Source organism: Pseudophryne corroboree, unplaced genomic scaffold (assembly GCF_028390025.1).
Source record: "Pseudophryne corroboree isolate aPseCor3 unplaced genomic scaffold, aPseCor3.hap2 scaffold_367, whole genome shotgun sequence".
In the NCBI taxonomy this organism is placed as follows: domain Eukaryota; kingdom Metazoa; phylum Chordata; class Amphibia; order Anura; family Myobatrachidae; genus Pseudophryne; species Pseudophryne corroboree.
The window spans coordinates 275,203-400,830 of NW_026970019.1; the positions used below are offsets into that span (position 1 = coordinate 275,203).

The 125,628-nt window shown below is 47.6% G+C and overlaps 42 non-coding genes and 2 pseudogenes across 42 annotated transcripts; 28 read left to right on the forward strand and 16 right to left on the reverse strand.

The window, feature by feature from the left end:
- Positions 1-40,846: 40,846 nt before the first annotated feature.
- On the forward strand, positions 40,847-41,010 carry LOC135021130 (U1 spliceosomal RNA). The gene has a single exon (XR_010218445.1). It is a non-coding gene; the product is annotated as a U1 spliceosomal RNA (small nuclear RNA).
- A 152-nt stretch (positions 41,011-41,162) lies between these two features.
- Positions 41,163-41,314, forward strand: LOC135021056 (U1 spliceosomal RNA; annotated as a pseudogene).
- Positions 41,315-41,996: 682 nt separating this feature from the next.
- On the forward strand, positions 41,997-42,160 carry LOC135021116 (U1 spliceosomal RNA). Its single transcript, XR_010218431.1, has one exon. It is a non-coding gene; the product is annotated as a U1 spliceosomal RNA (small nuclear RNA).
- Positions 42,161-42,312: 152 nt separating this feature from the next.
- LOC135021059 (U1 spliceosomal RNA) lies at positions 42,313-42,475 on the forward strand. The gene has a single exon (XR_010218376.1). It is a non-coding gene; the product is annotated as a U1 spliceosomal RNA (small nuclear RNA).
- A 671-nt stretch (positions 42,476-43,146) lies between these two features.
- Positions 43,147-43,310, forward strand: LOC135021136 (U1 spliceosomal RNA). The gene has a single exon (XR_010218451.1). It is a non-coding gene; the product is annotated as a U1 spliceosomal RNA (small nuclear RNA).
- Positions 43,311-43,462: 152 nt separating this feature from the next.
- LOC135021076 (U1 spliceosomal RNA) lies at positions 43,463-43,625 on the forward strand. Its single transcript, XR_010218393.1, has one exon. It is a non-coding gene; the product is annotated as a U1 spliceosomal RNA (small nuclear RNA).
- A 674-nt stretch (positions 43,626-44,299) lies between these two features.
- Positions 44,300-44,463, forward strand: LOC135021144 (U1 spliceosomal RNA). Its single transcript, XR_010218458.1, has one exon. It is a non-coding gene; the product is annotated as a U1 spliceosomal RNA (small nuclear RNA).
- Positions 44,464-44,615: 152 nt separating this feature from the next.
- Positions 44,616-44,778, forward strand: LOC135021062 (U1 spliceosomal RNA). The gene has a single exon (XR_010218379.1). It is a non-coding gene; the product is annotated as a U1 spliceosomal RNA (small nuclear RNA).
- Positions 44,779-45,452: 674 nt separating this feature from the next.
- Positions 45,453-45,616, forward strand: LOC135021066 (U1 spliceosomal RNA). The gene has a single exon (XR_010218383.1). It is a non-coding gene; the product is annotated as a U1 spliceosomal RNA (small nuclear RNA).
- Positions 45,617-45,768: 152 nt separating this feature from the next.
- Positions 45,769-45,931, forward strand: LOC135021086 (U1 spliceosomal RNA). The gene has a single exon (XR_010218403.1). It is a non-coding gene; the product is annotated as a U1 spliceosomal RNA (small nuclear RNA).
- Positions 45,932-46,602: 671 nt separating this feature from the next.
- Positions 46,603-46,766, forward strand: LOC135021126 (U1 spliceosomal RNA). The gene has a single exon (XR_010218441.1). It is a non-coding gene; the product is annotated as a U1 spliceosomal RNA (small nuclear RNA).
- Positions 46,767-46,919: 153 nt separating this feature from the next.
- Positions 46,920-47,082, forward strand: LOC135021078 (U1 spliceosomal RNA). The gene has a single exon (XR_010218395.1). It is a non-coding gene; the product is annotated as a U1 spliceosomal RNA (small nuclear RNA).
- A 671-nt stretch (positions 47,083-47,753) lies between these two features.
- Positions 47,754-47,917, forward strand: LOC135021135 (U1 spliceosomal RNA). Its single transcript, XR_010218450.1, has one exon. It is a non-coding gene; the product is annotated as a U1 spliceosomal RNA (small nuclear RNA).
- Positions 47,918-48,069: 152 nt separating this feature from the next.
- LOC135021063 (U1 spliceosomal RNA) lies at positions 48,070-48,232 on the forward strand. The gene has a single exon (XR_010218380.1). It is a non-coding gene; the product is annotated as a U1 spliceosomal RNA (small nuclear RNA).
- Positions 48,233-48,904: 672 nt separating this feature from the next.
- LOC135021077 (U1 spliceosomal RNA) lies at positions 48,905-49,068 on the forward strand. Its single transcript, XR_010218394.1, has one exon. It is a non-coding gene; the product is annotated as a U1 spliceosomal RNA (small nuclear RNA).
- A 152-nt stretch (positions 49,069-49,220) lies between these two features.
- On the forward strand, positions 49,221-49,383 carry LOC135021083 (U1 spliceosomal RNA). The gene has a single exon (XR_010218400.1). It is a non-coding gene; the product is annotated as a U1 spliceosomal RNA (small nuclear RNA).
- Positions 49,384-50,054: 671 nt separating this feature from the next.
- LOC135021127 (U1 spliceosomal RNA) lies at positions 50,055-50,218 on the forward strand. The gene has a single exon (XR_010218442.1). It is a non-coding gene; the product is annotated as a U1 spliceosomal RNA (small nuclear RNA).
- A 956-nt stretch (positions 50,219-51,174) lies between these two features.
- LOC135021128 (U1 spliceosomal RNA) lies at positions 51,175-51,338 on the forward strand. The gene has a single exon (XR_010218443.1). It is a non-coding gene; the product is annotated as a U1 spliceosomal RNA (small nuclear RNA).
- Positions 51,339-52,294: 956 nt separating this feature from the next.
- Positions 52,295-52,458, forward strand: LOC135021114 (U1 spliceosomal RNA). The gene has a single exon (XR_010218429.1). It is a non-coding gene; the product is annotated as a U1 spliceosomal RNA (small nuclear RNA).
- Positions 52,459-52,610: 152 nt separating this feature from the next.
- Positions 52,611-52,773, forward strand: LOC135021068 (U1 spliceosomal RNA). The gene has a single exon (XR_010218385.1). It is a non-coding gene; the product is annotated as a U1 spliceosomal RNA (small nuclear RNA).
- Positions 52,774-53,447: 674 nt separating this feature from the next.
- On the forward strand, positions 53,448-53,611 carry LOC135021153 (U1 spliceosomal RNA). The gene has a single exon (XR_010218466.1). It is a non-coding gene; the product is annotated as a U1 spliceosomal RNA (small nuclear RNA).
- Positions 53,612-53,763: 152 nt separating this feature from the next.
- On the forward strand, positions 53,764-53,926 carry LOC135021106 (U1 spliceosomal RNA). Its single transcript, XR_010218421.1, has one exon. It is a non-coding gene; the product is annotated as a U1 spliceosomal RNA (small nuclear RNA).
- A 2,623-nt stretch (positions 53,927-56,549) lies between these two features.
- LOC135021141 (U1 spliceosomal RNA) lies at positions 56,550-56,713 on the forward strand. Its single transcript, XR_010218455.1, has one exon. It is a non-coding gene; the product is annotated as a U1 spliceosomal RNA (small nuclear RNA).
- Positions 56,714-56,864: 151 nt separating this feature from the next.
- LOC135021094 (U1 spliceosomal RNA) lies at positions 56,865-57,006 on the forward strand (annotated as a pseudogene).
- A 694-nt stretch (positions 57,007-57,700) lies between these two features.
- On the forward strand, positions 57,701-57,864 carry LOC135021043 (U1 spliceosomal RNA). The gene has a single exon (XR_010218363.1). It is a non-coding gene; the product is annotated as a U1 spliceosomal RNA (small nuclear RNA).
- A 152-nt stretch (positions 57,865-58,016) lies between these two features.
- Positions 58,017-58,179, forward strand: LOC135021102 (U1 spliceosomal RNA). The gene has a single exon (XR_010218417.1). It is a non-coding gene; the product is annotated as a U1 spliceosomal RNA (small nuclear RNA).
- Positions 58,180-58,850: 671 nt separating this feature from the next.
- LOC135021050 (U1 spliceosomal RNA) lies at positions 58,851-59,014 on the forward strand. The gene has a single exon (XR_010218370.1). It is a non-coding gene; the product is annotated as a U1 spliceosomal RNA (small nuclear RNA).
- A 152-nt stretch (positions 59,015-59,166) lies between these two features.
- Positions 59,167-59,329, forward strand: LOC135021109 (U1 spliceosomal RNA). Its single transcript, XR_010218424.1, has one exon. It is a non-coding gene; the product is annotated as a U1 spliceosomal RNA (small nuclear RNA).
- A 17,657-nt stretch (positions 59,330-76,986) lies between these two features.
- LOC135021072 (U1 spliceosomal RNA) lies at positions 76,987-77,149 on the reverse strand. The gene has a single exon (XR_010218389.1). It is a non-coding gene; the product is annotated as a U1 spliceosomal RNA (small nuclear RNA).
- Positions 77,150-77,294: 145 nt separating this feature from the next.
- Positions 77,295-77,458, reverse strand: LOC135021120 (U1 spliceosomal RNA). Its single transcript, XR_010218435.1, has one exon. It is a non-coding gene; the product is annotated as a U1 spliceosomal RNA (small nuclear RNA).
- A 661-nt stretch (positions 77,459-78,119) lies between these two features.
- On the reverse strand, positions 78,120-78,282 carry LOC135021089 (U1 spliceosomal RNA). The gene has a single exon (XR_010218406.1). It is a non-coding gene; the product is annotated as a U1 spliceosomal RNA (small nuclear RNA).
- A 152-nt stretch (positions 78,283-78,434) lies between these two features.
- On the reverse strand, positions 78,435-78,598 carry LOC135021088 (U1 spliceosomal RNA). The gene has a single exon (XR_010218405.1). It is a non-coding gene; the product is annotated as a U1 spliceosomal RNA (small nuclear RNA).
- A 14,279-nt stretch (positions 78,599-92,877) lies between these two features.
- Positions 92,878-93,040, reverse strand: LOC135021101 (U1 spliceosomal RNA). Its single transcript, XR_010218416.1, has one exon. It is a non-coding gene; the product is annotated as a U1 spliceosomal RNA (small nuclear RNA).
- A 152-nt stretch (positions 93,041-93,192) lies between these two features.
- Positions 93,193-93,356, reverse strand: LOC135021039 (U1 spliceosomal RNA). Its single transcript, XR_010218360.1, has one exon. It is a non-coding gene; the product is annotated as a U1 spliceosomal RNA (small nuclear RNA).
- Positions 93,357-94,027: 671 nt separating this feature from the next.
- LOC135021091 (U1 spliceosomal RNA) lies at positions 94,028-94,190 on the reverse strand. The gene has a single exon (XR_010218409.1). It is a non-coding gene; the product is annotated as a U1 spliceosomal RNA (small nuclear RNA).
- Positions 94,191-94,342: 152 nt separating this feature from the next.
- On the reverse strand, positions 94,343-94,506 carry LOC135021045 (U1 spliceosomal RNA). Its single transcript, XR_010218365.1, has one exon. It is a non-coding gene; the product is annotated as a U1 spliceosomal RNA (small nuclear RNA).
- A 671-nt stretch (positions 94,507-95,177) lies between these two features.
- Positions 95,178-95,340, reverse strand: LOC135021098 (U1 spliceosomal RNA). The gene has a single exon (XR_010218413.1). It is a non-coding gene; the product is annotated as a U1 spliceosomal RNA (small nuclear RNA).
- A 152-nt stretch (positions 95,341-95,492) lies between these two features.
- Positions 95,493-95,656, reverse strand: LOC135021047 (U1 spliceosomal RNA). Its single transcript, XR_010218367.1, has one exon. It is a non-coding gene; the product is annotated as a U1 spliceosomal RNA (small nuclear RNA).
- Positions 95,657-96,326: 670 nt separating this feature from the next.
- On the reverse strand, positions 96,327-96,489 carry LOC135021082 (U1 spliceosomal RNA). The gene has a single exon (XR_010218399.1). It is a non-coding gene; the product is annotated as a U1 spliceosomal RNA (small nuclear RNA).
- A 152-nt stretch (positions 96,490-96,641) lies between these two features.
- LOC135021146 (U1 spliceosomal RNA) lies at positions 96,642-96,805 on the reverse strand. The gene has a single exon (XR_010218460.1). It is a non-coding gene; the product is annotated as a U1 spliceosomal RNA (small nuclear RNA).
- Positions 96,806-97,475: 670 nt separating this feature from the next.
- LOC135021070 (U1 spliceosomal RNA) lies at positions 97,476-97,638 on the reverse strand. The gene has a single exon (XR_010218387.1). It is a non-coding gene; the product is annotated as a U1 spliceosomal RNA (small nuclear RNA).
- Positions 97,639-97,790: 152 nt separating this feature from the next.
- LOC135021052 (U1 spliceosomal RNA) lies at positions 97,791-97,954 on the reverse strand. The gene has a single exon (XR_010218372.1). It is a non-coding gene; the product is annotated as a U1 spliceosomal RNA (small nuclear RNA).
- Positions 97,955-98,629: 675 nt separating this feature from the next.
- On the reverse strand, positions 98,630-98,792 carry LOC135021080 (U1 spliceosomal RNA). The gene has a single exon (XR_010218397.1). It is a non-coding gene; the product is annotated as a U1 spliceosomal RNA (small nuclear RNA).
- Positions 98,793-98,944: 152 nt separating this feature from the next.
- LOC135021118 (U1 spliceosomal RNA) lies at positions 98,945-99,108 on the reverse strand. The gene has a single exon (XR_010218433.1). It is a non-coding gene; the product is annotated as a U1 spliceosomal RNA (small nuclear RNA).
- Between the last annotated feature and the right edge of the window lie 26,520 nt (positions 99,109-125,628).

Here is a 125,628-nt window from a genome sequence, read left to right on the forward strand (position 1 = left end):
CCGACAGGGAGGCAGTTCTGGAAGCCATTCACAAGCTGTATTCCCAGCAGGTGATAATCAAGGTACCCCTCTTACAACAGGGAAAGGGGTATTATTCCACGCTGTTTGTGGTACCGAAGCCGGACGGATCGGTGAGACCAATCTTAAATCTAAAATCTTTGAACACTTACATAAAAAGGTTCAAATTCAAGATGGAGTCACTCAGAGCAGTGATAGCGAACCTGGAAGAAGGGGACTATATGGTGTCTCTGGACATCAAGGATGCTTATCTCCACGTCCCAATATACCCTTCTCACCAAGGGTACCTCAGGTTTGTAGTACAAAACTGTCATTATCAGTTTCAGACGCTGCCGTTTGGGTTGTCCACGGCGCCTCGGGTCTTTACCAAGGTAATGGCCGAAATGATGATTCTTCTACGAAGAAAAGGCATCTTAATTATCCCTTACTTGGACGATCTCCTGATAAGGGCAAGAACCAGGGAACAGTTAGAAGTCGGAGTGGCACTATCTCAGGTAGTACTACGTCAGCACGGGTGGATTCTAAATATTCCAAAATCGCAGCTGATTCCAACGACACGTCTACTGTTCCTAGGAATGATTCTGGACACAGTCCAGAAGAAGGTGTTTCTCCCGGAGGAGAAGGCCAGGGAGTTATCCGAGCTAGTCAGGAACCTCCTAAAACCAGGACAGGTCTCAGTACATCAGTGCACGAGGGTCCTGGGGAAAATGGTGGCTTCTTACGAAGCGATTCCATTTGGAAGATTCCATGCAAGAACGTTTCAATGGGATCTACTGGACAAATGGTCCGGATCGCATCTTCAGATGCATCAGCGGATAACCCTGTCGACAAGGACAAGGGTGTCTCTCCTGTGGTGGCTGCAGAGTGCTCATCTACTAGAGGGGCGCAGATTTGGCATTCAGGATTGGATCCTGGTAACCACGGATGCCAGCCTGAGAGGCTGGGGAGCAGTCACACAGGGAAGGAATTTCCAGGGCTTGTGGTCAAGCATGGAAACGTCTCTTCATATAAACATTCTGGAACTAAGGGCCATTTACAATGCCTTAAGTCAAGCAAAACCTCTGCTTCAGGGTCAGGCGGTGTTGATCCAATCGGACAACATCACGTCAGTCGCCCACGTAAACAGACAGGGCGGCACGAGAAGCAGGAGGGCAATGGCAGAAGCTGCAAGGATTCTTCGCTGGGCGGAAAATCATGTGATAGCACTGTCAGCAGTGTTCATTCCGGGAGTGGACAACTGGGAAGCAGACTTCCTCAGCAGACACGACCTTCACCCGGGAGAGTGGGGACTTCACCCGGAAGTCTTCCACCTGATTGTAAACCGTTGGGAAAAACCAAAGGTGGACATGATGGCGTCACGTCTAAACAAAAAACTGGACAAATATTGCGCCAGGTCAAGGGACCCTCAGGCAATAGCAGTGGACGCTCTGGTAACGCCGTGGGTGTACCAGTCAGTGTATGTGTTCCCTCCTCTGCCTCTCATACCAAAAGTATTGAGAATCATAAGAAGGAGAGGAGTAAGAACTATACTCGTGGTTCCGGATTGGCCAAGAAGGACTTGGTACCCGGAACTTCAAGAGATGCTCACGGACGAACCGTGGCCTCTACCTCTAAGAAAGGACCTGCTACTGCAGGGGCCTTGTCTGTTCCAAGACTTACCGCGGCTGCGTTTGACGGCATGGCGGTTGAACGCCGGATCCTAAAGGAAAAGGGCATTCCAGAAGAAGTCATCCCTACCCTGGTCAAAGCCAGGAAGGAAGTAACCGCAAAACATTATCACCGTATTTGGCGAAAATATGTTGCGTGGTGTGAGGCCAAGAAGGCCCCTACAGAGGAATTTCAACTGGGTCGTTTACTGCATTTCCTGCAAACAGGACTGTCTATGGGCCTAAAATTAGGTTCCATTAAGGTTCAAATTTCGGCCTTGTCGATTTTCTTCCAGAAAGAACTGAAGTTCAGACATTTGTGAAAGGGGTGCTGCACATACAGCCTCCTTTTGTGCCTCCAGTGGCACCTTGGGATCTCAATGTTGTGTTGAGTTTTCTAAAATCACATTGGTTTGAACCACTTTCCACGATAGACTTAAAATATCTCACGTGGAAGGTGTCGATGCTGTTAGCCTTGGCTTCAGCCAGGCGTGTGTCAGAATTGGCGGCTTTATCATGTAAAAGCCCTTACTTAATTTTTCATTCTGACAGGGCGGAATTGAGGACTCGTCCTCAATTTTTACCTAAGGTGGTTTCTGCATTTCACATGAACCAACCTATTGTGGTACCTGCGGCTACTAGGGACTTAGAGGACTCTAAGTTGCTTGACGTTGTCAGGGCCTTGAAAATATATGTTTCCAGGACGGCTGGAGTCAGAAAATCTGACTCGCTGTTTATCCTGTATGCACCCAACAAGCTGGGTGCTCCTGCTTCAAAGCAGACGATTGCTCGTTGGATTTGTAGTACAATTCAGCTTGCACATTCCGTGGCAGGATTGCCACAGCCAAAATCAGTAAAAGCCCATTCCACAAGGAAAGTGGGCTCATCTTGGGCGGCTGCCCGAGGGGTCTCGGCTTTACAACTTTGCCGAGCAGCTACTTGGTCAGGGGCAAACACGTTTGCTAAATTCTACAAATTTGATACCCTGGCTGAGGAGGACCTGGAGTTCTCTCATTCGGTGCTGCAGAGTCATCGGCACTCTCCCGCCCGTTTGGGAGCTTTGGTATAATCCCCATGGTCCTTACGGAGTCCCAGCATCCACTTAGGACGTTAGAGAAAATAAGATTTTACTTACCGATAAATCTATTTCTCATAGTCCGTAGTGGATGCTTTGCGCCCATCCCTAGTGCGGATTGTCTGCAATACTTGTATATAGTTATTGTTACAAAAAAATTCGGGTTATTATTGTTGAGCCATCTTTTCAGAGGCTCCTTTGCATTTATCATACTGTTAACTGGGTTCAGATCACGAGTTGTACGGTGTGATTGGTGTGGCTGGTATGAGTCTTACCCGGGATTCAATATCCTTCCTTATTGTGTACGCTCGTCCGGGCACAGTATCCTAACTGGCTTGGAGGAGGGTCATAGGGGGAGGAGCCAGTGCACACCACCTGATACTCAAGCTTTTATTTTGTGCCCTGTCTCCTGCGGAGCCGCTATTCCCCATGGTCCTTACGGAGTCCCAGCATCCACTACGGACTATGAGAAATAGATTTATCGGTAAGTAAAATCTTATTTTTGTATTGTTCATACTGTTAACTGGGTTTGGTTATCACAAGTTATACGGTGTGATTGGTGTGTCTGGTATGAGTCTTACCCTGGATTCCAAAATCCTTTCCTTGTAATGTTAGCTTGTCCGGGCACAGTTTCCTTAACTGAGGTCTGGAGGATGGACATAGGGGGAGGAGCCAGTGAACACCAGTAGACCTAATTCTTTTCTAGAGTGCCCTATCTCCTGCGGAGCCAGTCTATTCCCTATGGTCCTTACGGAGTCCCCAGCATCCACTACGGACTACGAGAAATAGATTTACCGGTGAGTAAAATCTTATTTTTGCTATGTGTGTTTAGCTGTTTGTGTGTTTTGTCATATGTGTGTATGTATGTTTTGCTATATGTTTGTCTTTTACTATGTGAGTGTATATACAGGGCCGGCCTGACCGTTACATCGCGGAGAGTACCATATGTGGAGGGTGCTGCTGCTGCCTTCTCATGTCCTCCCGAGGTGTGCTCGCACACCTGCTGCACTGCTCAAAGAGAGAGCCTGGATCACAGGGTGAGGTGAGTGGGGAGCCAGGGAGGGAAACCACTGGGACAGGGTCGCACACTGCGGCCGCCATCTTTCTGCACCTCTGCCTTAGTCACTCTATACCTGTCACCCACTATCTCCCTGTCAGCCCTGTCTCAGTCAAAGTATAGATAGCGTGGCGAGCCACCGTGCCCGCAGCATGGCGAGCCCGCAAGGGGCTCTTTTGCGCTTGCCCAGCTGTCGGTATGCCGGCGGTCGGGATTCCGGCGCCGGTATGCTGGTCGACGGGAGCCCGGCCGCCAGCATACCCTGCTACACCCGGGCAAGCGCAAATGAGCCCCTTGTGGGCTCGCCACGCTGCACGCACGGTGGCTCGCCATGCTATCTATACTTTCTCCAGGGCGCTCATGGACCCCCAAGAGGGAGAAAAGATGTCGGTATGCCGGCGGTCGGGATTCCGGCGCCAGTATGTTGATCGTTAGGAGTCCGGCCAACAGAAGACCACCCCAGTCACCCACTGTCTCCCTGTCACCCCTGCCTCAGTCACCCACTATCTCCTTGTCTCTCCTGCCTCAGTCACCCACTATCTCCCTGTCATCCCTGCCTCAGTCACCCACTATTTCCCTGTCGCCCCTGCCTCAGTCACCCACTATCTCCCTGTCCCCCTGGCCTCAGTCACCCACTATCTCCCTGCCACCCCTGCCTCAGTCATCTACTCTCTACTTGTCACCCCTGCCTCAGTAACCCACTATGTCCATGTCACCCCTGCCTCAGTCACCCACTATATCCCTGTCAGCTCTGCCTCAGTCATCCACTATCTCCCTGTCACCCCTGCCTCAGTCATCTACTCTCTACTTGTCATCCCGGCCTCACCAGTCACCCACTATCTCCTTGTCACCCCTGCCTCAGTCACCCACTATCTACCAGTCACTCCTGCCTTACTCGCACACTATCTCCCTGTCACCCCTGCTTCAGTCACCCACTATCTCCCTGTCACCCCTGCCTCAGTCACCAACTCTACCTGTCACCCTTGCCTCAGTCATCTACTCTCTACTTGTCACCCCTGCCTCAGTCACCCACTATGTTCATGTCACCCCTGCCTCAGTCACCCACTATCTACCTGTCACTCTTGCCTTACTTGCATACTATCTCCCTGTCTACCCTACTTCAGTCACCCACTTACAGTTTTTTTTGTGGTGCATGCGATCCCTAATTTTAGTAAGGGAGAGGGGCCCAATGCATATTGTTGCACCTGGGCCCACTATTCTCTAATTCCGCCACTTCCTTTGTCTGTCTCTGTCTCTCTCGTTGGCCCTGGTATCTCTGTCTCTCTCGCTGCCCCTGGTCTGTCTGTCTCTCTCTTGCTGCCCCTGGTCTTTCTCTCTCTCTCTCTCATGCTGCCCGTGGTCTGTGTCTCTTTCGCTGTTCCGCCATTGTGGAAATGTAAAAGCTGCAGAATGCTGTGCTCCAGGCAAGGGGCGTGTGCTCATTAAAATGGGCATGACCTCACCAGAAAAGACTACCTTACAGCCCAGTTTTTGGCCCTGCACCAACAGACCTTGGCCACCACAGGGAAAAAAATATTTCACCATATTAAGCCCCACACTGCACCATATGCCCCACACTTTAATGCTCGTGATACATTATGCCCTACAGTAAAGCTTCTACACGCTGTGTGTCATGCTCGTTCCCTGGGGTTTCTTAGGCTTGCTGTCTTGCTCATTGCCAGGGATTTCATGCTCTGGGACAGGTGTCATACTCATGTCAGGGGTTTGTAATGCTTGTGGCCAGGGGAAATGCTTGTTGCCAGGGGTGTGTTATTGTTAAACATTTAAAAAAAATCAAATGTTTATTCTTACAGTGAAATTTTACATTTCTGAATTACAAAAAATAAATTGAAAAAAAGCTATGAAATTCCATAGACAAAAAACCTTACGGTTTCACAGGTCCCATTAAGGCTTCTTACACATGATCTGGCATTTCAGAAACCTGTTGTGACTCTTCCACTCAAACTCCAAAAAGCAATGAAATTCCGATTATTAAGGCTGACGCCTTAATGGACGTGTTCCTTGCGCAATACAGATATGGTATGCCATCACAGCCTGTGGGTAAGTTTAGATTCAGCACTCTCACAGAGTGAGATTGCTGTCACTCACACAATGGTGGAGCTGCTAATTCACAGATTTGTGTGCTCATTGGAATACACACATGCAGTCTATGCAACTGAAGGTCTGAGCAGTGTTGTGGAGCTCCCATCCCACACAGTGCCCACAACCATCCCATTCGGTCATCACAACAATCCCACCATTTTACAACAGCCTTCTCACTCCATCTCATTTAGTCTACAGATTTAGCTCCCTCAAACATCTTGGTTAATTGCTAAAACTATAATACCCCATCTATGGTCTATGCATCTACACTTAATTCCCCTATACACCCCCATGCTGCCCTGTCTTCCCCAATCCCTACTGCTGTGTTCTTCCATCTGTGCTAGTCTGTACTAACTTATCTGCACCATCTGTCTTTCCCCACCTGTGCCTTGTCTGTATCACCGTTTCCTTCTCTCTGTGCTGCTCAGTGTTTCCCTCTTCAACGTCACTCTGTCTCCTCCAGTACAGGGCACACTGTCTTCTCTCCCATCTGCACCAGTTTTCTACCCATCCGTGCCAGTGTTTTCAACCCATCTGCACCATTTCCCCCATCCGCACCGCTCTGTCTCCCTTCCCATACTTACTGCTTAATCTACCCCCTATCCACACCACTCTTACCCTATTCATATAGCTGTCATCCTGAAGGTAAGTTCCGTGGGTCACTATTGGGGGGGGGGGGGGGGAGTTTCCCTATCCAACCCACCCAAGGATTGGGCCTAGCTGCCACCCCCCAAGGGGAGGTAAAAATACTTATCCCCTCCGATGTTGGGACTGTATTCCCCTCATCCATGCTGCTCTGCCTTCCTCATCCATGCCATTTCTTTCCATCTATACTGCTCTTACCCCTCCCACATCTGTGCTGCTTTTTCCCCCTCATCCACACGGCACTGTCCACCCATCCACGCAGCTGTCTCCCCACCATCTGTACCACTGTCTTTCCCCCATCTGTCTTACCCCCCCCCCATCTACAATCAATTCAGAATTGATTGTAGATGTGCCAAATTTCGCACATCTACAATCATTTACTCTAACATGCGATGTGACGCCCAGCACAGGGCTTGTCCGCCCCGCATGTCAGGCCCTCCCCCTCCCCTCACTGGGCTCCCGGGTACGCACGCACAGTGCGGCCATTGCGCATTCGCACCCCACAAACTAATTTAGACTGCGGTCGCTGCAGTCTGAATTATCCCGTGTTTCTTTGTCCCCACCCATCAATGCTACTTAGTCTTCCCTCGATCCACACACCCCCATCCACAATGCTCTGTCTTCTCCCTCCAATCAACAACACTCTTACCTCATCCGAGCATCTTTGTCTTCCGCTGAGACCTTCAGTTGCATAGACTGCATGTGTGTATTCCAATGAGCACACAAATCTGTGAATTAGCAGCTCCACCATTGTGTGAGTGACAGCAATCTCACTCTGTGAGAGTGCTGAATCTAAACTTACCCACAGGCTGTGATGGCATACCATATCTGTATTGCGCAAGGAACGCAAGGCGTCAGCCTTAATAATCGGAATTTCATTGCTTTTTGGAGTTTGAGTGGAAGAGTCACAACAGGTTTCTGAAATGCCAGATCATGTGTAAGAAGCCTTAATGGGGCCTGTGAAACCGTAAGGTTTTTTGTCTATGGAATATATATATATATATATATATATATATATATATATATATATTATATGTAATAAAAAATATAGAATATATGAAATTATTTATTTGTTTTTATTGAACTTTGAGCCATATCATACTATTTATAGCGCAAGAGGAGATTAGTTCAGTGAACTGATAAAGTGCAAGGTGATAAAGTACAAGCCAGTCTGCTCCTAACTGTCATTTTTCAAACCCAGCCTGTGACATGGCAATTAGGAGCTGATTGGCTGGTACTTTATCACCATGCAAATTATCATTTCACCAGGTTTAATAAATCGTCCGCTTATTCATTTATGTACGAGTAGTTAGAAGTAGAAGAACTCTAACAGAAACCACTAAGCTCATCTACAGCCACACCACACTGTATATGCCCAATATCACCTGATTTTAGGCCTGGTTTGTTCTTGGATGTGAGACCACCTGGGAATACCAGGTGCTGTAGGTAGTTTTATACTACCAACACCGTTCTCTTGATGCATTCTATTTTGAAACTTATTCATTGATGTTGAAGTTAGAAACAGCAAAAATCATCTACAGCCGCATCACACTGGATATGTCCAATCTCATCTGATGATGGAAGCTAAGCAGTGTTGTGCCTGGTTTGTTTTTGGATTTCAAGTCCTGCCTTCTGGTTTGGCCACGGCACCTCGGATATTCACCAAGGTCATGGCCGTGATGACGACCCTTCACCATCAGAGAATCAGGATCCTGCCAAATCTGGACGACTTGCTGATCCTGGTGAACTCCCAAGAGGTTCTCCACAGTTATCTGGAACTGGCGGTCCAATTCCTACAAGTCCACGGGTGGCTCATCAACTGAAAAAAGTCCTCGCTGGTCCCTGCTCGGAACATGGTGCACCTAGGGGCACTGCTGGACACACACAGCCAACAATTGTTTCTGTCTCCAGAGAAAGTCCTGAAAATTCAGGACAGTATCTTTCTCTCTCGCCCAAGAGTGTTGATACACACGGCGATGCAAGTACTAGACCTCATGGTGTCGGCTTTCGATATGGTAGAGTACGCTCAATTTCATTACCGCCCTCTGCAGAGGTTAATCCTCTCCAAGTGGGACGGCCTGCCTCATCGGATAATGTCTCAAATGATCTCCTTGACTCCGGAGGTTCGTCTGACACTGAGCTGGTGGCTACAGGACCAACAGTTGAGCAGGGGCCATCCCTTCTGGATCTCCAACTGTGTCCTCCTGACAATGGATGCCAGTCTTTTGGGCTGGGCCACGGTGTTGGAGCAACACTTTCTCCAGGGTCGGTGAACCTGGGAGGAATCTCTCCTCCTGATATACATTCTGGAATTGCAGGCAGTGTTCAATTAATTGACACTGGCCCTGCCTCTAGTACAGAACAGGCCTGTTCAAGTACAATCTGACAACGCCACCACGGTAGTGTACACAAATCATCAAGGCGGCACTCGAAACTAGGCGGCACTCGAAACTGCATGGCAAAGCTGGAAGTATCAAAAATCCTCCGTTGGGTAGAATGTCATCTGACAGCAATATCGGCAGTGTTCATTCCCGGAGTCCTCAACTGGGAAGCGGATTTCCTCAGTCGTCAGGACGTTCACGCTGGAGAGTGGAGAGGCCGCAGCAGAAATGTCTGCACTGGTGTCAGTAGGTGACTGAGGCAGGGATGACTTGGAGATAGTGGGTGACTCAAGCATGTATGAGTGGGAGATTGTGGGTGACTGAGGCCGGGGTGACTGGGAGATAGTGGGTGACAGGGAGATAGTGGGTTACTGAGGGAGGGGTGATAGGAAGGGGTTGGGTAAGTATGGGAAGAAAGTGGGTGACAGGGATAATAAATGACTAAGGCAGGGGTGATAGGGAGATAGTGGATGATTGTGGCAGGGGTGACAGGGACAGTAAGAGACTGAGGCAGGGGTGACAGGGATAGTGGCTGACTGAGGCAGGGGTGACTGGGAGATAGTGGGTGACTGAGGCAGGGTTGACAGGGATAGTGGGTGACTGAAGCAGGGGTGATAGGGTGACAGTGGGTGACTAAAGCAGGGGTGACTGGTATAGTGGGTGACTGAGGCAGGGATCGCAGGTATAGTGGTTGACTGAGGCAGCGGTGACTGGGAGATAGTGGGTAACTGAGGCAGGGGTGACAGGGAAAGTGTGTGACTCAGGCAGGGGTGACAGGGAGATAGTGGGCAGCATATCTCTGCCTCACTGCAGCAGCACATTCCTGCTTCAATGACAGCAGCACATCCCTGCCTCGCTGACAGCAGCACATCCCTGCCTCGCTGACAGCAGCACATCCCTGCCTCGCTGACAGCAGCACATCCCTGCCTCGCTGACAGCAGCACATCCCTGCCTCGCTGACAGCAGCACATTTCTGCCTCGCTGACAGCAGCACAGCACTGCTTCGCTGACAGCAGCACATCACTGCTTCACTACCAGCAGCACTTCCCTGCCTCACTGGCAGCAGCACATCCCTGCCTTACTGACAGCTGTATATAGGGCCTAATTCAGACCTGATCCCTGCTGTGTATATTCACACAACAGGAGATCAGGTCTGAAGTGCGTGTGTGCTGGTGCCGCAGTGCACCGGCACATGCCAGAGATGCGATCAGCATCTCTGCCCAGTGAGCGCCTCTGCCTGATTGACAGGCATAGGCGGTCACTGGGCAGGAGGAGTCGGGCCAGCGGCGTTGTGCCGCCATTTTGGGGGCACAGTCCGGACAACGCAGACATGACCGGACCGTATGGGGGCGGGCCGTGACGGCTGCGTGACCCGGACAGCAACGGGCCTTATTTACTAAAATCTCAGATAAATTTTATGGCATTTATGTGCAGTCTAGTTTGCACAGTTGATAGTGTTGATCTTGCACTATCAATGTAAGCCTCACATAGGTTTGATACACATGTAAGTTTGTTTTTATTTTACTACATTGTGGTTTGTGGCTCTATACCATGTAATGCATGTCTTTTAACAGTAGTCAAGTCTTCCAATGTGCTTGTTAGTGAAACCCAATAGATAGCTTTATTTTATTTTGTTTCTTCAAATATTGAATGCATATGTCTTATAACTTTTTTTTTTTTTTTAATATATATATACATTTTTATTATAAGATTTTCAATGACACAAAACCATCCAAGTTGCAGATTATGGATTGTGAAGGACAAATCAACCATATAAACAATTTAAGCAATTTAAATTGCATGCAGGTAGTAGAATATCAAACTCCTTGGATGAGAGTGGGTCGTAATAAACTAGGATAGAAAAGAATACAGTAGAAAATAAGATTTTAAACCTACCGGTAAATCTTTTTATCGTAGTCCGTAGAGGATGCTGGGGACTCCGTAAGGACCATGGGGATAGACGGGCTCCACAGGAGACATGGGCACTTTAAGAAAGACTTTAGTTCTGGGTGTGCACTGGCTCCTCCCTCTATGCCACAGTTAGAGAAACTGTGCCCAGAGGAGACGGACAGTATGAGGAAAGGATTTTGTTAATCCAGGGCAAGATTCATACCAGCCACACCAATCACACCGTATAACTTGTGATAAACTACCCAGTTATCAGTATGAAAAAACAACATAGCATCAGTGCAGGACCGATGCAACTATAACATAACCCTTATTGAAGCAATAACTATATACAAGTATTGCAGAAGTAGTCCGCACTTGGGACGGGCGCCCAGCATCCTCTACGGACTACGAGAAAAAGATTTACCGGTAGGTTTAAAATCTTATTTTCTCTAACGTCCTAGAGGATGCTGGGGACTCCGTAAGGACCATGGGGATTATACCAATGCTCCAAAATGGGCGGGAGAGTGCGGATGACTCTGCAGCACCGATTGAGCAAACATGAGTTCCTCCTCAGCCAGGGTATCAAACTTATAGTATTTTGCATAGGTGTTTGAACCCGACCAAGTAGCAGCTTGACACAGCTGTAGTTCCGAGACCCCTCGGGCAGCCGCCCAAGAAGAGCCCACTTTCCTCGTGGAATGGGCCTTGACCGATTTCAGTAACTGCAATCCAGCCATAGAATGCGCTTGCTGAATCGTGTTACAAATCCGGCGAGCAATAGCCTGCTTTGAAGCAGGGGCACCAATCTTGTTGGTTGCATACAGGACAAACAGCGCTTCAGTTTTCCTGACTCTAGCCGTCCTGGCCACGTAAATTTTCAAAGCCCTGACCACATCAAGTAACTCGGAATCCTCCAAGTCACGCGTAGCCACAGGCACCACAATAGGTTGGTTCATATGAAAAGATGAGACCACTTTTGGTAGGAATTGAGGACGGGTCCGCAATTCCGCTCTATCCACATGGAATACCAAATATGGGCTTTTATGTGACAAAGCCGCTAATTCCGACACTCGCCTAGCCGAAGCCAAGGTTAATAACATGACCACCTTCCACGTGAGATAATTTAACTCCACTGTTTTAAGTGGTTCAAACCAGTGTGATTTTAGAAAACTTAACACCACGTTAAGGTCCCAAGGTGCCACCGGAGGCACAAAAGGAGGCTGAAGATGCAGCACTCCTTTTACAAAAGTCTGAACTTCTGGAGGAGAAGCCAATTCTTTTTGAAAGAAAATGGATAAGGCCGAAATCTGGACCTTAATAGAGCCTAATTGTAGGCCCAAATTCACTCCAGTTTGTAGGAAGTGAAGGAAACGGCCCAGATGGCATTCTTCCGTAGGAGCATTCCTGGCCTCACACCAAGAAACATAATTTTGCCATATACGGTGTAATGTTTTAACGTTACATCCTTCCTAGCCTTTATTAGCGTAGGGATGACCTCAACCGGAATGCTAGGATCCGGCATTCAACCGCCATGCCGTCAAACGCAGCCGCGGTAAGTCTTGGAACAGACAGGGCCCCTGATGCAACAGGTCCTGTCTTAGAGGGAGAGGCCACAGATCTTCTGTGAGCATTTCCTGCAGATCCGGATACCAGGTCCTCCGTGGCCAATCTGGAACAATGAGGATTGTTCTCACTTTTCTTTGTCTTATTATCCTCAACACCTTGGGTATGAGAGGAAGAGGAGGAAATACATAGACCGACCGGAACACCCACGGTGTCACTAGGGCGTCTACAGCTACTGCCTGAGGGTCTCTTGACCTTGCGCAATACCTCTGTAGCTTTTTGTTGAGCCGGGACGGCATCATGTCTATCTGTGGCAGTTCCCACCGACTTGTAATCTGTGCAAAGACTTCCTGATGAAGTCCCCACTCTCCCGGATGTAGGTCGTGTCTGCTGAGGAAGTCTGCTTCCTAGTTGTCCACTCCCGGAATGAACACTGCTGACAGTGCGCTTGCGTGATTCTCCACCCAGCAAAGAATTCTGGTGGCTTGTGCCATCGCCACTCTGCTCCTTGTGCCGCCTTGGCGGTTTACATGAGCCACTGCGGTGACGTCTGACTGGATCAGAACCGGTTGGTCGCAAAGTAAGGTCTCCGCTTGACGTAGGGCATTGTATATGTTGATGTGAAGACAAGTCTCTTGACTTGACCAAAGACCTTGGAAATTTCTTCCCTGTGTGACTGCTCCCCAACCTTGGAGGCTTGCATCTGTGGTCACCAGGATCCAGCCCTGAATGCTGAATCTGCGTCCCTCGAGAAGGTGAGCACTCTGCAGCCACCACAGGAGTGATACCCTGACCCTGGGGGACAGGGTGATCAACCAATGCATCTGTAAATGTGACCCGGACCACTTGTCCAGTAGGTCCCATTGGAAAGTCCTCGCATGGAACCTGCCGAATGGAATGGCCTCGTATGATGCCACCATCTTTCCCAGGACTCGAGTGCAGTGATGCACTGACACAAGTTTTGGTTTCAATAGGTTCCTGACAAGAGTCATGAGTTCCTGGGCCTTTCCTATCGGGAGATAAACCCTCTTCTGGTCCGTGTCCAGAATCATGCCCAAGAAAGACAGACGAGTAGGAGGAATCAACTGCGACTTCGGGATATTGAGAATCCAGCCGTGTTGCTGTAACACTTTCAGTGAAAGTGATACGCTGTTCAGCAACTGCTCTCTTGAGCTCGCTTTTATGAGATCGCCCAAGTACGGGATAATTGTGACACCTTGCTTGCACAGGAGCACCATCATTTCCGCCATTACCTTGGTGAAAATTCTCAGGGCCATGGAGAGACCAAACAGCAACGTCTGAAATTGGCAATGACAGTCCTGTACCGCAAATCTGAGGTACGCCTGATGAGGTGGATAAATGGGGACATGAAGGTATGCATCCTGTACACAAATGCGGACAACAGGTGTCAAGCCGTGTGTTGCCTTTGTCAAGCTGTAATAAGTAGGGATAAGGACGTTAACCACCTCGGAACATCCTCCCTTATACGACACCTGCAGCGCATTCATCATAAGTCAGTGACAAGTTCAAAAACTTTGGATGACAGCGGAAGCAGTCCACTGACCACTAAATCCCTTCCTCTTGTAACCAAGCTCCTGCAAACCACACCACCAACTCCCTCAGTATCAATTTCCTCCTTAGACAGGAGAGCCAATAGTCCTGCAGGCCATGTCACTGGCAAGTCTGACGAGTCCTCTCCTGCCTGGGATTCCTCCGATGCATCCTTGAGTGTAACGCCTACTGCTGCTGGCGCTGCTGTTGTTGCTGCTGGGAGTCGATCGTCATCCCAGAGGGGAAGTCGGAAGACCACTTGTACTACTTCCAGTAAGCAATTGACTGTCCAACAGTCCTTTGCGAGGAAGATGAAATATCACAGCAGTCATCCTGCTGCAAAGCGGATAACTCGGGTCTTGTCAGCCTGGGTGGTGAGAAACGTGGTTCCGGTATCCATCGTTAATTTACAGGCAACTAGAGACTTGATTGAGGTACTGTGTCCCCGGTACCAAATACCCTCTAGGTTCCATTTCTCTAGGCAGGCGATACCGAAAATGTACACAGACCTCAGAAAAAGAGTCACCAGTGTCCTAAAAAATGCAGTTGTACCCAATGTCCACTTGTCTGTGGTTAAGTGGAGCAGGGCAGACTCAGGACTATATGACTGTGACAGCCCACTGGGTAGATGTATTGCCCCCCGCAGCAAGAACAGCAGCGGCGGCACCAGTAGCAGCATCTCGCAATTGCCAACTCGTTCCTAGGCAGGCTACGCTTTGTATCACCGCTTTCCATAAGAGGCACACAGCTGACAACCTCTTACGGAAACTGAGGAACATCATCGCAGAATGGCTTACCCCAATTGGACTCTCCTGGGGATTTGTGACATCGGACAACGCCACCAATATTGTGCGTGCATTACATCTGGGTAAATTCCAGCACGTCCCATGTTTTGCACATACATTTAATTTGGTGGTGCAGAATTATTTAAAAAACGACAGGGGCGTGCAAGAGATGCTGTCGGTGGCCCGAAGAATTGCGGGCCACTTTCTGCCTTCAGCCACCGCATGTCGAAGACTGGAGCACCACCAAACATTCCTGAACCTGTCCTGCCATCATCTGAAGCAAGAGGTGGTAACGAGGTGGAATTCAACCCTCTATATGCTTCAGAGGATGGAGGAGCAGCAAAAGGCCATTCAAGCCTATACATCTGCCCACTAAATAGGCAAAGGAGGGGGAATGCACCTGACTCAAGCTCAGTGGAGAATGATTTCAACGTTGTGCAAGGTTCTGCAACCCTTTGAACTTGCCACACGTGAAGTCAGTTCAGACACTGCCAGCCTGAGTCAGGTCATTCCCCTCATCAGGCTTTTGCAGAAGAAGCTGGAGACATTGAAGGAGGAGCTAAAACAGAGCGATTCCACTAGGCATGTGGGACTTGTGGATGGAGCCCTTAATTCACTTAACCAGGATTCAATCTGTTGAAATCAGAGCACTACATTTTGGCCACCGTGCTCGATCCTAGATTTAAAACCTACATTGTATCTCTCTTTCCGGCAGACACAAGTCTGCAGAGGTTCAAAGACCTGCTGGTGAGAAAATTGTCAAGTCAAGCGGAACGTGACCCGTCAACAGCTCCTCCTTCACATTCTCCCGCAAGTGGGGGTTCGAGGAAAAGGCTAAGAATTCCGAGCCCACCCGCTGGCGGTGATGCAGGGCAGTCTGGAGTGAGTGCTGACATCTGGTCCGGACTGAAGGACCTGGCAACGATTACTGACATGTCATCTACTGTCACTGCATATGATTCTGTCACCTTTGAAAGAATGGTGGAGAATTATATGAGTGACTGCATCCAGGTAGGCACGTCAGTATGTATACTGGCAGGAAAAAGAGGCAATTTGGAGGCCCTTGCACAAACTGGCTTTATTCTACCTAAGTTGCCCTCCCTCCAGTGTGTACTCCAAAAGAGTGTTTAGTGCAGCCGCTCACCTTGTCAGCAATCGGCGTACGAGGTTACTTCCAGAAAATGTGGAGAAGATAATGATCATCAAAATGAATTATAATTAATTCCTCCGTGGAGACATTGACCAGCAATTGCCTCCAGAAAGTACACAGGGATCTGAGATGGTGGATTCCAGTGGGGACGAATTAATAATCTGTGAGGAGGGGGATGTACACAGTGAAAGGGGTGAGGAATCGGAGGATGATGAGGTGGACATCTTGCCTCTGTAGAGCCAGTTTGTGCAAGGAGAGATTGATTGATTGATTCTTTTTTGGTGGGGGCACAAACCAACCAGTCATTTCAGTCAGTCGTGTGGCAGACCCTGTCGCTGAAATGATGGGTTCATCAATGTTTTTCTTTTCAATCTAAGCCCCTGCAGTTTTCTGTAAGCATCTGCTTCGCTATGATGATCAACAAGTCACATGGGCAAACACTCAGGGCTGGAGGCGTAGATCTTAGGACCAGCTGCTACAAGCATGGCAGAGGTGTCACTATCACTGGTGACACCCAGAGAGGTGGCGAAGGAGATTGTAATGCAGTGCGCGCAGATAAGCAGCGCAATGGTAAAAAGGAGGCATGGTCTCATAGGTAGGGGCGTGGCCTGAATCACCATTTTGTTGCTCCGGGTATCCCGGGGGTTGGGGGCTGCACCCGGGGACTAGTGTGTGAGTGGTGCTGGCTCCTGCACAGTGACAGAAACTGGGTGTTGCACGTAATGTCACAATGAAACACCCATATTCTGTCACTGAAGAAGAGCCGGCACTTTGGTGTCACCGCCCTTGGCGGGTGACACTCGGGTGTGTGCCGCAACCCTGTTGTGATGCCACTGACCCATGGGAAGCTTTACGTGGCTTACCCATGTGTTAGTAGCCCCAAGCATCTTTTGTGTTAGTCCCTGAAGAAAAACTTCAAATATTGTTTACAATTTTGTAATCAATGGGCCTAATTCAGTAAGGATTGCAAATTCTGCTAAGTAACAGAATTTGCAATCCTTTGGTTCGCATGCTGGGGCCACCCATCACAGGGCATGGCCACCCAGCATGCCGCCTCCCTTCTTGACCACGCTGAAATTGCAGTCTCAGTGCAGTTCAGCGTGATCATAAAAAATGGGTTAGCCTCCTGTTAGTGCAGACTGTACGTGTGCGCAGGAAGCCGCCACCATTTTTGTGATCGCAGCGGCTGCATGTGATGTCATGCAGCCGCTCTGACCACGCCTCCTGTTTCTCCGTTGCCGACCCCATTTTGTAGCCCTGCCCCTGCACCGCTCCATCTCCGACTTTGAAATGGATTGTTGCTGACCCCCCCCCTGCACCGATTGACAGTCAGAGGTGATCGCATTATCTGCGGGGTGCCACAGAAAATGCAGGCGCATGCGTATGCTCTTAGCAATTTTTGCAGTTGGATTGCTTATTGCAATTACAATCCAACCTGAATCAGGCTCTATTACCTATCACAATGCACTGCAGGTAGTACAAAATGGGGTTAATATAGGAGAAAAACCCCCAGAGCTGTGCTCCTTAACTGTCCCTGGTGGCTAGTGGAGCAGCTGCCCAGTAATCAGTGTCCACGCCAGTGCGCACACGGCCCGCCCCCTACAGCCACGCTGGATCTCGGTATAGTGTGGGCACAGAAGCCCCTTACCTCCCTTTCATCAGCGGCCTCGTGATCCCGGAGGGCGGTGTGTGTGTGACTGACCTTAGGAAGAAACCGGAGCCTCCGCTGCAGTGACCCAGCAACCAGGGCACGGGAGTATACTGCGCCGCTGGGAGTGATGGAGCTGCAGTAAAGATGTCTATTAGACCTAGCCTGCTGCAGCCCTTGTTGATTCTTATAAAAAAAGTTCTTCTTTTCTTGTCAAAATTAATAGCTAAGAATAGGCTGCCTGAGGCAGCCCCCTGTTAAGTGGCCTGCTACTGAAGGCACCAACTACAAACTGAGCTCCCTGTTCATGGAAGCGAGGTTATAGAGCAGGGGGCGCTGAGCATCTTGGGAACAGTCAAAAGCTTTGAGCCTGTTGGTGCCTCAGATCAAGATCCTACTCTACACCCCAATGTGAATCCTTGTGGAGTCCAGTGTACCCCACAGAAGAAATGAATGTGTCACACCCATTGGCAGCAACATTAGAATAGCTGCTGATGGGCACAATTGAGAAAGGAAGGGGGGAAAACATTTGAATCCAGCACATATATGTAATTTGAATATGTAATTTGTACCTTCCTACTTTAAAATGTAATGGATGAACCTCACCCTGTGAGAACTATCTTTATGATCAAGAGATCTCATATGCAAGATAAGTATGTGTTGGCAGAGGCGCTCACTGGGCAGAGATGCTGATCGCATCTCTGGCATGTGCCGGTGCACTGCGGCACCAGCACACACACACACTTCAGACCTGATCTCCTGTTGTGTGAATATGCACAGCAGAGATCAGGTCTGAATTAGGCCCTATATACAGCTGCCAGTGAGGCAGGGATCTGCTGCTGCCAGTGAGGCAGGGATCTGCTGCTGCCAGTGAGGCAGGGATCTGCTGCTGCCAGTGAGGCAGGGATCTGCTGCTGCCAGTGAGGCAGGGATCTGCTGCTGTCAGTGAAGCAGTGATCTGCTGCTGTCAGTGAGGCAGTGATCTGCTGCTGTCAGTAAGGCAGGGATGTGCTTCTATAAGTGAGGCAGGTATGTGCTGCTGTCAATGAGGCAGGTATGTGCTGCTGTCAATGAGGCAGGTATGTGCTGCTGTCAATGAGGCAGGGATGTGCTGCTGTCAGTGAAGCAGGGATGTGCTGCTGTCAGCAAGGCAGTGATCTGCTGCCCACTATCTCCCTATCACCCCTGCCTGAGTCACACACTTTCCCTGTCCCCCCTGCCCCAGTTACCCACTATCTCCCAGTCACCGCTGCCTCAGTTAACCACTATACCTGCGACCCCTGCCTCAGTCACCCACTATACCAGTCACCCCTGCCTCAGTCAACCACTATCTCCATATCACCCCTGCCTCAGTCACCCACTATCCCTGTCACCCCTGCCTCAGTCTCCTACTGTCCCTGTCACCCCTGCCACAGTCATCCACTATATCCCTATCACCCCTGCCTTAGTCACTGACTATCTCCCAGTCACCCCGGCCTCAGTCACCCACTATCTCCCACTCATACATGCTTCAGTCACCCACTATCTCCCAGTCATCCCTGCCTCAGTCACCTACTGACACCAGTGCAGACATTTCTGCTGCGGCCTCTCCACTCTCCAGCGTGAACGTCCTGACGACTGAGGAAATCCGCTTCCCAGTTGAGGACTCCGGGAATGAACACTGCCGATATTGCTGGCAGATGACGTTCTACCCAACTGAGGATTTTTGATACTTCCAGCTTTGCTATGCAATTTCGAGTGCCGCCTTGATGATTTGTGTACACTACCGTGGTGGCGTTGTCCGATTGTACTTGAACAGGCCTGCAAGGTGATATCTAATTAGCACACAGGTAAGGAATTAAGAAAATCTTTATTTAAGGGTGAAGATGTTTCTCACAAAATCGTTGCCCCAATGCATCATTGAAATTCAAGCTGGAAAGATGATTTTAATATATCACTTGTACATTTTGTATTGCTCTTCTGGTGACAATGTAGTTTGTTTTTGTCAATTACCCTTTTAATAATAGGGTAAAGAAAATTAAGTGGATTTTTTAAAGAAAACTATACTGTCAATATACTATTAAAACAAATTAAAATGGTAAAAGTTATTGTACTTTAAGTAAAAATAAAAGAGCAAAAATATCAATCCCAGTTTTGATTACTTAAATTAACAAAAAAAAATGCATATAGCAGAGGATAGTTTCAATCTGCCTACCTCTGGGTTATGTGCCCAGCATGCTTCCATTGCTGTACTCTGCTGCACATGTAAGTGCAATAGATCCTGAAGCACTCACTCATCATGGGAAAGTACCAATGTGTTTCTTCGTTGGTTGATGGAAGAAACATCTTACAAAAACTCTCCAGATTATTGACTTTTTAAAGTTTTTCTAGGAAACGTTTTAGATGAATGCTTATTAGCCTTTGTCAGTATGGACTTTTGCAAAGTGTCTCTGTGGCGAAATCAGTTAGTGTGTACGGCTATAAACCAAAAGGTTGGTGGTTCAATCCCACCCAGGGACGTAATTGACCTTGTTATCAGATTTTGGTAATCTTTAAGTAGACAAGTCAAAATTTTAAACCCCCTCTTATGGTGTAGGGTACCTGGCCTTCTCTGATGTAATCAGAGTTAGATTTGATTCAGTGATTTTATAAAAACAGCTAGGAAGCACAATTTAGCAGTGGGTTGCAGAGAAAAAGAAATATGCTGGCAAAAAAATCCAATTGAGTGATTAAACAGCTCTTAATTTTCTGGCTTTATTTTTATGCTAACAAATTTGTTCTCTGAAAAGTGTCCACAAAGCCAAGTCTCTGATTAACACCTTTGTAAGGATGGTTTTTCACCTATTACTAAATTAAATTTGCTTCATTGGAAAGGCAGCAAGATGCATCCTCATTTCAATGTCTACTGAAATAATACGGGTTGACACCAGGAAACATTAACGCCACTGCATCCTTGCTGCTTTCTCATGTGGAAGTCTGTTTAATGTGAAAACAAGGTGATATCTAATTAGCACACAGGTAAGGAATTAAGAAAATCTTTATTTAAGGGTGAAGATGTTGCTAACAAAATCGTTGCCCCAATGCATCATTGAAATTCAAGCTGGAAAGATGATTTTAATATATCACTTGTACATTTTGTATTGCTCTTCTGGTGACAATGTAGTTTGTTTTTTGTCAATTACCATTTTACTAATAGGGTAAAGAAAATTAAGTGGATTTTTGAAAGAAAACAATACTGTCAATATACTATTAAAACAAATTAAAATGGTAAAAGTTATATTACTTTAAGTAAAAATAAAAGAACCAAAATATCAATCCCAGTTTTGGATTACTTTAATTAACAAAAAAAAAATGCATATAGCAGAGGATAGTTTCAATCTGCCTACCTCTGGGTTATGGGCCCAGCATGCTTCCATTGCAGTACTCTGCTGCACATGTAAGTGCAAGAGAACCTGAAGCACTCACTCATCATGGAAAAGTACCAATGTGTTTCTTCGTTGGTTGATGGAAGAAACATCTTACAAAAACTCTCCAGATTATTGACTTTTTAAAGTTTTTCTAGGAAACGTTCTAGATAAATGCTTATTAGCCTTTGTCAGTATGTACTTTTTGCAAAGTGTCTCTGTGGCGCAATCGGTTAGTGTGTTCGGCTATTAACCAAAAGGTTGGTGGTTCAATCCCACCCAGGGACGTAATTGACCTTGTGATCAGATTTTGGTGATCTTTAAGTAGACAAGTCAAAATTTCAAACCCCCTGTTATGGTGTAGGGTACCTGGCCTTCTCTGATGTAATCAGAGTTAGATTTGATTCAGTGATTTTATAAAAACAGCTAGGAAGCACAATTTAGCAGTGGGTTGCAGAGAAAAAGAAATATGCTGGCAAAAAAATCCAATTGAGTGATTAAACAGCTCTTCATTTTCTGGCTTTACTTTTATGCTAACAAAGTTGTTCTCTGAAAAGTGTCCACAAAGCCAAGTCTCTGATTAACACCTTTGTAGGGATGGTTTTTCACCTATTACTAAATTAAACTTGCTTCATTGGAAAGGCAGCAAGAAACACTAGACTAATTGGAGGTGCGCCCTAAAGCAAATTACAATGTTAGGATTAGGGGGTTCGGAAAGACCTCTAGTGTATACTGTCACGATCCGGGTATCTGGACGCCATAACTTACTTTTCAGATGCCTCCTAAGGCTGGCTCAGCGCTCCAGGACCGGATCCCATCTGTTATTCTGATGTCCCCATTCCTGCCTCCTCTCCTGTCACTCTGAGACGCTGTCACAGCGGTGCCATGTTACATCTTGAATGGCATCTCCCGCGGCCTCCGCCGCCATCCCTGAGTTTCTGCATGCAGGATGTCAGAGTGGCGCTTATGTCAGCCGCGGCCTCCGCTGTTGCCCGCGTGGTTCAAATGTGCACTCATTAGTCTGGCGTCTCCTGTTTACTGTGGCCGGCGCCGCCATTGCTGTTAAAGTTCCCACATGGATTATCAAACCAATCTTCCCTCCAAGTGTCTGCATGGGCGCAGCCATGTTGGATTCTGTCACCTGTTCATTTCCACCAATCCGCTGTTTCCATTGTAATCTGCATAATTGCCTAGCCAATCCCTTCCTTGCTGCAGGTATAAGTATTCTGTGCCTGAGCAAGGAAGGCGTCAGTGATTTGGTTGTCAAACCTAGTTCCAGTTTGTCTCTCTCCCGTGGTTGTTTTCCAGGTTCCAGTTACCATCTCCAAACCTCCACTAAAGAGACCCGCTCTAGTCTACCACCTGCGGTGCAGCCTGACTCTCCAGTCCTCTGGGACTCATCTGTTTCCAGTTACAGATTTACCTGCTTCCAGCCTAGCTTCCAGCAGAGATCAGCTCTTCTTAAAGTGCCGGTATCATTTCCGCAGATTACCACTCACCACCGGCACTATTATTTCACCGCTCTCAAACGCCATATATCAATCATATTTCATCGCTCTCAAGCTTCATTTATTATTTGGCTGGTTCCATCCAGCAATCCACTCCGTGCTTACATCAGTTTGGTTTCAGCCAGTACCCACAGCAGCCATTTTATCCACAGCAGCCCAGCTTTTCCTGGAACACCAGCTAGTATGATCCTGGGCTATCTCCATTGCTACAGTCGGGCCTGGTAAGGACTTTCCAACTAGAAGATAATAAGAACTGTCTCATACTACCAGAGCCCTGTGGTCCTTGTCCTCCTGTAGTACCCAGGAACTGTATTATTTCTCTGCTGATTTTATGTTTCTCTTTTATTACTGCTGTGATGCATGGAGTTTGTCAAAATAAACATCATTGACTTTTATCCTGGTTGTCGTGGGCACGCCTTCGGGCAATTCTTCTACATTTAACTTACATGTCCAGGGGTCTGATACAACCTCCCAGGTTCCACTACACCTCAGCCCCTACAACTGAGGCTGCCTCCAGTCAGCTCAGGCCCTCAGTTGTGACATATACACTGTATATACATTTTAAGATAGGAAGGTACAAATTACATATTCACATTGCATCTATGGGCTGGATTCAAATGTCCCTTTCCTCCCTCAATCGTGCCCGTCAGCAGCTATTCTATTCTATATAAGGAGCCACGAGTCGCCACCATTTTCACTTGTGCATTGGAGATGATAGGGAGAGGACGTGCAGCGTTTTCTCAGTTTCTGTGCTCAGTGTGCTGCAAATATCTGTGCTCAGTGTGCTTGCAAATATCTGTGCTCAGTGTGCTGAAAATATCTACGTTCTCTGCCTGAAAAATGCTCCATATCTGTGCTGCATTGTATTATATAGTATGAGGACAGGGCAGAATTTTGCTGACCACCAGTATATAATATATAGCAGTACGGTACAGTAGGCCACTGCTCTACCTACCTCTGTGTCGTCAAGTATACTATCCATCCATACCTGTGGTGTATTTTAGTAGTTGTGCGCAGTATATATAGTAGGAGGACAGGGCAGAATTTTGCTGACCACCAGTATATAATATATAGCAATACGGTACAGTAGGCCACTGCTCTACCTACCTCTGTCGTCAAGTATACTATCCATCCATACCTGTGGTGTATTTTAGTAGTTGTGCGCACTATATATAGTAGGAGGACAGTGCAAAATTTTGCTGACCACCAGACTTCTACTTAAGTCCAATGGTGTAGGATGTGCAAAGCTGTTTGGCTGTGCATTTATTGATCTAAGCATGCATTTTTATCAAAGCGTGATAAAATTGACACAACGCAGCGTTCAATCAGCGTTAATTTATCTTCAGCTGATATCGATTGTGAATTGACGTTTCTTCTCTTCTTGTCACCTACAGGTAATTACAATTGACTACAACCACCAATCTATTCTGCTGCACTATATCTATATATGCAAAGCTAATTCTGCTGGGTAATTACAATTGACTACAACCACCAATCTATTCTGCTGCACTATATCTATATATGCAAAGCTAATTCTGCTGGGTAATGCAAATTGAAACATTATTGCATAGTATGTTATTTTGAAGTACTTTTTTAAAGTTTTGAATGATATAGACCCAGTTTAATCTTTGTGGAATGCCTGGTTGTTGTTTTTAAGGTAATTTATTGCCTGGCATTTGAGGGGGTGGGGTGTGGTTACAGATTTCAATTATTGGTTTCACTTGTAATAGTCTTCTACTAAAGTCCAATGGTGTAGGCTGTGCAAAGCCATTTGGCTGTGCATTTATTGATCTAAGCGTGCATTTTTATAAAAGCGTGATAAAATTGACACATAACAGCAGTGTTCAATTAGCGTTCAATCGAAGTGAAAAAAGAAGGAAAACAGAAGCACACCAATCTAACAAAACAAAGAAAACTGAAGAACTAATAACAAATGTGAGTCACTTACTCCTCAGATCACTCACCTCCTGATTGTTGCATCTGATTACATAGCACAGAACTACCTTACTTGGACATTTCATAAACCATCCATTTCACCTACAAATGCCTGTATCAATTATTATTGTAATTTTGTTTTTTAAGCACAGCTGCACCAATGCAATTTTACCTGCAAACACTTAAAACATCTAACATAATTACCATTGCTTCTTAAACCTCTCACAATCCTTTCATTTCTTACACTCCAAATACATTTCTGCACCCACTTTATCTACGCTTTTGACTCATTTCATACTAAATCTACACCCCTTGAGCCTACACTGCTTTTCTCACCTGCATTTCTACAATTCTTCTGCTCGGATTCCCTTACAGTCTCCTCTCCTACTTCCACTTTCCCTCAACCTATTTACCTACTTAACACTATGTGAATGCTTTCTTATACTCCCCACATCACTCAGTGTCTACCTAATAATGTATCTTTATCCTTCCCCCCTAGTCTCCTCCACCTCCTCCTCTGTCTCCCCTCCATCCCTCTGTTTCCTTCCCCCACCTTTCCTGTTACCCCACTTTCATTCACCTCTGCCCCATGGTCCTGCTACCCCACAACTCAGCCCTGCTCCCTCTCTCCCTTCCCTGTCACCTCCCCACACCCCATCCACATCACACTGACCTCCCTCCCTGCCCACCTCCTGCAGTTTCCCCTCCTATCTCAGGCACCCGTACCATCACTACTCTCTCATCCCTGCCCTCAAAGTTAATCCCACCTCATCGCTACAGCAACCCTGAAAATCTAATTCACATCTCTCCCACAAACTCATACCCCCTATCCTGTGCCCTCTGGAATGCCAGATCCGTTTGTAACAAACTGGTCCCCACTCATGACCTTTTCATTTCCAACTCCCTACACCTACTAGCCATTACTGAAACTTGGATTACGCCCTCTGACACTACTTCTGCTGCTGCTCTCTCTGCTGGGGGCCTTACATTCACACACACCCCCCGACCTGGGGGTCGCCATGGGGGTGGTGTTGGGGTCCTTTTACCTTCTAGTTACTCCTACCAACTCATACCACCAGAACCATCCCTTATATTATCTACATTTGAGGTCCACTCCATATGTCTCTTCCAACCAGTCCATCTTAGAGTAGCTGTCATTTACCGCCCCCCTGGCACTGCTTCCAAATTCATCGACAACTTTGCTTCCTGGCTTCCTCACTTCCTCTCTTCTGACATTCCCACCATTATCCTAGGCGATTTCAACATCCCTATTGACATCCCCACACAATCCCCTGCCTCTAAACTCCTTAACCTCACCTCTTCACTTGGTCTCTCCCAGTGGACCTCCTCACCCTCCCATGTGAATGGGAGCTCACTGGATCTGGTCTTCACTCACCGCTGTGATATTTCTGATTTTTCCAACTCCCCATTTCCCCTCTCTGACCACCACCTGCTCTCCTTCAACCTATCTCTCTCGACTTCCCCATCTCAACCTCCTAAGGCTACCATCACTAAGCGTAACATTGAAGCTATTGACACCACATTCCTTTCCTCCCTGTTTGACTCACTTCTCTCTCCTATTCTCTCTCTCTCTCATGCCCTGAACAAGCCACTTCCACATACAATGCTTCCCTTACTTCTGCTCTTGACTCTGTTGCTCCACCAACCAGTGTTCACCCTCGCAAATTAACACCTCAACCCTGGCACACCAAATGCACCAGATATCTGCAAAAATGCTCACGTACTGCTGAGCGACACTGGAGGAAATCACGCTCTAAGGCAGACTTCCTCCATTTCAAACTTATGCTCTCATCCTTCAGTGCTGCCCTTTCTCTTGCTAAACAGTCATACTTCAAGAACCTCATCTCCTCCCAGTCTTCCAACCCCCGGCGCCTCTTTGCCACTCTCAACTCACTCCTCTGCCCACCTCCACCTCATCTCCCTTCCTCACTCTCTGCTCTTGACTTTGCCACTTACTTCACATCCAAAATTGACTCCATACGTCAGGACATCACATCACACCAGACTATCAGAAACCAGCCTTCTCCCATCCCTTACCAACCCTCCCCATCCCTCGCACCAACTCTGTCATCTTTCTCCCATGCATCTGGAGAGGAAGTCATGGCCCTCATTCGTTCCTGTTCCCTCACCACCTCCCCACTTGACCCTAACCCCCCCGCCTCCTCTGCCACATCTCTTCTTCTGCTTGTTCACATCTTTCCCACCTTCTCAATCTCTCCCTCTCATCAGGCACTGTCCCCTCTGCCTTCAAGCACGCTCTCATCTCTCCTATTCTTAAAAAACCTACCCTTGATCCAAACTCTCTCTTTAACTACCGACCCATCTCTCTTCTCCCTTTTGCCTCCAAACTCCTTGAGCGTATTGTCTACAACCGCCTTACTTCCTTTCTTTCCTCACACTCACTGCTTGACCCATTCCAGTCTGGCTTCCGTCCTCTCCACTCCACTGAAACTGCCCTTACAAAAGTATGCAATGACCTCCATGCTGCTAAATCTAAGGGACACTACTCTCTACTTATTCTACTTGATCTCTCTGCTGCTTTTGACACTGTGGACCATCCTCTCCTACTGCAAATCCTTCACTCCATTGGTCTGCGTAACACTGCCCTCTCTTGGTTGTCGTCCTACCTTTCTGACCGTTCATTCTCTGTCTCCTCTCATGACTCCACCTCCCCCTCACTTCCACTAACTGTAGGGGTACCCCAAGGTTCTGTCCTTGGTCCTCTTCTCTCTCTATACGTCCTCACTAGGTAAGCTCATTAGTTCTTTTGGTTTCCAATATCATCTCTATGCTGATGACACTCAAATCTATCTTTCCTCTCCAGACCTCTCCCCTACTCTCCTCACTCGTATCTCCAACTGTCTCTGCTATCTCTTCCTGGATGTCCCAGCTCTTTCTTAAACTTAACATGTCTAAGACCGAGCTGATCATCTTCCCTCCCTCCCGCATAACCTCACCTCCTACAATCTCATTATCTATTGATGGCACTACTATCTCCTCTACCCCCCAAGTGCGCTGTCTTGGAGTAATCCTTGACTCCTCCCTCTCCTTCAAACCACACATTCAGCACCTCTCACAAACCTGCCGTTTTCATCTAAAAAATATTTCCAGGATCAGACCCTTTCTGACCCAGGATGCTACTAAGACTCTTATCCACTCACTGGTCATCTCCAGACTGGACTACTGTAATCTCCTCCTGACTGGCATTCCTGACAAATACCTCTCTCCACTCCAATCTATCCTCAATGCTGCTGCCCGGCTAATTTTCCTCACCAAATGCACTACGTCCACCTCTCCTCTCTTACTAGTCCTTCACTGGCTCCCCTTCCCTTTCAGAATCCATTTCAAGCTTCTCACACTTGCTTACAAAACCCTCACCCACTCCTCTCCCATCTACATCTCTGATCTTATCTCGCTTTACACTCCCACCCGTCCTCTTCGCTCTGCTAATGCACGCCGACTCTCCTGCCTACGGATTACTTCCTCCCACTCCTACCTCCAAGATTTTTCACGTGCTGCACCACTTCTCTGGAATTCCCTACCTCTCCCCCTCAGACTCTCCACCTCTCTACAAAACTTCAAATGGGCTCTCAAGACCCACTTCTTCACCAAACCCAGCCAAATCTCATCCTAAACCTCTGTTCCACGCTCTCTATGTACCCCATCTGTCTCACCCCTGTCTGTCTACCCCTCCCCTTTAGAATGTAAGCTCTCATGAGCAGGGCCCTCTTCCCTCATGTGCTTACTCTTTTCTTACTTTAATAATCTTCAGCTGCACCAAATCCAGCAGTCTTCTGCCACCTGATACTTATTCCAGTGTCATCTGCTGATGTAGCTATGTTTATTTACCCTGTACTTGTCCTATATTGTCATCAACTGTAAGTTGCTGTTTTCCTGTTTGATTATTTGTTTATGTACTCTGTAATTTGGTGCTGCGGAACCCTTGTGGCGCCATATAAATAAAGGATAATAATAATAAATAATATATTATATAGCAGTACGGTACAGTAGGCCACTGCTCTACCTACCTCTGTGTCGTCAAGTATACTATCCATCCATACCTGTGGTGCATTTTAGAAAAAAAACATATCTCGGCAGAGCAATCTATATATCCATCATTTTTCAGACAGCAACAGTGGGTATTGTAATAGTCACCCAATCCATCACTTTTATAGGGTTACATGCATCCACATGCTACAGCCTGTCTCAATAATTTTACTGTCACGGTGTGTGTGTTTGTGTTTTTATTTGGGTATTTTTTGTTGTTGTAGAACTACAGGTACCAGCGAGCCCGTTATTTCCCCGCCTGCTGGTACTTGAGGTTCTCCAAGTACCAGCAAGTGGGGGAGGCTTGCTGGGCCTTGTAGTTCCACAACAAAAAAACAATATTCTTTTTTTACACATATGGCTATCAGCCCGGCACCCACCACACAGGGGTGCTGGGGACAGCCTCGGGCTTCACCCCTGGCCCTTGGGTGCCTCGAGGGGAGGAACCTCTTGATTTAAGGGATCCCCACTCCTCCAGGGAACCCCGGCCAGGGGTGACTAGTTGGAGGGGTAATGCCAGGGCCGCAGGGACCTACATAAAAGTGTCCCCTGGCTGTGGCATTATCTCTCTGGCTAGTGGAGCCCGGTGCTGGTTTTAAAAATATGGGGGACCCCTACATCTTTTGTCCCACGTATTTTTTGGAACCAGGACCCGTCTAAGAGCCCGGTGCTGGTTGTCTAAATACGGGGAACCTCTGTCCAATTTTTCCCCAAGTATTTAAATAACCAGGACCGGCTCAAAGAGGCTGGTTATACTAAGGAGGGGGGACCGCACACATTTTTTTTAACCCATTCAGACCCTTCTCCTTTAAGTTAATGGAAGCCCTGGACAACAAAATTGCATTCATGTCCTCCTCCCTCACCCTTCCCAGTCCCAAACACTCATTTTTTTTTCTTTAAAAATTTATAATATATCACAAGAACAATGAGCAGGCAGGCAGCGGGCATTGGCGGCATCGGACTGATATAGAAATTAGTGGTGGAGGGCTGGGTCAGTTGATTGTGGGAGAGTTTGTAAGCCATTGGCGGTGGCAGTGGGTATCGGCTCAGAGGCAGTAGCGGGCATTGGCTAAGGGTCATCGGCAGGATTCGGCGGACATTATGGCTGTAGTGCCTCACTAGCCACTGACCTCACCGCACGCCACTGTGGGACAGATGTAACATGCAGAGAGAGGTAGATTTTGGGAGAAGGAATGTCCTAGCATAACTGTTAATTGCAGTGTAATACTGTAATTCAACTGTGCAGCATTTGTGGCTAAATGTCAAAGAAGCCAGTATTTACCCTGCATGCAAAACAATAAATGTATTTGCACATACCTCCAAACTAACCCAATTTTTGCAGGACAGTCACTTTTTTTGGGAATGTCCAGCTAACCCAAATAACCCCCCCCCCCAGTGTCCCATAGTCATGGGGAAGGGGGGGGGTGGAAGGCTCCCTGTAGCTTGTTGCTCTGCAAATATGCACATTGTGGGTAATTCAGACCTGATCGCTAGGGTGTGTTTTTTGCATCCCTGTGATCAGGTGGTTGCCGCCTACAGCGGAAGGGAAAATTTGCTGTGCAGGTGTGTGATCACATGTGCACAAGAGCTGCACAGCTCAGCACTTACTCAGCCATTGAGGTGACGTCACAAATCCTCCCACAAAACGCCGGGTCCCTCCAGTGTTTTTCCGGACACTCCCTAGAAACATTCAGTTGCCACCAACACAAACACCCTCTTCTTGTCAATCTTCTTGTGATCTCCGGACCGTCGCACCTACGCATTGTGGCGCATACGCATGTGCAGTGCAGACCTGATTGCCCGCTGGGTGAAAATAAATTGAAGCGATCTGGTCTGAATAAGCCCCAATGTCTATTCACGGGAGACAGAGGGGCTGGGGTATGGTCAGCAGCTCACAGAGCACCTATAATGACAAAAATGGGAGACATGGCTCATGATCGCGATATACCTGCGAAGGTACGCCCTCTATTGATTGACAGGCAGAGGCATTCGCATTTTCTGCGGAGCACCCGGAGAAAATGTAGGCACATGCACAGGATGGACCCTGCGTATATGCCCCCATCCTCTTCATAGTTTTTGGGGTTGGAACGAGCAGTGTGAAAACATCAATCGATGGGGGTAATTCCAAGTTGATCGCAGCAGGAATTTTGTTAGCAGTTGGGCAAAACCATGTGCACTGCATTTACGAACAGATGATTTTTTATATAAATTTTAAAATGTTAGTAAATGTGTGTTTTTTTCAACCTGGAAGCCCAACATCGATTAAGATCGATCTTAAATAGACCCCTGGGTTTTAAGGATAACCATGGTTGAGTCCAATAATTAATTCACATTGACCGAAGTTCTAATTAAGTAGTGATGTGCACCGGAAATTTTTCGGGTTTTGGGTTCGGTTCCGCGGCCGTGTTTTGGGTTCGGACGCGTTTTGGCAAAACCTCACCGAAATTTTTTTGTCGGATTCGGGTGTGTTTTGGATTCGGGTGTTTTTTTCAAAAAACCCTAAAAAACAGCTTAAATCATAGAATTTGGGGGTCATTTTGATCCCATAGTATTATTAACCTCAATAACCATAATTTCCACTCATTTTCAGTCTTTTTTGAACACCTCACACCTCACAATATTATTTTAATTGGTATTTGGTACCGGGGACACAGTACCTCAATCAAGTCTATAGTTGGCTCTGAAATCAGCATTAAACTGGATCCACACTTAGATTATCTGTCCAATTTTTTTTTCTAGTTGAAACAAAATTATGCTAATATGTGGCAGCAAATGACAATTGACCATTTGCTCCCAAACACTGGAAAACATCCAAAAATGGTCATTTAGATAAATTGGTTAAATCCATTTCATTTAGCTAATTTATCCAAACTACCTTTATTGTATCTTTGTGGGTGAATGATGTGTGGGTCAGTGTTGAGGGTGGTGGAGGAGATGGGTAATAGGCACAGCAGGGTGTGGACAGTCAAATAGTGTGCTTAGAGGTGCAGATAAATAGGGATATCTAATAATTCACCCACTATTCTATAGAATTATTAGATATCCCTATTTATCTGCATTACTCACCTAACACTCAGCATTTATCTACATGCTGATGCTATTCATAGCACTTAGCTTGCAAGTATTTTACCCATAAGAAGACACATTAGATGTTCCCTCTCTTTTCATTAAAGACGTCCCCAGCAACCATACTGTACTATACTACAACAGGAATAATTACTGTGGGGGATTATACCATTTGATCTGGAATAAAGGGAAAATATTGTGGAAAGAGTGCTGTAAGTGTATGATATGTAGAACTATTGCCAGGTTCTGACATTTGTCAAGTGAATTACTAATATACATTCAACTAATATTACATAGTGTCCAGTAATTCAGTATCAGACTAATTGATAAAGTCAATTTGGATCAATAATAAAGACACAACACAGGTAGCGAACCTTGATATTAATAAATGTATTTCCATTTATTATATATGGTAATTACATTATACAAACTTATTGTACTTTATCTCGTGTTTAGACAATTTTAACGAATTTATTAAAAGTAAATTTTTAAATCATCATTTGTGCGCCAGCAAAAGAGACATTCTTTTCTCTTCTCCTTTCCTGCATAACATTACTTGTCTCTGGTAGCACCCCCGAACGTCCTACAATTAATATTTAATATAACTGATGGACATTTATTGGGGCCTCTTCATACAAATATTTAGAATTTAATAGCTGGTGCAGAACACATCCCCTTCCCCCCATTCCCTGTATATCTGGATTCACCAAGGAAATGCTGATACTGACTCCAAGAAGAAAGGGAGTCTCTTCCCTATGAAGGTGAAGCCTTGTTTGGCGACGGCCTAGTTAATTTGATCTCGGCAGCTCCCGCAGGTAAGTCAACCTTCTTGCACTATGTTCCCTCTCAACGGATAAAGACGCATCATTATCTGATGCAGTCATTTCGGCCCAATAGATATGCAAGAAGTTAAGATTCCCCTTTCTTTGCAGGTAGAGGAAGAAGAAGAGGGAAGAGGTCTGTAGCCTCTTCAAGATTGCAGGAGCAGAGATTGTCCTCTGCTTCTGCCAAATCAACTGCATGACGCTAGGGCTTTCTTGCAGGAGCCCGCACCAGTGGGGGCACGTCTAAAACTCTTCAGTCAGTTCTGGATTCATTCGGACCTGGACTCGTGGGTTTTATAAATAGTGTCCCAAGGGTACAAACTGGGGTTTCAAGACGTTCCCCCTCACCGATTGTTCAAATCAGCCTTAGACAGCAGGGAGAAGGTTTTTATTCAAGCCACTTCGTGGTCCCGAAGCCGGACGGCTCAGTCAGACCAATCTGAAATCTGAAATCCCTCAATTTCTACCTAAAGAAATTCAATTTCAAGATGGAATCTCTCACGGTAGTGATCTCCAGTCCGGAGGAAGGAGATTTCATGGTTTTGGTAAACTTAAAGGATGCCTACTTACATGTTCCCATTTAGCCACTGCATCAAGCTACCTGAGGTTTGCAATTCAGGATTGTCATTACTAATTTCAGACGTTGCCATTTGGTCTGTCCACGGCTCCGAGGATTTTCACCAGGGTGATGGCGGAAATGATGGTTCTCCTTCGCAAGCAAGGAGTCACAATTATCCCGTACTTGGATAATAGTTTGCTGTCTGTTTCCACTTCTCTTTTCTTGAGCCGCTCCCTTCTATGCCCTTGCGCACTATCCTAACTTCTCCCGTCTGCTTACTTTGTGCCTTCCAACGCACAATGCGAACTACAGGTAGTGCTGCAGGGCCCACACCTTTTTACTTGCCTTACAGAGCAGCTCTGGAGCTGTTACAGTGCCCAGCTGCTGCAAGAAATCAGCTTGAATGCTTCAGGGGCTGGGGCATAGCCAACATGAGCCCCACACCGAAGGAGGGTGGAGGTGTTTAATGCGAACTAGGGGTCATCCAAGCGCCGCAAAAGGCCGCCATGGCCTGCATAACCCTTTTCTCTTTTCATATGCAGATGAGGGTTCCAGCCAACTTTGGCCCACTGCTTGGATGACATCACCGTATGCAAATCCGTCTTCTGCAGACCTTCTCCCAGGAATGCTTTTACTAGTTGTTGCATTTGGTTTGTTGTTTGGGGGTGCTTCAGTATTAGGCAGCCTTCTACCCTCCCATGTTCATCTCACCTGCCAGGTGAGATACTATGATCATGAAGTTGCTTCTCCCAGGGCAAGGCTCACCCATTGCCAGGCTGATGCAAGAACTGGCAGCCCGACTAGAACATCAGGAGGCTGCACAGGGCCACATCATCCGCTGTCTCCAGGATCTCTCTACTCGGCTGGATGGGATTCAGACAACTCTCCGTGGATCAGGCGCGTCTGGTGCGTCAACCACAGTGACTCCAGCTATAACCCCACCCACCTTACCCATTTCTGCTCCACGTCTTCATCTTCCAACGCCAGCAAAATTTGACGGATCTCCAAGATTCTGCAGGGGATTTCTCAACCAGTGTGAGACTGCAAGGGATATTGGACTCTTGAGTTCACGGGCCAATTTCATGGCAGTCTCGGATAGGAGGGCATTGTGGATTCACCAAGGGAATGCTGATGCTGACTCCAAGAAGAAAGGGAGTTTCTTCCCTATGAAGGTGAAGCCTTGTTTGGCGACGGCCTAGTTAATTTGATCTCGGCAGCTCCCGCAGGTAAGTCAACCTTCTTGCCCTATGTTCCCTCTCAACGGATGAAGACGCATCATTATCTAACGCAGTCATTTTGGCCCAATAGATATGCAAGAAGTTAAGATTCCCCTTTCTTTGCAGGTAGAGGAAGGAGAAGAGGGAAGAGGTCTGTAGCCTCTTCAAGATCGCAGGAGCAGAGATCGTCCTCTGCTTCTGCCAAATCCACTGCATGACGCTGGGGCTCTCTTGCAGGAGCCCACACCAGTGGGGGCACGTCTAAAACACTTCAGTCAGTTCTGGATTAATTTGGACCTGGACTCGTGGGTTTTACAAATAGTGTCCCAAGGGTACAAACTGGGGTTTCAAGACGTTCCCCCTCACCGATTGTTCAAATCGGCCTTAGTCAGCAGGGAGAAGGCTTTTATTCAAGCCTCTTCGTGGTCCCGAAGCCGGAAGGCTCAGTCAGACCAATCTGAAATCTGAAATCCCTCAATTTCTACCTAAAGAAATTCAATTTCAAGATGGAATCTCTCAGGGTAGGGATCTCCAGTCCGGAGGAAGGAGATTTCATGGTTTTGGTAGACATAAGGATGCCTACTTACATGTTCCGTTTAGCCACTGCATCAAGCTACCTGAGGTTTGCAATTCAGTATTGTCAAAACCAATTTCAGACGTTGCCGTTTGGTCTGTCCACGGCTCCGAGGATTTTCACCAGGGTGATGGCGGAAATGATGGTTCTCCTTCGCAAGCAAGGAGTCACAATTATCCCATACTTGGATGATCTCTTGATAAAGGCGAGACCCAGGGACCAGTTGTTGCAAAACATTGCACTCTCCCTGACCGTTCTTCAACAACATGGTTGGCTCCTAAACTTGCCAAAATCGCAGTTGGTCCCAATGACGCGGTTGTTGTTTTTGGGAGTGATACTGGACACAGAAGAGGTTTTCTTCCAGTGGAAAGGCTATGGAGATCCAGAGTCTGGTCAAACAAATTCTGAAACCAGCAAGAGTGTTAATCCATCAATGCATTCGGTTGCTGGGGAAGATGGTTGCGGCCTACGAGGCCATTCAGTTTGGCAGGTTCCATGCTAGAGTGTTCCAGTGGGACCTGTTGGACAAGTTGTCCGGATCCCACCTACACATGCACCGGAGGATAATCCTGTCTTCCAAGACCAGAATATCACTCCATTGGCGGCTGCACAGTTCTCACCTCCTAGAGGGGCGATGGTTCGGGATCCAGGACTGGATCCTAGGGACCACGGATGCAACCCTCCGAGGCTGGGGAGCAGTCACACAGGGGGAAAACATCCAAGGAAGATGGTCAAGTCGGGAAAGTTGTCTCCACATAAATGTTCTGGAGTTAAGGGCCATTTAATAACTGCAGACACAGTACGCACTGGGACGGGTGCCAAGCATCCTCTACGGACTAAGAGAAAAGGATTTACCGGTAGGTATTAAAATCCTATTTTCTCTAACGTCCTAGAGGATGCTGGGGACTCTGTAAGGACCATGGGGATAGACGGGCTCCGCAGGAGACATGGGCACTTTAAGAAAGACTTTAGTTCTGGGTGTGCAGAGGCTCCTCCCTCTATGCCCCTACTCCATACCTCAGTTTGATACTGTGCCCAGTGGAAACTGTGTGCTTTTCAGGAGCTCTCCTGAGCTTTCTGACAGAAAGTATTTTGTTAGGTTTTTAATTTTCAGGGAGCACTGCTGGCAACAGACTCCCTGCATCGAGGGACTGAGGGGAGAGAAGCAGCCCTACTCTCTGAGTTGCAAGGTCCTGCTTCTTAGGCTACTGGACACCATTAGCTCCAGCGGGATTGGTACGCAGGATCTCACCCTCACCGTCCGTCCCAGAGCCGCGCCGCCGTCCCCCTCGCAGAGCCGGAAGATAGAAGCCGGGTGAGTATGAGAAGAAAAGAGACTTCAGCGGTGGCAGAAGACTTCATGATCTTCACTGAAGTAACGCACAGCACTGCAGCTGTGCGCCATTGCTCCCATACACCTCACATACTCTGGTCACTGTAAGGGTGCAGGGCGCCCTGGGCAGCAATATAAACCTCTTTTTGCCAAAAATATAACATATATACAGCTGAGCACTGTATATATGTATGAGCCCCCGCCAATTTTACAGTGTAAGCGGGACAGAAGCCCGCCGCCGAGGGGGCGGGGCTTCTCCCTCAGCACTCACCAGCGCCATTTTTTCTCCACAGCACCGCTGAGGCAGCTCCCCAGACTCTCGCCTGCTGAAACCACGGTAGACAAGAGGGTTGAAAAGAGGGGGGGGGCACATAATTCGGCGCAAATTACATACAGCAGCACTACTGGGCAAACATTAAGTTACTGTGTTATTCCTGGGTTATATAGCGCTGGGGTGTGTGCTGGCATACTCTCTCTCTCTGTCTCTCCAAAGGGCCTTGTGGGGAAACTGTTTTCAGAAAAAGCATTCCCTGTGTGTGTGGTGTGTCGGTACACGTGTGTCGACATGTCTGAGGAAGAAGGCTATATTAGAGAGGAGCGGGAGCAAATTAATGTGGTGTCTCTGCGACAGCTGATTGGATGGATATGTGGAATGTTTTAAATGCTAGTGTAAACTCAGTGCACAAAAGATTAGACAAGGCTGAAGCTTCGGGACAGTCAGGGTCTCAACCCATGCCTGATCCTATGTCGCAGGGACTGTCAGGGTCTCATAAGCGCCCACTATCCCAGATTGTTGACACAGATACTGACACGGATTCTGACTCCAGTGTCGATTACGATGATGCAAAGTTACAGCCAAAATTGGCAAAATCCATTCGATATAGGATTATGGCAATAAAAGATGTTTTGCACATCACAGAGGAACCCCCTGTCCCTGACAAGAGGGTACATAAGTACAAGGGAAAGAAGCCTGAGGTAACCTTTCCCCCCTCACACGAGCTGAACGAGTTATGTGAAAAAGCTTGGGAATCTCCAGATAAAAGACTGCAGATTTCCAGAAGGATTCTTATGGCGTATCCTTTCCCATCAATGGATAGGTTAAGATGGGAATCCTCCCCTAGGGTGGACAAAGCATTAACACGCTTATCCAAGAAGGTAGCCCTCCCGTCCCAGGATACGGCTACCCTCAAAGAGTCTGCTGACCGCAAACAGGAGATAACCCTGAAGTCCATTTATACACATTCGGGTACCTTACTCAGACCGGCAATTGCGTCGGCCTGGGTGTGTAGTGCTGTAGCAGCATGGACGGATACCTTATCTGAGGGGATGGATACCCTAGATAAGGATACTATTTTATTGACCCTGGGGCATATAAGAGATGCTGTCCTATATGTGTGTATGCAAAGTACAGGTGGTGCTGCAGGGCTCACACCCTTTTACTTGTCTTGTAGAGCAACTCTGGAGCTGTTATTGGATCCATCTGCTGCAGGCCTTCCCCCAGGAATGCTTGCACTAGTTGTTGCATTTGGTTTGTTGTTTGGGGGTGCTTCAGTATTAGGCAGCCTTCTGCCCTCCCACATTCATCTGAAAATGTGTTCTCCCTGCAGTTGTTGTCCCCAGATGAGAGTTCCCTTGTGCTTCCTCAGTTGAATCTCCTTAACTTGACGGGGGTGTGCCCGAGCAGCCGCCCTCCACAGCCCTATCCCAACACATACTTATCTTGCATATGAGATCTCTTGATCATGAAGATAGTTCTCACAGGGTGAGGTTCATCCATTACATTTTAAAGTAGGAAGGTACAAATTACATATTCGAATTACATATATGTGCTGGATTCAAATGTTTTCCCCCTTCCTTTCTCAATTGTGCCCATCAGCAGCTATTCTTATGTTGCTGCCAATGGTTGTGACACATTTTTTTCTTCTGTGGGGTACACTGGACTCCACAAGGATTCATATTGGGGTGTAGAGTAGGATCTTGATCTGAGGCACCAACAAGCTCAAAGCTTTTGACTGTTCACAAGATACTCAGCGCCCCCTCCTCTATAACCTCGCTTCCATGAACAGGGAGCTCAGTTTGTAGTTGGTGCCTTCAGTAGCAGGCCACTTAACAGGGGGCTGCCTCAGGCATCCTATTCTTAGCTATTAATTTTGACAAGAAAAGAAGAACTTTTTTAATAAGAATCTACAAGGGCTGCAGCAGGCTAGGTCTAATAGACATATTTACTGCAGCTCCATCACTCCCAGCGGCACAGTATACTCCAGTGCCCCGGTTGCTGGGTCACTGCAGCGGAGGCTCCGGTTTCTTCCTAAGGTCAGTCACACACACACCGCCCTCCGGGATCACGAGGCCGCTGATGAAAGGGTGGTAAGGGTCTTCTGTGCCCGCTTTATACTGTGATCCAGCGTGGCTGTAGGGGGCGGGCCGTGTGCGCACTGGCGTGGACACTGATTACTGGGCAGCTGCTCCACTAGCCACCAGGGACAGTTAAGGAGCACAGCTCTGGGGTTTTTTCTCCTATATTAACCCCATATTGTACTACCCGCAGTGCATTGGGATAGGTAATAGGGCCTGATTCGGGTTGGATTGCAATCGCAATAAGCAATCCAACTGCAAAAATTGCTAAGAGCATACGCATCCGCCTGCAGATAATGCGATCGCCTCTGCCAGTCAATCGGTGCAGGGGGGGGGGAGGGGGGTCAACAACACTCCATTCCCAAGTCAGAGATGGAGCGGTGCGGGGGCAGGGTTTCAATATTGGGTCGGCAACGGAGAAACAGGAGGCGTGGTCAGAGCGGCTGCATGACATCTCATGGGCCGGACTCCGCCAGTGGAGCCCCAGCGTCATGCAGTAGATTTTGTAGAGGCCGGGGAGGACTTCTGTTCCTGGGAGCTAGCTGTGTTGTGCATCTTTTTTCCTCTGCCCCTACCTCTGGCAAGAAAGGACGCACCTCACACTTTCTTGTTTCTTTGTGACCGAAAGGACTGCATTTGATAATGCAGAGCTTTCTTATGCTGTGAGGGAACATAAGGTAAAAAATTTGATTTTCCAGCTGTAGCTGTGCGTGTTAATGCTTTGTCCATCCTAGGGGAGGATTCCCATCGTAACCTATCCGTTGATGGGAAAGGATACGCCATAAGAATCCTTCTGGAAATCTGCAGTCTTTTATCTGGAGATTCCCAAGCTTTTTCACATAACTCGTTCAGCTCGTGTGAGGGGGGAAAGGTTACCTCAGGCTTCTTTCCCTTGTACATATGTACCCTCTTGTCAGGGACAGGGGGTTCCTCTGTGATGTGCAAAACATCTTTTATTGCCATAATCCTATATCGAATGGATTTTGCCAATTTTGGCTGTAACTTTGCATCAACGTAATCGACACTGGAGTCAGAATCCGTGTCGGTATCTGTGTCAACAATCTGGGATAGTGGGCACTTATGAGACCCTGACAGTCCCTGCGACATATGATCAGGCATGGGTTGAGACCCTGACTGTCCCAAAGCTTCAGCCTTGTCTAATCTTTTGTGCAATGAGTTTACACTAGCATTTAAAACATTCCACATATCCATCCAATCAGGTGTCGGCGGAGACACCACATTCATTTGCTCCCGCTCCTCTCTAATATAGCCATCTTCCTCAGACATGTCGACATACGTGTACCGACACACCACACACACACAGGGAATGCTTTTCTGAAGACAGTTTCCCCACAAGGCCCATTGGAGAGACAGAGAGAGAGAGCATGCCAGCACACACCCCAGCGCTATATAACCCAGGAATAACACAGTAACTTAATGTTTGTCCAGTAGCGCTGCTGTATGTCATTTGCGCCGAATTATGTGCCCCCCCTCTCTTTTCAACCCTCTTGTCTACCATGGTATAAGCAGGGGAGAGTCCGGGCAGCTTCCTCTCTGCGGTGCTGTGGAGAAAAAATGGCGCTGGTGAGTGCTGAGGGAGAAGCCCCGCCCCCTCGGCGGCGGGCTTCTGTCCCGCTTAAACTGTAAAATTGGCAGGGGCTCATACATATACAGTGCCCAGCTGTATATATGTTATATTTTTGCCAAAAAGAGGTTTATATTGCTGCCCAGGGCGCCCCCCCTGCGCCCTGCACCCTTACAGTGACCGGAGTATGTGAGGTGTATGGGAGCAATGGTGCACAGCTGCAGTGCTGTGCGTTACCTCAGTGAAGATCATGAACTCTTCTGCCGCCTCTGAAGTCTTCTTTTCTTCTCATACTCACCCGGCTTCTATCTTCTGAATCTGCAAGGGGGACGGCGGCGCGGCTCTGGGACGGACGGCGAGGGTGAGATCCTGCGTACCAATCCCTCTGGAGCTAATTGTGTCCAGTAGCCTAAGAAGCAGGACCTTGCAACTCAGAGAGTAGGGCTGCTTCTCTCCCCTCAGTCCCTCGATGCAGGGAGTTTGTTGCCAGCAGTGCTCCCTGAAAATTAAAAACCTAACAAAATACTTTCTGTCAGAAAGCTCAGGAGAGCTCCTGAAAAGCACCCAGTTTCAAATGGGCACAGTATCAAACTGAGGTATGGAGGAGGGGCATAGAGGGAGGAGCCAGTGCACACCCAGAACTAAAGTCTTTCTTAAAGTGCCCATGTCTCCTGCGGAGCCCGTCTATCCCCATGGTCCTTACGGAGTCCCCAGCATACTCTAGGACATTAGAGAAACTAGAATTTTAGTTTGGGGGTGCTTCAGTATTAGGCAGCCTTCTGCCCTCCCATGTTCATCTAAAAAAGATGTGTTCTCCCTGCAGTTGTTGTCCCCAGATGAGAGTTCCCTTGTGCTGCCTCAGTTGAATCTCCTTTACTTGACAGAGATGTGCCTGAGCAGCGGCCCTCCCCAGCCCTATCCCAAATCATACTTATTTTGCATAGGAGATACCATGGTCATGAAGATTGTTCTCCCAGGGTGAGGTTCATTCATTGCATTCTGGGTATGCTGACTCCTGTGATTTCCCCAAATGGGGGAAACTCGACTGCATTATTTGTGGTAGTGGGGGACTGTGTTTGTGCTTTCCTCTGGTCAGCTCTGGTAAAAGTCAGATTTCTTTGTCTCAGATCTTCCTCTAGCCTTGTTTTTCTTTCGAGAGTTCCCTTGTGCTGCCTCAGTTGGATCTCCTTCACTTGACAGGGGGGTGCCCGAGCAGCGACCCTCCCCAGCTCTAGCCCAACTCCTACTTACCTGCCAGGTGAGATACTATGATCATGAAGGTGCTTCTCCCAGGGCAAGGCTCACCCATTGCACTCTGGGTGTGCTGCTCCTGCGATTTCCCCAAATGTGGGAAACTTGACTGCATAATTTGTGTTTCCCGTGGTCGGATCTCGTATAATTCAGATCTCTTTGTCTCAGGTCTCTCTCCAGCCTAGTTTGCTGTCTGTTTCCACTTCTCTTTTCTTGAGCCGTTCCCTTCTATGCCCTTGCGCACGATCCTGACTTCTCCCGTCTGCTTACTTTGTGCCTTCCAATGCACAATGCAAACTACAGGTAGTGCTGCAGGGCCCACACCCTTTTACTTGCCGTACAGAGCAGCTCTGGAGCTGTTACAGTGCCCAGCTACTGCAAGAAATCAGCTTGAATGCTTCAGGGGCTGGGGCATAGCCAATATGAGCCCCACACCGAAGGAGGGTGGAGGTGTTTAATGCAAACTAGGGGTCAGCCAAGCGCCGCAAAAGGCCGCCATGCCCTGCACGCCCCTTTTCTCTTTTCATATGCAGACGAGGGTTGAAGCCAACTTTGACCCACTGCTTGGATGACATCACCATATGCAAACCCATCTGCTGCAGGCCTTCCCCCAGGAATGCTTGCACTAGTTGTTGCATTTGGTTTGTTGTTTGGGGGTGCTTCAGTATTAGGCAGCCTTCTGCCCTCCCATGTTCATCTGAAAATATGTGTTCTCCCTGCAGTTGTTGTCCCCAGATGAGAGTTCCCTTGTGCTGCCTCAGTTGAATCTCCTTTACTTGACAGAGATGTGCCTGAGCAGCGGCCCTCCCCAGCCCTATCCCAAATCATACTTATTTTGCATAGGAGATACCATGGTCATGAAGATTGTTCTCCCAGGGTGAGGTTCATTCATTGCATTCTGGGTATGCTGACCTCTGTGATTTCCCCAAATGTGGGAAACTCGACTGCATTATTTGTGGTAGTGGGGGACTGTGTTTGTGCTTTCCTCTGGTCAGCTCTGGTAAAAGTCAGATTTCTTTGTCTCAGATCTTCCTCTAGCCTTGTTTTTCTTTCGAGAGTTCCCTTGTGCTGCCTCAGTTGGATCTCCTTCACTTGACAGGGGGGTGCCCGAGCAGCGACCCTCCCCAGCTCTAGCCCAACTCCTACTTACCTGCCAGGTGAGATACTATGATCATGAAGGTGCTTCTCCCAGGGCAAGGCTCACCCATTGCACTCTGGGTGTGCTGCTCCTGCGATTTCCCCAAATGTGGGAAACTTGACTGCATAATTTGTGTTTCCCCTGGTCGGCTCTCGTATAATTCAGATCTCTTTGTCTCAGGTCTCTCTCCAGCCTAGTTTGCTGTCCGTTTCCACTTCTCTTTTCTTGAGCCGCTCCCTTCTATGCCCTTGCGCACTATCCTGACTTCTCCCGTCTGCTTACTTTGTGCCTTCCAACGCACAATGCAAACTACAGGTAGTGCTGCAGGGCCCACACCCTTTTACTTGCCTTACAGAGCAGCTCTGGAGCTGTTACAGTGCCCAGCTGCTGCAAGAAATCAGCTTGAATGCTTCAGGGGCTGGGGCATAGCCAACATGAGCCCCACACCAAAGGAGGGTGGAGGTGTTTAATGCAAACTAGGGGTCAGCCAAGCGCCGCAAAAGGCCGCCATGCCCTGCATAACCCTTTTCTCTTTTCATATGCAGACGAGGGTTGAAGCCAACTTTGACCCACTGCTTGGATGACATCACCATATGCAAATCCATCTGCGGCAGGCCATCCCCCAGGAATGCTTGCACTAGTTGTTGCATTTGGTTTGTTGTTTGGGGGTGCTTCAGTATTAGGCAGCCTTCTGCCTTCCCATGTTCATCTGAAAATATGTGTTCTCCCTGCAGTTGTTGTCCCCAGATGAGAGTTCCCTTGTGCTGCCTCAGTTGAATATCCTTTACTGGACAGAGATGTGCCTGAGCAGCGGCCCTCCCCAGCCCTATCCCAAATCATACTTATTTTGCATAGGAGATACCATGGTCATGAAGATTGTTCTCCCAGGTTTAGGTTCATTCATTGCATTCTGGGTATGCTGACCCCTGTGATTTCCCCAAATGTGGGAAACTCAACTGCATTATTTGTGGTAGTGGGGGACTGTGTTTGTGCTTTCCTCTGGTCAGCTCTGGTAAAAGTCAGATTTCTTTGTCTCAGATCTTCCTCTAGCCCTGTTCTTCTTTCGAGAGTTCCCTTGTGCTGCCTCAGTTGGATCTCCTTCACTTGACAGGAGGCTGCTCGAGCAGCGACCCTCCCCAGCTCTAGCCCAACTCCTACTTACCTGCCAGGTGAGATACTATGATCATGAAGTTGCTTCTCCCAGGGCAAGGCTCACCCATTGCACTCTGGGTGTGCTGCCCCTGCGATTTCCCCAAATGTGGGACACTTGACTGCATAATTTGTGTTTCACCTGGTCGGCTCTCGTATAATTCAGATCTCTTTGTCTCAGGTCTCTCTCCAGCCTAGTTTGCTGTCTGTTTCCACTTCTTTTTTCTTGAGCCCCTCCCTTTTATACCCTTGTACACTATCCTGACTTCTCCTCCCGTCTGCTTACTTTGTGCCTTCCAATGCACAATGCAAACTACAGGTAGTGCTGCAGGACCCACACCCTTTTACTTGCCTTACAGAGCAGCTCTGGAGCTGTTACAGTGCCGAGCTGCAGCAAGAAATCAGCTTGAATGCTTCAGGGGCTGGGGCATTGCCAACATGAGCCCCACACCGAAGGAGGGTGGAGGTGTTCAATGCAAACTAGGGGTCAGCCAAGCTCCGCAAAAGGCCGCCATGCCATGCACGCCCCTTTTCTCTTTTCATATGCAGACGAGGGTTGAAGCCAACTTTGACCAACTGCTTGGATGACATCACCATATGCAAATCCATCTGCGGCAGGCCTTCCCCCAGGAATGCTTGCACTAGTTGTTGCATTTGGTTTGTTGTTTGGGGGTGCTTCAGTATTAGGCAGCCTTCTGCCCTCCCATGTTCATCTGAAAATATGTGTTTTCCCTGCAGTTGTTGTCCCCAGGTGAGAGTTCCCTTGTGCTGCCTCAGTTGAATCTCCTTTACTTGACAGAGATGTGCCTGAGCAGCGGCCCTCCCCAGCCCTATCCCAAATCATACTTATTTTGCATAGGAGATACCATGGTCATGAAGATTGTTCTCCCAGGGTTAGGTTCATTCATTGCATTCTGGGTATGCTGACCCCTGTGATTTCCCCAAATGTGGGAAACTTGACTGCATTATTTGTGGTAGTGGGGGCCTGTGTTTGTGCTTTCCTCTGGTCAGCTCTGGTAAAAGTCAGATTTCTTTGTTTCAGATCTTCCTCTAGCCTTGTTCTTCTTTCGAGAGTTCCCTTGTGCTGCCTCAGTTGGATCTCCTTCTCTTGACAGGGGGGTGCCCGAGCAGCGACCCTCCCCAGCTCTAGCCCAACTCCTACTTACCTGCCAGGTGAGATACTATGATCATGAAGTTGCTTCTCCCAGGGCAAGGCTCACCCATTGCACTCTGGGTGTGCTGCCCCTGCGATTTCCCCAAATGTGGGAAACTTGACTGCATAATTTGTGTTTCCCCTGGTCGGTTCTCATATAATTCAGATCTCTTTGTCTCAGGTCTCTCTCCAGCCTAGTTTGCTGTCTGTTTCCACTTCTTTTTTCTTGAGCCCCTCCCTTCTATACCCTTGTGCACTATCCTGACTTCTCCTCCCATCCGCTTACTTTGTACCTTACAATGCACAATGCAAACTACAGGTAGTGCTGCAGGGCCCACACCCTTTTACTTGCCTTACAGAGCAGCTCTGGAGCTGTTACAGTGCCAAGCTGCTGCAAGAAATCAGCTTGAATGCTTCAGGGGCTGGGGCATGGCCAACATGAGCCCCACACCGAAGGAGGGTGGGGGTGTTTAATGCGAACTAAGGGTCATCCAAGCGCCGCAAAAGGCCGCCATGCCCTGCATACCCCTTTTCTCTTTTCATATGCAGATGAGGGTTCCAGCCAACTTTGGCCCACTGCTTGGATGACATCACCGTATGCAAATCCGTCTTCTGCAGACCTTCCCCCAGGAATGCTTGTACTAGTTGTTGCATTTGGTTTGTTGTTTGGGGGTGCTTCAGTATTAGGCAGCCTTCTGCCCTCCCATATTCATCTGAAAATATGTGTTCTCCCTGCAGTTGTTGTCCCCAGATGAGAGTTCCCTTGTGCTGCCTCAGTTGAATCTCCTTTACTTGACAGAGATGTGCCTGAGCAGCGGCCCTCCCCAGCCCTATCCCAAATCATACTTATTTTGCATAGGAGATACCATGGTCATGAAGATTGTTCTCCCAGGGTGAGGTTCATTCATTGCATTCTGGGTATGCTGACCCCTGTGATTTCCCCAAATGTGGGAAACTCGACTGCATTATTTGTGGTAGTGGGGGACTGTGTTTGTGCTTTCCTCTGGTCAGCTCTGGTAAAAGTCAGATTTCTTTGTCTCAGATCTTCCTCTAGCCTTGTTCTTTTTTCGAGAGTTCCCTTGTGCTGCCTCAGTTGGATCTCCTTCATTTGACAGGGGGGTACCCGAGCAGCGACCCTCCCCAGCTCTAGCCCAACTCCTACTTACCTGCCAGGTGAGATACTATGATTATGAAGGTGCTTCTCCCAGGGAAAGGCTCACCCATTGCACTCTGGGTGTGCTGCTCCTGCGATTTCCCCAAATGTGGGACACTTGACGGCATAATTTGTGTTTCCCCTGGTCGGCTCTCGTATAATTCAGATCTCTTTGTCTCAGGTCTCTCTCCAGCCTAGTTTGCTGTCTGTTTCCACTTCTCTTTTCTTGAGCAGCTCCCTTCTATGCCCTTGCGCACTATCCTAACTTCTCCCGTCTGCTTACTTTGTGCCTTCCAACGCACAATGCGAACTACAGGTAGTGCTGCAGGGCCCACACCTTTTTACTTGCCTTACAGAGCAGCTCTGGAGCTGTTACAGTGCCCAGCTGCTGCAAGAAATCAGCTTGAATGCTTCAGGGGCTGGGGCATAGCCAACATGAGCCCCACACCGAAGGAGGGTGGAGGTGTTTAATGCGAACTAGGGGTCATCCAAGCGCCGCAAAAGGCCGCCATGCCCTGCAAAACCCTTTCCTCTTTTCATATGCAGATGAGGGTTCCAGCCAACTTTGGCCCACTGCTTGGATGACATCACCATATGCAAATCCATCTGCGGCAGGCCTTCCCCCAGGAATGCTTGCACTAGTTGTTGCATTTGGTTTGTTGTTTGGGGGTGCTTCAGTATTAGGCAGCCTTCTGCCCTCCCATGTTCATCTGAAAATATGTGTTCTCCCTGCAGTTGTTGTCCCCAGATGAGAGTTCCCTTGTGCTGCCTCAGTTGAATCTCCTTTACTTGACAGAGATGTGCCTGAGCAGCGGCCCTCCCCAGCCCTATCCCAAATCATACTTATTTTGCATAGGAGATACCATGGTCATGAAGATTGTTCTCCCAGGGTTAGGTGCATTCATTGCATTCTGGGTATGCTGACCCCTGTGATTTCCCCAAATGTGGGAAACTCGACTGCATTATTTGTGGTAGTGGGGGACTGTGTTTGTGCTTTCCTCTGGTCAGCTCTGGTAAAAGTCAGATTTCTTTGTCTCAGATCTTCCTCTAGCCTTGTTCTTCTTTCGAGAGTTCCCTTGTGCTGCCTCAGTTGGATCTCCTTCACTTGACAGGGGGCTGCTCGAGCAGCGACTCCTCCCCAGCTCTAGCCCAACTCCTACTTACCTGCCAGGTGAGATACTATGATCATGAAGTTGCTTCTCCCAGGGCAAGGCTCACCCATTGCACTCTGGGTGTGCTGCCCCTGCGATTTCCCCAAATGTGGGACACTTGACTGCATAATTTGTGTTTCACCTGGTCGGCTCTCGTATAATTCAGATCTCTTTGTCTCAGGTCTCTCTCCAGCCTAGTTTGCTGTCTGTTTCCACTTCTTTTTTCTTGAGCCGCTCCCTTCTATGCCCTTGTGCACTATCCTGACTTCTCCCGTCTGCTTACTTTGTGCCTTCCAACGCACAATGCAAACTACAGGTAGTGCTGCAGGGCCCATACCCTTTTACTTGCCTTACAGAGCAGCTCTGGAGCTGTTACAGTGCCCAGCTGCTGCAAGAAATCAGCTTAAATGCTTCAGGGGCTGGGGCATAGCCAACATGAGCCCCACACCGAAGGAGGGTGGAGGTGTTTAATGCAAACTAGGGGTCAGCCAAGCGCCGCAAAAGGCCGCCATGCCCTGCACGCCCCTTTTCTCTTTTGATATGCAGACAAGGGTTGAAGTCAACTTTGACCCACTGCTTGGATGACATCACCATATGCAAATCCATCTGCGGCAGGCCTTCCCCCAGAAATGCTTGCACTAGTTGTTGCATTTGGTTTGTTGTTTGGGGGTGCTTCAGTATTAGGCAGCCTTCTGCCCTCCCATGTTCATCTGAAAATATGTGTTCTCCCTGCAGTTGTTGTCCCCAGATGAGAGTTCCCTTGTGCTGCCTCAGTTGAATCTCCTTTACTTGACAGAGATGTGCCTGAGCAGCGGCCCTCCCCAGCCCTATCCCAAATCATACTTATTTTGCATAGGAGATACCATGGTCATGAAGATTGATCTCCCAGGGTTAGGTTCATTCATTGCATTCTGGGTATGCTGACCCCTGTGATTTCCCCAAATGTGGGAAACTCGACTGCATTATTTGTGGTAGTGGGGGACTGTGTTTGTGCTTTCCTCTGGTCAGCTCTGGTAAAAGTCAGATTTCTTTGTCTCAGATCTTCCTCTAGCCTTGTTCTTCTTTCGAGAGTTCCCTTGTGCTGCCTCAGTTGGATCTCCTTCACTTGACAGGGGGGTGCCCGAGCAGCGACCCTCCCCAGCTCTAGCCCAACTCCTACTTACCTGCCAGGTGAGATACTATGATCATGAAGTTGCTTCTCCCAGGGCAAGGCTCACCCATTGCACTCTGGGTGTGCTGCCCCTGCGATTTCCCCAAATGTGGGAAACTTGACTGCATAATTTGTGTTTCCCCTGGTCGGTTCTCATATAATTCAGATCTCTTTGTCTCAGGTCTCTCTCCAGCCTAGTTTGCTGTCTGTTTCCACTTCTTTTTTCTTGAGCCCCTCCCTTCTATACCCTTGTGCACTATCCTGACTTCTCCTCCCATCCGCTTACTTTGTACCTTACAATGCACAATGCAAACTACAGGTAGTGCTGCAGGGCCCACACCCTTTTACTTGCCTTACAGAGCAGCTCTGGAGCTGTTACAGTGCCAAGCTGCTGCAAGAAATCTGCTTGAATGCTTCAGGGGCTGGGGCATGGCCAACATGAGCCCCACACCGAAGGAGGGTGGGGGTGTTTAATGCGAACTAAGGGTCATCCAAGCGCCGCAAAAGGCCGCCATGCCCTGCATACCCCTTTTCTCTTTTCATATGCAGATGAGGGTTCCAGCCAACTTTGGCCCACTGCTTGGATGACATCACCGTATGCAAATCCGTCTTCTGCAGACCTTCCCCCAGGAATGCTTGTACTAGTTGTTGCATTTGGTTTTTTGTTTGGGGGTGCTTCAGTATTAGGCAGCCTTCTGCCCTCCCATGTTCATCTGAAAATGTGTTCTCCCTGCAGTTGTTGTCCCCAGATGAGAGTTCCCTTGTGCTGCCTCAGTTGAATCTCCTTTACTTGACAGAGATGTGCCTGAGCAGCGGCCCTCCCCAGCCATATCCCAAATCATACTTATTTTGCATAGGAGATACCATGGTCATGAAGATTGTTCTCCCAGGGTGAGGTTCATTCATTGCATTCTGGGTATGCTGACCCCTGTGATTTCCCCAAATGTGGGAAACTCGACTGCATTATTTGTGGTAGTGGGGGACTGTGTTTGTGCTTTCCTCTGGTCAGCTCTGGTAAAAGTCAGATTTCTTTGTCTCAGATCTTCCTCTAGCCTTGTTCTTTTTTCGAGAGTTCCCTTGTGCTGCCTCAGTTGGATCTCCTTCATTTGACAGGGGGGTACCCGAGCAGCGACCCTCCCCAGCTCTAGCCCAACTCCTACTTACCTGCCAGGTGAGATACTATGATTATGAAGGTGCTTCTCCCAGGGCAAGGCTCACCCATTGCACTCTGTGTGTGCTGCTCCTGCGATTTCCCCAAATGTGGGACACTTGACTGCATAATTTGTGTTTCCCCTGGTCGGCTCTCGTATAATTCAGATCTCTTTGTCTCAGGTCTCTCTCCAGCCTAGTTTGCTGTCTGTTTCCACTTCTCTTTTCTTGAGCCGCTCCCTTCTATGCCCTTGCGCACTATCCTAACTTCTCCCGTCTGCTTACTTTGTGCCTTCCAACGCACAATGCGAACTACAGGTAGTGCTGCAGGGCCCACACCTTTTTACTTGCCTTACAGAGCAGCTCTGGAGCTGTTACAGTGCCCAGCTGCTGCAAGAAATCAGCTTGAATGCTTCAGGGGCTGGGGCATAGCCAACATGAGCCCCACACCGAAGGAGGGTGGAGGTGTTTAATGCGAACTAGGGGTCATCCAAGCGCCGCAAAAGGCCGCCATGCCCTGCATAACCCTTTTCTCTTTTCATATGCAGATGAGGGTTCCAGCCAACTTTGGCCCACTGCTTGGATGACATCACCATATGCAAATCCATCTGCGGCAGGCCTTCCCCCAGGAATGCTTGCACTAGTTGTTGCATTTGGTTTGTTGTTTGGGGGTGCTTCAGTATTAGGCAGCCTTCTGCCCTCCCATGTTCATCTGAAAATATGTGTTCTCCCTGCAGTTGTTGTCCCCAGATGAGAGTTCCCTTGTGCTGCCTCAGTTGAATCTCCTTTACTTGACAGAGATGTGCCTGAGCAGCGGCCCTCCCCAGCCCTATCCCAAATCATACTTATTTTGCATAGGAGATACCATGGTCATGAAGATTGTTCTCCCAGGGTTAGGTGCATTCATTGCATTCTGGGTATGCTGACCCCTGTGATTTCCCCAAATGTGGGAAACTCGACTGCATTATTTGTGGTAGTGGGGGACTGTGTTTGTGCTTTCCTCTGGTCAGCTCTGGTAAAAGTCAGATTTCTTTGTCTCAGATCTTCCTCTAGCCTTGTTCTTCTTTCGAGAGTTCCCTTGTGCTGCCTCAGTTGGATCTCCTTCACTTGACAGGGGGCTGCTCGAGCAGCGACCCTCCCCAGCTCTAGCCCAACTCCTACTTAGTTGCTTCTCCCAGGGCAAGGCTCACCCATTGCACTCTGGGTGTGCTGTCCCTGCGATTTCCCCAAATGTGGGACACTTGACTGCATAATTTGTGTTTCACCTGGTCGGCTCTCGTATAATTCAGATCTCTTTGTCTCAGGTCTCTCTCCAGCCTAGTTTGCTGTCTGATCCACTTCTCTTTTCTTGAGCCGCTCCCTTCTATGCCCTTGTGCACTATCCTGACTTCTCCCGTCTGCTTACTTTGTGCCTTCCAACGCACAATGCAAACTACAGGTAGTGCTGCAGGGCCCATACCCTTTTACTTGCCTTACAGAGCAGCTCTGGAGCTGTTACAGTGCCCAGCTGCTGCAAGAAATCAGCTTAAATGCTTCAGGGGCTGGGGCATAGCCAACATGAGCCCCACACCGAAGGAGGGTGGAGGTGTTTAATGCGAACTAGGGGTCATCCAAGCGCCGCAAAAGGCCGCCATGCCCTGCATAACCCTTTTCTCTTTTCATATGCAGATGAGGGTTCCAGCCAACTTTGGCCCACTGCTTGGATGACATCACCATATGCAAATCCATCTGCGGCAGGCCTTCCCCCAGGAATGCTTGCACTAGTTGTTGCATTTGGTTTGTTGTTTGGGGGTGCTTCAGTATTAGGCAGCCTTCTGCCCTGCCATGTTCATCTGAAAATATGTGTTCTCCCTGCAGTTGTTGTCCCCAGATGAGAGTTCCCTTGTGCTGCCTCAGTTGAATCTCCTTTACTTGACAGAGATGTGCCTGAGCAGCGGCCCTCCCCAGCCCTATCCCAAATCATACTTATTTTGCATAGGAGATACCATGGTCATGAAGATTGTTCTCCCAGGGTTAGGTGCATTCATTGCATTCTGGGTATGCTGACCCCTGTGATTTCCCCAAATGTGGGAAACTCGACTGCATTATTTGTGGTAGTGGGGGACTGTGTTTGTGCTTTCCTCTGGTCAGCTCTGGTAAAGGTCAGATTTCTTTGTCTCAGATCTTCCTCTAGCCTTGTTCTTCTTTCGAGAGTTCCCTTGTGCTGCCTCAGTTGGATCTCCTTCACTTGACAGGGGGCTGCTCGAGCAGCGACCCTCCCCAGCTCTAGCCCAACTCCTACTTAGTTGCTTCTCCCAGGGCAAGGCTCACCCATTGCACTCTGGGTGTGCTGTCCCTGCGATTTCCCCAAATGTGGGACACTTGACTGCATAATTTGTGTTTCACCTGGTCGGCTCTCGTATAATTCAGATCTCTTTGTCTCAGGTCTCTCTCCAGCCTAGTTTGCTGTCTGATCCACTTCTCTTTTCTTGAGCCGCTCCCTTCTATGCCCTTGTGCACTATCCTGACTTCTCCCGTCTGCTTACTTTGTGCCTTCCAACGCACAATGCAAACTACAGGTAGTGCTGCAGGGCCCATACCCTTTTACTTGCCTTACAGAGCAGCTCTGGAGCTGTTACAGTGCCCAGCTGCTGCAAGAAATCAGCTTAAATGCTTCAGGGGCTGGGGCATAGCCAACATGAGCCCCACACCGAAGGAGGGTGGAGGTGTTTAATGCAAACTAGGGGTCAGCCAAGCGCCGCAAAAGGCCGCCATGCCCTGCACGCCCCTTTTCTCTTTTGATATGCAGACAAGGGTTGAAGTCAACTTTGACCCACTGATTGGATGACATCACCATATGCAAATCCATCTGCGGCAGGCCTTCCCCCAGAAATGCTTGCACTAGTTGTTGCATTTGGTTTGTTGTTTGGGGGTGCTTCAGTATTAGGCAGCCTTCTGCCCTCCCATGTTCATCTGAAAATATGTGTTCTCCCTGCAGTTGTTGTCCCCAGATGAGAGTTCCCTTGTGCTGCCTCAGTTGAATCTCCTTTACTTGACAGAGATGTGCCTGAGCAGCGGCCCTCCCCAGCCCTATCCCAAATCATACTTATTTTGCATAGGAGATACCATGGTCATGAAGATTGTTCTCCCAGGGTTAGGTTCATTCATTGCATTCTGGGTATGCTGACCCCTGTGATTTCCCCAAATGTGGGAAACTCGACTGCATTATTTGTGGTAGTGGGGGACTGTGTTTGTGCTTTCCTCTGGTCAGCTCTGGTAAAAGTCAGATTTCTTTGTCTCAGATCTTCCTCTAGCCTTGTTCTTCTTTCGAGAGTTCCCTTGTGCTGCCTCAGTTGGATCTCCTTCACTTGACAGGGGGGTGCCCGAGCAGCGACCCTCCCCAGCTCTAGCCCAACTCCTACTTACCTGCCAGGTGAGATACTATGATCATGAAGTTGCTTCTCCCAGGGCAAGGCTCACCCATTGCACTCTGGGTGTGCTGCCCCTGCGATTTCCCCAAATGTGGGAAACTTGACTGCATAATTTGTGTTTCCTCTGGTCGGCTCTCATATAATTCAGATCTCTTTGTCTCAGGTCTCTCTCCAGCCTAGTTTGCTGTCTGTTTCCACTTCTTTTTTCTTGAGCCCCTCCCTTCTATACCCTTGTGCACTATCCTGACTTCTCCTCCCGTCTGCTTACTTTGTGCCTTCCAACGCACAATGCAAACTACAGGTAGTGCTGCAGGGCCCACACCCTATTACTTGCCTTACAGAGCAGCTCTGGAGCTGTTACAGTGCCCAGCTGCTGCAAGAAATCAGCTTGAATGCTTCAGGGGCTGGGGCATAGCCATCATGAGCCCCACACCGAAGGAGGGTGGAGGTGTTTAATGCGAACTAGGGGTCATCCAAGCACCGCAAAAGGCCGCCATGCCCTGCATGCCAATTTTCTCTTTTCATATGCAGACGAGGGTTGAAGCCAACTTTGACCCACTGCTTGGATGACATCACCATATGCAAATCCATCTGCTGCAGGCCTTTCCCCAGGAATGCTTGCACTAGTTGTTGCATTTGGTTTGTTGTTTGGGGTTGCTTCAGTATTAGGCAGCCTTCTGCCCTCCCATGTTCATCTGAAAATATGTGTACCTCCTGCAGTTGTTGTCCCCAGATGAGAGTTCCCTTGTGCTGCCTCAGTTGAATCTCCTTTACTTGACAGAGAAGTGCCTGAGCAGCGGTCCTCCCCAGCCCTATCCCAAATCATACTTATTTTGCATAGGAGATACCATGGTCATGAAGATTGTTCTCCCAGGGTGAGGTTCATTCATTGCATTCTGGGTATGCTGACCCCTGTTATTTCCCCAAATGTGGTAAACTTGACAGCATTATTTGTGGTAGTGGGGGACTGTGTTTGTGCTTTCCTCTGGTCAGCTCTGGTAAAAGTCAGATTTCTTTGTCTCAGATCTTCCTCTAGCCTTGTTCTTCTTTCGAGAGTTCCCTTGTGCTGCCTCAGTTGGATCTCCTTCACTTGACAGGGGGGTGCCCGAGCAGCGACCCTCCCCAGCTCTAGCCCAACTCCTTCTTACCTGCTAGGTAAGATACTATGATCATGAAGGTGCTTCTCCCAGGGCAAGGCTCACCAATTGCACTCTGGGTGTGCTGCTCCTGCGATTTCCCCAAATGTGGGAAACTTGACTGCATAATTTGTGTTTCCCCTGGTTGGCTCTCGTATAATTCAGATCTCTTTGTCTCATGTCTCTCTCCAGCCTAGTTTGCTGTCTGTTTACACTTCTCTTTTCTTGAGCCACTCCCTTCTATGCCCTTGCGCACTATCTTGACTTCTCCCGTCTGCTTACTTTGTGCCTTCCAACGCACAATGCGAACTACAGGTAGTGCTGCAGGGCCCACACCCTTTTAGTTGCCTTACAGAGCAGCTCTGGAGCTATTACAGTGCCCAGCTGCTGCAAGTAATCAGCTTGAATGCTTCAGGGGCTGGGGCATAGCCAACATGAGCCCCACACCGAAGTAGGGTGGAGGTGTTTAATGCGAACTAGGGGTCATCCAAGCGCCGCAAAAGGCCGCCATGCCCTGCACGCCCCTTTTCTCTTTTCATATGCAGACGAGGGTTGAAGCCAACTTTGACCCACTGCTTGGATGACATCACCATATGCAAATCCATCTGCTGCAGGCCTTCCCCCAGGAATGCTTGTACTAGTTGTTGCATTTGGTTTGTTGTTTGGGGGTGCTTCAGTATTAGGCAGCCTTCTGCCCTCCCATGTTCATCTGAAAATATGTGTTCTCCCTGCAGTTGTTGTCCCCAGATGAGAGTTCCCTTGTGCTGCCTCAGTTGAATCTCCTTTACTTGACAAGGGAGGCATTTTGGATTTTTTCTTTGGGTACCCTTACACCTGATGGTCTGAATGAGAGCATCGAACAGAACAACATTGGCAGTCTCTGAAGATTTTATCTATTGATTTACCTAATATATTATTTATTGAATATCCATTTATTGTATGTTTAATAAATAAACAAAATTATTAGAAGTAGCTATTTTGGAAACAGCTTTCCTCTTAGGATGAAACTGTATAACCCTGTTGTGTGTATTTCTTTAAAGTTCCTTAGTAAAATCCACTAGTAATGATGAACATCAGATTTCTTCCTCCATCCTCTTTTTACACTTTCTCTTGGTTCTATATATATATTTTTTTTTCTATTTTTATTATTTTCCCCTCCTTCTCCCAAAAGGCCCCCCTCCCTCCCCCCCCTCCCTGTTTTAAATTTTAAAATCTTTAAATATTTAAATCTTCGAATCCTTAAATTGTCTGTTTAATATTTATTTTTTCTTCAATTCTTTTTGTTGTTTAAACAGCAATGTAATTATTCCAGGGGTTAAAATAATGAAATATAGAAATAATATTAACAAAAATTAAAGGTAAAAATGAATTGATAGAATGATCCCATTAAAAGTAAATAAATAATATTGATGTTAAGCTGAGCGGGTTGGATTCGAACATGGGACTAGCTGCATAGAATGCAGGTGATGTTTCCCCTGCGCCACAAGAACTGCTTTAGTAGTGGCCTGGATTTATGTTACCCTAAAAGGTTTTATATAAGTAAATGGGGATCCTTAGTGCTGAGTCTCTGAATTATGTATATGTGATTATAGATATGAGGTATTGATTGAAAGATTATAGGTTAATCTGTATATAGATTATATATTTTCTGTTATTTTTTAAACCACCTTGTTGCTTATTTTATTATTATTTTTAATCACCATGTTGCTTATTTTTATATTATGAAATGCCTTTATATGTGCAAATGCAATTAGAAAGTTGTTCCATATGTGAGTCATTACATGTATGCATCCAATTAGTACATGTATGTATCCAATCAACTAATTAGTAATACTATTGGTCCGGTGCATTTTAAAAAGAGCCTGCTAGGCTGCTGATGTATCCTCTGACGAAACCGCTCTTGGATAACAGCGGAGAAACGCGTAAGAAAGGTGATTACCGGACACTCTGATTGCTGAGATATAAGCCCGTTCATGAACGAGCTACATCACGGCGGACGTCTGATGTAAAGACAGCGGTGAAGGGGAAAAAGCAATTTGAGACCGAGCAAAAGGAGGTCTCTACCCACGGCAGGAAGAAATATCCCGACCGCGAGTGCCAATAAGATCCAGCCACGGTTAACGGGGGTCGTAGCATACCGCTGTGTTTCACCAACCATCACAGCGCTCTCCCCCTGTTTTCTTTCATTACTCACGTGAGTTACATATGAACTTTAACTGCAGTAAATAAGAGGCGTTGGTTACAACTGTTGCTGTTCATCCACAAGAAGGAATTTAATGTATCAATTACAATTGGAAAGTAACGATTAAATTACAACAGCTGTATCCAGGAGGATTTTTTGGACACTTTAATAAACATTCCGTTGTCATCAAGGGCAATATGAAATAGATCCTGATTACATTTAGATATGGATAGTGGTGCCTATATATGTTGACTCCATTGTATTTTATTGAATGTGGGTTTCTTCTGTCTATATATATTTTTTAAAAATAAAGAGCTTGTATATTTTATTTTTTGCGCTCCCTTGATAACAAGTGTGATTATCTTTAAAATTTGGTTTATTATTAGTAGAACAGTACTACCTATGGGAGCACCATTTTATAATATATGGTGAAAATTAATAGATGTATAAAGATTAAATAAGCAACAAATTGGTGAAATAGATAAGTTTTGATAGGAGCACTGGGTTCTATATATATATTGACATTTGGTTATATATATGTATAGACTTTATAAATTCTTGACAGAGATGTGCCTGAGCAGCGGCCCTCCCCAGCCCTATCCCAAATCATACTTATTTTGCATAGGAGATACCATGGTCATGAAGATTGTTCTCCCAGGGTGAGGTTCATTCATTGCATTCTGGGTTTGCTGACCCCTGTGATTTCCACAAATGTGGGAAACTCGACTGCATTATTTGTGGTAGTGGGGGACTGTGTTTGTTCTTTCCTCTGGTCAGCTCTGGTAAAAGTCAGATTTATTTGTCTTAGATCTTCCTCTAGCCTTGTTCTTCTATCGAGAGTTTCCTTGTGCTGCCTCAGTTGGATCTACTTCACTTGACAGGGGGGTGCCCGAGCAGCGACCCTCCCCAGCTCTAGCCCAACTCCACTTACCTGCCAGGTGAGATACTATGATCATGAAGTTGCTTCTCCCAGGACAAGGATCACCCATTGCACTCTGGGTGTGCTGCTCCTGCGATTTTCCCAAATGTGGGAAACTTGACTGCATAATTTGTGTTTCCCCTGGTCAGCTCTCATATAATTCAGATCTCTTTGTCTCAGGTCTCTCTCCAGCCTAGTTTGCTGTCTGTTTCCACTTCTTTTTTCTTGAGCCCCTCCCTTCTATACCCTAGTGCACTATCCTGACTTCTCCTCCCGTCTGCTTACTTAGTGCCTTACAATGCACAATGCAAACTACAGGTAGTGCTGCAGGGCCCACACCCTTTTACTTGCCTTACAGAGCAGCTCTGGAGCTGTTACAGTACCCAGCTGCTGCAAGAAATCAGCTTGAATGCTTCAGGGGCTGGGGCATAGCCAACATGAGCCCCACACCGAAGGAGGGTGGAGGTGTTTAATGCGAACTAGGGGTCATCCAAGCGCCGCAAAAGGCCGCCATGCCCTGCACGCCCCTCTTCTCTATTCATATGCAGATGAGGGTTGAAGCCAACTTTGACCCACTGCTTGGATGACATCACCATATGCAAATCCATCTGCTGCAGGCCTTCCCCCAGGAATGCTTGCACTAGTTGTTGCATTTAGTTTGTTGTTTGGGGGTGCTTCAGTATTAGGCAGCCTCTGCCCTCCCATGTTCATCTGAAAATATGTGTTCTCCCTGCAGTTGTTGTCCCCAGATGAGAGTTCCCTTGTGCTGCCTCAGTTGAATCTCCTTTACTTGACAGAGATGTGCCTGAGCAGCGGCCCTCCCGAGCTCTATCCCAAATCATACTTATTTTGCATAGGAGATACCATGGTCATGAAGATTGTTTTCCCAGGGTGAGGTTCATTCATTGCATTCTGGGTATGCTGACCCCTGTGATTTCCCCAAATGTGGGAAACTGGACTGCATTATTTGTGGTAGTGAGGGACTGTGTTTGTGCTTTCCTCTGGTCAGCTCTGGTAAAAGTCAGATTTCTTTGTCTCAGATCTTCCTCTAGCCTTGTTCTTCTTTCAAGAGTTCCCTTGTGCTGCCTCAGTTTGATTTCCTTCACTTGACAGGGGGGTGCCCGAGCAGCGACCCTCCCCAGCTCTAGCCCAGCTCCTACTTACCTGCCAGGTGAGATACTATGATCATGAAGGTGCTTCTCCCAGGGCAAGGCTCACCCATTGCACTCTGGGTGTGCTACTCCTGCGGTTTCCCCAAATGTTGGACACTTGACGGCATAATTTGTGTTTCACCTGGTCGGCTCTCGTATAATTCAGATCTCTTTGTCTCAGGTCACTCTCCAGCCTAATTTGCAGTCTGTTTCCACTTCTCTTTTCTTGAGTTGCTCCCTTCTATGCCCTTGCGCACTATCCTGACTTCTCCCGTCTGCTTACTTTGTGCCTTCCAACGCACAATGCAAACTACAGGTAGTGCTGCAGGGCCCACACCCTTTTACTTGCCTTACAGAGCAGCTCTGGAGCTGTTACAGTGCCCAGCTGCTGCAAGAAATCAGCTTGAATGCTTCAGGGGCTGGGGCATAGCCATCATGAGCCCCACACCGAAGGAGGGTGGAGGTGTTTAATGCGAACTAGGGGTCATCCAAGCACCGCAAAAGGCCGCCATGCCCTGCATGCCAATTTTCTCTTTTCATATGCAGACGAGGGTTGAAGCCAACTTTGACCCACTGCTTGGATGACATCACCATATGCAAATCCATCTGCTGCAGGCCTTCCCCCAGGAATGCTTGCACTAGTTGTTGCATTTGGTTTGTTGTTTGGGGGTGCTTCAGTATTAGGCAGCCTTCTGCCCTCCCATGTTCATCTGAAAATATGTGTACCTCCTGCAGTTGTTGTCCCCAGATGAGAGTTCCCTTGTGCTGCCTCAGTTGAATCTCCTTTACTTGACAGAGATGTGCCTGAGCAGCGGCCCTCCCCAGCCCTATCCCAAATCATACTTATTTTGCATAGGAGATACCATGGTCATGAAGATTGTTCTCCCAGGGTGAGGTTCATTCATTGCATTCTGGGTATGCTGACCCCTGTTATTTCCCCAAATGTTGTAAACTTGACAGCATTATTTGTGGTAGTGGGGGACTGTGTTTGTGCTTTCCTCTGGTCAGCTCTGGTAAAAGTCAGATTTCTTTGTCTCAGATCTTCCTCTAGCCTTGTTCTTCTTTCGAGAGTTCCCTTGTGCTGCCTCAGTTGGATCACCTTCACTTGACAGGGGGGTGCCCGAGCAGCGACCCTCCCCAGCTCTAGCCCAACTCCTTCTTACCTGCTAGGTAAGATACTATGATCATGAATGTGCTTCTCCCAGGGCAAGGCTCACCAATTGCACTCTGGGTGTGCTGCTCCTGCGATTCCCCCAAATGTGGGAAACTTGACTGCATAATTTGTGTTTCCCCTGGTCGGCTCTCGTATAATTCAGATCTCTTTGTCTCATGTCTCTCTCCAGCCTAGTTTGCTGTCTGTTTACACTTCTTTTTTCTTGAGCCGCTCCCTTCTATGCCCTTGCGCACTATCCTGACTTCTCTCGTCTGCTTAATTTGTGCCTTCCAGCGCACAATGCGAACTACAGGTAGTGCTGCAGGGCCCAAGCCCTTTTACTTGCCTTACAGAGCAGCTCTGGAGCTGTTACAGTGCCTAGCTGCTGCAAGAAATCAGCTTGAATTCTTCAGGGGCTGGGGCATAGCCAACATGAGCCCCACACCGAAGGAGGGTGGAGGTGTTTAATGCGAACTAGGGGTCATCCAATTGCCGCAAAAGGCCGCCATGCCCTGCACGCCCAGGGGTACAAGCTGGAATTCGAGATGTCTCCCCCCAGCCGTTTCCTAAAATATGCCTTGCTGACAACTCCCTCAGGCAGGGAGGCTGTGCTAGAGGCAATTAATAAGCGGTATTCCCAGCAGGTAATACTCAAGGTGCCCCTACTTCAATAAGGACGGGGTTACTATTCCACACGGGTTGGGGTACCGAAACCGCATGGTTCGGTGTGACCCATTTTATATTTAAAATCCTTGAACAAAAAAATTCAAGTTCAAGATGGAATCGCTCAGGGCGGTTATTCCAAGCCTGGACGAGGGGGATTACATGGTATCCTGGGACATCAAGGATGCTTACCTGCATGTCCCCATTTACCATCCTCGCCAGGAGTACCTCAGATTTGTGGTACAGGATTACCATTACCAAGTCCAGACACTGCCGTTTGGACTGTACATTGCACCGAGGGTGTTTTATTAAGGTAATGGCCGAAATGTTGATACTCCTTCAAAAAAAAGGGAGTTGTAATTATCCCGTACTTGGACAATCTCGTTATAAGGGCGAGGTCCAAGGAGCAGTTGGTAGTCGGGGTAGCACTATTTTGGAAAGTGCTACAACAGCATGGTTGGATTCTAAACAGTCCAAAGTCACAGCTGGTTCCTATGACACGTCTACTGTTCCTGGGGATGGTTCTGGACATAAACCAGAAATAGTGTTTCTCCCGGAGGAGAAAGCCAAGGAGTTGTCATCTCTAGTCAGAGACCTCCTGAAGCCAAAATAGGTAGCGGTGCATCATTGCACGCGAGTCCTGGGAAAAATGGTAGCTTCCTACGAAGCAATCCCATTAGGCAGGTTCCATACAAGAACTTTTCAGAGGGACCTGTTGGACAAGTGGTCCGGATCGCATCTTCCGATGCATAGGCTGATAACCCTGTCTCCAAGGACCAGGGTATCTCTACTGTGGTGGCTGCAGAGTGCCCATCTTCAAGAGGGCCGCAGGTTCGGCATACAGGACTAGGTCCTAGTGACCATGGATTCCAGCCTTTGAGGCTGGGAGGCAGTCACACAGGGAAGAAATTTCCAGGGACTTTGGTCAAGTCAGGTTATTTCCCTACACATAAATATTCTGGACCTGAGGGCCATTTACAATGCCCTGAGGCCGGCAAGTCCTCAGCTTCAAAACCAGCCGGTACTGATCCAATCAGACAACATCACGGCAGTCGCCCATGTAAACCAACAGGGCGGCACAAGAAGCAGGATGGCGATGGCAGAAGCCACAAGGATTCTCCGATAGGCGGAAAATCATGTGTTAGCACTGTCAGCAGTGTTCATTCCCGGAGTGGACAACTGGGAAGCAGATCTTCTCAACAGACACGACCTCCACCCGGGAGAATGGGGACTTCCTCCAGAAGTCTTCCAATAGGATTGTACACCATTGGGAAAGGCCACAGGTGGACATGATGGCGTCCCGCCTCAACAAAAAGCTATAAAAGATATTGCACCGGGTCAAGGGACCCTCAGGCGATAGCTATGGACGCTCTGGTAACACCGTGGGTGTACCAGTCGGTTTATGTGTTCTCCCCTCTGCCTCTCATACCAAAGGTACTGAGAATAATAAGAAGGCGAGGAGTAAGAACGATACTCGTGGATGGCCAAGAAGAGCTTGGTACCCAGAACTTCAAGAATTTATATCGGAGGACCCATGGCCTCTGCCACTCAGACAGGACCTGCGGCAGCAGGGGCCCTGTCTGTTCCAAGACTTACCGCGGCTGCGTTTGTCGGCATGGCGGTTGAACGCCGGATCCTGAAGGAAAAGGGCATTCCGGAGGAAGTCATTCCTACGCTTACTAAAGCCAGGAAAGAGGTTACAGCAACTCATTATCACCGCATATGGCGAAAATATGTTGCATGGTGTGAGGCCGAAAGGGCCCCAACAGAGGAATTTCAACTAGGTCGATTTCTGCATTTCCTGCAAGCAGGAGTGACTATGGGCCTTAAATTGGGTTCCATTAAGGTACAGATCTCGGCTCTGTCGATTTTCTTTAAAAAAGAACTAGCTTCAGTACCTGAAGTTCAGACATTTATAAAAGGAGTGCTGCAGAGTCAGCCCCCGTTTGTGCCTCCTGTGGCACCTTGGGATCTCAACGTGGTGTTGAGTTTCTTAAAATCACATTGGTTTAAACCACTAAAAACCGTGGATCTGAAATATCTCACGTGGAAGGTGGTTATGTTATTGGCCTTGGCTTCTGCCAGGCGAGTATCAAAGTTGGCGGCTTTGTCTTGTAAAAGCCCTTATTTGATTTTCCATATGGATAGGGCAGAATTGAGGACTCGTCCCCAGTTTCTCCCAAAGGTGGTGTCAGCGTTTCACCTGAACCAGCCTATTGTGGTGCCTAGGCTACTAGGGACTTGGAGGACTCCAAGTTGCTAGACGTTGTCAGGGCACTGAAAATATATGTTTCCAGAATGGCTAGAGTCAGAAAATCTGACTCGCTGTTTATCCTATATGCACCTAACAAGCTGGGTGCTCCTGCTTCTAAGCAGACTATTGCTCGTTGGATTTGTAGTACAATTCAGCTTGCACATACTGTGGCAGGCCTGCCACAGCCAAAATCTGTCAATGCCCATTCCACAAGGAAGGTGGGCTCATCTTGGGCGGCTGCCCGAGGGGTCTCGGCTTTACAACTTTGCCAAGCAGCTACTTGGTCAGGGGCAAACACGTTTGCAAAATTCTACAAATTTGATACCCTGGCTGAGGAGGACCTGGAGTTCTCTCATTCAGTGCTGCAGAGTCATCCGCACTCTCCCGCCCGTTTGGGAGCTTTGGTATAATCCCCATGGTCCTTACGGAGTTCCCAGCATCCACTAGGACGTTAGAGAAAATAAGAATTTACTCACCGGTAATTCTATTTCTCGTAGTCCGTAGTGGATGCTGGGCGCCCATCCCAAGTGCGGTTTATCTGCAATACTTGTACATAGTTATTGTTAACTAAATCGGGTTATTGTTGAGCCATCTGTTGAGAGGCTCTATTGTTTCATACTGTTAACTGTGTTTCATATCACGAGTTGTACGGTGTGATTGGTGTGGCTGGTATGAGTCTTACCCGGGATTCAAAATCCTTCCTTATTGTGTACGCTCGTCCGGGCACAGTACCTAACTGAGGCTTGGAGGAGGGTCATAGTGGGAGGAGCCAGTGCACACCAGGTAGTCTAAGATCTTTCTAGAGTGCCCAGCCTCCTTCGGAGCCCGCTATTCCCCATGGTCCTTACGGAGTTCCCAGCATCCACTACGGACTACGAGAAATAGAATTACCGGTGAGTAAATTCTTATTATAGTAGTGTATACACTAGAGGTCTTTCCGAACCCCCTAATCCTAACATTGTAATTTGCTTTAGGGCGCACCTCCAATTAGTCTAGTGTTTCGTATTTTCACATTAAATACTTTCTTGCATTGGTTGGTTAAAGATTAGATCGTATATTTTTCTAGATATAGCTGTGCATAGTCTACAAGGCTACATGCTTCTCCCCTAACTAGAGATGTGCAGCGGGCATTTTTCGTGTTTCATGTTTTGGTTTTGGTTTCGGATCCACAGTTGTGTTTTGGATACGGACGCGTTTTGGCAAAACCACCCTTTTGGGTTTTGGATTCGGGTGATTTTTTTTTAAAACCTCAAACAGCTAAAATCATAGAATTTCGGGGTAATTTTGATCCTATAGTATTAAGCTCAATAACCATAATTTCTACTCCTTTCCAGTCTATTCTGAACACCTCACACCTCTCAATATTATTTTTAGTCCTAAAATTTGCACCAAGGTCCCTGGATGACTAAGCTAAGCGACCCAAGTGGGCAGCACAAACACCTGGCCCATCTAGGAGTGGCACTGCAGTGTCAGACAGGATGGCACTTAAAAAAATAGCCCCAAACAGCACATGATGCAAAGATAAATAAAAAAAGAGGCGCAAGATGAAATTGTAGTGTGTCTCTCCTGCTCAGTGTCAGTTCTCAGTAGTATCCTCATCAGTGCTCAGTATCACTGCTCATTGTCTTGTGCTGCATTGTGGTGCTCAGTATACTAGAGTACATTACTAATAGTCCAGTGCTGCATCTTGCTGCTCAGTGTCAGTTCTAGTATCCTCATCAGTGCTCAGTATCACTGCTCATTGTTTTGTGCTGCATTGTGGTGCTCAGTATACTACAGAACATTACTAATAGTCCAGTGCTGCATCTGGCTGCTCAGTGTCAGTTCTAGTAATCTCATCAGTGCTCCGTATCACTGCTCATTGTCTTGTGGTGCTCAGTATACTACAGTACATTACTAATACTCCAGTGTCTTGTGCCGCATATGGCTGCTGTAGGGTGCTGTGGTAGTGTCCTGTCACTGTGCATATGTCATCATTCCAGTCACAGTGACATACCCTCCAACTGTACCTTTTTAATAGGTACAGTACCTTTTTTTCATGGTCTGTACCTATTTTTGGCTCTCCAAACTTCCATTGAAAGTATAGGAAAAGGGGCGTGACCACGCCCCCTTTACCCATGACCACGCCCCTTTTTCTAATTTGTACCAATTTTTGTGTGTAAAATGTTGGAGGGTATGCAGTGATATCTGGTATCTATCTAGTGGTATCTAATTCCAGACATTACCACCGTCTAATTCCAGATATATTACTGGCATATAATTCCACACATTAAAAAATGGAGAACAAAAAGGTGGAGGGTAAAATAGGGAAAGATCAAGATCCACTTCCACCTAGTGCTGAAGCTGCTGCCACTAGTCAAGGCAGAGACAATTCAATGCCATCAACATTATGTAATGATTATACGATACATTATATATCATATCATTGTATGGTTGTAAAATACAACTTAAAAACTTTAATCAATAAATACATAAAGTAGCTTTTATGTAACCTTTTTAAACCTATTAGCATAGACCGAATCTCATCGTGTGTATAGGCCTTTAGTTCAACAACAGCATGGGACCAGTTAGTGTGTTTTGACCACTGCACAGCACCTGGTGTTATATAGTAAGCACCACTATGGCATAGTATACAGCATTATGGGCCTGATATGAGTGTGACCAGCGGTGATGTGGAATGCAGTAGGAGGTGCTGTTTAGTAAGCACCACTTCTATATTCACCATGCAGTATATTGTGTGAATATAGAAGTGTTGGCTGTGTTATATATTAGAGTAATTATTGCAGCTCCCAGCTAAAATTGCAACAATGTAATTTAGTGACAAGCTGCAGAGATTAACCCTTTCTGTGGCTGCTGCACAACCTCTATTCATATCGCTGAATTCAATTAGGGAGATGTTCTCACCCCGCGAGCAAGCGCAGGTATATGCCACACTTATGGTAACATTGGATTTACAGATATTTTCTTGCAGGGGTGTTTCTAAACAATTTGGCTTCAAATGCGTGCCCCCCGCCACCATTGGCATTAAAAATTGTGCCCCTCCCCCATATATATATATATATATATATATATATAAAAAAAACTATATTTGCGTGAGCGCTCCGGACGGGATGGGGGGGGGCGTGACCTCGCAAAAATGGGTATGGTCTCCATAAAATGGGCGTAGCCTTGCAGGCAAAGACTACCTTACACCCCAGTTCTTGACCCTGCACCAACTGACCTCGGCCACCACAGGGAAAAAAGTACAGTAATTTCCACCATGTTAAGCCCCACACATTAATGCCCTTTGGAACATATTATGTCACTCACCACAATATCTGTGATACACTATGCCCTACAGTAAAGCTTCTAATTACTTTTACAAAAACTGCTCAATGCCAAGAGTTTCACGTGCTGGGTGTCATGCTCATTGCCAGGGGTTTCACTCTCTGGGTGTCATGCTCATTGCCAGGGGGAACGCAGTAGGAGGTGTTATATAGTAAGCACCACTATGGCATAGTATATAGCATTATATATATTGTGAGCACTGGTGATGTTGAGTGCAGTAGAGCTGCTGCTGGGTAATTACAATTGACTACAACCACCAATATATTCTGCTGCACTATATATATGCAAAGCTAATTCTGCTGGGTAATTACAACTGACTACAACCACCAATATATTCTGCTGCACTATATATTTGCAAAGCTAATTCTGCTGGGTAATTACAATTGACTACAACCACCAATATATTCTGCTGCACTATATCTATATATGCAAAGCTAATTCTGCTGAGTAATTACAATTGACTACAACCACCAATATATTCTGCTGCACTATATCTATATATGCGAAGCTAATTCTGCTGGGTAATGCAAATTGAAACATTATTGCATAGTATGTGATTTTGAAGTACTTTTTTAAAGTTTTGAATGATATAGACCCAGTTTAATCTTTGTGGAATGCCTGGTTGTTGTTTTTAAGGTAATTTATTGCCTGGCATTTGAGGGGGTGGGGTGTGGTTACAGATTTCAATTATTGGTTTCACTTGTAATAGTCTTCTACTTAAGTCCAATGGTGTAGGCTGTGCAAAGCCATTTGGCTGTGCATTTATTGATCTAAGCGTGCATTTTTATCAAAGCGTGATAAAATTGACACATAACAGCAGTGTTCAATCAGCGTTCAATCGAAGTGAAAAAGAAGGAAAACAGAAGCACACCAATCTAACAAAACAAAGAAAACTGAAGAACTAATAACAAATGTGAGTCACTTACTCCTCAGATCACTCACCTCCTGATTGTTGCATCTGATTACATAGCACAGAACTACCTTACTTGGACATTTCATAAACCATCCATTTCACCTACAAATGCCTGTATCTGTATTATTGTAATTTTGTTTTTTAAGCACAGCTGCACCAATGCAATTTTACCTGCAAACACTTAAAACATCTAACATAATTACCATTGCTTCTTAAACCTCTCACAATCCTTTCATTTCTTACACTCCAAATACTTTTCTGCACCCACTTTATCTACGCTTTTGACTCATTTCATACTAAATCTACACCCCTTGAGCCTACACTGCTTTTCTCACCTGCATTTCTGCAATTCTTCTGCTCGGATTGCCTTACAGTCTCCTCTCCTACTTCCACTTTCCCTCAACCTATTTACCTACTTAACACTATGTCAAGGTTTTCTTATACTCCCCACATCACTCAGTGTCTACCTAATAATGTATCTTTAGCCTTCCCCCCTAGTCTCCTCCACCTCCTCCTCTCTCCCCTCCTCTGTCTCCCCTCCATCCCTCTGTTTCCTTCCCCCACCTTTCCTGTTACCCCACTTTCATTCACCTCTGCCCCATGGTCCTGCTACCCCACAACTCAGCCCTGCTCCCTCTCTCCCTTCCCTGTCACCTCCCCACACCCCCATCCACATCACACTGACCTCCCTCCCTGCCCACCTCCTGCAGTTTCCCCTCCTAGCTCCGGCACCCGTACCATCACTACTCTCTCATCATCCCTGCCCTCAAACTTAATCCCACCTCATCGCTACAGCAACCCTGAAAATCTAATTCACATCTCTCCCACAAACTCATACCCCCTATCCTGTGCCCTCTGGAATGCCAGATCTGTTTATAACAAACTGGTCCCTACTCATGACCTTTTCATTTCCCACTCCCTACACCTACTAGCCATTACTGAAACTTGGATTACGCCCTCTGACACTACTTCTGCTGCTGCTCTCTCTGCTGGGGGCCTTACATTCACACACACACCCCGACCTGGGGGTCGCCATGGGGGTGGTGTTGGGGTCCTTTTACCTTCTAGTTACTCCTACCAACTCATACCACCAGAACCATCCCTTATATTCTCTACATTTGAGGTCCACGCCATATGCCTCTTCCAACCAGTCCATCTTAGAGTAGCTGTCATTTACCGCCCCCCTGGCACTGCTTCCAAATTAATCGACAACTTTGCTTCCTGGCTTCCTCACTTCCTCTCTTCTGACATTCCCACCATTATCCTAGGCGATTTCAACATCCCTATTGACATCCCCACACAATCCCCTGCCTCTAAACTCCTTAACCTCACCTCTTCACTTGGTCTCTCCCAGTGGACCTCCTCACCCTCCCATGTGAATGGGAGCTCACTGGATCTGGTCTTCACTCACCGCTGTGATATTTCTGATTTTTCCAACTCCCCATTTCCCCTCTCTGACCACCACCTGCTCTCCTTCAACCTATCTCTCTCGACTTCCCCATCTCAACCTCCTAAGGCTACCATCACTAAGCGTAACATTGAAGCTATTGACACCACATTCCTTTCCTCCCTGTTTGACTCACTTCTCTCTCCTATTCTCTCTCTCTCATGCCGTGAACAAGCCACTTCCACATACAATGCTTCCCTTACTTCTGCTCTTGACTCTGTTGCTCCACCAACCACTATTCACCCTCACAAATTAACACCTCAACCCTGGCACACCAAATGCACCAGATATCTGCAAAAATGCTCACGTACGGCTGAGCGACACTGGAGGAAATCACGCTCTAAGGCAGACTTCCTCCATTTCAAACTTATGCTCTCATCCTTCAGTGCTGCCCTTTCTCTTGCTAAACAGTCATACTTCAAGAACCTCATCTCCTCCCAGTCTTCCAACCCCCGGCGCCTCTTTGCCACTCTCAACTCACTCCTCTGCCCACCTCCACCTCGTCTCCCTTCCTCACTCTCTGCTCTTGACTTTGCCACTTACTTCACATCCAAAATTGACTCCATACGTCAGGACATCACATCACACCAGACTATCAGTAACCAGCCTTCTCTCGTGGATGGCCAAGAAGAGCTTGGTACCCAGAACTTCAAGAATTTATATCGGAGGACCCATGGCCTCTGCCACTCAGACAGGACCTGCGGCAGCAGGGGCCCTGTCTGTTCCAAGACTTACCGCGGCTGCGTTTGTCGGCATGGCGGTTGAACGCCGGATCCTGAAGGAAAAGGGCATTCCGGAGGAAGTCATTCCTACGCTTACTAAAGCCAGGAAAGAGGTTACAGCAACTCATTATCACCGCATATGGCGAAAATATGTTGCATGGTGTGAGGCCGAAAGGGCCCCAACAGAGGAATTTCAACTAGGTCGATTTCTGCATTTCCTGCAAGCAGGAGTGACTATGGGCCTTAAATTGGGTTCCATTAAGGTACAGATCTCGGCTCTGTCGATTTTCTTTCAAAAAGAACTAGCTTCAGTACCTGAAGTTCAGACATTTATAAAAGGAGTGCTGCAGAGTCAGCCCCCGTTTGTGCCTCCTGTGGCACCTTGGGATCTCAACGTGGTGTTGAGTTTCTTAAAATCACATTGGTTTGAACCACTAAAAACCGTGGATCTGAAATATCTCACGTGGAAGGTGGTTATGTTATTGGCCTTGGCTTCTGCCAGGCGAGTATCAAAGTTGGCGGCTTTGTCTTGTAATAGCCCTTATTTGATTTTCCATATGGATAGGGCAGAATTGAGGACTCGTCCCCAGTTTCTCCCAAAGGTGGTGTCAGCGTTTCACCTGAACCAGCCTATTGTGGTGCCTAGGCTACTAGGGACTTGGAGGACTCCAAGTTGCTAGACGTTGTCAGGGCACTGAAAATATATGTTTCCAGAATGGCTAGAGTCAGAAAATCTGACTCGCTGTTTATCCTATATGCACCTAACAAGCTGGGTGCTCCTGCTTCTAAGCAGACTATTGCTCGTTGGATTTGTAGTACAATTCAGCTTGCACATACTGTGGCAGGCCTGCCACAGCCAAAATCTGTCAATGCCCATTCAACAAGGAAGGTGGGCTCATCTTGGGCGGCTGCCCGAGGGGTCTCGGCTTTACAACTTTGCCGAGCAGCTACTTGGTCAGGGGCAAACACGTTTGCAAAATTCTACAAATTTGATACCCTGGCTGAGGAGGACCTGGAGTTCTCTCATTCAGTGCTGCAGAGTCATCCGCACTCTCCCGCCCGTTTGGGAGCTTTGGTATAATCCCCATGGTCCTTACGGAGTTCCCAGCATCCACTAGGACGTTAGAGAAAATAAGAATTTACTCACCGGTAATTCTATTTCTCGTAGTCCGTAGTGGATGCTGGGCGCCCATCCCAAGTGCGGTTTATCTGCAATACTTGTACATAGTTATTGTTAACTAAATCGGGTTATTGTTGAGCCATCTGTTGAGAGGCTCTATTGTTTCATACTGTTAACTGTGTTTCATATCACGAGTTGTACGGTGTGATTGGTGTGGCTGGTATGAGTCTTACCCGGGATTCAAAATCCTTCCTTATTGTGTACGCTCGTCCGGGCACAGTACCTAACTGAGGCTTGGAGGAGGGTCATAGTGGGAGGAGCCAGTGCACACCAGGTAGTCTAAGATCTTTCTAGAGTGCCCAGCCTCCTTCGGAGCCCGCTATTCCCCATGGTCCTTACGGAGTTCCCAGCATCCACTACGGACTACGAGAAATAGAATTACCGGTGAGTAAATTCTTATTATAGTAGTGTATACACTAGAGATGAGCGCCTGAAATTTTTCGGGTTTTGTGTTTTGGTTTTGGGTTCGGTTCCGCGGCCGTGTTTTGGGTTCGAACGCGTTTTGGCAAAACCTCACCGAATTTTTTTTGTCGGATTCGGGTGTGTTTTGGATTCGGGTGTTTTTTTCAAAAAACACTAAAAAACAGCTTAAATCATAGAATTTGGGGGTCATTTTGATCCCAAAGTATTATTAACCTCAAAAACCATAATTTACACTCATTTTCAGTCTATTCTGAATACCTCACAATATTATTTTTAGTCCTAAAATTTGCACCGAGGTCGCTGTGTGAGTAAGATAAGCGACCCTAGTGGCCGACACAAACACCGGGCCCATCTAGGAGTGGCACTGCAGTGTCACGCAGGATGTCCCTTCCAAAAAACCCTCCCCAAACAGCACATGACGCAAAGAAAAAAAGAGGCGCAATGAGGTAGCTGTGTGAGTAAGATTAGCGACCCTAGTGGCCGACACAAACACCGGGCCCATCTAGGAGTGGCACTGCAGTGTCACGCAGGATGGCCCTTCCAAAAAACCCTCCCCAAACAGCACATGACGCAAAGAAAAAAAGAGGCGCAATGAGGTAGCTGTGTGAGTAAGATTAGCGACCCTAGTGGCCGATACAAACACCGGGCCCATCTAGGAGTGGCACTGCAGTGTCACGCAGGATGGCCCTTCCAAAAAACCCTCCCCAAACAGCACATGACGCAAAGAAAAAAAGAGGCGCAATGAGGTAGCTGTGTGAGTAAGATTAGCGACCCTAGTGGCCAACACAAACACCGGGCCCATCTAGGAGTGGCACTGCAGTGTCACGCAGGATGTCCCTTCCAAAAAACCCTCCCCAAACAGCACATGACGCAAAGAAAAAAAGAGGCGCAATGAGGTAGCTGTGTGAGTAAGATTAGCGACCCTAGTGGCCGACACAAACACCGGGCCCATCTAGGAGTGGCACTGCAGTGTCACGCAGGATGTCCCTTCCAAAAAACCCTCCCCAAACAGCACATGACGCAAAGAAAAAAAGAGGCGCAATGAGGTAGCTGTGTGAGTAAGATTAGCGACCCTAGTGGCCGACACAAACACCGGGCCCATCTAGGAGTGGCACTGCAGTGTCACGCAGGATGTCCCTTCCAAAAAACCCTCCCCAAACAGCACATGACGCAAAGAAAAAAAGAGGCGCAATGAGGTAGCTGACTGTGTGAGTAAGATTAGCGACCCTAGTGGCCGACACAAACACCGGGCCCATCTAGGAGTGGCACTGCAGTGTCACGCAGGATGTCCCTTCCAAAAAAACCCTCCCCAATCAGCACATGATGCAAAGAAAAAGAAAAGAAAAAAGAGGTGCAAGATGGAATTGTCCTTGGGCCCTCCCACCCACCCTTATGTTGTATAAACAAAACAGGACATGCACACTTTAACCAACCCATCATTTCAGTGACAGGGTCTGCCACACGACTGTGACTGATATGACGGGTTGGTTTGGACCCCCCCCAAAAAAGAAGCAATTAATCTCTCCTTGCACAAACTGGCTCTACAGAGGCAAGATGTCCACCTCATCTTCACCCTCCGATATATCACCGTGTACATCCCCCTCCTCACAGATTATCAATTCGTCCCCACTGGAATCCACCATCTCAGCTCCCTGTGTACTTTGTGGAGGCAATTGCTGCTGGTCAATGTCTCCGCGGAGGAATTGATTATAATTCATTTTAATGAACATCATCTTCTCCACATTTTCTGGATGTAACCTCGTACGCCGATTGCTGACAAGGTGAGCGGCGGCACTAAACACTCTTTCGGAGTACACACTTGTGGGAGGGCAACTTAGGTAGAATAAAGCCAGTTTGTGCAAGGGCCTCCAAATTGCCTCTTTTTCCTGCCAGTATAAGTACGGACTGTGTGACGTGCCTACTTGGATGCGGTCACTCATATAATCCTCCACCATTCTATCAATGTTGAGAGAATCATATGCAGTGACAGTAGACGACATGTCCGTAATCGTTGTCAGGTCCTTCAGTCCGGACCAGATGTCAGCATCAGCAGTCACTCCAGACTGCCCTGCATCACCGCCAGCGGGTGGGCTCGGAATTCTGAGCCTTTTCCTCGCACCCCCAGTTGCGGGAGAATGTGAAGGAGGAGATGTTGACAGGTCGCGTTCCGCTTGACTTGACAATTTTGTCACCAGCAGGTCTTTCAACCCCAGCAGACCTGTGTCTGCCGGAAAGAGAGATCCAAGGTAGGCTTTAAATCTAGGATCGAGCACGGTGGCCAAAATGTAGTGCTCTGATTTCAACAGATTGACCACCCGTGAATCCTTGTTAAGCGAATTAAGGGCTGCATCCACAAGTCCCACATGCCTAGCGGAATCGCTCCCTTTTAGCTCCTTCTTCAATGCCTCCAGCTTCTTCTGCAAAAGCCTGATGAGGGGAATGACCTGACTCAGGCTGGCAGTGTCTGAACTGACTTCACGTGTGGCAAGTTCAAAGGGCATCAGAACCTTGCACAACGTTGAAATCATTCTCCACTGCACTTGAGACAGGTGCATTCCATCTCCTATATCGTGCTCAATTGTATAGGCTTGAATGGCCTTTTGCTGCTCCTCCAACCTCTGAAGCATATAGAGGGTTGAATTCCACCTCGTTACCACTTCTTGCTTCAGATGATGGCAGGGCAGGTTCAGTAGTTTTTGGTGGTGCTCCAGTCTTCTGTACGTGGTGCCTGTACGCCGAAAGTGTCCCGCAATTTTTCTGGCCACCGACAGCATCTCTTGCACGCCCCTGTCGTTTTTTAAAAAATTCTGCACCACCAAATTCAAGGTATGTGCAAAACATGGGACGTGCTGGAATTTGCCCATATTTAATGCACACACAATATTGCTGGCGTTGTCCGATGCCACAAATCCACAGGAGAGTCCAATTGGGGTAAGCCATTCCGCGATGATCTTCCTCAGTTGCCGTAAGAGGTTTTCAGCTGTGTGCGTATTCTGGAAAGCGGTGATACAAAGCGTAGCCTGCCTAGGAAAGAGTTGGCGTTTGCGAGATGCTGCTACTGGTGCCGCCGCTGCTGTTCTTGCGGCGGGAGTCCAAACATCTACCCAGTGGGCTGTCACAGTCATATAGTCCTGACCCTGCCCTGCTCCACTTGTCCACATGTCCGTGGTTAAGTGGACATTGGGTACAACTGCATTTTTTAGGAGACTGGTGAGTCTTTTTCTGACGTCCGTGTACATTCTCGGTATCGCCTGCCTAGAGAAGTGGAACCTAGATGGTATTTGGTAACGGGGGCACACTGCCTCAATAAATTGTCTAGTTCCCTGTGAACTAACGGCGGATACCGGACGCACGTCTAACACCAACATAGTTGTCAAGGACTCAGTTATCCGCTTTGCAGTAGGATGACTGCTGTGATATTTCATCTTCCTCGCAAAGGACTGTTGAACAGTCAATTGCTTACTGGAAGTAGTACAAGTGGGCTTACGACTTCCCCTCTGGGATGACCATCGACTCCCAGCGGCAACAACAGCAGCGCCAGCAGCAGTAGGCGTTACACGCAAGGATGCATCGGAGGAATCCCAGGCAGGAGAGGACTCGTCAGACTTGCCAGTGACATGGCCTGCAGGACTATTGGCATTCCTGGGGAAGGAGGAAATTGACACTGAGGGAGTTGGTGGGGTGGTTTGCGTGAGCTTGGTTACAAGAGGAAGGGATTTACTGGTCAGTGGACTGCTTCCGCTGTCACCCAAAGTTTTTGAACTTGTCACTGACTTATTATGAATGCGCTGCAGGTGACGTATAAGGGAGGATGTTCCGAGGTGGTTAACGTCCTTACCCCTACTTATTACAGCTTGACAAAGGGAACACACGGCTTGACACCTGTTGTCCGCATTTCTGGTGAAATACCTCCACACCGAAGAGCTGATTTTTTTGGTATTTTCACCTGGCATGTCAACGGCCATATTCCTCCCACGGACAACAGGTGTCTCCCCGGGTGCCTGACTTAAACAAACCACCTCACCATCAGAATCCTCCTGGTCAATTTCCTCCCCAGCGCCAGCAACACCCATATCCTCCTCATCCAGGTGTACTTCAACACTGACATCTTCAATCTGACTATCAGGAACTGGACTGCGGGTGCTCCTTCCAGCACTTGCAGGGGGCGTGCAAATGGTGGAAGGCGCATGCTCTTCACGTCCAGTGTTGGGAAGGTCAGGCATCGCAACCGACACAATTGGACTCTCCTTGTGGATTTGGGATTTCGAAGAATGCACAGTTCTTTGCTGTGCTGCTTTTGCCAGCTTGAGTCTTTTCATTTTTCTAGCGAGAGGCTGAGTGCTTCCATCCTCATGTGAAGCTGAACCACTAGCCATGAACATAGGCCAGGGCCTCAGCCGTTCCTTGCCACTCCGAGTGGTAAATGGCATATTGGCAAGTTTACGCTTCTCCTCCGACAATTTTATTTTAGGTTTTGGAGTCCTTTTTTTACTGATATTTGGTGTTTTGGTTTTGACATGCTCTGTACTATGCCATTGGGCATCGGCCTTGGCAGACGACGTTGCTGGCATTTCATCGTCTCGGCCATGACTAGTGGCAGCAGCTTCAGCACGAGGTGGAAGTGGATCTTGATCTTTCCCTAATTTTGGAACCTCAACATTTTTGTTCTCCATATTTTAATAGGCACAACTAAAAGGCACCTCAGGTAAACAATGGAGATGGATGGATTGGATACTAGTATACAATTATGGACGGGCTGCCGAGTGCCGACACAGAGGTAGCCACAGCCGTGAACTACCGCACTGTACTGTGTCTGCTGCTAATATATAGACTGGTTGATAAAGAGATAGTATACTTGTAACTAGTATGTATGTATAAAGAAAGAAAAAAAACCACGGTTAGGTGGTATATACAATTATGGACGGGCTGCCGAGTGCCGACACAGAGGTAGCCACAGCCGTGAACTACCGCACTGTACTGTGTCTGCTGCTAATATATAGACTGGTTGATAAAGAGATAGTATACTCGTAACTAGTATGTATGTATAAAGAAAGAAAAAAAAACCACGGTTAGGTGGTATATACAATTATGGACGGGCTGCCGAGTGCCGACACAGAGGTAGCCACAGCCGTGAACTACCGCACTGTACTGTGTCTGCTGCTAATATATAGACTGGTTGATAAAGAGATAGTATACTCGTAACTAGTATGTATGTATAAAGAAAGAAAAAAAAACCACGGTTAGGTGGTATATACAATTAAGGACGGGCTGCCGAGTGCCGACACAGAGGTAGCCACAGCCGTGAACTACCACACTGTACTGTGTCTGCTGCTAATATATAGACTGGTTGATAAAGAGATAGTATACTCGTAACTAGTATGTATGTATAAAGAAAGAAAAAAAAACCACGGTTAGGTGGTATATACAATTATGGACGGGCTGCCGAGTGCCGACACAGAGGTAGCCACAGCCGTGAACTACCGCACTGTACTGTGTCTGCTGCTAATATATAGACTGGTTGATAAAGAGATAGTATACTCGTAACTAGTATGTATGTATAAAGAAAGAAAAAAAAACCACGGTTAGGTGGTTTATACAATTATGGACGGGCTGCCGAGTGCCGACACAGAGGTAGCCACAGCCGTGAACTACCGCACTGTACTGTGTCTGCTGCTAATATATAGACTGGTTGATAAAGAGATAGTATACTCGTAACTAGTATGTATGTATAAAGAAAGAAAAAAAAACCACGGTTAGGTGGTATATACAATTATGGACGGGCTGCCGAGTGCCGACACAGAGGTAGCCACAGCCGTGTCCTTCGTTTGGGAGAAAAATGCAAAGGTACAAGACAGCTTTTCCTTGCCAATATCTCTCTTTTGCAAAGAGCTACGCATTGGAAAATTCAGGGCTATACCGTGTAGATGAAGCACTAACAGGAGGCTTTAAAATTTTCATTCTAGTGTCCTTCGTTTGGGAGAAAAATGCAAAGGTACAAGACAGCTTTTCCTTGCCAATATCTCTCTTTTGCAAAGAGCTGCGCATTGGAAAATTCAGGGCTATGCCGTGTAGATGATGGCCTAACAGGAGGCTTTAAAAAAAATGTTCTAGTGTCCTTCGTTTGGGAGAAAAATGCAAAGGTACAAGACAGCTTTTCCTTGCCAATATCTCTCTTTTGCAAAGAGCTGCGCATTGGAAAATTCAGGGCTATGCCGTGTAGATGATGGCCTAACAGGGCTGGGGAGGGCCGCTGCTCAGGCACATCTCTGTCAAGTAAAGAAGATTCAACTGAGGCAGCACAAGGGAACTCTCATCTGGGGACAACAACTGCAGGGAGAACACATATTTTCAGATGAACATGGGAGGGCAGAAGGCTGCCTAATACTGAAGCACCCCCAAACAACAAACCAAATGCAACAACTAGTGCAAGCATTCCTGGGGGAAGGCTGCAGCAGATGGATTTGCATATGGTGATGTCATCCAAGCAGTGGGTCAAAGTTGGCTTCAACCCTCGTCTGCATATGAAAAGAGAAAAGGGGCGTGCAGGGCATGGCGGCCTTTTGCGGCGATTGGATGACCCCTAGTTCGCATTAAACACATCCACCCTCCTTCGGTGTGGGGCTCATGTTGGCTATGCCCCAGCCCCTGAAGCATTCAAGCTGATTTCTTGCAGCAGCTAGGCACTGTAACAGCTCCAGAGCTGCTCTGTAAGGCAAGTAAAAGGGCGTGGGCCCTGCAGCACTACCTGTAGTTCGCATTGTGCGTTGGAAGGCACAAATTAAGCAGACGGGAGAAGTCAGGATAGTGCGCAAGGGCATAGAAGGGAGCGGCTCAAGAAAAAAGAAGTGGAAATAGACAGCAAACTAGGCTGGAGAGAGACCTGAGACAAAGAGATCTGAATTATACGAGAGCCGACCAGGGGAAACACAAATTATGCAGTCAAGTTTCCCACATTTGGGGAAATCGCAGGAGCAGCACACCCAGAGTGCAATGGGTGAGACTTGCCCTGGGAGAAGCACCTTCATGATCATAGTATCTCACCTGGCAGGTAAGTAGGATTTGGGATAGTTCTGGGGAGGGTCGCTGCTCGGGCTGTCAAGTGAAGTAGATCCAACTGAGGCAGCACAAGGAAACTCTCGATAGAAGAACAAGGCTAGAGGAAGATCTGAGACAAATAAATCTGACTTTTACCAGAGCTGACCAGAGGAAAGAACAAACACAGTCCCCCACTACCACAAATAATGCAGTCGAGTTTCCCACATTTGGGGAAATCATAGGGGTCAGCATACCCAGAATGCAATGAATGAACCTCACCCTGGGAGAACAATCTTCATGACCATGGTATCTCCTATGCAAAATAAGTATGACTTAGGATAGGGCTGGGGAGGGCCGCTGCTAAGGCACATCTCTGTCAAGTAAAGGAGATTCAACTGAGGCAGCACAAGGGAACTCTCATCTGGGGACAACAACTGCAGGGAGAACACATATTTTCAGATGAACATGGGAGGGCAGAAGGCTGCCTAATACTGAAGCACCCCCAAACAACAAACCAAATGCAACAACTAGTGCAAGCATTCCTGGGGGAAGGCCTGCAGCAGATGGATTTGCATATGGTGATGTCATCCAAGCAGTGGGTCAAAGTTGGCTTCAACCCTCGTCTGCATATGAAAAGTGAAAAGGGGCGTGCAGGGCATGGCGGCCTTTTGCGGCGCTTGGATGACCCCTAGTTCGCATTAAACACCTCCACCCTACTTCGGTGTGGGGCTATGCCCCAGCCCCTGAAGCATTCAAGCTGATTTCTTGCAGCAGCTGGGCACTGTAACAGCTCCAGAGCTGCTCTGTAAGGCAAGTAAAAGGGTGTGGGCCCTGCAGCACTACCTGTAGTTTGCATTGTGCGTTGGAAGGCACAAAGTAAGCAGACGGGAGAAGTCAGGATAGTGCGCAAGGGCATAGAAGGGAGCAACTCAAGAAAAGAGAAGTGGAAACAGACAGCAAACTAGGCTGGAGAGAGACCTGAGACAAAGAGATCTGAATTATACGAGAGCCGACCAGGGGAAACACAAATTATGCAGTCAAGTGTCCAACATTTGGGGAAACCGCAGGAGCAGCACACCCAGAGTGCAATGGGTGAGCCTTGCCCTGGGAGAAGCATCTTCATGATCATAGTATCTCACCTGGCAGGTAAGTAGGAGTTGGGCTAGAGCTGGGGAGGGTCGCTGCTCGGGCACCCCCCTGTCAAGTGAAGGAGATCCAACTGAGGCAGCACATGGAAACTCTCGAAAGAAGAACAAGGCTAGAGGAAGATCTGAGACAAATAAATCTGACTTTTACCAGAGCTGACCAGAGGAAAGCACAAACACAGTCCCCCACTACCACAAATAATGCAGTCGAGTTTCCCACATTTGGGGAAATCACAGGGGTCAGCATACCCAGAATGCAATGAATGAACCTCACCCTGGGAGAACAATCTTCATGACCATGGTATCTCCTATGCAAAATAAGTATGATTTGGGATAGGGCTGGGGAGGGCCGCTGCTCAGGCACATCTCTGTCAAGAATTTATAAAGTCTATACATATATATAACCAAATGTCAATATATATATATAGAACCCAGTGCTCCTATCAAAACTTATCTATTTCACCAATTTGTTGCTTATTTAATCTTTATACATCTATTAATTTTCACCATATATTATAAAATGCTGCTCCCATAGGTAGTACTGTTCTACCAATAATAAACCAAATTTTAAAGATAATCACACTTGTTATCAAGGGAGCGCAAAAAATAAAATATACAAGCTCCTTATTTTTAAAAAATATATATAGACAGAAGAAACCCACATTCAATAAAATACAATGGAGTCAACATATATAGGCACCACTATCCATATCTAAATGTAATCAGGATCTATTTCATATTGCCCTTGATGACAACGGAATGTTTATTAAAGGGTCCAAAAAATCCTACTGGATACAGCTGTTGTAATTTAATCGTTTGTAACCCTACCTTGAACGAGAGCTGTCTATGTATTCTATTAAGGGATGGTTACCTAATAGCTGTGCCTCCACTCAAGCTATGTGTAGTATTTAACTACCGTTAAGGCTTGCTTGAGTAAGCCTGATCTCTATCCTTAGGGGATGATTCCCTTATATCATAGATATATTATCTAATATACCTGTCTCTTTCTTCCAGGATCTTCAGATCAACTTCCAGACGGACCAGACACACATGGAAAGTATAACACTTTAATGACCAGTACCAAATGGATTAAGTATACATTAACATTTCATCAATTACACATTCCCCTTTAAGTCATTAATCCATGCTAACCCCCTGTCAATTAGGCCTATACACAGTACCTGCATGCAATACAACAAATCCTTTTTCTTTTCAAGACACCCTTAGGTGTTAGAGTGACCCGGGTACTCTTAATATGATAGTGCACTATAAGGGCCCATAAACTTCCTAAAAATAACAGCAGTTAATACAGAATATCTGACACTATGTTTTAGTATCAACTATCAGTTCTCCCTTCAGTTAAAGAGAAAGATGTTTGGCTCAGTCTACTTATGGTAGCGATTACTTTCTCCTATAAGGTTACTTATAGTTCCTCCTTGGCAGATAACAGAAAGTATCTATTTAGCTCATAGATAGTAACATCAACAGTTGATTACCAAGGAATCTGTATCCTTTCCTCAGTAAAAATGTTACTGTAGTTGTCCAGTATTAAACTAAACTCCTAAGAAGCTGGTATGATAAACCTTTGTTATGCTGCGTCCTTGTGTCCATTTGAAGTAGCTGATGCTTTCTATATTTCAGAGCATATATAGCTTTTCGATTCCTGTATGCCTCAAATTATTGTTGTCTCTTAGGATGAGTCTATATTAAATATATCTGCAAGAGATGGTTTCTCTTATCATAGTCACAGCGAGCTCAAATCCTTTAACTTTATAACTAATAGTCTCTTACGTGTCAGTCCTTCTTACGGGTTCACGAATATACATATAACACAGTTGTATTAAAGTGCCACAAGCTAGTCCTTGAATCGGGATGATATTCTAATCCTTTGTGGCTAAGAGGCTTTAACATCCATCCAATGTCACTGTAGTATGGCTACCTTTAATGTCCTTGACTCTAATTCTGCTAATTCAGGGGCATAAATACACACATTAGGTGGCAGCTTTAGGGTGTTACTTTCTATTTAGCGCTGCGGAACAATGTCTCTGGCTCTCCTTTGACTGATGTGATGCTGATATATGGGGGAGTTTTAAAACTATTTATGAAGCGTTAAACAGTTCAAGTTTCACTCCACTCCTCCTGTTACATATATATACCCAGTGCTTTCTACCTTCTCCTTAGCACTATGATTAAGCCATACATGGAACTGTAATTATAGGTCACTCTGACTACTGTGACCCATTACTATCCTCCTGCTTAATAGCCATTATTGCGGCCTAGCCCTGGAGTACTTAGTCCCAATATGAAATTGACTATGTACAATAGTCACCTATGGCTTGCTGTGCTTAGTGTAGGGGTAATATAAATGGCTGGATTATGCACTCACACTTCTACCATCTAGTGATGCTGCTGCCGGATGCTCCCCCGACTCCTCCCTTACACTTACAGCCACACAGAATGGAGCCTCTGCTGCTGGTCCTGGCTTCTTTGTTGTGGCTGTCAGAGTCTGTGCCGGTAATAGGTAGGAAGGAACCCTCTCTGTGTCCCTGTCACAGATGTGCCCTTCCAATACTGCTGGGTGAGTTGACTAGCGCTGATCTTGGGTTCTATGAACAGTTCTGAGTCTCAATGCTGCTGTCACCACCTTTACAGTAAGGAAGCCCTGTTCTGGCTTCACACACTAAGCCCCCTCCGGCCGCCGCAATGTATACCGCTCAGCTCTAATGCGGGCGACGGCCGGAGCAGCAAAAAACTATGTCCTCTCACCAAGGGATATGCAGTCTCTATCTCAGCTACACTCACAGCACCTCTCCACTCCTCTCTAGTAGTCACATGACCCACTCTGAGGTGATGCCCCGCCCACTGGCAATCACCTCACTAGGTGATTGACAGTTAGGAGCACAAGGACATTAACCCTTTAGATACACTGTGAAACCATAAAATAAGCCTTCATTGTATTCACCACTACATTTACATCAATGTACATACAATTACATATATGTGAACTGTATTATTTACCTCACAACATGCATACAGTATTACAACATCCATTAACTTTTATATGAATAATATATATGCTTATACTCCATTTTAGTCACCATATTATAACTACCTCAGTATAAGTGTTGTTTAAACCCTAAATCAGGGTTACATTTCTCCCCCTGGTGCATTGTCACTGTTTAACATCTTTAGGTGCCAATGCACCATCTACCTTACTCACTATGCTAAAATAGTATATATTCATTCACATCCATTAGCAAGCCACCTCATCTCAACCATTTTAACTGTTGGCCAAATAGGGAGGGATGGAACTACATAGCCTTCATGCCTCCCAGGGATAGTGTTCTCTGATCGTGCTGGTTTCCCTTGCTCTTCTACACCTGATTTATTGACTTCTTTTAGTACTGGACTTCGGATGGAAGATTTAAGAGATTGTGCTAGGGTAAAGTTATCATGTACCTCACTACGATTTTCACTGAGACTAGTTTCTTTCTCTGACGAAGCTTCTAAAGTTATCAAGTCTTTAGCATCTGAATTTTCCGTTTCTTGATCCTGGGACTGATTTACTCTACCATTGAATCTCGAGAGAGGTCGGTAATGTAAGGTTGTAGAAGGATGACATGGAGCTGGATCTCTCCCTTGCCTTTGTTCTGAATATGCACTTCCTTCATCAACCACTTTTTCTCGTGGTTGATAACAATAACTGTATGATCCTCGTCGGTTTGGAGCAAATCGACTCCCTTTCACTGGTACTCCACCTATGCCAGTCACATTTGCTTCATGTACACCCTTTTCCCCTTCCAACACTTCAAATTCTACTTTCTCTCCATCTCCTACACTGTACAACAGTTTTAGGGGGTTATTCTTCGTTATGGATGTCCAATGTACAAATATGTCTTCTCCGGTGTCATGCCTTTTAATGAAGCCATAGCCTTTCTTCACATGGAACCATATTACTGTGCCAGTCATTTTAAGAGACATATACTGTGTCCCTTTACTATCAACTTTATTCATAGAAGATTGTCTCAGCAATATACCATCCACTACCTCAGTCTGTAATGCTATGTCCTTAGTATCCGGTCGCATAGAAAATTCATGGATACGGTCTTCAGGACAGTTGTTTAGGAAGTTGGCATCCTTGAGTATTTTATTCTCAGATTCTAGCTGAGACAGTCTTTCTTTCATTTCATTCAGACAAATATGATCCTCCTTTTCAGTTTCTTTACCCACTTCCAATAATTCAGACAACTCAGTTATTTTTGATTCCAGAGAATGAATATTGTCTTCCTGCTGCTGGTACATTATCAACTTTTGTTGCTCCTGATCCACTCTGGTTTGTCTTTCATCAGATGCCATGGTTTCCATCTCTCTCTGTATAAACCAAAGTTCTCTCTCAAGCTCTTTGTTCCTCTCATCAATTTTGGTGTTAAACATCTGTTCTTCTTTTAGCTTCCATTGGGTTTCATCTAGAACCTCCAACAACTGATGTTTAGACCTGTCCAGTGCTATATGTCTTATCACCTCTATTGGGGTCTGTAGATCCACTGGGCTATCTCTTCTTGTTGGTTCCTCAATGGAAGTTGGAAACCGGGAAAGCAGGTCCTTCTGTTGATCTTTTGGAAGAGCTAATACTAATTGTCCATGTTTCTTATAATCCTCAGCTATTTGCTTTAGCACAGTTTCTAATCTCTGTATACCTACATCTATCTTCACTTCCCCTGGAACTCTCTCTTTCAGTGGTAGAACATTCTTATCTCCTTTCATTCCATAATCCATGTTAGCGACCAAAGTATGAGCAAGGTTGTCACTAACACCTCCCTCACTATCCTTTAGGTGGGGATCAAGTTTGACTTTCTTGTCCTTTGATTTTTTCTTTCTCTTCTCCAACTCTACAGGGATATCTAATATTTTTTCATTTTTCACACCTAGGTTATTTACAAAAGTTCCCACAAACTTGCATGTCACCTCTTCCTTTAAGCCTGGTCCCTTACGGTACTCTTGTTTGTCCATACTTTTACATTCTCTAATGGCTTCAACTCTCCCAACTGATACAGCAATGGCTTTATGTCCAACCTTCTCCCTGTTCCTTTGCTTCTTTCCCATATTTGTATTTTATTTTTAGGGATGTGAGGACTTTATCAATAATAATTAATGGCAGCTGACACCTGTGGTGTAACAGGGCCTGAGTGTAACTTCTATCTCACGCGGTGCCTCCAAATGTAACCCTACCCTCATTACCTTGAACGAGAGCTGTCTATGTATTCTATTAAGGGATGGTTACCTAATAGCTGTGCCTCCACTCAAGCTATGTGTAGTATTTAACTACCGTTAAGGCTTGCTTGAGTAAGCCTGATCTCTATCCTTAGGGGATGATTCCCTTATATCATAGATATATTATCTAATATACCTGTCTCTTTCTTCCAGGATCTTCAGATCAACTTCCAGACGGACCAGACACACATGGAAAGTATAACACTTTAATGACCAGTACCAAATGGATTAAGTATACATTAACATTTCATCAATTACACATTCCCCTTTAAGTCATTAATCCATGCTAACAGCCTGTCAATTAGGCCTATACACAGTACCTGCATGCAATACAACAAATCCTTTTTCTTTTCAAGACACCCTTAGGTGTTAGAGTGACCCGGGTACTCTTAATATGATAGTGCACTATAAGGGCCCATAAACTTCCTAAAAATAACAGCAGTTAATACAGAATGTCTGACACTATGTTTTAGTATCAACTATCAGTTTTCCCTTCAGTTAAAGAGAAAGATGTTTGGCTCAGTCTACTTATGGTAGCGATTACTTTCTCCTATAAGGTTACTTATAGTTCCTCCTTGGCAGATAACAGAAAGTATCTATTTAGCTCATAGATAGTAACATCAACAGTTGATTACCAAGGAATCTGTATCCTTTCCTCAGTAAAAATGTTACTGTAGTTGTCCAGTATTAAACTAAACTCCTAAGAAGCTGGTATGATAAACCTTTGTTATGCTGCGTCCTTGTGTCCATTTGAAGTAGCTGATGCTTTCTATATTTCAGAGCATATATAGCTTTTCGATTCCTGTATGCCTCAAATTATTGTTGTCTCTTAGGATGAGTCTATATTAAATATATCTGCAAGAGATGGTTTCTCTTATCATAGTCACAGCGAGCTCAAATCCTTTAACTTTATAACTAATAGTCTCTTACGTGTCAGTCCTTCTTACGGGTTCACGAATATACATATAACACAGTTGTATTAAAGTGCCACAAGCTAGTCCTTGAATCGGGATGATATTCTAATCCTTTGTGGCTAAGAGGCTTTAACATCCATCCAATGTCACTGTAGTATGGCTACCTTTAATGTCCTTGACTCTAATTCTGCTAATTCAGGGGCATAAATACACACATTAGGTGGCAGCTTTAGGGTGTTACTTTCTATTTAGCGCTGCGGAACAATGTCTCTGGCTCTCCTTTGACTGATGTGATGCTGATATATGGGGGAGTTTTAAAACTATTTATGAAGCGTTAAACAGTTCAAGTTTCACTCCACTCCTCCTGTTACATATATATACCCAGTGCTTTCTACCTTCTCCTTAGCACTATGATTAAGCCATACATGGAACTGTAATTATAGGTCACTCTGACTACTGTGACCCATTACTATCCTCCTGCTTAATAGCCATTATTGCGGCCTAGCCCTGGAGTACTTAGTCCCAATATGAAATTGACTATGTACAATAGTCACCTATGGCTTGCTGTGCTTAGTGTAGGGGTAATATAAATGGCTGGATTATGCACTCACACTTCTACCATCTAGTGATGCTGCTGCAGGATGCTCCCCCGACTCCTCCCTTACACTTACAGCCACACAGAATGGAGCCTCTGCTGCTGGTCCTGGCTTCTTTGTTGTGGCTGTCAGAGTCTGTGCCGGTAATAGGTAGGAAGGAACCCTCTCTGTGTCCCTGTCACAGATGTGCCCTTCCAATACTGCTGGGTGAGTTGACTAGCGCTGATCTTGGGTTCTATGAACAGTTCTGAGTCTCAATGCTGCTGTCACCACCTTTACAGTAAGGAAGCCCTGTTCTGGCTTCACACACTAAGCCCCCTCCGGCCGCCGCAATGTATACCGCTCAGCTCTAATGCGGGCGACGGCCGGAGCAGCAAAAAACTATGTCCTCTCACCAAGGGATATGCAGTCTCTCTCTCAGCTACACTCACAGCACCTCTCCACTCCTCTCTAGTAGTCACATGACCCACTCTGAGGTGATGCCCCGCCCACTGGCAATCACCTCACTAGGTGATTGACAGTTAGGAGCACAAGGACATTAACCCTTTAGATACACTGTGAAACCATAAAATAAGCCTTCATTGTATTCACCACTACATTTACATCAATGTACATACAATTACATATATGTGAACTGTATTATTTACCTCACAACATGCATACAGTATTACAACATCCATTAACTTTTATATGAATAATATATATGCTTATACTCCATTTTAGTCACCATATTATAACTACCTCAGTATAAGTGTTGTTTAAACCCTAAATCAGGGTTACACGTTACTTTCCAATTGTAATTGATACATTAAATTCCTTCTTGTGGATGAACAGCAACAGTTGTAACCAACGCCTCTTTTCTCTAACGTCCTAAGTGGATGCTGGGGACTCCGTAAGGACCATGGGGAATAGCGGCTCCGCAGGAGACTGGGCACATCTAAAGAAAGCTTTAGGACTATGTGGTGTGCACTGGCTCCTCCCCCTATGACCCTCCTCCAAGCCTCAGTTAGATTTCTGTGCCCGACGAGAAGGGTGCACACTAGGGGCTCTCCTGAGCTTCTTAGTGAAAGTTTTAGTTTAGGTTTGTTATTTTCAGTGAGACCTGCTGGCAACAGGCTCACTGCATCGAGGGACTAAGGGGAGAAGAAGCGAACTCACCTGCGTGCAGAGTGGATTGGGCTTCTTGGCTACTGGACATTAGCTCCAGAGGGACGATCACAGGCCCAGCCTGGATGGGTCCCGGAGCCTCGCCGCCGGCCCCCTTACAGAGCCAGAAGAGCGAAGAGGTCCGGAAAAATCGGCGGCAGAAGACGTTCCTGTCTTCAATAAGGTAGCGCACAGCTGTGCGCCATTGCTCTCAGCACACTTCATACTCCGGTCACTGAGGGTGCAGGGCGCTGGGGGGGGGCGCCCTGAGACGCAATAAAACATGATAAAAATACCTTACATGGCAAAAAATACATCACATATAGCTCCTGGGCTATATGGATGCATTTAACCCCTGCCAGAATATACAGAAAAACGGGAGATAAGGCCGCCGAAAAGGGGGCGAAGACTATCTCCTCAGCACACTGGCGCCATTTTCCCTCACAGCTCAGTTGGACGGAAGCTCCCTGGCTCTTCCCTGCAGTCACTACACTACAGAAAGGGTTAAAAAAAGAGAGGGGGGCACTAATTAGGCGCAGTATTAAAACATACAGCAGCTATAAGGGGAAAAACACTTATATAAGGTTATCCCTGTATATATATATATAGCGCTCTGGTGTGTGCTGGCATACTCTCCCTCTGTCTCCCCAAAGGGCTAGTGGGGTCCTGTCCTCTATCAGAGCATTCCCTGTGTGTGTGCTGTGTGTCGGTACGTTTGTGTCGACATGTATGAGGAGAAAAATGATGTGGAGACGGAGCAGAGTGTCTGTAACAGTGATGTCACCACCTAGGGGGTCGACACCTGAGTGGATGTACTGTTGAAAATTACATGACAGTGTCAGCTCTGTATAAAAAAACAAAAAAAAAAACAGTGGTTGACATGAGACAGCCGGCTACTCAGCTTGTGCCTGTCCAGACGTCTCATAGGCCGTCAGGGGCTCTAAAGCGCCCGTTACCTCAGATGGCAGATACAGACGCCGACACGGATACTGACTCCTGTGTCGACGGTGAAGAGACAACCGTGATTTCCAGTAGGGCCACACGTTACATGATTGAGACAATGGAAAATGTTTTATACATTTCTGATAATACGAGTACCACCAAAAAGGGGTATTATGTTCGGTGAGGGAAAAACTACCTGTAGTTTTCCTGAATCTGAGAAATAAAATGAGGTGTGTGATGATGCGTGGGTTTCCCCCCGATAACAATTGATAATTTCTTAAAAAGTATTGGCTGTATACCCTTTCCCGCCAGAGGTTAGGGTGCGTTGGGAAACACCCCCTAGGGGGGATAAGGCGCTCACACGCTTGTAAGAACAAGGGCTCTACCCTCTCATGAGATGGCCGCCCTTAAGGATCCTGCTGATAGAAAGCAGGAGGGTATCCAAAAATGTATTCACACACATACTGGTGTTATACTGCGACCAGCAATCGCCTCAGCCTGGAGGTGCAGTGCTGGGTTGGCATGGTCGGATTCCCTGACTGGAAATATTGATATCCTAGATAAGGATAGTATATTATTGCCTATAGAGCATTTAAAAGATGCATTTCTATATATGCATGATGCACAGCGGAATATTTGCCGACTGGCATCAAGTATAAGTGCGTTGTCCAATTCTACCAGTAAAATGGTCAGGTGATGCGGATTCCAAACGGCATTTGGAAGTATTGCCTTTGAAAGGGGACATTTGGGGTCGGTATTTTAGACCTGGTGGCCACGGCAACAACTGGGAAATCCACGTTTGTACCCCAGGTCGCCTCTCAAAATAAGACGCTGTATTATCAGGCGCAGTCCTTTGTTGGCAAGCGGACAAAAGGTTCCTCTTTTCTGCTCGTGACAGAGGGAGAGGAAAAAGGCTGAAGAGATTAGCCAGTTCCCAGGAACAGAAACCCTTTCCCGCCTCTGCCAAGCCCTCAGTATGACGCTAGGGCCTTACAAGCTCAGGCACGGTGGGGGCCCGTTCTCAATGAATTTCAGTGCGCAGTGGGCTCACTCGCAAGTAGACCCCTGGATCCTTCAGGTAATATCTCAAGGGTACATATTGGAATTCGAGACGTCTCCCCCTCGCCGTTTCCAAAAGTCGGCTTTACCGACGTCTCCCTCTGACAGGGAGGCAGTTTTGGAAGCCATTCACAAGCTGTATTCCCAGCAGGTGATAATCAAGGTACCCCTCCTGCAACAGGGAACGGGGTATTATTCCACACTATTGTGGTACCGAAGCCAGACGGCTCGGTGAGACCGATTCTAAATCTAAAATCTAAAATCTTTGAACACTTACATACAGAGGTTCAAATTCAAGATTGAGTCACTCAGAGCAGTGATTGCGAACCTGGAAGAAGGGGACTACATGATGTCTCGGGACATCAAGGATGCTTACCTTCATGTCAAAATTTACCCTTCTCACCAAGGGTACCTCAGGTTATGGTACAGAACTGTCACTATCAGTTCAGACGCTGCCGTAGGGATGGTCTACGGCACCCCGGGTCTTTACCAAGGTAATGGCCGAAATGATATCCCTTCGAAGGAAGGGAATTTTAGTTATCCCTTACTTGGACGATTCCCTGATAAGGGTAAGATCCAGGGAACAGTTGGAAGTCGGTGTAGCACTATCTCAGGTAGTGTTGCGGCAGCACGATTGGATTCTCAATATTCCAAAATCGCAGCTGGTTCCGACGACTTGTCTTCTGTTTCCTAGGGATGTTCCTGGACACAGTCCAGAAAAAAGGTGTTTCTCCCGGAAGAGAAAGCCAGGGAGTTATCCGAGCTAGTCAGGAACCTCCTAAAACCGAACCAAGTCTCAGTGCATCAATGCACAAGGGTTCTGGGTAAAAATGGTGGCTTCCTACGAAGCAATCCCATTCGTTAGATTCCACGCAAGAACTTTCCAGTGGAACCTACTGGACAAATGGTCCGGGTCGCATTTTCAGATGCATCAGCGGATAACCCTATCACCAAGGACAAGGGTATCCATCCTGTGGTGGTTGCAGAGTGCTCATCTTCTAGAGGGCCGCAGATTCGGCATTCAGAACTGGGTCCTGGTGACCACGGATGCCAGCCTGCGAGGCTGGTGAGCAGTCACACAGGGAAGGAATATCCAGGGCTTAGGGTCAAGCCTGGATACATCACTTCACATAAATATCCTGAAGCTAAGGGCCATTTACAATGCTCTAAGCTTAGCAAGACCTCTGCTTCAAGGTCAGCCGGTGTTGATCCAGTCGGACAACATCATGGCAGTCACCCACGTAAACAGACAGGGTGGCACAAGAAGCAGGAGGGCAATGGCAGAAGCTGCAGGGATTCTTCGCTGGGCGGAAAATCATGTGATAGCACTGTCAACAGTATTCATTCCGGGAGTGGACAACTGGGAAGCAGACTTCCTCAGCACGACCTCCACCCGGGAGAGTGGGGACTTCACCCAGAAGTCGTCCACATGATTAAAAAACTCGACAGGTATTGCGCCAGGTCAAGAGACCCTCAGGCAATAGTTGTAGACGCTCTGGTAACACCGTGGGTGTACCAGTCAGTGTATGTGTTCCCTCCTCTGCCTCTCATACCCAAGGTACTGAGATTGATAAGATGGAGAGGAGAAAGCACTATATTCGTGGCTCCGGATTGGCCAAGAAGGACTTGGTAACCGGAACTTCAAGAGATGCTCACGGAGGATCCGTGGCCTCTACCTCTAAGAAGGGACCTGCTCCAGCAAGGACCCTGTCTGTTCCAAGACTTACCGCGGCTGCGTTTGACGGCATGCCGGTTGAACACCGGATCCTGAAGGAAAAAAGGCATTCCGGATGAAGTCATCCATATCCTGATCTAAAGCCAGGAAGGATGTAACCGCAAAAACATTATCACCGCAATTGGCGAAAATATGTTGCGTAGTGCGAGGCCAGTAAGGCCCGATGGAGGAAATTCAACTGGGTCGATTCCTACATTTCCTGCAAACAGGAGTGTCTATGGGCCTGAAATTGGGGTCCATTAAGGTTCAGATTTCGGCCCTGTCAATTTTCTTCCAAAAAAGAACTAGCTTCAGTCCCTGAAGTTTAGACGTTTGTAAAAGGGGTACTGCATATACAGCCTCCTTTTGTGCCTCCAGTGGCAATTTGGGATCTCAATGTAGTTTGGGTTCCAAAAGTCACATTGGTTTGAACCACTTAAATCTGTGGAGTTAAAATATCTCACATGGAAAGTGGTCATGCTGTTGGCCCTGGCCTGGGCCAGGCGCGTGTCAGAATTGGCGGCTTTATCCTGTAAAAGCCCTTATCTGATTTTCCATTCGGACAGGGCGGAATTGAGGACTCGTCCCCAGTTTCTCCCTAAGGTGGTTCCAGCGTTTTCACCTGAACCAACCTATTGTGGTGCCTGCGGCTACTAGGGACTTGGAGGAATCCAAGTTGCTGGATGTTGTCAGGGCCCTGAAAATATGTTTCCAGGACGGCTGGAGTCAGGAAATCTGACTCGCTGTTTATCCTGTATGCACCCAACAAGCTGGGTGCTCCTGCTTCTAAGCAGACTATTGCTCGTTGGATTTGTAGTACAATTCAGCTTGCACATTCTGTGGCAGGCCTGCCACAGCTAAAATCTGTAAAAGCCCGTTCCACAAGGAAAGTGGGCTCATCTTGGGCGGCTGCCCGAGGGGTCTCGGCTTTACAACTTTGCCGAGCAGCTACTTGGTCAGGGGCAAACACGTTTGCTAAATTCTACAAATTTGATACCCTGGCTGAGGAGGACCTGGAGTTCTCTCATTCGGTGCTGCAGAGTCATCCGCACTCTCCCGCCCGTTTGGGAGCTTTGGTATAATCCCCATGGTCCTTACGGAGTCCCCAGCATCCACTTAGGACGTCAGAGAAAATAAGAATTTACTTACCGATAATTCTATTTCTCATAGTCCGTAGTGGATGCTGGGCGCCCATCCCAAGTGCGGATTGTCTGCAATACTTGTACATAGTTATTGTTACAAAAATCGGGTTATTATTGTTGGGAGCCATCTTTTCAGAGGCTCCTCTGTTATCATGCTGTTAACTGGGTTCAGATCACAGGTTGTACGGTGTGATTGGTGTGGCTGGTATGAGTCTTACCCGGGATTCAAAATCCTTCCTTATTGTGTACGCTCGTCCGGGCAAAGTATCCTAACTGAGGCTTGGAGGAGGGTCATAGGGGGAGGAGCCAGTGCACACCACATAGTCCTAAAGCTTTCTTTAGATGTGCCCAGTCTCCTGCGGAGCCGCTATTCCCCATGGTCCTTACGGAGTCCCCAGCATCCACTACGGACTATGAGAAATAGAATTATCGGTAAGTAAATTCTTATTATTTACTGCAGTTAAAGTTCATATGTAACTCACGTGAGTAATGAAAGAAAACAGGGGGAGAGCGCTGTGATGGTTGGTGAAACACAGCGGTATGCTACGACCCCCGTTAACCGTGGCTGGATCTTATTGGCACTCGCGGTCGGGATATTTCTCCCTGCCGTGGGGTAGAGACCTCCTTTTGCTCGGTCTCAAATTGCTTTTTCCCCTTCACCGCTGTCTTTACATCAGACGTCCGCCGTGATGTAGCTCGTTCATGAACGGGCTTATATCTCAGCAATCAGAGTGTCCGGTAATCACCTTTCTTACGCGTTTCTCCGCTGTTATCCAAGAGCGGTTTCGTCAGAGGATACATCAGCAGCCTAGCAGGCTCTTTTTAAAATGCACCGGACCAATAGCATTACTAATTAGTTGATTGGATACATACATGTACTAATTGGATGCATACATGTAATGACTCACATATGGAACAACTTTCTAATTGCAATTGCACATATAAAGGCATTTCATAATATAAAAATAAGCAACATGGTGAATAAAAATAATATATAAAATAAGCAACAAGGTGGTTTAAAAAATAACAGAAAATATATAATCTATATACAAATTAACCTATAATCTTTCAATCAATACCTCATATCTATAATCACATATACATAATTCAGAGACTCAGCACTAAGGATCCCCATTTACTTATATAAAACCTTTTAGGGTAACATAAATCCATGCCACTACTAAAGCAGTTCTTGTGGCGCAGGGGAAACATCAAATGCACTCTATGCAGCTAGTCCCATGTTCGAATCCAACCCGCTCAGCTTAACATCCATATTATTTATTTACTTTTAATGGGATCATTCTATCAATTCATTTTTACCTTTAATTTTTGTTAATATTATTTCTATATTTCATTATTTTAACCCCTGGAATAACTACATTGCTGTTTAAACAACAAAAAGAATTGAAGAAAAAATAAATATTAAACAGACAATTTAAGGATTCGAAGATTTAAATATTTAAAGATTTTAAAATTTAAAACAGGGAGGGGGGGGGAGGGAGGGGGGCCTTTTGGGAGAAGGAGGGGGAAAAAATAAAATAAAAATAAAAAAATATATATATAGAACCAAGAGAAAGTGTAAAAAGCTGATTACTTGCAGCAGCTGGGCACTGTAATAGCTCCAGAGCTGCTCTGTAAGGCAACTAAAAGGGTGTGGGCCCTGCAGCACTACCTGTAGTTCGCATTGTGCGTTGGAAGGCACAAAGTAAGCAGACGGGAGAAGTCAAGATAGTGCGCAAGGGCATAGAAGGGAGTGGCTCAAGAAAAGAGAAGTGTAAACAGACAGCAAACTAGGCTGGAGAAAGACATGAGACAAAGAGATCTGAATTATACGAGAGCCGACCAGGGGAAACACAAATTATGCAGTCAAGTTTCCCACATTTGGGGATATCGCAGGAGCAGCACACCCAGAGTGCAATTGGTGAGCCTTGCCCTGGGAGAAGCACCTTCATGATCATAGTATCTCACCTAGCAGGTAAGTAGGAGTTGGGCTAGAGCTGGGGAGGGTCGCTGCTCGGGCACCCCCCTGTCAAGTGAAGGAGATCCAACTGAGGCAGCACAAGGGAACTCTCGAAAGAAGAACAAGGCTAGAGGAAGATCTGAGACAAAGAAATCTGACTTTTACCAGAGCTGACCAGAGGAAAGCACAAACACAGTCCCCCACTACCACAAATAATGCTGTCAAGTTTACCACATTTGGGAAAATAACAGGGGTCAGCATACCCAGAATGCAATGAATGAACCTCACCCTGGGAGAACAATCTTCATGACCATGGTATCTCCTATGCAAAATAAGTATGATTTGGGATAGGGCTGGAGAGGGCCGCTGCTCAGGCACATCTCTGTCAAGTAAAGGAGATTCAACTGAGGCAGCACAAGGGAACTCTCATCTGGGGACAACAACTGCAGGAGGTACACATATTTTCAGATGAACATGGGAGGGCAGAAGGCTGCCTAATACTGAAGCACCCCCAAACAACAAACCAAATGCAACAACTAGTGCAAGCATTCCTGGGGGAAGGCCTGCAGCATATGGATTTGCATATGGTGATGTCATCCAAACAGTGGGTCAAAGTTGGCTTCAACCCTCGTCTGCATATGAAAAGATAAAATTGGCATGCAGGGCATGGCGGCCTTTTGCGGTGCTTGGATGACCCCTAGTTCGCATTAAACACCTCCACCCTCCTTCGGTGTGGGGCTCATGATGGCTATGCCCCAGCCCCTGAAGCATTCAAGCTGATTTCTTGCAGCAGCTGGGCACTGTAACAGCTCCAGAGCTGCTCTGTAAGGCAAGTAAAAGGGTGTGGGCCCTGCAGCACTACCTGTAGTTTGCATTGTGTGTTGGAAGGCACAAAGTAAGCAGACGGGAGAAGTCAGGATAGTGCGCAAGGGCATAGAAGGGAGCAACTCAAGAAAAGAGAAGTGGAAACAGACTGCAAATTAGGCTGGAGAGAGACCTGAGACAAAGAGATCTGAATTATACGAGAGCCGACCAGGTGAAACACAAATTATGCAGTCAAGTGTCCAACATTTGGGGAAACCGCAGGAGTAGCACACCCAGAGTGCAATGGGTGAGCCTTGCCCTGGGAGAAGCACCTTCATGATCATAGTATCTCACCTGGCAGGTAAGTAGGAGCTGGGCTAGAGCTGGGGAGGGTCGCTGCTCGGGCACCCCCCTGTCAAGTGAAGGAGATCCAACTGAGGCAGCACAAGGGAACTCTCAAAAGAAGAACAAGGCTAGAGGAAGATCTGAGACAAAGAAATCTGACTTTTACCAGAGCTGACCAGAGGAAAGCACAAACACAGTCCCTCACTACCACAAATAATGCAGTCCAGTTTCCCACATTTGGGGAAATCACAGGGGTCAGCATACCCAGAATGCAATGAATGAACCTCACCCTGGGAAAACAATCTTCATGACCATGGTATCTCCTATGCAAAATAAGTATGATTTGGGATAGAGCTGGGGAGGGCCGCTGCTCAGGCACATCTCTGTCAAGTAAAGGAGATTCAACTGAGGCAGCACAAGGGAACTCTCATCGGGGGACAACAACTGCAGGGAGAACACATATTTTCAGATGAACATGGGAGGGCAGAAGGCTGCCTAATACTGAAGCACCCCCAAACAACAAACCAAATGCAACAACTAGTGCTAGCATTCCTGGGGGAAGGCCTGCAGCAGATGGATTTGCATATGGTGATGTCATCCAAGCAGTGGGTCAAAGTTGGCTTCAACACTCATCTGCATATGAATAGAGAAGAGGGGCGTGCAGGGCATGGCGGCCTTTTGCGGCGCTTGGATGACCCCTAGTTCGCATTAAACACCTCCACCCTCCTTCGGTGTGGGGCTCATGTTGGCTATGCCCCAGCCCCTGAAGCATTCAAGCTGATTTCTTGCAGCAGCTGGGCACTGTAACAGCTCCAGAGCTGCTCTGTAAGGCAAGTAAAAGGGTGTGGGCCCTGCAGCACTACCTGTAGTTCGCATTGTGCGTTGGAAGGCACAAAGTTAGCAGACGGGAGAAGTCAGGATAGAGCGCAAGGGCATAGAAGGGAGCGGCTCAAGAAAAGAGAAGTGGAAACAGACAGCAAACTAGGCTGGAGAGAGACCTGAGACAAATACATCTGAATTATACGAGAGCCGACCAGGGGAAACACAAATTATGCAGTCAAGTTTCCCACATTTGGGGAAATCACAGGGGCAGCACACCCAGAGTGCGATGGGTGAGCCTTGCCCTGGGAGAAGCACCTACATGATCATAGGATCTCACCTGGCAGGTAAGTAGGAGTTGGGCTAGAGCTGGGGAGGGTCGCTGCTCGGGCACCCCCCTGTCAAGTGAAGGAGATCCAACTGAGGCAGCACAAGGGAACTCTCGAAAGAAGAACAAGGCTAGAGGAAGATCTGAGACAAAGAAATCTGACTTTTACCAGAGCTGACCAGAGGAAAGCACAAACACAGCCCCCCACTACCACAAATAATGCAGTCGAGTTTCCAACATTTGGGGAAATCACAGGGGTCAGCATAAACAGAATGCAATGAATGAACCTCACCATGGGAGAACAATCTTCATGACCATGGTATCTCCTATGCAAAATAAGTATGATTTGGGATAGGGCTGGGGAGGGCCGCTGCTCAGGCACATCTCTGTCAAGTAAAGGCGATTCAACTGAGGCAGCACAAGGGAACTCTCATCTTGGGACAACAACTGCAGGGAGAACACATATTTTCAGATGAACATGGGAGGGCAGAAGGCTGCCTAATACTGAAGCACCCCCAAACAACAAACCAAATGCAACAACTAGTGCAAGCATTCCTGGGGAAGGCCTGCAGCAGATGGATTTGCATATGGTGATGTCATCCAAGCAGTGGGTCAAAGTTGGCTTCAACCCTCGTCTGCATATGAAAAGAAAAAAGGGATGTGCAGGGAATGGCGGCCTTTTGCGGCGCTTGGATGACCCCTAATTCGCATTAAACATCTCCACCCTCCTTCGGTGTGGGGCTCATGATGGCTATGCCCCAGCCCCTGAAGCATTCAAGCTGATTTCTTGCAGCAGCTGGGCACTGTAACAGCTCCAGAGCTGCTCTGTAAAGCATGTAAAAGGGTGTGGGCTCTGCAGCACTACCTGTAGTTTGCATTGTGCGTTGGAAGGCACAAAGTATACAGACAGGAGAGGTCAGAATAGTGCGCAAGGGCATAGAAGGGAGCGGCTCAAGAAAAGAGAAGTGGAAACAGACAGCAAACTAGGCTGGAGAGAGACCTGAGACAAAGAGATCTGAATTATACGAGAGCCGACCAGGGGAAACACAAATTATGCAGTCAAGTTTCCCACATTTGGGGAAATCACAGGGGCAGCACACCCAGAGTGCAATGGGTGAGCCTTGCCCTGGGAGAAGCACCTACATGATCATAGTATCTCACCTGGCAGGTAAGTAGGAGTTGGGCTAGAGCTGGGGAGGGTCGCAGCTCGGGCACCCCCCTGTCAAGTGAAGGAGATCCAACTGAGGCAGCACAAGGGAACTCTTGAAAGAAGAACAAGGCTAGAGGAAGATCTGAGACAAAGAAATCTGACATTTACCAGAGCTGACCAGAGGAAAGCACAAACACAGTCCCCCACTACCACAAATAATGCAGTCAAGTTTCCCACATTTGGGGAAATCACAGGGGTCAGCATACCCAGAATGCAATGAATGAACCTCAACCTGGGAGAACAATCTTCATGAGCATGGTATCTCCTATGCAAAATAAGTATGATTTGGGATAGAGCTGGGGAGGGCCGCTGCTCAGGCACATCTCTGTCAAGTAAAGGAGATTCAACTGAGGCAGCACAAGGGAACTCTCATCTGGGGACAACAACTGCAGGGAGAACACATATTTTCAGATGAACATGGGAGGGCAGAAGGCTGCCTAATACTGAAGCACCCCCAAACAATAAACCAAATGCAACAACTAGTGCAAGCATTCCTGGGGGAAGGCCTGCAGCAGATGGATTTGCATATGGTGATGTCATCCAAGCAGTGGGTCAAAGTTGGCTTCAACCCTCGTCTGCATATGAAAAGAAAAAAGGTATGTGCTGGGCATGGCGGCCTTTTGCGGCGCTTGGATGACCCCTAATTCACATTAAACACCTCCACCCTCCTTCGGTGTGGGGCTCATGTTGGCTATGCCCCAGCCCCTGAAGCATTCAAGCTGATTTCTTGCAGCAGCTGGGCACTGTAACAGCTCCAGAGCTGCTCTGTAAAGCATGTAAAAGGGTGAGGGCCCTGCAGCACTACCTGTAGTTTGCATTGACGTTGGAAGGCACAAAGTAAGCAGACAGGAGAGGTCATAATAGTGCGCAAGGGCATAGAAGGGAGCGGCTCAAGAAAAGAGAAGTGGAAACAGACAGCAAACTAGGCTGGAGAGAGACCTGAGACAAAGAGATCTGAATTATACGAGAGCCGACCAGGGGAAACACAAATTATGCAGTCAAGTTTCCCACATTTGGGGAAATCGCAAGAGCAGCACACCCAGAGTGCAATGGGTGAGCCTTGCCCTGGGAGAAGCACCTTCATGATCATAGTATCTCACCTGGCAGGTAAGTAGGAGTTGGGCTAGAGCTGGGTAGGGTCACTGCTCGGGCACTTCCCTGTCAAGTGAAGGAGATCCAAGTGAGTCAGCACAAGGGAACTCTCGAAAGAAGAACAAGGCTAGAGGAAGATCTGAGACAAATAAATCTGACTTTTACCAGAGCTGACCAGAGGAAAGCACAAACACAGTCCCCCACTACCACAAATAATGAAGTCGAGTTTCCCACATTTGGGGAAATCACAGGGGTCAGCATACCCAAAATGCAATGAATGAACCTCACCCTGGGATAACAGTCTTCATTACCATGATATCTCCTATGCAAAATAAGTATGATTTGGGATAGGGCTGGGGAGGGCCGCTGCTCAGGCACATCTCTGTCAAGTAAAGGAGATTCAACTGAGGCAGCACAAGGGAACTCTCATCTGGGGACAACAACTGCAGGGAGAACACATATTTTCAGATGAACATGGGAGGGCAGAAGGCTGCCTAATACTGAAGCACCCCCAAACAACAAACCAAATGCAACAACTAGTACAAGCATTCCTGGGGGAAGGTCAGCAGAAGACGGATTTGCATACAGTGATGTCATCCAAGCAGTGGGCCAAAGTTGGCTGGAACCCTCATCTGCATATGAAAAGAGAAAAGGGGTATGCAGGGAATGGCGGCCTTTTGCGGCGCTTGGATGACCCTTAGTTCGCATTAAACACCCCCACCCTCCTTCGGTGTGGGGCTCATGTTGGCAATGCCCCAGCCCCTGAAGCATTCAAGCTGATTTCTTGCAGCAGCTTGGCACTGTAACAGCTCCAGAGCTGCTCTGTAATGCAAGTAAAAGTTTGTGGGCCCTGCAGCACTACCTGTAGTTTGCATTGTGCATTGGAAGGCACAAAGTAAGCAGACAGGAGGAGAAGTCAGGATAGTGCACAAGGGTATAGAAGGGAGGGGCTCAAAAAAAGAAGAAGTGGAAACAGACTGCAAACTAGGCTGGAGAGAGACCTGAGACAAAGAGATCTGAATTATATAAAAGCCGACCAGTGGAAACACAAATTATGCAGTCAAGTTTCCCATATTTGGGGAAATCACAGGGGCAGCACACCCAGAGTGCAATGGGTGAGCCTTGCCCTGGGAGAAGCACCTTCATGATCATAGTATCTCACCTGGCAGGTAAGTAGGAGTTGGGCTAGAGCTGGGGAGGGTCGCTGCTTGGGCACCCCCCTGTCAAGTAAAGGAGATCCAACTGAGGCAGCACAATTGTACTCTCGAAAGAAGAACAAGGCTAGAGGAAGATCTGAGATAAAGAAATCTGACTTTTACCAGAGCTGACCAGAGGAAAGCACAAACACAGTCCCCCACTACCACAAATAATGCAGTCAAGTTTCCCACATTTGGGGAAATCACAGGGGTCAGCATACCCAGAATGCAATGAATGAACCTCACCCTGGGAGAACGATCTTCATGACCATGGTATCTCCTATGCAAAATAAGTATGATTTGGGATAGGGCTGGGGAGGGCCGCTGCTCAGGCACATCTCTGTCAAGTAAAGAAGATTCAACTGAGGCAGCACAAGGGAACTCTCATCTGGGGACAACAACTGCAGGGAGAACACATATTTTCAGATGAACATGGGAGGGCAGAAGGCTGCCTAATACTGAAGCACCCCCAAACAACAAACCAAATGCAACAACTAGTGCAAGCATTCCTGGGGGAAGGCCTGCAGCAGATGGATTTGCATATGGTGATGTCATCCAAGCAGTGGGTCAAATTTGGCTTCAACCCTCGTCTGCATATGAAAAGAGAAAAGGGGCGTGCAGGGCATGGCGGCCTTTTGCGGCGCTTGGATGACCCCTAGTTCGCATTAAACACCTCCACCCTCCTTCGGTGTGGGGCTCATGTTGGCTATGCCCCAGCCCCTGAAGCATTCAAGCTGATTTCTTGCAGAAGCTGGGCACTGTAACAGCTCCAGAGCTGCTCTGTATGGCAAGTAAAAGGGTGTGGGCCCTGCAGCACTACCTGTAGTTCGCATTGTGCGTTGGAAGGCACAAAGTAAGCAGATGGGAGAAGTCAGGATAGTGCGCAAGGGCATAGAAGGGAGCGGCTCAAGAAAAGAGAAGTGGAAACAGACAGCAAACTAGGCTGGAGAGCTCTTCTGTCTATATTTTGCAAACCTGCTCTTGTCCTCTCCAGCTGCTCCATGTAGATTTGACGTCTGGAAAGGTGCATAACCCACTGACAAGCAGGCACACTCCTGCATGAGTTTTCTCTCTCACTAGCTGGATGATACACAATCATTTGCATGTGCTCCACCTCCGACACACCACCCACCCAACCACCCAGTGACCAGAGCCACCCACAAGCCAACTGGCTCCTTGATTTAATTTGCACAGTGTAGTCATCCAGGCAGCATGTCCTTCTCAATGGAAGGATCTCTGGTTCCATGGAATCTTCCACATTGGAATGCTGCGGAATAAAAAGGATTTAAATATTCAGCTTGCTAGCATTCAATGTACCTGCGGCTTGGCTTTAGCACATGGGTCTTCATCCTGTTGCCCTCCAGCTGCTGTGAAACTACACATCCCAGCATGCCCTGCCACAGTTTTGCTATTAAGGTATGCTAAAACTGAGGCAGGGCATGCTGGGATGTGTAGTTCCACAGCAGCTGGAGGGTCGCAGGTTGAAGACCCATGTTCTAGCATGCCTGTTCTATGATGCATGTACCGTGGTGTCACAATCAGCTTGGAATGGGGTGTCTAGCAGGCATTTGCTGACAGCCACTTGAGGGAGACACACATCAGGAGATGCAGCATATCGGAGGTCTTCGATGCCTTTCCAGCAAATGCACACCACCTGCTGCTGGTCTGGACACAAAACAATGCCCACAATCGAAGTCCCAAAATGCCCAACTACAGGATTCATGTAAGTAGTGAATTTAGGAATGAATTTAGAAGTAGGAAATTAAGTTAGTACACAAGTACATTCAAATTCAGATCTAAAGTCTAGGTAGGCCTCACGTCCTGGCAGCCCCCAGCACTTATAAATGCCTTGATTAGAGGTAGAGAATTAAATGTAGATAAAAAGTAGACACAAAATAAGACTCCACAGAGCAGTTATCAGGTGTCTTTATCAATTGTTGCATTTAAAAAATCAAGCAATTAGGGAACACAATGTTGCAACAATGTAACCCTATTTGCAAAATAGTACTAAATAAGTTTGTCAATGTAAGACATTTGCAAAGGCGCATCCAAAACACGCTGGAAAATGCAACTGAATCTGTTTTTGGAGGCTAGAATAGGAAATGTGCATCGGTCCTACAAGTACTGAAAGCTCTTCTACCATCTCCCTTTTCTGAAAAGCCATTTAATATATGGTTCCCAGATAGGGGACATATCAGATATTGCCTTTCAAAAGCAGCAAATATCATACCACTTCTATTGCCATCAAAGATAAACATTGATTGTTTTCAGATATTGGATTGAAAAAGCAGTCTTTATTGACATAAAGAAGCAAAAAAACATACATAAACATTACACACATAAGTACTGTGTTGCAGCACAGATAAAACACAATACAAATGCTGTCGGTATAGTACAGTTCAAGAACTACAGCACTGGCCAGCCTACACTATAAATCATGAACTGCACTATACATTTAAACAATACAATAATACAACAGTTAATAAGGCTATGGGTGTGGAGTGTAAGAGGGTGAGGGAATCACAAGCCCGAAGCTTTATTGAAAGACAGACACATATAAAGGGAGGATTAATAAATACAAAGATATCCTTTACTATAGAATGTAGTCCAATCCGGTCTTTCAACTCTTCCACAACTTAAAAACGGATAGTGTTCCCAAGCCTTCCATCCTGGAATATCTTCAGTCTCTCGCCAATGAAGAAAACAATCCCTCCAGCAGACTCTTCAACCACGATACAAGATCACAGCCAAAAGGGCGAGAAGCAACTACACTTGCGTTTAACCAAAACAGCTAAAACTTAGTGGAGGAAAGTGCAGTGCACCAAAACATAAGCTGACACAATCATGGAGAATGCGCCAGCATATATGCTCTTCTATCTATATTTTGCAAACCTGCTCTTGTCCCCTCCAGCTGCTCCATGTAGATTTGACGTCTGGCAAGGTGCATAACCCACTGACAAGCAGGCACACTCCTGCATGAGTTTTCACTCTCACTAGCTGGATGATACACATTCATTTGCATGTGCTCCACCTCCGACACACCGCCCACCCAACCACCCAGTCACCAGAGCTACCCACAAGCCAACTGGCTCCGTAACTTAATTTGCACAGTGCAGTCATCCAGGCAGCATGTCCTTCTCAATGGAATAATCTCTGGTTCCATGGAATCTTCCGCATTGGAATGCTGCGGAACAAAAAGGATTTAAACATTCAGCTTGCTAGCATTCAATGTACCTGCGGCTTGGCTCTAGCACATGGGTCTTCATCCTGTGGCCCTCCAGCTGCTGTGAAACTACACATCCCAGCATGCCCTGCCACAGTTTTGCTATTAAGGTATGCTAAAACTGAGGCAGGGCATGCTGGGATGTGTAGTTCCACAGCAGCTGGAGGGTCGCAGGTTGAAGACCCATGTTCTAGCATGCCTGTTCTATGATGCATGTTCCGTGAAGTCACAATCAGCTTGGAATGGGGTATCTAGCAGGCATTTGCTGACAGCCACTTGAGGGAGACACACATCAGGAGATGCAGCATATCGGAGGTCTTCGATGCCTTTCCAGCAAATGCACACCACCTGCTGCTGGTCTGGACACAAAACAATGCCCACAATCGAAGTCCCAAAATGCCCAACTACAGGATTCATGTAAGTAGTGAATTTAGGAATGAATTTAGAAGTAGGAAATTAAGTTAGTACACAAGTACATTCAAATTCAGATCTAAAGTCTAGGTAGGCCTCACGTCCTGGCAGCCCCCAGCATTTAAAAATGCCTTGATTAGAGGTAGGGAATTAAATGTAGATAAGAAGTAGACGCAAAATAAGACTCCACAGAGCAGTTATCAGGTGTCTTTATCAATTGTTGCATTTAAAAAATCAAGCAATTAGGGAACACAATGTTGCAACAATGTAACCCTATTTGCAAAATAGTACTAAATAAGTTTGTCGATGTAAGACATTTGCAAAGGCGCATTTAAAACACACTGGAAAATGCAACTGAATCTGTTTTTGGAGGCTAGAATAGGAAATGTGCATCGGTCCAACGAGTACTGAAAGCTCTTCTACCATCTTCCTTTTCTGAAAAGCCATTTAATATATGGTTCCCAGATAGGGGACATATCAGATATTGCCTTTCAAAAGCAGCAAATATCATACCACTTCTATTGCCATCAAAGATAAACATTGATTGTTTTCAGATATTGGATTGAAAAAGCAGTCTTTATTGACATAAAGAAGCAAAAAAACATACATAAACATTACACACATAAGTACTGTGTTGCAGCACAGCCAAAACACAATACAAATGCTGTCGGTATAGTACAGTTCAAGAACTACAGCACAGGCAAGCCTACACCAGTGTTGCCAACTCTGAAATGGAAAACAAGCAACCGATGACTGAAAAATAAGCCCAAAACAAGCCCAAACCAATCCTAAAAAGCCCCAAAAAAAGCCCAACTCAAGGTTGTTGTTTTTTTATATATATATATATATATATATATATATAAACAGACATTATTGTTTGTCTTATTAAAATACATATAATTATTTATATAATCTGCCTTTAAGGTCTTTACAATGATATTTATCAGCACAAAACTGGCTTTTAAAGAATACTGGAATTTTTATAAATATTATAGTTAGAGTTGTGAATTTAAGATACTATGCTTTCATGTTTCCTCTAAAGAAAAATCTCAAGTGAAAATTGCCAACTGTATATACTGTATCTGTGGTCATTTGTATTCACTGTGAAATATTTATTCTATGGAAAGATAAAACAAATAATCTTACAACATCCAACTTTGTACTTCTATTAAATAAATTAAGAGGCCAAATCAAGGTAACAAAACAAAAGATTATTAAGACAATTCAAAATAATAAATGCATATATAAATATTAAATAGTAACTCAATTCAATAAATAACAAAGGAATTACTGAGAGGTAAAGTGCATTGCAGATGGCACACTGTGAGGTAAAGTGCATGGTACACTGTGTGAAGTAAAGTGCATTGCAGATGGCATACTATGTGAGGTAAAGTGCATGGCACACTGTGTGAAGTATAGTGTATTGCAGATAGCACACTGGGGGTCATTCCGAGTTGTTCGCTCGTTGCCGATTTTTGCAACGGAACGATTAAGGCAAAAATGCGCATGCGTATGGTACGCAGTGCGCATGCGCTAAGTAATTTAGAACAAAACTTAGTAGATTTACTCACGTCCGAACGAAGAATTTTCATCATTGAAGTGATCGGAGTGTGATTGACAGGAAGTGGGTGTTTCTGGGCGGAAATTTACCGTTTTCTGGGAGTGTGCAGGATAAAACGCAGGAGTGTCTGGAGAAACGGGGGAGTGGCTGTCCGAACGCAGGGCGTGTTTGTGACTTCAAACCAGGAACGAAACGGGCTGAGCTGATCGCAGTGTAGGAGTAAGTCTCGAGCTACTCAGAAACTGAAAATAATTATTTATTCGCAATTCTGCTAATCTTTCGTTCGCAATTCTGCTAAGCGAAGATACACTCCCAGAGGGCGGCGGTCTAGCGTGTGCAATGCTGCTAAAAGCAGCTAGCGAGTGAACTCGGAATGACCCCCACTGTGTGAGGTAAAGTGCATGGCACACTGTGTGAAGTAAAGTGCATTGCAGATGGCATACTGCGAGGTAAAGTACATAGCACACTGAATTACAAAGGTTTTATGTAAAATGGATATAAGCAAATTCATCTGAGCTGTCTCCATCGTCTATAGAAGCTTCCATGTTATATATTCCTGAGTTGAAGCGCTGAAGCATATTGGTAGTTGGTTTAAAAATCCTTGCAACAAATACCCAAGCGTCTTAAACCATATCTGACATAAAGAATACCACATAAAGTGGTCCTAAATTGCTTCACTGTTGTGTGTCTGGTCAGTGTCTTTGTTGTTGTCATTGTTAAAAACAAATTAGCCCTACTGAATACACACAACCAGCAGTCGGCAACAATAGACATAATGAATGACTCATCATTTCTTTAAGACTCTATTCATCCACAACGTCTCACCTACAGTATGTCTGTGTGAGGATCTGTGTTATATGGATGAATGACTAATTATCTCTGGAAGTCGGTATCAGTGATACCTAAAAACAAAAGAAGCCCAAAAACAAGCAGCAAAAAAAATTATAAGCCCAAAAACAAGCAACAAGCAACCACCCCAAAAAATAAGCAACCAGAAGAAAAAACAAGCCCAATTCCGCTTGTTATAAACTGAATTGGCAACTATGGCCTACACTATAAATCATGAACTGCACTATACATTTAAACTATACAATAATACAACAGTTAATAAGGCTATGTGTGTGGAGTGTAAGAGGGTGAGGGAATCACAAGACCGAAGCTTTATTGTAACACAGACACATATAAGGGGAGGGGCAATAAATAGAAAGGTATCCTTTACTATAGAATGTAGTCCAATCCGACCTCTGTGCTCTTCCACAACTGAAAAACGGATAGTGTTCCCAAGCCTTCCATCCTGGAATATCTTTGGTCTTTCGCCAATGAAGAAAACAATCCCTCCCTCCAGCAGACCCTTCAACCACGATACAAGATCACAGCCAAAAGGCAGAGAAGCAACTACACTTGAGCTTAACAAAAATGGCTAAAACTTAGTGGAGGAAAGTGCAGTGCACCAAAACATAAGCTGTCACAATCATGGAGAATGTGCCAGCATATATGCTCTTCTATCTATATTTTGCAAACCTGCTCTTGTCCCCTCCAGCTGCTCTATGTAGATTTGACGTCTGGCAAGGTGCATAACCCACTGACAAGCAGGCACACTCCTGCATGAGTTTTCTCTCTCACTAGCTGGATGATACGCAATCATTTGCATGTGCTCCACCTCCGACACACCACCCACCCAACCACCCAGTCACCAGAGCCACCCACAAACCAACTGGCTCCGTGATTTAATTTGCACAGTGTAGTCATCCAGGCAGCATGTCCTTCTCAATGGAAGGATCTCTGGTTCCATGGAATCTTCCACATTGGAATGCTGCGGAACAAAAAGGATTTAAATATTCAGCTTGCTAGCATTCAATGTACCTGCGGCTTGGCTTTAGCACATGGGTCTTCATCCTGTGGCCCTCCAGCTGCTGTGAAACTACACATCCCAGCATGCCCTGCCACAGTTTTGCTATTAAGGTATGCTAAAACTGAGGCAGGGCATGCTGGGATGTGTAGTTCCACAGCAGCTGGAGGGTCGCAGGTTGAAGACCCATGTTCTAGCATGCCTGTTCTATGATGCATGTACCGTGATGTCACAATCAGCTTGGAATGGGGTGTCTAGCAGGCATTTGCTGACAGACACTTGAGGGAGACACACATCAGGAGATGCAGCATATCGGAGGTCTTCGATGCCTTTCCAGCAAATGCACACCACCTGCTGCTGGTCTGGACACAAAACAATGCCCACAATCGAAGTCCCAAAATGCCCAACTACAGGATTCATGTAAGTAGTGAATTTAGGAATGAATTTAGAAGTAGGAAATTAAGTTAGTTCACAAGTACATTCAAATTCAGATCTAAAGTCTAGGTAGGCCTCACGTCCTGGCAGCCCCCAGCATTTAAAAATGCCTTGATTAGAGGTAGAGAATTAAATGTAGATAAGAAGTAGACACAAAATAAGACTCCACAGAGCAGTTATCAGGTGTCTTTATCAATTGTTGCATTTAAAAAATCAAGCAATTAGGGAACACAATGTTGCAACAATGTAACCCTATTTGCAAAATAGTACTAAATAAGTTTGTCGATGTAAGACATTTGCAAAGGCGCATCCAAAACACGCTGGAAAATGCAACTGAATCTGTTTTTGGAGGCTAGAATAGGAAATGAGCATCGGTCCTACAAGTACTGAAAGCTCTTCTCCCATCTCCCTTTTCAGAAAAGCCATTTAATATATGGTTCCCAGATAGGGGACATATCAGATATTGCCTTTCAAAAGCAGCAAATATCATACCACTTCTATTGCCATCAAAGATAAACATTAATTGTTTTCAGATATTGGATTGAAAAAGCAGTCTTTATTGACATAAAGAAGCAAAAAAACATACATAAACATTACACACATAAGTACCGTGTTGCAGCACAGCCAAAACACAATACAAATGCTGTCGGTATAGTACAGTTCAAGAACTACAGCACAGGCCAGCCTACACTATAAATCATGAACTGCACTATACATTTAAACAATACAATAATACAACAGTTAATAAGGCTATGGGTGTGGAGTGTAAGAGGGTGAGGGAATCACAAGCCCAAAGCTTTATTGAAAGACAGACACATATAAAGGGAGGATTAATAAATACAAAGATATCCTTTACTATAGAATGTAGTCCAATCCGGTCTTTCAACTCTTCCACAACTGAAAAACGGATAGTGTTCCCAAGCCTTCCATCCTGGAATATCTTCAGTCTCTCGCCAATGAAGAAAACAATCCCTCCAGCAGACTCTTCAACCACGATACAAGATCACAGCCAAAAGGGCGAGAAGCCACTACACTTGCGTTTAACCAAAATGGCTAAAACTTAGTGAAGGAAAGTGCAGTGCACCAAAACATAAGCTGACACAATCATGGAGAATGCGCCAGCATATATGCTCTTCTATCTATATTTTGCAAACCTGCTCTTGTCCCCTCCAGCTGCTCCATGTAGATTTGACGCCTGGCAAGGTGCATAACCCACTGACAAGCAGGCACACTCCTGCATGAGTTTTCACTCTCACTAGCTGGATGATACACATACATTTGCATGTGCTTCACCTCCGACACACCGCCCACCCAACCACCCAGTCACCAGAGCCACCCACAAGCCAACTGGCTCCGTGATTTAATTTGCACAGTGCAGTCATCCAGGCAGCATGTCCTTCTCAATGGAATAATCTCTGGTTCCATGGAATCTTCCGCATTGGAATGCTGCGGAACAAAAATGATTTAAACATTCAGCTTGCTAGCATTCAATGTAGCTGCGGCTTGGCTCTAGCACATGGGTCTTCATCCTGTGGCCCTCCAGCTGCTGTGAAACTACACATCCCAGCATGCCCTGCCACAGTTTTGCTATTAAGGTATGCTAAAACTGAGGCAGGGCGTGCTGGTATATGTAGTTCCACAGCAGCTGGAGGGTCGCAGGTTGAAGACCCATATTCTAGCATGCCTGTTCTATGATGCATGTTCCGTGATGTCACAATCAGCTTGGAATGGGGTGTCTAGCATGCATTTGCTGACAGCCACTTGAGGGAGACACACATCAGGAGATGCAGCATATCGGAGGTCTTCGATGCCTTTCCAGCAAATGCACACCACCAGCTGCTGGTCTGGACACAAAACAATGCCCACAATTGAAGGCTCAAAATGCCCAACTACAGGATTAATGTAAGTAGTGAATTTAGGAATGAATTTAGAAGTAGGAAATTAAGTTAGTTCACAAGTACATTCAAATTCAGATCTAAAGTCTAGGTAGGCCTCACGTCCTGGCAGCCCCCAGCATTTAAAAATGCCTTGATTAGAGGTAGGGAATTAAATGTAGATAAGAAGTAGACACAAAATAAGACGCCACAGAGCAATTATCAGGTGTCTTTATCAATTGTTGCATTTAAAAAAATCAAGCAATTAGGGAACACAATGTTGCGACAATGTAACCCTATTTGCAAAATAGTACTAAATAAGTTTGTCGATGTAAGACATTTGCAAAGGCGCAAACAAAACACGCTGGAAAATGCAACTGAATCTGTTTTTGGAGGTTAGAATAGATGCAGGATCAAGTAGCTCAATGGGTAGGGTATTTGATTAGAATTCAACAGGTTATAGGTTTGAATCCTGGGTATGATAGTTTGAGGTGTTATTTAATAAAGTATGTTTATATATTAGTCACACATGGCTTACTTGTACAAATGGCATGTCACCAGTTAGTGCTGACTGCTGATATGCCATTTGCACAAACACGCCATGTGTGACTGTATATGCATTTAAGGAGGGCACCCCGGCAATACCACAAACCATTGAGTGTCAAGTATACTAGATATATCTTCATATCTCATGTGCTTTCTCTGAGACCAATCTTGTTATGCCCCTTCCCCACAAGGCATGCGCCTTTTGTCCATATTGCAAAAATGGGGAGGGGGGGGGGGGCATATAATTATCTGTCACAGGGCACCAAAAAGTCTAGTTATGGCTCTGGTATGCATTATGTAATCTGGCAGACCATATCTCCAACACTGGCTGGTTGGAATAGAAATCCGGTTATCTATGTGAGCAAATGACCATCAACGATTTACTCTCAAACACTAGAAAATGGACAAAAATGGTCCCCTAAACAAATTGGTTAAATTTTGGGTTTAACCAATTTGTGTAATGACCATTTTTGACCACTTTTCTAGTGTTTGGGAGCAAATGGTTAATTGACATTTGCTCCTATACATTACCAGATTTTCATTCCATCCATCCAGACTGGATAGATAGCCTAACAGATAATTGTGTAGTGTACGCCCAGGATAACTGTCAGTTGTGCTTTCTTTTATGACGGCACATAAATGGGTGGGCAGATCCAGAGCAAGCACTGCCCACTCATGCATAGTTGTCAACTGATGTGAAGTTCCAGGGGGCAATCTCAGTTATAAAGAAAAGTATCTGGAAATTGTCCCTAGTTTAAAAAAAAATTAAAAAAAAATTGATCAACTCCATTTATTTAGTATGATATCCCAGGTGATAGGATGCCAGCAGTCAGAACAACATACTTTATTAAATAACACATCTCAAACTACCATACCCAGGATTCAAACCTATAACCTGTTGAATTCTAATCAAACCCCCTACCTATTGAGCTATTTGATCCTGCGTAAAAATTGTGAACATTATATAAAGCTATTGGTACTTTGAAAAAAAAAGTATCAGCATTACAACGCAGCAGATCCATGCAGTTTGCAGCCACACACTACATGTATCTGCTCAGCCACAATGCTGATTATTTCTTCACAAAGTACAAGGTGAGCTCCAAACAGAATTCTCTAGCTTAGAATTATGCCAAACCTAGAAGTCGGGCCCCCCACCCTGGGATCCCCCAGAGGGAGGCCTGCACCGTCATGCGGCAGGCTTGTCTGTTTTGGAAGCAGGCTGATGGGCAGCCCAGGCTTGCTTCAGTCTGGGCTTGGCAGGTCTGGAAGCATGAGCTTGCTTTGGGTATGCCTGACCTTGGGTACGCTTTACCTTGAGGATGAAAGGGCCAAGGGAAAGTACTTTTAGCCTTCTGCGTGGTAGGAGTCATACTAGGTAGGCAAGCTGTTTTAGCAGTAGCCAGATCAGCTACAATCTTATTGAGGTCTTCTCCAAAGAGAGTGTCTCCCTTGAAAGGAAGCACCTCCAGGGTTTTCTTGGAATCCATATCCACCGACCAGGATCTCAACCAGCTGTATAAAGTATTACCTTGGAACAGGCTCTCCACTCCCCATTATCTGGTTATCATGGCTTCCTCCGCCAGTGTCCAGACTCGCTTGCTGAAGCTCGGCCACTTCTTCCTAGCAGCAGGCTCCTGGATCACTGGGCAGCAGAGGTGCTTGGGAGCCGGAAGGGGGCGGAGCAATCAGGCAGGCAGTTGCAGTGCTGCCCAGCTATCTGTGGTGTGAGAAGAAGCAGGGGCACCCCACCGCTGGCAGTGCTGCAGCTAGCGGTGGTGGCAGCGGCGAGGCTGCTGGGCTGGGTCTTGAAAAAGGTGGAAAGAAGGGTGTTACGGCATGGAATGTACAAACTGCGAGACCCTGCTGGTAGCGCCTTTGTCTATTTAGTAGGAAGGGCACGTAACAGCCGGAGGGCAATGGAGGAAGCCCCTTTAGGGCTGGAGCCCGGCGGCAACTGACTCCGTTGTCTCTGGCAGTTCCGCCCCTGGACTAGAGGAATGGTCAAGAACATGGCAACATTTAATGCCAAAAAATGCAAAATCATACACGTCTCAAAAATACAAAGGCTAACTATAATATTAAGGGCATTATAATGGCAAGAGGAAAGCTATCTAAGTATTACTATTTCAGGTGAGCAATGTAACAAAGCAATAGGAAAGGCAAGTCAGATGCTTGTTTGCATAGGTAAAGAACCAGTAGCAGAAAAAAGTAATACAGGTTGAGTATCCCATATCCAAATATTCCGAAATACGGAATATTCCGAAATACGGACTTTTTTGAGTGAGACTGAGATAGTGAAACCTTTGTTTTTTGATGGCTCAGTGTACACAAACTTTGTTTAATACTCAAAAAGTTATTAAAAATATTGTATTAAATGAACTTCAGACTGTGTGTATAAGGTGTATATGACACATAAATGAATTCTGTGAATGTACACACACTTTGTTTAATGCACAAAGTTATAAAAAATATTGGCTAAAATGACCTTCAGGCTGTGTGTATATGGTATATATGAAACATAAATGCATTCTGTGCTTAGATTTAGGTCCCATCACCATAATATCTCGTTATGGTATGCAATTATTCCAAAATACAGAAAAATCCGATATCCAAAATTCCTCTGGTCCCAAGCATTTTGGATAAGGGATACTCAACCTGTAATGCCACTGTATAGGTCCTTGGTACAGCCACATTTAGAATCCTGTGTTCAGTTCCAGAAGCCATATCTCAAGCGCCTTGAGTCCTGTTGGAGAAAGAGCACTATATAAATAAATAGTATCAAAATTTGTTTCACGGCACCCCTAGGCCAAAGTTTTTTTTATTGAGAAATTCAGAAAAAAATATAAAATTAAGTAAATTGTGTTTATAGCATGTCATCCTCAGGTTCAGTTATGTTGTGAGGGAATGGTTTTGCCAATTTAATAAAGTATAAATAATTTTAATTGGTCCTGGACCACCAAACTATGCTACCAGTGCAAGAACCCCAGTTTGGAAACTACTGCCATAAAATAAACCTTTTTTGTTTTTTTTTAAACTACATGTAATACACCTTAGATCTCAGTTCCTAAAAGGTTTTAAACCCTTGCATACAGTAAACTACACATATTTAAAAATCCTACACCGGGCACAAGTGCTCACGGGCCAATTTCATGGCAGTCTCGGATAGGAGGGCATTGTGGATTCACCAAGGGAATGCTGATGCTGACTCCAAGAAGCCTCTTCAAGATCGCAGGAGCAGAGTCCTCTGCTTCTGCCAAATCCACTGCATGACGCTGGGGCTCTCTTGCAGGAGCCCACACCAGTGGGGGGCACCAGGGGCGGAACTACTGGCAGGGCAGGCAGTGCATTGCACTGGGGCCCCGCCGCACTCAAGGGCCCACAGCCGCCGGCATTACAATGAGTCACAATGACTCATTGTATCATGCCGCAGCCGCACACCAGCGCTCCCGTCGGGTCTGCGTCCTGCGACTCCCGCCGCCCGCCCGCCCGTCGTAACGAACAGATCAGGCCAGGGCACTACGGGCAGCAGCCGCAGCACCAGACACGCTGCCGCCTCTGTAACACACGAAGAGGGAGGAGGGTCGCTTGGAGATGAGAGGAGCAGCGGCACGGGGGGGAGGAGGAGGAGGAGGGAGGTGAAGGAAGGAGCCGCAGCAGCGCTTTGTTACTGGTGGAGGCGCTGCTGCTGCCCCTCTGCTTCACTATAGGCTGTCTTCCGAGAACAGCCTATAGTGAAGCAGAGGGGCAGCAGCAGCAGCGCCTCCACCAATAACACAGCGCTGCTGCGGCTCCCTCCTCCACCTCCCTCCTCCTCCTTCTCTACTGCCCGGGAATCGTCAAGCTGCACGAGGAGCCTGAGCCAGCGGAGAGGGTAAGTATAATTCTTCTTTCTTTCTTTCTTTCTTTCTTTCTTTCTTTCTTTCTTTCTTTCTTTCTTTCGTCTCTTTCTTTCTTTGTTGGGACTGCCTGCCGCTATGTGTAAAAAGGGGGAATCTGCCTGCCGCTATGTGTAAAAAGGGGGAATCTGCCTGCCGCTATGTGTAAAAAGGGGGAATCTGCCTGCCGCTATGTGTAAAAAGGGGGAATCTGCCTGCAGCTATGTGTAAAAGGGGGGAATCTGCCTGCAGCTATGTGTTAAAAGGGGGAATCTGCCTGCAGCTATGTGTAAAAAGGGGGACTGCCTGCCGCAATGTGTAAAAAGGGGGAATCTGCCTGCCGCTATGTGTAAAAAGGGGGAATCTGCCTGCAGCTATGTGTAAAAAGGGGGACTGCCTGCCGCAATGTGTAAAAAGGGGGAATCTGCCTGCCGCAATGTGTAAAAAGGGGGAAGCTGCTTGCCGCAATGTGTAAAAAGGGGGAATCTGCTTGCCGCAATGTGTAACAAGGGGGAATCTGCCTGCCGTAATGTGTAACAAGGGGGATGCTGTCTGCCGTAATGTGTAACAAGGGCACGCTGTCTGCCATAATGTGTAACAAGGGCAAGCTGTCTGCTGTAATGTGTAACAAGGGCAAGCTGTCTGCTGTAATGTGTAAAAAGTGTACGATGTCTGCCATTATGTGTAACAAGGGCAGGCTGACTGCTGTTATGTGAAAAAAGTGTACGCTGTCTGCCGCTATGTTTAACAAGGGCAGGCTGTCTGCCGTTATGTGTAAAAAGTGTACGCTGTCTGCCGCTATGTGTAACAAGGGCACGCTGTCTGCCATAATGTGTAACAAGGGCAAGCTGTCTGCTGTAATGTGTAACAAGGGCAAGCTGTCTGCTGTAATGTGTAAAAAGTGTACGATGTCTGCCGTAATGTGTAACAAGGGCAGGCTATCTGCCGTTATGTGAAAAAAATGTACGCTGTCTGCCGCTATGTGTAACAAGGGCACGTTGTCTGCCGTTGTGTAAAAAAGGGGGATGCTGTCTGCCGTAATGTGTAAAAAGGGGACGCTGTCTGCTGTAATGTGTAAAAAGAGGACGCTGTCTGCTGTAATGTGTAAAAAGAGGAATCTGTCCGCCGTAAGGTGTAAAAGGGTCTCTACCTGGTGTAGTGGTGCTACTGTGCGGCATAATTTGAATAATGGAGACTACTGTGCACCGTTTTATGAATTGGTATTATTTTGTGGCCACACCCCTTAACCACGAAGCCACGCCACTATGTTTTTTTTGCGCGCGCCTACGGCGCGCACTGCCCCTGTTTTGCATGCAGGGGTGGGGCTCCAATGCCGTTTCTTGCACACACTGCTAAAATGTCTAGTTACGGCACTGTTGCTAGGTATCCACTTCCCTGAGCAGGCCCCCCTCACCAGATCCTCTCCAGGGGTGAGGGGGTGGACTTGGATGGGATGGGATGGGGGGGGGGGCCCAAGCCATTTTGTCGCACATGGGCCCATTGCTCGCTAGTTCCGCCACTGGGGGGCACGTCTAAAACTCTTCAGTCAGTTCTGGATTCATTCGGACCTGGACTTGTGGGTTTTACAAATAGTGTCCCAAGGGTACAAACTGGGGTTTCAAGAAGTTCCCCCTCACCGATTGTTCAAATCAGCCTTAGTCAGCAGGGAGAAGGTTTTTATTCAAGCCTCTTCGTGGTCCCGAAGCCGGACGGCTCAGTCAGACCAATCTTAAATCTGAAATCCCTTAATTTCTACCTAAAGAAATTCAATTTCAAGATGGAATCTCTCAGGGTAGTGATCTCCAGTCCGGGGGATAAAGGAGATTTCATGGTTTTGGTAGACATAAAGGATGCCTACTTACATGTTCCCATTTAGCCACTGCATCAAGCTACCTGAGGTTTGCAATTCAGGATTGTCATTACCAATTTCAGACGTTGCCGTTTGGTCTGTCCACGGCTCCGAGGATTTTCACCAGGGTGATGGCGGAAATGATGGTTCTCCTTCGCAAGCAAGGAGTCACAATTATCCAGTACTTGGATGATCTCCTGATAAAGGCGAGATCCAGGTACCAGTTGGTGCAAAACATCTACTCTCCCTGACAGTTCTTTAACAACATGGTTGGCTCCTAAACTTGCCAAAATCGCAGTTGGTCCTAATGACGCGGTTGTTGTTTTTGGGAGTGATACTGGACACAGAAGAGGTTTTCTTCTAGTGGAATGGCTCTGGAGATCCAGAGTCTGGTCAAACAAATTCTGAAACCAGCAAGAGTGTTAATCCATCAATGCATTCGGTTGCTGGGGAAGATGGTTGCGGCCTACGAGGCCATTCAGTTTGGCAGGCTCCATGCCAGAGTGTTCCAGTGGGACCTGTTGGACAAGTGGTCCGGATCCCACCTACACATGCACCGGAGGATAATCCTGTCTTCCAAGACCAGAATCTCACTCCATTGGTGGCTGCACAGTTCTCACCACCTAGAGGGGCGATGGTTTGGGATCCAGGACGGGATCCTAGGGACCACGGATGCAACCCTCCGAGGCTGGGGAGCAGTCACACAGGGGGAAAACATCCAAGGAAGATGGTCAAGTCAGGAAAGTTGTCTCCACATAAATGTTCTGGAGTTAAGGGCCATTTCATAACTGCAGACACAGTACGCACTGGGATGGGTGCCCAGCATCCTCTACGGACTAAGAGAAAAGGATTTACCAGTAGGTATTAAAATCCTATTTTCTCTAAAGTCCTAGAGGATGCTGGGGACTCCGTAAGGACCATGGGGATAGACGGGCTCCGCAGGAGACATGGGCACTTTAAGAAAGACTTTAGTTCTGGGTGTGCACTGGCTCCTCCCTCTATGCCCCTCCTCCAGACCTCAGTTTGATACTGTGCCCAGTGGAGACTGGGTGCTTTTCAGGAGCTCTCCTGAGCTTTCTGACAGAAAGTATTTTGTTAGGTTTTTAATTTTCAGGGAGCACTGCTGGCAACAGACTCCCTCATCGAGGGACTGAGGGGAGAGAAGCAGCCCTACTCTCTGAGTTGCAAGGTCCTGCTTCTTAGGCTACTGGACACCATTAGCTCCAGAGGGATTGGTACGCAGGATCTCACCCTCGCCGTCCGTCCCAGAGCCGCGCCTCCGTCCCCCTCGCAGAGCCGGAAGATAGAAGCCGGGTGAGTATGAGAAGAAAAGAAGACTTAAGAGGCGGCAGAAGACTTCATGATCTTCACTGAGGTAACGCACAGCACTGCAGCTGTGTGCCTTTGCTCCCATACACCTCACATACTCCGGTCACTGTAAGGGTGCAGGGCGCAGGGGGGGCGCCCTGGGCAGCAATATAAACCTTTTTCGCAAAAATATAACATATATACAGCTGGGCACTGTATATATGTATGAGCCCCCACCAATTTTACAGTTTAAGCGGGACAGAAGCCCGCCTCCGAGGGGGCGGGGCTTCTCCCTCAGCACTCACCAGCGCCATTTTTTCTCCACAGCACCGCTGAGAGGAAGCTCCCCGGACTCTACCCTGCTTATACCACGTTAGACAAGAGGGTTGAAAAGAGGGGGGGGGCACATAATTCGCAAATTACATACAGCAGCACTACTGGGCAAACATTAAGTTACTGTTTTATTCCTGGGTTATATAGCGCTGGGGTGTGTGCTGGCATACTCCCTCTCTGTCTCTCCAAAGGGCCTTGTGGGGAAACTGTCTTCAGAAAAAGCATTCCCTGTGTGTGTGGTGTGTCGGTACACGTGTGTCGACATGTCTGAGGAAGAAGGCTATATTAGAGAGGAGCGGGAGCAAATGAATGTGGTGTCTCCGCCGACAGCTGATTGGATGGATATGTGGAATGTTTTAAATGCTAGTGTAAACTCATTGCACAAAAGATTAGACAAGGCAGAAGCTTTGGGACAGTCAGGGTCTCAACCCATGCCTGATCCTATGTTGCAGGGACTGTCAGTGTCTCATAAGCGCCCACTATCCCAGTTTGTTGACACAGATACCGACACGGATTCTGACTCCAGTGTCGATTACGATGATGCAAAGTTACAGCCAAAATTGGCAAAATCCATTCGATTTATGATTATGGCAATAAAAGATGTTTTGCACATCACAGAGTAACCCCCTGTCGCTGACAAGAGGGTACATATGTACAAGGGAAAGAAGCCTGAGGTAACCTTTCCCCCCTCACGCGAGCTGAACGAGTTATGTGAAAAAGCTTGGAAATCTCCAGATAAAAGACTGCAGATTTCCAAAAGGATTCTTATGGCGTATCCTTTCCCATCAACGGATAGGTTACGATGGGAATCCTCCCCTAGGGTGGACAAAGCATTAACACGCTTATCCAAGAAGGTAGCCCTCCCGTCCCAGGATACGGCTACCCTCAAAGAGTGTGCTGACCGCAAACAGGAGATTACCCTGAAGTCCATTTATACACATTCAGGTACCTTACTCAGACCGGCAATTGCGTCGACCTGGGTGTGTAGTGCTGTAGCGGCATGGACAAATGCCTTATCTGAGGGGATGGATAGCCTAGACAAGGATACTATTTTATTGACCCTGGGGCATATAAGAGATGCTGTCCTATATATGTGTGTATGCAAACTACCGGTGGTGCTGCAGGGCCCACACCCTTTTACTTGTCTTGTAGAGCAGCTCTGAAGCTGTTACAGTGCCCAGCTGCTGCAAGAAATCAGCTAGAATGCTTCAGGGGCTTGGGCATGGCCAACATGAGCCCCACATCGAAGGAGGGTGGGGGTGTTTAATGCAAACTTGGGGTTATCCAAGCGCCGCAAAAGACCGCCATGCCCCGCATGCCACTTTTCTCTTTTCATATACAGATGAGGGTTCCAGCCAACTTTGGCCCACTGCTTGGATGACATCACCGAATGCAAATCCGTCTGCTGCAGACCTTCCCCCAGGAATGCTTGCAATAGTTGTTGCATATGGTTTAATGTCTGAGGGTGCTTCAGTATTAGGCAGCCTTCCGCCCTCCCATGTTCATCTGAAAAGATGTGGTCTCCCTGCAGTTGTTGTCCCCAGACGAGAGTTCCCTTGTGCTTCCTCAGTTAAATCTCCTTAACTTGACGAGGGTGTGCCCGAGCAGCCGCCCTCCCCAGCCCTTTCCCAACACATACTTATCTTGCATATGAGATCTCTTGATCATGAAGATAGTTCTCACAGGTTGAGGTTCATCCTGGCCCCGCTCCCCGCTGGAGAGCGCTGATGAGGACAGCAGCGGGGCTTCAGCAGCAGGGTGAGTATGTGTGGCCAGAGACCTCCCTTCCCATGTGCAGGCCTGCAGAGTGTGCCGCGCAGGATGGGGCATGTGACACTCTCCCTCCCTGGGGCTCTTCCAGATGTAGCTCCTCAGCAGTATTTTTCCCGGGCTGCGCGGCGCTCTCCCTGACTGGCATCCGCCCTGGAACACTGCCTTCCTCAACGCAACATCAGCAGGGGGCCCGGGCCTCATCACCATCCCAGGTCTTTCTCATGTATGTATCATGTATGTGTGTGTGATATATGTATGAATCATATATGTTTGTGATATATTATAAGGGCACGGTCGTGCCCTTATATTAAGGCTGAATCGAACAAACGGAATTCTCCCATAGGGAACTTCTGAGATGGGGGCATGGTGTTTGAGGGGCTACACCTCAAAACTGATTGGACGTACTGAGCTGAAATTTGGCATGGGCGTGTAGAATCGTCACCCGGTGCTGCATGCCAAATTTCAGGGCAAAATAATAAAAAATGAGGAATTGGGAGTAACCTAAAGTTTTTCTGTGACTTCCTTTGTGGCTTTTTGACACCGTTTTCCTATAGAGTGAATTAGATATTTTTTGGGAAGGCATAACTCCGGATAGAGGACGAATTAAGACTTGGGGTTTGTTTTACTAGATAGAGTATGCCCCAGTGTAGTGCCTTTTGGGGTTGTGGTTTTTCAGAAAGTTATAGGGTTTTTTTAATTAAGAGAAATATGCCCCATTATAGAGATAGGGCTTTTCAATTTGTTGCGGCTGCGCAGTGGCCGCCAGGAGAGCGAGAGTGAGTGAGGGAAGGGGTCTCGTGCAGGCTGAGGTTATAAAAGTAGCTGCTGGCGGCGGGAAGAGAGCCAGCGGTTCCTGGGTGTGTGCACCTGCGGTCCCTTACAGACTGCAGCGACCCATTAGGACTGTGGAGGAGAGGGGTAGCGGCATAGCAGCCGCAGGCTTACCGAAAGTGCTCACTACTGAGCAATATGGTCCCCTTACCCGAAGTGGGAGCCGCAGCGGGAGGAATAGCTGGAGCTGCGCCGCAGGAGAAAGTCAGAGGACATCCAGAAGAGACATCCGGTGCAGCGCTGACTCCTGACTGACAGCGCTTGCCTACTGAGCGGTGTGGTACCCCCACACCTGAAGCGAGTGCGGGAGCGGCAGCCGGAGAAGACAGCTGTGCTGCACGGAAGAAGTCAGGCAGCAGCGGCAGCACCAGCGGGCTGAGGTGGGGAGGATCAGTATGGTCCCTTACGTGCGGCTCACATTCAGATCCATCCGGCTCCCTTCCCCTCCTCCCCTGCACCCTTAGCAGCCTGCCCCCACCATGTATTCCATCCTGGGGAGGGGGGGGAGACTGGCAACAGTAGCAGTGGCATCGGAGCATAGATACATACTCTGCGGTAGTTACCGGCAGCGGGACGTGCGGCTCATGTTCAGATCCCTCCGGCTCCCTCCCCCCCTGCAACTTTAGCAGCCTGCCCCCACATCTCATTCACCCACCGCCGCAGACTCCTCCCCCACACGGTTATTATAATAAGGCCACCCCCCTACGCCCTTCCCTCCCTGCTGTGTGTCCAGCCACCCCCCCCCCTCACCTGCTGTGTGTCCGGCCTACCCCCCCCCCTCACCTGCTGTGTGTCCGGCCTACCCCCCCCCCCCTCACCTGCTGTGTGTCCAGCCACCACCCCCCCTCACCTGCTGTGTGTCCGGCCTACCCCCCCTCCCTGCTGTGTGTCCGTCCACCCCCCCCCCTCACCTGCTGTGTGTCCGGCCAACCCCCCCCCCCCCTCACCTGCTGTGTGTCCGGCCTACCCCCCCCTCACCTGCTGTGTGTCCGGCCTACCCCCCCCCCCCTCACCTGCTGTGTGTCCGGCCTACCCCCCCCCTCACCTGCTGTGTGTCCAGCCCCCCCCTCACCTGCTGTGTGTCCAGCCCCCCCCCTCCTCCTCTGCTGTGTGTCCGGCCTACCCCCACCCCCCTCCCTGCTGTTTGTCCGGCCACCCTCCCCTCCCCTGCTGTGTGTCCGGCCACCCTCCCCTGCTGTGTGTCCGGCCACCCTCCCCTCCCCTGCTGTGTGTCCGGCCACCCTCCCCTCCCCTGCTGTGTGTCCGGCCTACCCCCTCCCCTGCTGCGTGTCCAGCCTACCCCCTCCCCTGCTGCGTGTTTAGCCTACCCCCCCCCTCCCCTGCTGCGTGTCCAGCCTACCCCCCCCCTCCCCTGCTGCGTGTCCAGCCTACCCCCCCCCCTCCCCTGCTGCGTGTCCAGCCTACCCCCCCCCTCCCCTGCTGCGTGTCCAGCCTACCCCCCCCCTGCTGTGTGTCCAGCCCCCCCTCACCTGCTGTGTGTCCAGCCCCCCCCCCACCTGCTGTGTGTCCAGCCCCCCCCCCCCTCACCTGCTGTGTGTCCAGCCCCCCCCCTCACCTGCTGTGTGTCCAGCCCCCCCCCCCCTCACCTGCTGTGTGTCCAGCCCCCCCCCTCACCTGCTGTGTGTCCAGCCCCCCCCCCTCACCTGCTGTGTGTCCAGCCCCCCCCCTCACCTGCTGTGTGTCCAGCCCCCCCCTCACCTGCTGTGTGTCCAGCCCCCCCCTCACCTGCTGTGTGTCCAGCCCCCCCCCCCTCACCTGCTGTGTGTCCAGCCCCCCCCCCCCCCTCACCTGCTGTGTGTCCAGCCCCCCCCTCACCTGCTGTGTGTCCGGCCTACCCCCCCCCCCTGCTGTTTGTCCGGCCACCCTCCCCTCCCCTGCTGTGTGTCCAGCCCCCCCCCCCCTCACCTGCTGTGTGTCCGGCCTACCCTCCCCCCTGCTGTTTGTCTGGCCACCATCCCCTCCCCTCCCCTGCTGTGTGTTCGGCAACTCCCCCCTCTTCCCGCTGTGTTCGGCCACCCCCTACCCCCTCCCCTCCCTGCCGTGTGTCCGGTCACCCTCCCCTCTCTGCTGTGTGTCCAGCCACCCCCCCCCCTCTCTGCTGTGTGTCCGGCCACCCCCCCCCCAGACACGCAGCGCCTGACACACACAGACATGCAACGCCTGACACACGCATACGCATATGCAGCGCCTGACACACACGCACACACACACACACACAGCACCTGACACACACGCACACACACAGCACCTGACACACACACACACAGCACCTGACACTCACACGGACCTGTCACACGCGCACACACTCACACGCAGCACCTGACACACACGCAGCACCAGACACACGCACACACAGATGCAGCACCTGACACTCACACGGACCTGACACACACGCACACACTCACACGCGGCGCCTGACGCACACGCGGCGCCTGACGCACACGCGGCGCCTGACGCACACGCGGCGCCTGACACACACGCACAGGCAGCGCTTGACACACACGCACAGGCAGCGCCTGACACACACGCACACGCAGCGCCTGACACACACAGACACGCAGCGCCTGACACACACAGACACGCAGCGCCTGACACACACAGACACGCAGCGCCTGACACACACAGACACGCAGCGCCTGACACACACAGACACGCAGCGCCTGACGCACAGGCAGCGCATTACAAACACGCACACGCAGCGCCTGACACACGCACACGCAGCGTCTGACACACACACGCACCTGACACACACACGCACCTGACACTCACATGCACCTGACACACGCACTCACACGCAGCACCTGACATACTCACACGCAGCACCTGACACACACGCAGACACGCAGCACCTGACACACACACACGCAGCACCTGACACACACACGCAGCGCCTGACACACACGCAGACACGCAGCGCCTGACACACGCAGACACGCAGCGCCTGACACACACAGACACGCAGCGCCTGACAGACACGCAGACACGCAGCGCCTGACAGACACGCAGCGCCTGACAGACACGCAGCGCCTGACAGACACGCAGCGCCTGACAGACACGCAGACACGCAGCGCCTGACAGACACGCAGACACGCAACGCCTGACACACGCATACGCATATGCAGCGCCTGACACACACGCACACACACACAGCACCTGACACACACGCACACACACAGCACCTGACACACACACACACACACACAGCACCTGACACTCACACGGACCTGACACACGCGCACACACTCACACGCAGCACCTGACACACACGCAGCACCTGACACACGCACACACAGATGCAGCACCTGACACTCACACGGACCTGACACACACGCACACACTCACACGCGGCGCCTGACGCACACGCGGCGCCTGACGCACACGCGGCGCCTGACGCACACGCGGCGCCTGACACACACGCACAGGCAGCGCTTGACACACACGCACAGGCAGCGCCTGACACACACGCACACGCAGCGCCTGACACACACAGACACGCAGCGCCTGACACACACAGACACGCAGCGCCTGACACACACAGACACGCAGCGCCTGACACACACAGACACGCAGCGCCTGACACACACAGACACGCAGCGCCTGACGCACAGGCAGCGCCTGACAAACACGCACACGCAGCGCCTGGCACATGCAGCGCCTGACACACGCACACGCAGCATCTGACACACACACGCACCTGACACACACACGCACCTGACACTCACATGCACCTGACACACGCACTCACACGCAGCACCTGACATACTCACACGCAGCACCTGACACACACGCAGACACGCAGCACCTGACACACACACACGCAGCACCTGACACACACACGCAGCGCCTGACACACACGCAGACACGCAGCGCCTGACACACGCAGACACGCAGCGCCTGACACACGCAGACACGCAGCGCCTGACAGACACGCAAACACGCAGCGCCTGACAGACACGCAGCGCCTGACAGACACGCAGCGCCTGACAGACACGCAGACACGCAGCGCCTGACAGACACGCAGACACGCAGCGCCTGACAGACACGCAGCGCCTGACAGACACGCAGCGCCTGACAGACACGCAGCGCCTGACAGACACGCAGCGGCTGACACACACGCAGACACGCAGCGCCTGACACACACGCAGACACGCAGCGCCTGACACACACGCAGGCACGCAGCGCCTGACAGACACGCAGACACGCAGCACCTGACAGACACGCAGCACCTGACAGACACACACACACAGCACCTGACACAGATATGCAGCGCCTGACACACACACGCAGACATACAGCGCCTGACACACACGCAGACATGCAGCACCTGACACACACATGCAGCACCTGACAGACACACACACCCACACACACACAGACATGCAGCGCCTGACACACACACACACACACACACCCACACACACACACATGCATCACCTGACACACCCACACACACAGACATGCAGCACCTGACACACACACACACACACATACAGACATGCAGCGCCTGACACACACACACACACACATACAGACATGCAGCACCTGACACACACACACACACACACACATACAAACATGCAGCACCTGACACACACACACACACACACACACACACACGCAGCACCTGACACACATATATACATGTGGCATTTAACGCACACACGCACAGCACCTGACACACAATCATATACACTCAGAGCACCTAACACACACATACACTCGCAGCACCTCACACACACTCGTATACACACGCAGCACCTGCCACTCACACATATATACACATGCAGCACCTGCCACTCCCACATACATGAACAGCACCTGACACACACATACACGCGCAGCACCTGACAGTCACACACATACAGATGCGACAGCTGACACAAACACGCTCAACACCTGACACCCACGTGGCAGCTGACGCATACAAATGCAGCACCTGAAATACACACATATACACGTGCAGCACCTGAGACACACACATACACGTACAGCACCTGAGACACACACACACACACATGCATGTACACGCGCGGCTCCAGGCACACACATACGTACGTACACACACGGCACTTGACACACACACGTACACGTGCGGCACCTGACACACACACACACAAACACACACGTACGTACGTACGTACGTACGTACGTACGTACACGTGTGGCACCTGACACACACACGTATGCACACGTGTGGCTCCTGACACACACGCGCGTTGCTCCTGACACACACACATGTACGTACACGCTCGGCTCCTGACACACACACGTATGTATACGCGCGGCACCTGACACCTACACGCATGTACGTATACACCCGGCTCCTGACACCCTCACGCATGTACACGCGTGGCTCCTGGCACACACACACACACACACACGTACACGTGCGGCACCTGACACATACACGCGTGTACGTACACACATGCACAGCACCTGACATACACACATGTAGGTACGCGCCACCTAACACACGCACGACACCTGACACACACGTAAATACGTACGTACGTACGTACGTACGTACGTACGTACGCGCACGGCACCTGACACACACGTACATACTAGTGATGAGTGGGTTCGGTTCGTCGGAATCCGGACCCCCCGAACTTCACCCATTTTACATGGGTCCGAGGCAGGTTCGAACCTTCCCGCCTTGCTCGGCTAACCCGAGCGCGCCCGAACGTCATCATCCCGCTGTCGGATTCCCGCGAGATTAGGATGTCTGCATTCGTGGAAAGGGGTCCCATGTGTAAACATGGGACCCCTTTCAGTCCGTCTGGTCCGGGTGTTCGGTTTGTTGTTTTGCCAAGTACGTGGATTTAATCTGGAACCTGGATCAGGTGAGTATAATTATCTTTTATTTTCAGGTACCCGTGGATTCTACTTGGAGAAGAGGACCGACTGCTTCGTGTCAACATAGGTAAGTATGTGTGTGTCGGCAGGTGTGAAATAAAGTTATACTTTCACGGTGTCTGTGTCCTGTTTTTATTTGGGTATTTTTTCCCCAGTAGAACTACAGGTACCAGCGGGCCCGTTTTTCTCCCGCATGCTGGTACTTGTGGTTCTCAAAGTACCAGCTTGCGGGGGAGGCTTGCTGGGACTTGTAGTACTACTGGAAAAAACAATATTCTTTCAATTTTCTCAAGGCTATCAGCCTCCCATCCGCAGCCCTTGGATGGGGGGGACAGCCTCGGGCTTCACCCCTGGCCCTTGGGTGGCTGGGGGGGGGACCCCTTGATTGAAGGGGTCCCCACTCCCCCAGGGTACCCCGGCCAGGGGTGACTAGTTGGATATTTAATGCCACGGCCGCAGGGCACTGTATAAAAGTGACCCCCGGCTGTGGCATTATCTGTCCAGCTAGTGGAGCCCGATGCTGGTGTAAAAATAATGGGGGACCCTACTCTTTGTCCCCCGTATTTTTTGCACCAGCACCAGGCGCAGAGCCCGGAGCTGGTTTTTTAAAAATACGGGGGATCCCCTGTCCGTTTTCCCCCCGGTTTTTTAGAACCAGGACCGGCTCGAAGAGCCCGAGGCTGGTTATGCTTTGGAGGGGGGACCCCACGCAATTTTTCTTTTCCGGGTTTTTCACATTCCATTTAAAAAAAATAATAATAATAATAATCTTTTAAAAAATATATAAATAATACTTGTGCCTCCAAAAAAGACAAACCAAGTACCTAATCCCTTCTAATATAAATAGATATGCTATTACCCCAAAAAAAACATGTTTTAAATTTTTTTTATTAGATTCCGCCTGCAAAGTGTGGCGGATTGAAAATGACGAATTTACTTTTTAAAAGCACTGTTGTCGAATTGACAAACTTCAATTGAATATACTTTTGTTGAATTGCCGCATTTGTACCATTGCAGAAAAGTTGAATTTGTCAAATGTCGAATTTTAAAAAGTCGAATTTTGAAAGGATGC